General features: G+C 36.8%; 10 protein-coding genes, 3 long non-coding RNA genes and 1 pseudogene across 33 annotated transcripts in view; 6 read left to right on the top strand and 8 right to left on the bottom strand.

Annotated features, from left to right (window-relative positions):
• The first annotated feature begins 3480 nt into the window (after positions 1-3480).
• On the top strand, positions 3481-5251 carry LOC137729346 (uncharacterized). The gene has a single exon (XM_068468272.2). It carries the CDS (start codon positions 3690-3692, stop codon positions 5079-5081), a length of 1392 nt encoding a protein of 463 aa, XP_068324373.2. The 5' UTR covers positions 3481-3689; the 3' UTR covers positions 5082-5251.
• A 4262-nt stretch (positions 5252-9513) lies between these two features.
• Positions 9514-11185, bottom strand: LOC137729474 (DNA-directed RNA polymerase subunit 10-like protein). Its single transcript, XM_068468436.2, has 4 exons — positions 11007-11185; positions 10826-10884; positions 9913-10007; positions 9514-9792 (listed from the first exon to the last, which is right to left on the bottom strand). Exons 1-4 carry the CDS (start codon positions 11040-11042, stop codon positions 9767-9769), a joined length of 216 nt encoding a protein of 71 aa, XP_068324537.1. The 5' UTR covers positions 11043-11185; the 3' UTR covers positions 9514-9766.
• A 2221-nt stretch (positions 11186-13406) lies between these two features.
• On the top strand, positions 13407-16165 carry LOC137728092 (uncharacterized). Of its 9 annotated transcripts, none has more exons than XR_015952035.1 (7): positions 13407-13505; positions 13605-13718; positions 14184-14270; positions 14362-14455; positions 14553-14628; positions 14744-15063; positions 15207-16165. It is a non-coding gene; the product is annotated as an uncharacterized LOC137728092 (long non-coding RNA). The 9 variants fall into 9 exon arrangements; XR_015952032.1 differs by having other exon boundaries at positions 14179-14270; XR_015952037.1 differs by having other exon boundaries at positions 13441-13718; positions 14179-14270; positions 14744-14896; positions 14999-15063; positions 15215-16165.
• A 4634-nt stretch (positions 16166-20799) lies between these two features.
• Positions 20800-22146, top strand: LOC137727501 (uncharacterized). Its single transcript, XR_011067802.2, has 3 exons — positions 20800-20941; positions 21420-21507; positions 21941-22146. It is a non-coding gene; the product is annotated as an uncharacterized LOC137727501 (long non-coding RNA).
• A 12193-nt stretch (positions 22147-34339) lies between these two features.
• Positions 34340-37398, top strand: LOC137727899 (transcription factor GTE7). Of its 2 annotated transcripts, XR_015952257.1 has the most exons (4): positions 34340-36246; positions 36362-36578; positions 36703-36896; positions 37011-37398. XR_015952257.1 is itself a non-coding variant. In XM_088677713.1 (3 exons), the coding sequence occupies exons 1-3, from the start codon at positions 34810-34812 to the stop codon at positions 36759-36761; spliced, it is 1713 nt and encodes a 570-aa protein (XP_088533839.1). In that variant the 5' UTR covers positions 34604-34809; the 3' UTR covers positions 36762-37398. The 2 variants fall into 2 exon arrangements, 1 of the variants encoding a protein (XP_088533839.1); XM_088677713.1 differs by having other exon boundaries at positions 34604-36246; positions 36703-37398.
• A 1346-nt stretch (positions 37399-38744) lies between these two features.
• On the bottom strand, positions 38745-46894 carry LOC137728675 (DNA polymerase V family). Its single transcript, XM_068467404.2, has 8 exons — positions 46173-46894; positions 45072-45197; positions 44773-44970; positions 43075-43302; positions 41780-42904; positions 41005-41292; positions 40154-40616; positions 38745-39977 (listed from the first exon to the last, which is right to left on the bottom strand). Exons 1-8 carry the CDS (start codon positions 46728-46730, stop codon positions 39121-39123), a joined length of 3843 nt encoding a protein of 1280 aa, XP_068323505.2. The 5' UTR covers positions 46731-46894; the 3' UTR covers positions 38745-39120.
• Positions 46895-50567: 3673 nt separating this feature from the next.
• LOC137728019 (heat shock 70 kDa protein, mitochondrial) lies at positions 50568-54428 on the bottom strand. Its single transcript, XM_068466896.2, has 6 exons — positions 53945-54428; positions 53336-53400; positions 53165-53243; positions 52496-53062; positions 51794-52414; positions 50568-51527 (listed from the first exon to the last, which is right to left on the bottom strand). The coding sequence occupies exons 1-6, from the start codon at positions 54017-54019 to the stop codon at positions 50901-50903; spliced, it is 2034 nt and encodes a 677-aa protein (XP_068322997.2). The 5' UTR covers positions 54020-54428; the 3' UTR covers positions 50568-50900.
• Positions 54429-56028: 1600 nt separating this feature from the next.
• On the bottom strand, positions 56029-60138 carry LOC137729126 (uncharacterized). 3 transcript variants are annotated; one of them, XR_011067969.2, is made up of 7 exons: positions 59796-60112; positions 58589-59700; positions 57811-57890; positions 56838-57102; positions 56674-56726; positions 56441-56576; positions 56029-56290 (listed from the first exon to the last, which is right to left on the bottom strand). XR_011067969.2 is itself a non-coding variant. In XM_088678341.1 (6 exons), exons 2-5 carry the CDS (start codon positions 59343-59345, stop codon positions 56461-56463), a joined length of 1368 nt encoding a protein of 455 aa, XP_088534467.1. In that variant the 5' UTR covers positions 59346-59700; positions 59796-60138; the 3' UTR covers positions 56029-56290; positions 56441-56460. The 3 variants fall into 3 exon arrangements, 1 of the variants encoding a protein (XP_088534467.1); XR_015952546.1 differs by having other exon boundaries at positions 58589-59719; positions 59796-60061; XM_088678341.1 differs by having other exon boundaries at positions 56441-56726; positions 59796-60138.
• Positions 60139-63665: 3527 nt separating this feature from the next.
• On the top strand, positions 63666-69282 carry OPT4 (oligopeptide transporter 4). The gene is made up of 6 exons (XM_068466975.2): positions 63666-64270; positions 65034-65131; positions 66468-67031; positions 67414-67666; positions 68059-68241; positions 68487-69282. The coding sequence occupies exons 1-6, from the start codon at positions 63728-63730 to the stop codon at positions 69096-69098; spliced, it is 2253 nt and encodes a 750-aa protein (XP_068323076.2). The 5' UTR covers positions 63666-63727; the 3' UTR covers positions 69099-69282.
• On the bottom strand, positions 67319-73169 carry LOC137729308 (heat shock protein). 7 transcript variants are annotated; one of them, XR_015952601.1, is made up of 9 exons: positions 72816-73169; positions 72618-72719; positions 72321-72480; positions 72045-72224; positions 71787-71921; positions 71458-71540; positions 70094-70206; positions 69832-69952; positions 67319-68178 (listed from the first exon to the last, which is right to left on the bottom strand). XR_015952601.1 is itself a non-coding variant. In XM_088678476.1 (9 exons), the coding sequence occupies exons 1-8, from the start codon at positions 73070-73072 to the stop codon at positions 69863-69865; spliced, it is 1101 nt and encodes a 366-aa protein (XP_088534602.1). In that variant the 5' UTR covers positions 73073-73169; the 3' UTR covers positions 67319-68178; positions 69832-69862. The 7 variants fall into 7 exon arrangements, 3 of the variants coding, with proteins under 3 accessions (XP_088534602.1, XP_068324316.2, XP_088534603.1); XR_015952600.1 differs by having other exon boundaries at positions 67319-67634; XM_088678476.1 differs by having other exon boundaries at positions 70113-70206.
• A 1709-nt stretch (positions 73170-74878) lies between these two features.
• Positions 74879-90341, top strand: LOC137727747 (uncharacterized). 2 transcript variants are annotated; one of them, XR_015952128.1, is made up of 6 exons: positions 74879-75109; positions 75334-75435; positions 85031-87356; positions 87508-87675; positions 89694-89818; positions 90135-90341. It is a non-coding gene; the product is annotated as an uncharacterized LOC137727747 (long non-coding RNA). The 2 variants fall into 2 exon arrangements; XR_011067848.2 differs by having other exon boundaries at positions 85031-87675.
• Positions 84750-95040, bottom strand: LOC137727746 (MADS-box transcription factor 23). Of its 2 annotated transcripts, none has more exons than XM_068466564.2 (9): positions 94918-95040; positions 94477-94665; positions 89737-89815; positions 86759-86820; positions 86046-86145; positions 85894-85935; positions 85707-85790; positions 85327-85505; positions 84750-85217 (listed from the first exon to the last, which is right to left on the bottom strand). In XM_068466564.2, exons 2-9 carry the CDS (start codon positions 94656-94658, stop codon positions 85202-85204), a joined length of 744 nt encoding a protein of 247 aa, XP_068322665.2. In that variant the 5' UTR covers positions 94659-94665; positions 94918-95040; the 3' UTR covers positions 84750-85201. The 2 variants fall into 2 exon arrangements, with proteins under 2 accessions (XP_068322665.2, XP_088533621.1); XM_088677495.1 differs by having other exon boundaries at positions 94477-94753; positions 94918-95035.
• A 4128-nt stretch (positions 95041-99168) lies between these two features.
• On the bottom strand, positions 99169-125833 carry LOC137730117 (MADS-box transcription factor 23-like; annotated as a pseudogene). The gene is made up of 7 exons (XR_015952127.1): positions 125382-125833; positions 121152-121227; positions 115717-115778; positions 99831-99930; positions 99682-99723; positions 99496-99579; positions 99169-99294 (listed from the first exon to the last, which is right to left on the bottom strand). The product of XR_015952127.1 is annotated as an MADS-box transcription factor 23-like (transcript).
• Positions 125834-130507: 4674 nt separating this feature from the next.
• LOC137728058 (dynamin-related protein 3A) overlaps positions 130508-135969 on the bottom strand; it is an 11683-nt gene continuing 6221 nt past the window's right edge. The window contains exons 14-21 of the mRNA XM_088678475.1: positions 134812-134925; positions 134603-134698; positions 133392-133446; positions 133042-133193; positions 132779-132925; positions 132199-132251; positions 131985-132084; positions 130508-131206 (exon numbers count right to left, since the gene is read on the bottom strand). Coding sequence (XP_088534601.1) covers positions 130931-131206; positions 131985-132084; positions 132199-132251; positions 132779-132925; positions 133042-133193; positions 133392-133446; positions 134603-134698; positions 134812-134925 — 993 coding nt within the window. The 3' untranslated portion in view covers positions 130508-130930. The remainder of the gene's footprint in view (positions 131207-131984; positions 132085-132198; positions 132252-132778; positions 132926-133041; positions 133194-133391; positions 133447-134602; positions 134699-134811; positions 134926-135969) is intronic.

Raw genomic sequence — 135969 nt, 5'->3', positions numbered from 1 at the left:
CAACGAATACAGAGTACTTGAGATTCACTTAGAGAAGATGATTAGTAGATTGATTAGTTTTGTGTCTAATACTTTGTTATACGTGTATATTAAAGTTAGAAGATAAATTTTTACGAATATCAAAAACACAAGTCACTTGACGCGTCATTTTACCTGTTATAGTAAGGGTAGACTATACGATTTATATATCTCATTTATAGAACATACTAATAAAAATTAAATCTATGTGTTATCATTTGAATAATATAAGGAAATTATTATTGCTAGTAGTATTTCTCTTCACTTGTAAGTGAGAGGTCTTTGGTTCGATTCTCGCCAAAGGCGAATTTGAATCACATTATTGCTAGCTCATTGTGAGGCTTAACCCACTCTCACATCCCCATAGTGTAGATAATATTGTTTGTTAAGAAGAAAATTATTTTTCTTTATAGATATTGAATGTTAGGAATGTTAATAACGAGTCCCTAATATCATAATTAATAAGTTAATAACATCATTCTTAACGCTTAAAACTGGGATCAGTACAGTCAACCCTTTGTGGGCTAAAAATATAAAGCTATATAATTGGCAATATGATTTAAGTGGTTCACCCTTAAAAATAGGTTATGTCCACTTTAGTGATCTCATGTATATATTTGATGTGGATTACAATAGCTCTATAGAAAATGTAGCATAATTTTACCCTTAATAAGGGGTATTCAAACTCTTAAAATAAGCCCCAACCGAGTGCCAAAAGTCTTAGTCTCTTTCCCTCAACACCTTATCATTTAATGGACCGAACACATAGATACGACCTATAAGCTATTCTTCCATTATCCACTCGACAAGTGAAAATAAAGTGATACTTACAATGAGCTACTTGCATGATTTTCCAAGTCAACGCGTCTCGAGCGCAACACTTGTTAGAGAATGGTTGAACATCACTTCATCCGAGGGCTAGGTATGGTAGTATTTATGTCCCTTCATAGACTTCTTTCCTCGTTAGTAGCCAACGCGTGGTTCGAAGTTGATGTCAACAAACCTATCCTTGGAGTTTCATGCTAAAATTATCAGATCTCCCAACTAACTTGAGCGATCATCTTTCATTTTCGTAGTGGTGCTATATAATACATCTTCGTCTCACTTATACTAGTACAATTATGAATCTGAACACAAACCGACTAAAGTTAATTGTTTCTAAAGCTGTTACTAACACTTCTTAATTGAAAGAAAAAAATCTTAGTATGGCTCCACATAGTTCGAGATTCTGATGAAAACTTGAATTTTGGAAGCTAGTTGTTAATATATGGTTGTCACATCCAAGAGTTGCTTTTGCGTGGAGAATGTAGTGCCTTTGTTGACATAATTTCCCATATTTTGGACACATGCAAAATAATTGAAGCATATCTTTAGTATGCTGCTTCTAAATTGTGCCATGCACATTGATACGCCCATGATGTGTTTCTACAAGACACAAACAATAATGCTTAATGTGTTTTTTTTCATTTTTCCTTTCATATATGTGTTTCAATAATGTTTAATACGATCATTCAATTTGAATGTATATGTGGTTATTATTGACAATTTTGCAACATATATTGTTTACGTTTGATTAGATCAAATTTGAGAAATGACATTAGAAACACATGTTTAGCTGATTTCATCAATTTGAAGGTTAAAATTAAAAAAAGTGTATAGAAGAAGAAAAATTGCGTAGGAATCTCTTCCCAAACACATGACACAAACGATAAACCAATTCTACTTGACCATAAGTTAAGAAAACCACACTTAAACAAGGAAAATGTTAGAGAAATTACGTTTTTTGATCATATTTGTAGCTCACGTAATGTGGCAGTAGATGAATAAATAAATTTCAATTTATTCCTATAAAAATATTTGTTGACAAGGTTATAATGCAACCAAGATCACTGAGTTTTCTAAGGCCATCTACAACTGAAGGGTCCACAACCCGAAAACTGTCTCCAACCGAGGACTAGGCTAGAGGGCTCGTGGATCCCATAGAATTTGAAAGGGCCAACCGGTTGGCCCAATCCAGCCAGCCAGTCCCGGGCTGGGCCAGAAATTCTAGCATTCTTATCGGATATAACCGAGATGAATATATTTAATAACCGACAGGAATTCTAGGCCAAATTTCAAATGCAACGGCTAGTTGATGTCAGCTAGCCATTATTTTTGAATTTTTTTTTTACACAATTTTTTTCCTATAACTTCTATTTTACAAAATTTGTTTCATATATTTTTTAAATTCTATTTTTTTCCTATAACTTCTTCATCAGACTCCTCATCTTCTCGTCTCATTTGCGCCCATTTTTCTTCCAATTTGGAATTGGATGAGGACCCCTAGTTGGAATCCGAAGAGGATCCAAATTCATTACAAACTTGAATTGAAAGAGATTGAATTCAAAGTTGTGTGAATTATAACCCAATATCCACCCTATTTATAGCCGAAAAAAAAAATCCAACGGCTAGCTAACATCACTTAGCCGTTGGATTTGAATTTAAGTTGTAGTTTGTAAATAATAAATTATGTTTGGCCCTATAGTCCTCAGTTGAAAACGATTTTTTGTGACAGAGCTAAAACGAGCCATATGGTCCTTTGGCCCTCGGTTGGAGATGAAGACAAATATGACCTTGTATTGTTTATTAAAATATTAATATCTTAGAGGATCAGAGGGTTAAAACGAACTCTCCGGTCAATCTTCGGTTGAAGATAGTCTAAGTAAATCAATTTTTTAAATGAAGGAAATAATAACCCGAGTTTATTATTTTTAAATTGAAATTTGGATTTCCGGTTTTCTAGAACGTGGTACGATGAGCATCACATTGAACCTGCCCCAAACAATCACGAATCACTGCAGTTATTAGCTGTGGTAACTTTTGTTTTAGCCGTTTCACTTCGATTGGCATTGAGTCCAATCCCAGTCAACCCGTCACTTTCTTATCACGTTCCTTACTCCACGCTCAGTGGCCCCACCCCATCCCCAAAAGTCTATCTCCCACTCACCTCACACAATCGCAAGTCGCAACCAAACCCTTCAATGCCACCTGCGCCAATCACCACGCCCATCTCCTGTCAATCACCAGAAATTTGGACAGTGTTAGTACACTTATCTTTGTTTCTAACTTTTTTTTTTAATTTTTGAGCGTTTGATTATATAAATTAAAGAATATTGATAATTAAAATTAAAATAATATATATAAATAACATTATATTTTTCATTATGATTAAAACACTAAGATATAAGTTATATGTTTTTATATAATTAGAGAAAATTCTTTTAACGTTTTTCTAATTATATAATAATATGACGTACTTTTTTATTCATCACCCATTAAAATATCTTTCGAAGATCACGATATTTGTTACTTGTTATACTTGGAAGTTTTATTTTATGTATCTCTTTTATTTACTGTCAAATAGTTACGTATTTATTATTGTAATACTGCCGTAATATTAATTGCAAAAAGTTACTCTTTTCTAAACCGATAACAACTGAGGGTTTGTCATAAAAAATCCCAGGTGAAGGTTATCAAAACCCCAAATAAAAGATCTTGAGAAAAAATAAAAAAATAAATTAAAATATCCACCAAGTCGTCTTTAACCTTCCTCTTTCTTTCCCCGACTCAGAAACCCAGTAACCTCTCTCTCTCTCTCTTCTCATAGTACCCAAGCTTTCGTCGCCATAACAATGGAAAACTACTCGTACGGCTCCTATCCCGAGTCCGGCAACTCGTCCCCACGATCACGAGATATCGATTTCGAGAACACTCCGCCATGGGAGGTCGACCCAGCCAATCCTCAGACCCAAAATTACAAGGCCAAGTTCATGTGCAGCTACGGTGGAAAGATCCTCCCTCGCCCGCACGACAACCAGCTCTGCTACGTCGGCGGCGAGACCAAGATTTTCGCTGTCGATCGTAACATCAAGTTCGCCGCCATCATTTCCAAGCTCTCCTCCCTCTCCGAGTACGACGTGTCGTTCAAGTACCAACTCCCCGGCGAAGACCTCGACGCCTTGATCTCCGTTACCAACGACGACGACTTGGAGCACATGATGCACGAGTACGATCGCCTCTACCGGGCTTCCGGTAGGCCCGCCCGCATGAGATTGTTCCTCTTTAATGCCAGCCCCAACGGTGGCTTCGGGTCGGATGATGGAAGGTCCGATAAGGATCGGTTCGTCGAGGCTCTTAACTCGGGTCCCACCCAGGCGCCCGACCAGAATTCCAAGCCTCCGGTCGAAAATAATGTCGACTTTCTCTTCGGCATGGAAAAGGGTGGCGTCCCTGCTGTCGTGTCGCTTCCTCCTCCTCCAGCGCCTACGATACCGGGACAAGTTGCGCCGCCGCCTGAGTTTGTCAGATCGGGCCACGTAGACCGGGTTATCGGATCGGATCCAGTGGTGACTTCGGTGGAGTTCCAGAGGCACTTGCAGAGGCTACAAATCGGCGAACAAGATCAGCAAGCTATGTACAGGAGAAAGAACGACGACAATCTCGTCGGAGGCTATACCGGCCCCGGCGATTATTACGTACAGAAGATGCCGGAGAAGGCTCCTCCGGTGACGGCTGCCCCGCCAGCTGGCTACTGGCCGGAGAAGCAGGTTACAAGCGGGGGGTATCCGGGGGCGGGAGCTCCGGAACAGCCGATGTACATGTTTACATCCGCTCCCGGAGGTGGGGCGGTGTACCACGCACAGCCACCGATGGTGCGACCGGTAACCGGGCCACCGGGTCAAGGGTATTACCACGTGCCGCAGCGAATGGGGTCTGAGGTTTACCGGGAACAGCCGCCGATGTACAATGTAGTGCCACAACCGCAGCAGCAGCAGCCGACTAATCTCCCGCCACAGCCGCCAAAATACGTGGCGACCTACGCCGACACAACACCATATACACAGTTGGCGTACGATAGCACGACGGGGAGGCAGGTATACTATACCGCGCCGGGAGGGGTTGTGCAGCAACAGCAGCAGGCGTACCAAGCAGTGGGCCCCGCGCCGGTCGGCGGAGAAATGCGAGCGGCCGGTGGGTTGGGTCAGGAGGGTAAGGTGGTGGGTTCAAAGCTCCCACAAGCTTGAGTGTGATTGTTAATTATTTAGCAGCTTCTTTTATGATATTGAAAATATTATATATGACGACATAAATTTGAAAGTTGGTTTCTTGTTTTTGTTGGTAATTCGACATTTAGTTATGTTCTTGTTCATCTTATATTTTGATTAAATAGTCGAAGATCTTATCAGTTTTTCCTTGTTTTTGTTGTATGGTTTACTAGAGAGAGATCAATGGCTTTATGCTTTGTGTGTTTATTTAAACCTCGTTGTTAGTAATTAGTTTTAGAAATTAAAATTTGAACTTGAGATATCTTCAAATTTTGACAAAAAATATTAATCGTCTAATTTGATTTGGAGTACTAATGTTTATGCAAATTTTTATTTGGGGGGCCGGGGCAATGAAAACTTTAGTAATGAGGTTAGTAGAATAATCTTATTCATGTTCCGTGTTGAACTTTGCAACTCTAGTCAATTGTTTACGATCTTGAGAATTTTATAAGCGCAAATATAATTCTTTACTCTCATTAATTATTAATTTTTATGTTTTATTGTTTTTATGAAATGAAACGATAGCGATTAATTTTATCGGTGTAGTTTGCACAAACAAGCATTAATAATAATACCTTAATTAGCTATCACAAACACAGGCAAACTAGCTCAAGCACCGCCAGTACAATTCTGCCGCAAAGATCTTGCCCTTTGGGGCAGAGGCTGTATCAAAGCCATGAAAATTAGTTGTCCATACAATGGTAGGGGGGGAGAAAAGGTGTTGTGCAGCACCAAGGACCGGAGAGAAAGCGAAAAGAGAGAAAAGGTAAGCACAGGAGTGATCGGGGGAAAGGTGGGGGGAGGCACGGGGAGAGGCCAAGTAGATGGATAGGTTAGAGGAGGGGGATTGCCTCTCGCCAATCTCAAACTAAAGCAAGGGACCGACGGTTAAGACTTACAATCAGTCAGAATTTCTGTTTAAAGAGGGGGAGAGAGCACAGCCAAAAGGACTTAGGAATGTAGGAATTCTTCTTCTCTTCTTTGTTTTTTTCGAAGTAGACTCTTTAAAAAAGATATTACTTCGAAATAAAACAAAACGGCATCAATGACAAATTATTTGTACATCTGCAATGTACTATATATTATACTCTGCTGCCAAATGCAAATAAACAAAATAAGCTGGTTGATATGCAAATAATGTGTATTTGTCCTAACGTAAAATGTCCATTCATCAAGTTCCTAAGAACTTTATCACAATAAAACCACTTCGGCACCATGAAACTGATCGCAAATAATTGTGACAAAAAAAAAATTATCGAAACTTATTATAAATATATATGTTGTCCTTCCCTCTCGTCGTACGTCGACGGAGTGCTGAGGTGTAATTATCTCTAAAATGTCATGCAAATCCAAACAAAATTAAACTAATTAAAAAATGAAAGAGATTTCCACAGAGACAGGTGTGCGATTGTCTTGGCAATGAATCAAGCATGAATAATAAGTAATGACAACTATACTGTGCAAATTATTGGGAATACTCCCTTGTATAATTTAAACAGTTAGAATTTTATTTAAGTATCTAATAATTTGTATTATAATATTTAGTGTACTAAGGTCGTTGTATCAGAAAAATATCTGCCCCACTAGACATTTGGGAGTTGCCACGTGACATGTTTCTTTGAATTCAAGCAAAAGGTAAGGATGAATCATGTATCAGGAGTCCCTTTCTATCTTATTTTCCTAGCTACTGTCCACCATCATAATGTCTCCATTCACACAATTGACACAATTAGTTGATATATATATATATATATATATATATATTTAACAAGGACATGGGAAATTTTATTGTTTAGACCAATTGGGTGCAGCTACATGTTAGTGTTCGTGTCATTCATTAATATTTCCCTTTCAAATTTTGATTCACTACTTCTATGCTGCATTATTAATGGACAATACTTGACTATTTTAGAGTTTTATAGGAAGTTTTCTTCAAAACATTTTGTGCTTATTTAACAGATGTTTTTGTTTTATCAAAATCGTTTATTTTAGGCAATTTTAACGAAACTGTTCACTTTTAACGAAAATGACATTTTTACTCTAAAAAGTTACTTCTGGTACTGTTCAATTACAACACTTTTTGTCTTTTTTATTTAAACTCAAAGTTTTAAAGCCATATTCATTAGTTTTCCTTTTAATTTATTTATAAAGCACTATGTAAAACAAAATCATTTAGCCATTGAACTACATGAAATTAGATGTTCAAAATTAATAAAAATATTATGAAAAAATTATCCTATTTATTATAATTATTTGACTAAATGACTTAAATTTTTTGTTTTATTTTGCAGATATTATCTTTACTGAATGATTTGTATTCCGAAGAGACCTTATCTTAAGCTCGAAATGTTACCGTGATGTATAATGTGAATAATGAAATCCTACGGTGAAGAGTGTATTTAAATTTCCGCAAAGGAAATAATGTGATGATTTCAAGTTGTCACTTCACCATGACACAAAAGTAGGTTTTGACGTTTTTATGATGTTTGGTAGGGCAACAATTTTCAATGTATAAAGTTATTTATTTAATTCCTCGTTTTATTTGGCTTATTTATATTTTCATCTCTAATCATCTCTATCAATAATAAACCGAGAGCGTCTTTAAAACTTAATTGGATTCACTTCAGATGTTAGTGTTCGGAGTTTAGAGATCCAAAAATTTAGCATTTGATTTGTGTGGCAGAAAAAATCATTTTGTTTGTGTGAAATGAACCAACGGGATGAGTTCATAAGAACATTTAGATTCAATTAGTCTAAATTTTTTTTTATTCCTAGGTTCCGGACATTAAGATCCAGAGTGGACCCAATTCCTTCTAAAAAATCTTGTGCTATAAAGTCCTATTCAGGAGTGGTCCTTCACTGGTTAAACTATAACTTTCGCCGTAACTGTTATTCTTACGAGCTTTAATCATTATTGGAGATGAAAATTGTGACCCTCACTCCCGCAATTTCCTTACAAATAAGGATGTCATTGAGGCGCATTTTCTAAAGTTGAATATCATTGAGATATTGAATGTACAAGTCAATCCACCTGACATGAAAAGCTAAAATTGCCCCAATTTCTCTCACATGTCAGTGAGTTACATATATAGGGTGGTGCCCTCACATGTCATTTTGACCGTTTTCAATTCATTTGACACGACGACTACAATTTCAAAGAGTGCAAGAATTATAAAAAGGAATGCGTGGATGTTACGTCAAATACAGTCGGCCGGATGCAATCAACCATAATGTGAGTGGGGCAAAGCAGAAAACGCATCAAGCAGGTCTTCAATAGCATACATACCATCACCTTCATGGTAAGTGACTAATCCACCTGATTAGCATTCCATAATTAGTTAACCTGCGCAAAATACCGCCATCCTTGAATAGATTAGTACTATTCTAATCACAACGGTTGCATTTGTAACCCCGTTACTTGAAGAGTTAACCTAAACCTACTCATTTTTTCTCTACCCCCTCCCCTCTCACTCCAAATCTCTTTTTTTCTTCTCTCTCTTCCTTTTTCTCTCCTCGGATCCTCTCTTCTTTCTCACTTATCCAATCCTCACTTTTTTCCCCCTCCTCTCTCCTCCTTTTTAGCTCCTTGGATCCTCTCTTCTTTCTCACTTCTCCAATCCTCGCTTTTATTTTATTTTATTTTTCCCTCCTCTCCTCTTTCTCCCTCTTTTGCAACCTCTCTTTGGACTTCTTTGTCCATTTTAAATTTAAAAATTTAAAAACTATTTTGAATCTCATACTAAACAAGTTTTTAAGTCTTAAAGAAAATTGTTTTCAAGAGGTGTTCATGTTCTTAAGAAATGTTTTGAGAAATGTTGAAAATCTTTCAATAGGATACCAAACAGACACTTAGGATGCTGCTATTTGCACTTGAAACAAGTCCTGTCCTCTAATTGGTGTTAGGAGAGCAAATACAAGGTGACCGTTCATGACTGCCAGTAACAATAGCCTATAATTCTTGAAGGTAAGAAAACACCCACAATTCCACTTGGAGATTGTTCTTTCTTCCACAACAAACGAGTAAATTGCTCGGAAGAAAACAATCACGCGGCCAAAAAAAGCCATGGAAAAGGAGAGAACAATAAACACTAGAACTGTTTCTAGGTGTCAATACCTAGAAACAGGAAGGGAGGATGAGTTCAGGGAATTCACTTATGTGGAGGTGGGAGGAAAACAAAAAGATATCAGGTGGAACCGTGTTCCTGGCCTGTTTCTTTTTCCCAACATTCCACCATTTTTCTAAAAACTATCCCCTGTGACTAAGAGCAATTCAAACCATGTTCCTGGAACCTGACCTTAGAAATCCTGCATCTACAGTAGCATGGTGAACAAATCACACCAAAGTTACATGCAAGACGAAAGTTTGCATACCATCATCATTTAGATCAAGGAACACTAACAATAACACTACTTTTTGTCAGAAGCATTCAGTCTTTCATTCTATTTAATAAGTTCGTAAACTAGTGCAGCAACATAAATGCATCAAGTGCATACATAAGTATCTCCCTACATATAGATAATCATATTAGACATTTCAAGTTTCTAAGTATGGTAATAAGGATCGATGGTGATCCAGACAAAACAACATGGAAGGTTTTACCACATTAAGACACTTGACAAAGATCACATAAAACGAGCATCTCGCACTTGTTACACGAGCTTCCTCAACTGGCGTCAGACTTCTCTAAAGCTGTAACAAAGCCCAGAGTCACTGTGTTAGTACATGAATTCTCGGACACGTTTTTAGTAGATTTTGTGCATGTGTATAGAGAGAGAGAGAGGGAAGGAGGGAGAGAGAGAGAGAGATTACTATTGTAGTTGAGAAGCTTCTCGATAAGATCAACATGAGTCATAAGCATACGCCGGCAGCAGTAGCGGACCAGACCCAATGCATCTAGTGCGTCTCTGTATTCCAGAAAATTCAAACCAGTTAGTAAACTCTCTTCTAGAACAAACTAGTTTGATAACTTATTCCTACAATTCACGCTGGCTGTCTACAACCGGTGATGAGTACACTTTTAAAATTACTTATAGCTATTTGTCTGCACGTTAAACTCCAATGTGGATTGTGGACACTCATTGTATGCACACAGATGCAACAGAAAAAAATATTGGAAACATATTATGCATCATTCAAGAATCTATAAACTACACCCAACTGATTACTCCGTAAAAACTGAAAAATGAGCGTTTCCCATTGAGAAACCTCTTATACATGTCATTACAAGGCCTATTTTATTATGACCATTCAAGGATCGATAAACTACACCCAACAGATTAGTCTGTCAAAACTGAAAAATGAGCATTGCCCGTCGAGAAACCTCTCATCCATGTCAATACAAGGCCTATTTTATTATGCACGCAGATGTAACAGTAAAAATCATGGAAACAGATTATGCACCATTCAAGGATCGATAAACTACACCCAACTGATTAGTCTGTCAAAACTGAAAAATGAGAATTGGTCATCGAAAAACCTCGTATCCATGTCATTGTAATAGCCTATTTTATTATTTGTTTTTCTGCCAATCGTACAACATACATATCGTCATAATCCCCTCATAATCAACCCAATTAAACCCTAGTCTATGTTTATGCCTAAGCATTACAGAACTGGTTTTTGACATTATATTGTGCAATTCACAACATGCCTCCATTAGCATAAACAAAGAAAGAATCATTGACATTATTAAATTTTAAAAATCCAAAATTGAGCAACTTACCCTTCAGTGTAATCGGCCTGCAGCAGGTCGAGATACGTATCCCACTTGTTTCCGATAACCTAAAATTAAACACCAATTATTCAGTCATCCCCAAATCCAAAACCCTATCGAAACGCTGAATAAAACTAAGAGGGGCAGAAAACCCAGGCCTACGGTTAGGTAAAGGGAGAATTGGGGGTACCTTGCCGCAGGTGAAACAGCGCACTGGGATGATCATCTTGATTTGCCCTAACTCTTTTCTGCGTGTCCAAGTGTTTGTCAGTCTTCGACAACCACGAGGGCTTGAGAGAGACGGGGTCAGGGAAGGGGAGGAGAGAGACGGAGACTAGAGTGGTTTTTAGCGTTTTGGGTAGGGATGGGCAAATACCCTTAACATAACCGAGGTTACTGCTCATTTAAATTTTATGATTACGGTTAAATAACCGTTTAGATAAATAAACAATTTACTTATGAAATTTAAATAGATGGTTATGAGTATATGTAAAATTAACATAAACTATGTTCCCTATCGGACAAAACTTTAGTTCAATGCTATTGACTATAACGCATGATTTTTGTAGCTAATATAATATAGTTTTCCTTAACCACTTTAAATTTTATGGTCCATTATATATATTATCTTAGTACTTTACATTCCGAGTTAAATAACCCAAGAATATTATCTTTTAACAATTTTTGTAACCCAAGAATACTTAGCAAATTTTATATTACCTTTATGGATAACAGTTAAAAATATCGTTCGTAAACTATTATTTTAATTATTAGAATGGTATAAGGACTTTAAAAATTAAAATGTGGAAATGTATGATGAATAACGGTGTTTAATTGTCAAAAAAAAAAAAATTATGACAAATTTTTCTTTTTTAATTTTCAAGTTGTTAAAAAAACATGTGAACGAGTGAAAAATGAGTAAATGGTAAAAAAGAAAGGATAAATGGGTAAATGAGTACTAAACGTTTACAATTAAATGGGTATGGTTAACCGTTTATAAACGGTTATGGGTATGAGTATAACCGTTTAAGCAATTACCCAACAGGTAAACAGTTATGCGGGTATGAGAATAAACGGTTATGGATAAATAACTGCGTTTACCAGCTAACCATAACCGTTGCCCATCCCTAATTTTGGGTTTATATAACTGGTTAATATAGCAGACCACCGCCTAATGTGGTGGTAGTCCATTAACCCAAAAGCAAAATAAAAAAATTGGTGTCATGGCGGCATAATCTTTTTCTCAAATAACCTTTATTTTTACTTTTTACATTTTTTTTTTAATTTCAAGCGTTGGACCTAATGAATTAAAGAAGATTAATGACAAAAAATTAACAAAGGTGTGTGAAAGGTAGAATTGGATGTGTGAATAGCACTTCCCTTCTCACATATTTTAAAAAATACTCTCTATTTTTTTTAAGGTAGAAATTTCATTAAACAATAAAACCAAATACATCACCGTTCAAGAATAAATTCTCAAATTACTAATGCAACAAAAAGATGAAACAAAACCTAACCAACATAACCACATCGAACTAGACGAAAACTACGCTCACAAGGGCAAAACCTTTGCAACACTTTTTTATGAACTTCCACACAACGATGCACCTCGCCAAAGAAGCCCTGCTATGAGACAACAGAGAAGTCGACATAGTCCTCTGCCAGGCATAGACAACAAAACCACAACCTAAATAAAATAAACAAAAACACTAAACCATAACACAGAACCCCAATCACAAAGGCTCTCCGCAATAAAGCGAGAGAGCAACCTAACCAGAGAGAGAGAGAATAGCCATAATAGAAGGATTTCAAAGTGCCAAAATAGAAATATTTTAAGGGCATGTTTACGTATCCGTAATCGGAGTTTATTAAACATTGAGGAATCAAAAAAGTAATGGGGCCCACATAAATTTTGGAATTCAATTTCTTGTATTGGTGGAATTGGATTCTTTAGATGTAGGTGGTAATCCAATTCCTAATTTTTTGGGCAATCGGAGTGACACTTTTGTTCCCTTTATGCCCTCACTTACTTTTTTTTATTTCCAAGACTATCCTTTATAAACCCATTAACCCTAGTTTAATTATGCACAACTCCTTACTTTTTTTTATTTCTATGCTCATTCACATTATACATAACTCCATGCATATGCTAAAGAGAAGAAACTACAACTTAAGAGAGAAAATTCAAAAATTAAAGTAAATAAATTTATTAAAAAAATAAATAAATAAACAAAAGCATTTTAGTGTGTCTATGAAATAAAAAAGCAATTTAAGTTTTTTCTTACTATTATATATTGTATTAAATTTTATTAAAAAAAAAAGTATATAAAATATTTGATTTGGGACAAGAGCATTTTAGTAATTATACTGGTTTATATTTCGATTATGCTGAATTAGTAAACAGTTTTATGGAATTAGTGTCATTTATATTCCAATTCCAAGATATTTAAGTAAACAACTTCAACAAGAATCCGATTCTAACTTCTCCTCATTCCAACTCCTCCTCAATTCAATTCTTCCTATTTTCATTACCGTGATAAGCCTTTTCCGGTATAGAAAGTTTTAGAGGATAGAAAATCCAAAATGTCCCTAGTTATAAACCTCTTGTGCAACTGCAACCTACTCTTGGCATTCTGGATCCTCCTTCCATGGGGCCGGTTCCTTCTAACCAGCATGTAGTTTTAGATACGTAATGTGTATATCATTTCAAGTTTCTCGAAAATATAGTCTCTCAGTTGGTGTTACTTTCTGTCACATTGCTGCTGTAATGACATCTCTTCTCTTCCAGGGTACGAATGACTTGCCTGTAGAGCCAACTCAACCGCAGAGAGGTGCATCTTTAACTCGGTTTCGCGAGAAGAGAAAAGAACGTTGTTTTGATATGAAAATCTGTTACACTCAGGTAATGCAAGATCATTTACTTGTTTATTCATTTTCCTTGTCTTTTGTCAATTGAAATTTCTCTCCCCTTCTTACAAACACACTCCATCTCCTTTGGAAAGAAAGTAGTTCATGATTCTATCGTTTCCTACTACCATTTGTCATTTGTATACAGCTTCCGATAATGTTGTTGCTTTTGATGTTCTCCTTTGAGACAAAATATATTCGAGCTGAGACTTGGTATAAGTAGTTTTTTCGAAGAAAATAAAGCGTTATAAAACATAAAGTCTGATGATTAATGCTAGTGTTGTCTTGATATTAGCATGCATCACCAAGCAATTATATTATTACAAACAGTAGGAAGCTATCTTGCATAGAGGACTATTTGCTGTACAGATTCATGTACATATTTTCTCAGTTTGCTATCTTGAATATGTACACAATCTGGTCTTTTATTTGGAAATCTGTGATGCTTTCTGTAGCACAGTGAAACTGGCACGGATATGAAACGAAATTGAAGGTCCGGGTTTCTGCAGTTATCATAGACCTGAAAGATGATAGCATTAATGGAGAGGTACGTTGTCTTCTATTTTGTTCAATGACACGTTTCGCAATGCAGAATCGTTCTTGCCGCTTTCAATTGTGTGCGCATATTTCTGATGCAGCGTAAAAAGGCCAATCTACATCATCCAAGGTTAGTTCTAATGATGAATGTGGTATCGAGGTTCGGTTCATTTGGAAAAGAGGTCAGTCGTCAAGGTAAGAGACCGAGAATTGTGTACTTCAGCTTCTCTCAGTGACGTGTTGACCTGCTCATTCGCGAATATGCTCTTAATATGCATTTAATTGATTTCAGTGATTGAATTTGAGTCCCCTGCTTCGTCTGGTGCTACACAGGGATCTGTACAAGATGAGAGCATACAGGAAACTCTGTGTCAATCCATCTCTCCATATATCGTTCCTTATGTTCCAAGGATCCTTATTTTTTGATAGGTCATAGGAAATTCCTCATGGGTCACCTTTCTTTGTTTTTTGCTATTAAATCAGATTGACGGTGAAGCTAAAGGTTCAGATGTTATAGCCATGGTTGCCAACATTGCCTCTTCCGCTGTTAATGGTGATAATTCAGGCATGACCTTAGGCAGGAAGTTGTGAAGTCCCTTGCAGCCTGGTTGTTTTTGGTTTTCTATATTATTACAGGTGATGTCAAATAGGTCATTGTCTACAATATATATCAACAAAGTCAAATAGATCATTCTCGGAAGGTTTAAAGCCTCTGTTATCTTCCAAAATTCTCCACAGAATCTCCCAAGTTCCATCAATCTGGTTCTCAAGTTGCAATCTGGGAAGGACTTGAGCATTCCGAGGTCAGTTCAGTTGTGCTTTTAATTTCATTCCCCAGTTCCTTTGTACAAATGTAGTTATTGTATGCATCTACTACTATCCCTTGATCCTTTCCTTTCTGTCAGAATACACTGATAACGTTATGGTGCTTACTGCGTGATTTAAGCATCAAAGGAAAAGGTGTCGTGATGGTTGCATATGCAGATTGACACCTTATTTTCCCGCTGAATCTTATAGAACCAGGAATTTCTTGCCATGTACAAAGTTTTCGGTGTTAGCAAAGCACGAAGATGGTGAAGAATGAGGGAATCGGAGAAGGGTGCATGGTGGAATTGAAAACCAAATTGTTCGATTCCAAGTCATAGTTTAACACAGCTTGCATCTGCAGCAATTGGTGGCTTTTATGGTCCATCAGCTGCATATACATGAAGCACAATGCCTTTGCTTAACATTAACTCGTAAACTCTGCCAATTTTCGGATTGCAGACCTTACCTTGACACACTGGAATTCATTCAAAGCACAACCAGTTACCAACACACAATGACCTGTTTATAGCATTCGTCCAAACTAGTTCTCGAGTGGGGCTTTCGGGTTGTATCTTCAATGTATACAATTGGACTGCGACTCCCACTCGAGAGCTCATGATAGCTTGCCTTTTCTTGTTAAAATAAGTAAACCCTTTCACCTTCATTTACAACTGATTTCAATCCGAAATATCTTGACATCCGTCCAACATGTTCGGCAGTTGCTTCAGCAGCATACTAGGCCAATTTTGGTCCTCCTTTCATTTCCGGTAAGGAACCAGCGGACGCCCCAAATTTCTTGTTCCCCTTGGAGTCCGTCATAGTAACAAAGGAACTGTTTTTCATCAGCTTTACGTGGACAAAATATCAGCATTTTGCTCCCTATCATAACTAGGAAACTGAGAGCCCCCTCCAAAGTTGTGCCTTTCCTTGCGCCATTCTCAGAAGAATTGAATTCCGTTTACCTAATAGTCCAATGTTTATCGAATATTGGGGAATTATATTAATTTCCACTCTGATTTAAGTGAATTAGTAAATATTTTATATGGAATTCATTCTGATATCGGAAGGTTTTAATAAACAACTCCAACACGAATCCGATTTTGACTCTTCTCCATTCAAACTCCTCAACAATTCAATCCCCCTCAAATCAATTCCTCTCACTTTGATCACCGATTAATAAATGAGCCAATTTCTGATGAGTTGCAACATAAATGAAATTATGCGAAGGACTGAGGAAGATCATTAAATTGTAAGTATGTAACGATGGTGGCTAAAAAACATTAGGTTTATTGATTAATTTGCCCCTGAAACTATTATTTAGTCGCATTTTAGCTATGAACTTAGTTTTATCTCACTTTGCCCCTTAAACTGACATTTTCGTCTCATTTAGTCATAGTTACCCTTTTTGTTCATTCCGTCAAATAGACACTAAAGTAAAGGATAGTATCGACGTTTCATTTTTTACCACAACTCTTTGCCTCCAATTGTGCAAGCTAAGACGGTCTCAATTCTATTTTTGACAACTCAAACTAAAATTTTGACTTTAGCTTACAATAAACTTTTTACAAGAAGATTAATTGTCGATTGAACTCAAGGACTAGATTCGCAAGCCTAAATTCACTTCTCTTCTTTCATTTAACCCTAATTTGTTTCCCCAACGTTTTTCACTACAATTCACATGCAGCCTAGTAAATATGGGGTGATCACCCAAAATTTCCATGTAAGTACCGCATCGCTAGGCATGGGGCTTATCTTCGCCTATGTAAGAAACAAAATGTCCATATTACCTTTTTAATTTAACGTCTATTTGAAAGAGTGAAGGAAAATGGATGAACTGGGACTAAATGAGATGAAAATGGCAGTTTCAGCAAGCAAATATATTAATAAGCCTAAAAGAATGACCAAAATCATCGTGCAAATATCATGTTTGTAATTTCCAACTCTCACAAGTGAGATGGAATTTCCTACAGGAGGATGTGTAAGAAAGAGATTTTATTTCTATTAAACTACATTAAGAAGAGAGAGAGAGTTTGAATCTGAAATGTATTGATTTGAAATAACTTAAGATATTATTGTAGAATGTCAATGTGAAGGGGATATAAAAAGAAGCAACAGAAAAAGAAAAAGAAAAAGAAAAAGAAGTTGTGTGGTAGCTTCCACTATCTCTATGCACCAAGTAGCACTTTCCCTAATGTTCTTGTGAGCTTAATACATAAGCATTTCAGATAATCTCTCATCTCATGCACACAACTCGATCAACTCCAATGTCTCAATAAAAAAGCAGCTTCCATAAAAATAAAATTAATATTCCCTCTTCATCATTCCACGTATATATCTATATAGGTCATAGAAAAGAAAATAGATCATAGAAAATAAAGTTCAACCATATATAAATCCCATATCTATACAAGGGATTTTAGTTTTTTTTCACTCATATCTTTGAAAAAAAACTGTTTTAAAGTGTTTATCAAACACCTAAAATATCCCAACTTTTTTTCATACCCATTTTTAAAAAAAGTTAAGCTAAATCAAACCAGAGCTTAATGACACGTTGTGGTAAAGGTAATAAGAATCAAAAGCGGAATTGAATTCCGTTTATTTGATATTACAATGTTTATCGAATATTGGGGAATTAAAATTTGGTGGAATCTACACAAATTTTAGTAACTAACTCGAAAATTTGGGGAATTGACCCTACATTTAGGTAGTATTTGAATTCCGAGTTATTGGATAATCAGAATATATTTTTCTTCTCCATTATATCCTACTTATTTCTAAAATTCCAAGATTACCATTCGCATTAACCCAATAGACCAACCGCTGACAAGTTTAATATGAAATTTAACAATAATTAGAATTAATTAAAAACTCAAATTTCAGCGTGTTTAATATTTGGTGAACAAAGGAATTTGACATATTTTTCTAATAATTAGTATATAAAATTTAACCAAAAAAAATGTTTATAAAATAATTTAGGGTAAATTACATTTTACCCCCTCAGGTTTGGGATTGATTTCAATTCTTTACAACATCTTTAAAACATTTCACTTTCATACATTTACTTATCATTTTATTTCAATTTCATACATCCGTTAGAAAATTTGTTAAGTAAACCGTTAAGTGATGATGTGGCAAATATGGGATCCACATTTGTGTTGACGTGGCTGCTAAAATTGTGCTACGTGGCAAATTTTTTTTTACTGAATTTAAAATATTAAAATATTAATCCTATTTATAAAATTAAAAAAAAAAAAAAAAAAAAAAAACCCCAATCAAACCCATAAACCATCCCCCCCACCTTCTCCCTCTCTTCCACTCTCTTCACCTCCCCTCCCTTCTCTCTCCCCAGAGACCCACCAACCCATCTATCCTCGTTCATCCATCACCGTCCTTCCCCCACCAACCCAGAAACCATCTTCGTTTGTCGGAGTTCGATGTTGAACAAGAACAAAAAGAGGAGACAATGTGATCGAGGGACTCGTAGAAGCACTCGTTGTCTTAGTCTTCTTCCTCTCTGGCTCTGCTCATTGTTTACGGGTGTGGAGGTGTGCGGGTTTCGGGTTGTGAATCAGATTTGATTACGAAAAGAGAGGGAGAGGGAGAGAGAGTTGGGGAACGAAGCCCCATGTTGCTGGGTTGAGGTGAAAGATAGGAGGTGGGGGGGGGGAGGTTGCGGGGGAGGTGGGGGTGGGGCGGAGGAGAGAGAGTGGGTCGGGGGGGGGGGGGGGAATGGTTTCTGGGTTTGATTGGGGCTTTTTTTATTTTTTTTTAATTATTTTTTAAATAGGATAAATATTTTAATATTTTAAATGCATAAAAAAATATTTTTTTTGCAACGCACAAATTTGGCAGCCACATCAGCATAAATATGGATCCCATATTTGCCACGTTATCATTTAACGGTTTACTTAACAAATTTTCTAACGGATGTATGAAATTGAAATAAAATGATAAGTAAATGTATAAAATTGAAATATTTTAAAGATGTTGTAAGGAATTGAAATCGACTCCAAACCTGAGGAGGTAAAATGTAATTTACCCAATAATTTATTTCAAATAAGGGTATTTTAGTAATTATATCAACTACCATTCTGATTTAAGTGAATTAGTAAATAGTTTATATGGAATCCATTCCGATTCCAGAAGGTTTTAATAAACAACTCTAGTACGAATCCGATTCTAACTCTTCTCCATTCAAACTCCTCAACAATTCAATCCCCCTCAAATCAATTCCTCCCACTTTGATCATTGATTAGTAAATGAGCCAACTTCTGATGAGATGCAACAGAAATGAAATTATGCGAGGGACTGAGGAAGATCATTAAACTGTAAGTATATAACGATAATGGCTAAAAAAACATTACGTTTATTAATTAATTTGCCCCTGAAATTATTATTTAGTCTCATTTTAGCCATGACCCTGGTTTTATCTCACTTTGCCCCCTAAACTGACATTTTCATCTCATTTAGTCACAGTCACCCTTTTCGTTTATTCCGTCATATAGACACTAAAGTAAAGGGTAGTATGGACGTTTCATTTTTACAACAACTCTTTGCCTCCAATCTTGCCAGCTAAAACAATCCCAATTCTATTTTTGACAACTCAAACTAAAATTTTGACTTTAACTTACAATAAACTTTTTACAAGAAGATTTATTGTTGATTGAACTCAAGGACTAGATTCGCAAGCCTAAATTCATTTCTCCTCTTTCACTTAGCCCTAATTTGTTTCCCCAACGTTTTTCGCTACAATTCACGTGCAGCCTAGTAAAAATGGGATGATCACCCAAAATTTCCATCTAAGTACCGCATCGCTAGGCATGGGGCTTATCTTCGCCTATGTAAGAAATGAAATGTCCATATTACCTTTTAATTTAACGTCCATTAGAAGGAGTGGAGGAAAATGGGTGAACTGGGACTAAATGAGATGAAAATGGCAGTTTCAATAGGCAAATATATTAATAAGTCTAAAAGAATGACCAAAATAATCGTGCAAATATAATGTTTGTAATTTCCAACTCTCACAAGTGAGATAGAATTTCCTACACGAGGATGTGTTACAGAGATATTTTATTTCTATTAAACTACACTAGGAAGAGAAAGAGAGTTTGAATCTGAAATGTATTGATTTGAAGTAAATTAAGATATTATTTTACAATGTCAATGTGAAGGGGATATAAAAAGAAGCAACAGAAAAAGAAAAAAAACAGTTGTGTGGTAGCTTCCGGTATCTCTATGCACCAAGTAGGTCTTTCCCAAAATACTTGTGAGCTTAATACATAAGCTTTTCGGAGCAGCTTCCAATATCTCAATGCACCAAGTGGTACTTCCCATAATACATAAGCTTTTCCGATAATCTCTCATCTCATGCACACAACTCGATCAACTCCCATGTCTCAAGAAAAAAGCAGCTTCCCTAAAAATAAAATTAATATTCCCTCTTCATCATTCCACACACACACACACACACACACACAGGTCATAGAAAAGAAAATAGATCATGGAAAAGAAAGTTCAAACTTTAAATTGATATGCCTGTAAACCAACCAATCAAAATACCCCAATTAAATTAATAAAAATTGAAAAGAGGATGTTTAGTCATCGTCAAGTTTCAAAGCCATATTCTGGAGCCTTCCTTCTTAGTTCTTAAGCAGTACCTTTCACTCTTATCACAACAAATATATTCTCGATCCTTCTTTTCATCATGCAAATATTATATATATGAGTGGCAGAACCATATATAAATCCCATATCTATATAAACTTGTGAAAATATATGCAGTTGTGTTTCTCTCTGGTGTTTTACTGATCGATCATTGTCTTGTGTTGGAGATGAATGAGCCTAAGTATGGTTACCCGTATCCACCTCCTCAAGGTACGTACGAACGTATTCTACTTGTTATTTTATTCTTTCTGATTACCAAACTATATATCATATTTGTAGTGCAGGGCTTCTTTTAATCTTTTGCTTAATTAAAATTCTGAACTATTCTTTAATCTATATGGATAATGATTACTGGTTTTGTCGTTCGTTGATCGATCCTTCTTTGCTGGTCATGATCATATTATTTGCTCTGTGTTTGTTTACAATCTAAAGAATATATTTAGGTTTCGATCTGATCTGTATTTTATATCAAATAATTTGCTGCATCCCCATGGATTAACCATCTCTAAATTATTTTCATCTTTTTGATGTTGTGCTTGGACTGCTTGGACTTCTTCTAATTATATATGATTTGATGATAAAATAATTAATTAGGAGATCGAGATCATGATGTAGTTTATTGGGAATTCATAGCATTTAGGAGCTAGATTATTGATTAACGTAGTTTTTACTTGTAAATCGATGTCAGGGCCTTATCAAGGACCTCCTGTGATGGCTCCTCCACAATATAATGCTGCTCCACCACCAAAAAGAGAACAAGGTTTCCTTGAAGGATGGTATTAACTTTATTCTTTATTTATTCTATATTTTTTTCTGCCACGCTAACTTTTATTTCTTTCCTTTTCTCCTTGTTACTTTTAGCAGAATTTATTTTAATTCGACAACGTCCTTTATGGACTTGTTTGAAAATGTTTATAAAATAGTTTAAAGCATATTTTTAGAATCAATTCTTAATAAAAATGTAAATGCTTCTGAAATTTAAAAACATTTTTTTTCTTCTAAAAGCACTTTCAGCTATTCCAAAAGCACTTCTGAACAAGTCATATGTTTATATAAATGTATGTATTATGTAATCACATGAGAAACATATAAATGTATGTATTATGTAATCACATGAGGATGCTTGTATGAATAAGGGATGTGGTAGTTTCTTTCTAATATACTTCTTATGCAGTTACTAATTAATTTGTTCTTGCACTAATTATGCAGCCTTGCAGCGTTGTGTTGCTGTTGTCTCTTGGATGAGTGTTGCTGCGACCCCTCCATTATATTTGTTACCTGATAATGTTATCATCTTTTGGAACAAATTGAAAGGACAGCTTGTGTTTCATGTATTTAAATACACACAAATTTGTACTGACCATCGAAACATATACCTGTATCTTTATAAATATATGTTTCAGTACCACTACATATATTTATGTTTGTATGAAGAGAGTAAGTTGAGGTTTCATCATAACATCAAGTGGTGATAAAAGGAGTACCTCTTCTCTTTATAAGCATCAGGAGCCTTCCCAAACAGGAAAGCTCCTATCAGAACTGAGGGTCACTCTGGACCCTGTAACCCACAAACTTGACCCGATCGATTCTCCCTCATCCGTCCTCTATTTGGGGTGATCTTGGTTTCTATGGCAAGCCTCAACGAGCGCATCATTCTAGTAGTGTCAATTTTGTTGAGGAGCCACCAGATTTTAAGAAAATACGTTGAGAAGGCAACAATACATTTGGACTTTCTTCGTCGTTTTTTCTAGTGTTTCTGGCAACTATTTCCGTCGAGTGAGGTATGAAACTTTATCTACTCTTCATTATATGCATGTTGGTATTCTTTGGGTTGGTCTTGTGTCCATAGTATTGGGATCTAAACCTTTGAAATTCCAGTTTTGGCAAGTGCACTTGGTCGGTTTCCGGCCAGAATTAGTTGTGGCCCCAATTATGAAATTTGATTCCCTTATCGAGCTTTAGCTACCCCATAAGTTGTACCATTTTGGTTAAGGTCGAAAAATTAAGTTTACAAAACCTTCCACCATGGTTACCAACATATGTGGCAGTGCGTGGGGCCGTTCACGAGTGTTATCTAAATGCTAAAAACCTTCTAGTGACCTATGAACTTGTGTTTAGCTTGATTTTCCGAGACAAACTTTTGGTGAGTTCACAAGATAACTAACAATCAAGAAATCAATATTCATACAATCATCATCATCATAAGTCATAAGACTTTGTAGTAAATCTAAAAGGTTGTTTAACTACTAAAATTCATATTTATGTAGGTATGTTTAATATTTGCTAAAGAAAACATTTCTGAAAATATTCATACATGTAAAGTCCGTACCTAGACCGAAACACACCTCCGGCTAGCTTTCCCTTAAGGAGTTTTGTCTTTGTCAATCTAGTAAAGTTCGTACCTAGACTGAAACACAATAATGTCATGTCCCGAACTCCATACATTACACAACATTTAATTTTATTTAACATTATGGCTGCATCTACTTTTGAGTTAGACTGCTTACATACTATATGAATGGATCAAGCTAATCGTAGTTTACCATCATAACAGAAATTCAATGTATGCTACATTTTTGAATATCCATACTTAGTAGAAATGAAGGTTTCACCGAAATAAGAAATACAATGATGATGGGCAAAATCTGACTGCTAGGCTCTATTGGGTTTCTAGTGATGCTAACATTGATATTCGAGAATGATTCGTAGCATGTTGACCAAAAGTCAACCATCAGTCAAAGCGGTCAACGCTATGATCAACAACCATATGTATTCTAATCGGGAAGATCTGCACGTCATATTTTTATCTGTAAATTCTCAAAGGCATTGTGTTACATACACAACCACATACTATAATTCCATAACGATCTAATGGTCAGATCTTCGCCTATCCCACAATCGAGTGGCGGTCCAAAATGCCTACACTTACACATATTTAGTGTAACGACTCGTCCCGAATTTTACAAATCGAAATGGCAATTTTGTAATTTCACTTTGGTTAGGAGATATTTTGAAATGGTTGCTTTTTGGATCTTGTTTGGTGTGTCATGTGGGGCACACTTTCCTTTTTGGTCCCTTGGCCCCACTTTCTCTCATTCTCTCCATTCTCACCTTCCCCTGTACAACTCTCAGACATCTCCCTCTCTTTTCTCCCTCTCACTTTTCTCTCCCATTTCCTTCACCCCTAAGCTCTCTCCTCTACAAACTCTCCCTCTCCTCTCTGAGCCTCACTCACATGACAACAACCTAATCACTGGACGAGGAAACCTCAAAAACCCCAAAATAGTCGTCGTGGAACCCCTTCAGTGACATAGTCACTGTTCATTATCTTCCTCAACGAACTCCGACGTGTTTTGTGGTTTTTCCGACATGGTAAGCTTCTAGAACCTTCGCAATGTGTTTTAAGGTTAGCTCGAAGCTTGTTTTAAGTTGTACACACTTGTTAAATGCAGAAATAACTTGAAATGAGCTTTTCCTAGATTCCGGCGAGACCCCGAAACTTCGATGCCATTTTCCAGCCAACTTTGGCCACCATACGGCTCCAAATTGGTATGAATCTTTTCTTTTCATCCTAAGCTTCTTTTTGGCTTTTGAATCATTGCAAATGGTGTAGACATATGCTCGAATGGAACTCGGGAAGCGTTGCCCAGTTTCCGACTGAACCCACGGCCTGAAATCGGGTCGACCCGACCCGTTACCCTTAAACCTGGATCCAAACCCAAGTTACTACCCGACCACCCCAGGCCTTCGGCCCACTAAACCAAGCCCAAACCCAAACCTATAAACCAAGCCTATACCCGAAACCCAGATTCGAACCAACTCGACCAGTTCCCAGGTTCCAAGTCAGTGCGTCGCACGTAGGTACCTATCATGGCTGGCGAGTGGAGCACACGCGCTTCCGCTGGAGGTACTGTGCTTCACCACCGTGGACGGCGACGTGGCGACTTTTCTGGCCAACTTTCTGGCGACTTAACTTGGAGCGTGGCGACGTGTGCGTGGGGGTACTCGAGGTCCCCCTTAAGGTTTTTCGATGTCCTGAATCCATTTACGACGTCCGTTTTCTCAAATTCAATTGTTATAGTACAATTTTATTAATTGGTCCCTTTATGTGCTTAGGTGCATTTGTTAGTGGCATTTCTGTCTTCTTTAGTTTGGAAGTGGACCCCTTCCAAAATGCATGATTTTATTACTAGAAATACATACATGAAAAACATGATTTTTTTACTAAGTTTTATGAAACGTTTATGAATAAATTGGATTTACACTTTATGAAATATCATGCTTTATCGGATTTACATCCTTTGAAATATTTATGATTATATACTTATGACCATGGTTTATGATGATGATTTCGCTCCAATGATTTATGATATGATGTTTGAGCTATTGAGCTCTGATGAGATATATTTTGGAAATATTATGTTTATGATTTTTTGTGCTTATATATGCCTACGGGCGAATGATACATGGCTTCGGTCAGGTGATGTAGGGCCTACGGGCGAATGGTACTTATATATGGCTTCGGTCGGGTGATGTAGGGCATTCGAGCGAATGAAGATTTATATATGTCTACAGGCAGAAGATGAAGAGCCTTCGGGCGAATGAAGTTATATATATATATATATATATATATATATATATATATGCCTTTGTGATTCTACTACTAAGCACTATATATATGATATATGATATATGTTTTATGAAGGTTTTATGGCATGCTGGGGTTTTCAGAAAACCTATTACTTATTAAGTTATATGAGTTTTCTAAACTGGAGGTTAATACGTTTGAAGAATAACTATTTTAGTATTCCATATATATATATATATAACTTGGTCCACTCATGTTTTGTTTTGCACCCCCTCAAGACTTAGAATCAAGGCGTACAATCCTAGCATCAAGGCACTCTCGCATCAGTATCTTTGAGTCATCTCGGTGTAGGATCATTTCCTTTGTTCGTATATTTGTATAATATTCCTTCTTAAATGTTCTAAATTAGTTGTATGCTCTGAACACGTTCCATAATTGCATTCTCATTATAGTTAAATTTACAAGTTTTATTTATGTTCGTTATTTCTTCATAGTTCTCATGCATGTTAGTATGGCTTCGTCACCTTCGAATGTCGGCCAGCACATGCCTACCCTGATATTTGGAAGATATTGGGGTCGGGCGTGTCATTTAAAGTATTGTACCAGTATACGACCGTATGACGCAACTCACACGTGTATGATGATATTATTCAACTCGTCCATATTACAAACATGTCATTCTACTTACACGAGTATGATAATGATGATGATGATTGTATGAATATTGATTAATCAATTGTTATTTATGTTGTGATATGCATACACTTACACATATTTAGAGTATTGTACCAGTATATGGTCGTAGGACGCAACTCACACGTATATGATGATATTATTCAGCTTGTCCATATTACAAACAGGTCATTCTACTTACACGAGTATGATAATACTATTGAACTTGTCCATACTACGGACATAACATTCAGCTTACATATCTATGATCCATAGCACGGACATGACATTCAACTTGCACATATATGATTCATATTTAGCTTGTCCGTACCACGAACATGACATTCAACTTACACATGCATGATTTATATTTAGCTTGACCATACTACAAATATGACATTCAGCTTATTGTTGTGTTCCTTTCAAGTGCAAATATAAGGATAGTATAATGGCATAAGTAAGGGTGTTAAACCACATGGACTGATTAGAACTCTACAAATTACTAGCTTTATGTGAACCCTCACTAACAATGAAAATGAAAACTGCATTTAGATTTTTGTTTTGGAATCTAAAGTAACTTAAAATACAATACAAGATAAAGATGAATGATAGATTGATTCAGAAACGATGAGAACGGAACTAGGGATACCGATTTCACCATTACAAGCCAATTTCATGAAATTTAAGTCAAAACGCATTGAACTCTCCAATTTGCAACTAGGGTTCGTTTTACTTATTTATGATCATCCATTTGATGTGTGGTTGTGATCAAGTACTCCTAATCTGCAACCTAGTTGTGATGTTCAACTTAGATTACCAAATAAGAATCCATTAAGAAAAATCAAAGAACCAAAGAAATCACATGGCAAGATGTATGCATAGCAGTTTCTTCATTCATTCACATTTCCACCAAGATTAAGCATGATGTGTACTATAACCTTGATCAAATAATTCATAAGCAGTCCCAATGGTGATCAAACATTAAGATTAACAAATAAATTATACTATAAAATCAGTGAATGAAACATGAAAACAGATTGATGAATTTGAATACTTTAACTTAAGAACATAGAATAGGCTTGCAAAGCTACATCGAAATCTCTAGCTATGAACTTAATTACACAACATGAATACATAATATAGAAATATCAAGAACAACATGAGTGAAATTAAAGTTCATAGAAGAAACCCCCTTGAAGCAATTCTGATGTTAAACTTCTCCAAGAACAGTGCAGCTGCGTGGTTTTTTTGGTGGATGCAGATGGTGAATAGAGAAAGGATTTTGTTTCTGGAAGAAAAGCCAAAGAAAGAGAAGAGGGAGAGAGATATGGACGTCCCCAAAGGGAAACTTTTGTAAAAGTGGCTGAAACTCTCAGTTTTATAAGGTTAAAGAGGCTGTTACAGATTGCCAACACATCCCAATAATTGGGCATTTAATTCCCATGTTTTTTTTTTTTCTGTTAATGGTCTTATAAAGAGCCATATTCATCACCATATTCAATTTCCACTTTTAATTCTTTGTCTACATTAGCATGCTTATTCAATTCTCCACTTTTAGCACCATTTTGCTGTCCTCAACTGTGCTCCAAAATACAATTAGCTGCACACCAACACAAAAGAGTGTAAAATGCAACTAGTTTAACTCAAAAATATCACAAAGGGACTAGACATGGATGGTATAAATGTATGAAATATATGAGCTATCACTTAAGTGTATGATTCATGTTCAGCTTGTCCATACTACCAGCATGTCATTCGTGTTACACGTATATGATTCATATTCATCTTGTCTATAATACAAACATGATATTCAGCTTACACGTGTATGCGTTATATTACAGTATATTCAACTTGTCCCTACCGTGGGCATGTCCATTCAACTTCCACTAGCTACGGCTAGTGTATGGCTACATTTTCAACTCACACTAGTTACCGTTTGTATATGGAATTGTATGCTATACTACTAGCCTTAGTGGCATAGATCTTCTTGACGTCGAGGTGATTTATTACAGCCTTGATCAGTTCCTACTCAGTAGAACTAGTCCCTTATGTCATTTTTGTATGAACGTGTATTCCATAATGGATGAGAAACTAAGATTCCCTAGCACCTTCATGTCTTCCCTTTTTTTGGTTGTAACCTTATGTCGTGCTTTGAACAACTTATCATGCATGTAATGGATGACATACAATCGATTAGGTGTGGCCCCTTGGGGATGTTGTGTTGAAATAATTATAAAGTTTTCAACAAGATTTTGAATTTGGGCCTAAACCTATTTTCAAAGGAAATTTTGCCGAATTTTTAGTAGATTATTCGAAGCTATTTATTATACGTATTTGCATGCACGTTATTGTTTCATCCCCTTCGAGTGTCGACCAACCTACTTCGATTCGGGTTTTCATCTAGTTATTTGAATCCGGTGTGTTATAAGAAATCATATTTAATGCTTAACCATGGCAAGTTGTAAGTGTTGTGTACTGCCGCTTAGCATTATCAAGTGGCCCCCTCACATTGGATGATGAGTGTGTAATTAAGATCTAGAAGGTTTGCAGTTTCTTGTAGTTCATAAGGGGCAAAATGGGAAACCAAATAAAAACCAAAGGAAAAGTTGGTGACATACGATTTAAACGCACTCAATCAAGGCTTTGACCATGGTATTCAAACTCAAACAATACCCAAGTTGCATTAATTTGGTATGATTGTAAAATGGAAAATGCATTATTCGATTAGTTTTTCCATCAATTCAACTCACAAATCCAATTTCCCTACACAGACCACTTTCTTTTTGTCCAAATGCTTTTGGTACTTGCATTTCAAATTTCCAATGCAATGCAAGAATTATTCCTTTTATTTTTATTTTTATGAATAAATACAAACATATCAATACAACCATCTTACCATAATTAACCACCAAACACATCTTTCAATTAAAATTATCAAAATTAATTAATTTCACTCATTTCTCTAAACATGCAAAACATTATAATTCAACCTTACGATGATGCTTGCAAAATCATCAGAGAGTGTATTTTTTAATATTTTTTTTAGGGTAAATTACATAATACCTCCTTAGGTTTGAGGTCTATTACAACCCCATACAATATCTTTAAAGCATTTCACTTTCATACCTCACATCCTATTTTATCTCAAAATAATACCTTTGTTAGATTTCCATCCATTGGTTTGTTAAATGCTGACGTGGCTGCCACATTTGTGCTGATGTGGCTGCCACATGGCAAAAAAATAATTTTTTTATACGTTTAAAAATAATCAATTAAAGAAAAATTATTGTAAAAATTAAAGAAAAAACATATCCCCAGAACCCATCTTCCCCCTTCCCCCCCCTCGACTCACCTTCTTCTCCTGCACCCCACCCACTTTCCCTCCCTCCCTTCTCTCTCCATAACCGACACCCAGAAGAACTCACACCCATAAAAATGGCGCCCTCCTCCTCAGATCCCACAAAGCCGTCAGCTGCCTCACCTCCATTGGCTCCCACCCTTCCATGTGTTCCTTCCATCCATCAGCAAAACCTCATATTCCCCCTCTGTCCGTCCCCCCTCCCTTCACCACCAAAACCACATATGCACCCTAATTCCTTCACCCTTCATCCGTCCCCCTTGTCTTCACCACCAAAACCACATCCACACCCTCGAAACCCTCGAAATCACACCTCGATTCTCTGCAATTCAATATTCTCTCTATGATTCAAGCTCGTAAAAACCCTAATTTCAACTTCCCCAACTCGAAGCTTTGCTCTCTCTGCGATTCAAGCTCATAAAAACCATAATCTTCCCTCTTTGAATTTAAGCTTGTAAAAACTCAAATTGCAGTAAACCCTCATCCGTTCTCGTACGAAGCAACTAGGGAAGCTCGGTCATCGGGCTCAAGTGCTCCGCATTGCTCAAGGCACTTAGAGGTCTATGAGTAGATTGGAGCCTTGTCACAATAGGGTTTCGTGGGTTGGGTCGAACTCGAGCGCAACCTGCTTTAAAGGGTGGTCCAGTTCGAATAATGAAAAAAAGTCATTGAACTCGAGAAACATGGCAGGAGGTTGGGGGAGGCGAGGTATGAGAGGTCGAGGTTAGAAGGGTTGAAAAGGAGAAGGTCGTCGAAGTTAGGATGAACGAACATGAAGGAAGAGATAGGTAAAGGGTGGGGGTGGGATGTGGGGTTGCGGGGAAGGATTTTTGGGAGAGATAGTGAGTGAGAGAGAGAGAGAGGGGTCGAGGTGAGACCCGTGCTGAGGGGTGCTCGGGTGAAGGGGATAGATTAAGGGGTGGAGGGGATGGACGAACAGGAAGGAAGATGTCCCGCCCCGATCCCGACATACGTCCAAGATCAACACGTGACGCCACCAAATACTCGTATATCTAACATACCTTGCCTCCGGGATATGAATAAATCACCACTCAAGGTCCAAATTGCATAGTAATTTCCAAATATTTTATGGCTGCATCTAACCTTCTCGTTAGACTGCCTACGTACCCTCAATAGGGATTAAACCCTTCGTAGTTCACCATTTCACTATACTCAAACATTCATCACAGAAGTTGTTATGTCCCAACAAAATATCACAATGTATATCATGCAATCCTTCAAACAAACAAACAACGAAGCACAATCATATTCTTTCGCCATACTTATCAACAAGTCTAGCATAACCATAACAATGATATCCAACATAATAATCCCACAAGACGAATAACATTTCCACTCATCCATCACATAAATCATCACGTTCCCACATAAAATCACAATTCATAGCATGTAACATATTAAAGAATTAACAAAGCACAATATTATTCTCTAGAAATATTAATCAACTAAAATAATCATAATAACAATACTCATATCCAATGTCATTCCACAATCCCGTCAATTAATCAATTCGTGAATCAAGATGCACAATCTTAGCATTTAATTACGTTAATCAAGCAATGCGATAACAAAACATTTCACAAATTAACCAAGGAACTCTATATAATTCCCCACTTGAATTATGAGTAATAAACATGGTAATTCCAATTTATATTCACAATATCTATTGTGGGTAATTCCCATCCACTCGAATTTAGAATTCTAAGATCACCTTAAGGAAATGAACAAGAGCAAGGATTCCGGACCACTCAACGAAATCCAACAACATCGGGTTCCGAAGCATTCAACGGAACCAAAATATCAAGCAATTTCTCGTAATCTACCCAGACCTGTCATATGTAAAGTCAATGCCTACATTATGGGATTGGTGCATTGGCAAATCAGGCACTCATATAAGCTGCGAGGCTCGGGAGAGTGACAATAATATAAGCATGTGATACAATAATAAAACCAGCCATCAATCACAATTTATAAACCTTGAATATAAATCATTCATAAGAAATCAATACCAAACTCAATGAAATCCAAGGGGGGATGCGATCCCGGACCATCACTCAACGGAATCGTGGAGTAAGAGAGATTCCGGACCATCACTCAACGGAATCTAAACCAGGATACGATTCCGGACCATCACTCAACGGAATCACGGAGTGGAGTAGAAAGGATCCTGGACCATCACTTAACGGAATCGTGGAGCACAATGCATAATAACCAATCAATGAAACAACACATGAATCAAGTTACTTAAGTTACAAAGACTCAACGAACAAGAATGAAATAATGACACGAGCATTGACACATGTTTCGACACAACAAACCCCATGACAATGAGTTAACAGTCCACTACTAGCCCTCACCTTTCATTAAATCAAGCCAATCATACAAAACAAACCATATTCCCAATATGCACGTCAAATCCCACTTCATATAACTATATCGATGGCTAAATGTAAAAATTAACAATTTATAGGAAACATTATTATAAAACCATTTCATATTCACATATATTAAAGTCACTCACATTTCATCATATCATACCATACCATCTATGCAAATCAACCACCTTTCGAATATGCACGTCAATCACATATCACTATCATCATCAGTACACAAGCCAAATCATGTTTAATAACATAGGTCTATGACTAAATATATATATAATCACATTTCAATAGAAATCACATTATAAAACCAAGTCATATTCACAGATGATACCAATATAAGAAATCAAGTTAATAACCATATTACATACTCAAAAACTCTTATATGTTTCCCACAACAACATTTAATGAGGGATCGAACCGTCGTTCTGAGGTAGGGTCCATGATCTTACGTCACTTGCTTCATAAGATCCAATCACTAGATTTTCACTAGTAAGTTCCTAAGGTCCTTAAACAATATCTACCGTAGCATACTAAAATTTGGTGTCAATTCAATGGTAAGATTGTCAATTGTTAGAATAATCAAGTGGTAGACCTTAATGATAATATATTCAACCAACAGAATTTTCATAAATCAAATGTCATACAACGGGAAATTCGACTTTTAAAAAAAATTCTCAAATTTTACAAGAATGAAGATCTCAACAAGTAGAGTAAACTTTATATCTACGGCTAAGGCCAATTTGGCCGGAAAACACCCCAAACTGGCCACGAACCGCCGGAACCCTAAGATGGGTGTTCTTCAATTCGACTTCCTCGATGTTCCAACGCCCCTACAACCTGATGGCTCTTGTTCCTGGGTCCAAGGGGAGTTGACTAAGGGTGGTGGTGCGTGGTGAAACTCACCAGAACGGCGAAATCACCGTCGAGCACCTTCGGTACTCCGGTGGAGTTCCTCACGATTTTGGGCCTAAAAACCCTCAAATTTGGGTGGAGGTGGTAGAGGGGAGGTTATGGAGTAGTTTTCAGGTGTTGGATGGGTGAATTTCCCCTAAAAAATGGCAGAAATTGGCCGGAATTAGAATCGGGTCGAAACCTGTTTTGTCGTGGGTGTGGTTAACGGGAAGAGGGAGGTCCCTTCCCCAACCCCCCCCCCTCTTCTTTTTTCTTTTTTCCCCTTTCTATTGGTTGCTGCCTATCCATTTCCTACCCCCCAAAATCTGATTCGTCCCCTCCCTCTTTTAACTAATTGGCCCCTTAACCCAAATATCTGATTGGCCTCCTACCCACAAAGTGGGAATTAATTAATTCCTAAAATCTATAGTATCACAACTTCAAACGTCCGTAATTATACCGTTATAATCTGGACTTGCAAACAGTTTTCGCCTCTGCGTTCGTGGGATCGAGCTCTATTCAGAAACGTTACTTGTAACCTCAAAAGGTCAACTAGTAAATAATAATTTTCCAAACTTCACTCTATAACTAGTTTAATTAAAATCTAAATTCAAACAATTTAAAATAAATTCTCGAGAAATAATATAAAATCTTAATAATACAAATACGTAGATTATAACAATGAAATACAGGAACGGGATTTCACAGAAGAGATGGGTAAGGGGGTTGGGGTGGGATGTGGGGTTGTGGCGAAGGATTTATGGGTTTGGGTTTTTCTGGTTTTTTATTTAATTTTTTTTAATAGGGTTAATATTATAATATTTTTAATGTATAAAAAATTTATTTTTTTGCCACGTGGCAGCCACATCAGCATTTAACAGATCAATGGATGAAAAATCTAACAGAGGTATTATTTTGAAATAAAATAGTACGTAAGGTATGAAAGTGAATTGTTTTAAGGATGTTGTATGAGGTCTCACCTGAAGGGGTATTATGTAATTTACGCTTTATATATATCAAAAAGTTTACGCACATGTTTTTAATTTTATTGTCTATTTTTCTTTTTTGGGGTGAACCACTGAAACTCTTATTGTTTTAGGTCTCGTGCTGGGATATATACCCATTTGGTAGAGTTTAAATCTTCTGTACGTATTTTGTTTGTGGCTTATGTTATTGATTAATACGTATTAAGTTTATTACAAGAGAATTAAGAAATGTTAAATTTATGGATACGTATCAATTAATGGTAGATGCCACACAAAAAATGGATGCGGTAGATATGAACACTTTTTCATAAACCCGTATATTGTTTTCATTTACCAAAATGCCCTTGAAGAAACTAAAGGAACCTCACAAGAGACCACTGCCCCCTCATCGCATGGAGAAATTTTTATTGTGATCGGAATACGGATAATACATTATGTATTTTTATGTAAATGATGAAAAATTTTATTTTTTAAATTATTAACTTTTTAACACACATATTATACCATTTATATAATGATAAGTGATGTACGATCTTATGTGCGGATCACACTAAAAAAATCTTTCCATTGCGCGGGTGCTTAACTTCTCGTTTACGGCAGGAACGCACAGTCACACATGACCGAGCCCAGTCCACGTCATCGGCGGTGGATCCCACGCTTCAAACTTTTCGGAAAACCCTAAATGCGCGACACATTCACACCAAATTCACGCCAAAATCAAACTCCAAATTACAGATCCCGCCTCGAGGAAACCCTCGCCGGAAATCGACGGTCCACATTCCGCCACGTGCACTCATCTTTTCCATCCTTGCCGTCCCTGCCAGTTCACAAGGTCAGTTCCGCGGGCAGCAAGGAAATCATGTTGTACCGTCGGATCAACGATCCTAGCCCAACTGACGGTCATGAAAGTGCCCAAAACGTCCTCGGGTAGATCTGGCCGCCTTTAAGAAGCGGCCCTCGTCCTCCTTTCGTTCCTCGCTCAGATTAGGGTGAAGTCCCACAACCCTAACCTCTCTCTACGCAAACCTTCTTCGTCCCCCTCTTTATATCCCAATTAGTGGTGGCGCGTGTGGGTTACGTCGGGGCCGATTCATGGTGCCTGGTTCTTCATCTGCATTGAGAATCCCTAACCGGAGCCCAACTGGAACCCTACCCGAAGCTTCGAACACCGTACAGCTATGGCGTCCGCCGTCTTAGCGAACCGGAACGAACCCAATTGGCCGCAGCAACCCAGAGGTGGAGGAGCCGGAGCCGGAGGAGGATTCATGGGGAAAGTCCCCTTTTCTTCTTCAAACACTAACCGTAACCCTAACCCTAAAAAGCGACAATTCCAAGTTCATCATCCCGATTTCAACGATGAGTCACCGGCCGTCACTCAGACTGCATCAGATGACGCTTCGTCGATCAACCACCATCGGCGATCGAACACGAACGACGTAAATCTCGTTCACTCCCAATACGTCAGCTTCAACATCGCGAGCTATTCGGGAAAAGAGCTGGTTGAGCTCAAGAACCGCCTCCTCTTTGAGCTCGACCAGATTCGCGTTCTCAAGAACCGAATTGAAGCCGGCGACTTCAACCCTAAGTCGGCTCATAAGAAGCCGATCGGCAACAAGAAGATGGCCGGGTCGAAACGGCCCTTGCCGGTCGCTCACGGCAAGGAATCGAGTTCCAATTCCAAGAGGTCGCATTTGGAAAATGGGGATTTGATGAAGAATTGCGGGCAGGTATTATCCAAGCTGATGAAGCAGAAGTATGCCTGGATCTTCAACAAACCAGTTGATGTAGTTGCGTTGGGCCTTCACGATTACTACGACATCATCAAGAAACCGATGGATCTCGGCACCGTCAAAACCCATCTCGCCAAGGGTCTCTATCTAACGCCTTCTGATTTTGCAGCTGATGTGAGATTGACTTTCGAGAATGCCATGCGGTACAATCCCCAAGGCCACGAGGTCTACAATTTTGCCAATCAGCTTCGTTCGAGGTTCGAGGAGTTGTTTCAGCCTCTGATTGACAAACACGGAGATGAGTTCCGGTCCGAAAAGGGTTCTGATGAGGAATTGCAGGCGAGTTCCTGGAACCATGTTGAGCCCGAGAGGGTTTCAAGGAGGGAGACGCCTGTTCGGATAGAGAAGAAACCTGAGCCGGTTCGGCCTCCGGCAGTTCGATCGTCTCCCGTTCCAGCTCCTGTGAGCTCATCAAACCCGTCGTCAAATCCAGCATTGGCGCATTCTTCTCCTGTGAGGACGAATTCACAGTTGAAGGGGTCGGGAGTGAAGCCATTGAAGCAGCCGAAGCCAAAGGCGAAGGACCCAAACAAGAGGAATATGAGTATGGAGGAGAAGCAAAAGTTGGGAATTGGGTTGCAGAGTTTGCCTCAGGAGAAGATGGAGCAGGTTGTGCAGATTATAAGGAAGAGGAATGGGCATTTGAAGCAGGATGGGGATGAGATTGAGCTTGACATTGAGGCCGTTGATACGGAGACCCTTTGGGAGCTTGATCGGCTTGTGACGAATTGGAAGAAGATGGTTAGCAAGATTAAGCGGCAAGCATTGATGGGTAACGCCAACAGCAACAGCAATAGCAACATTGCTTCAAACAGAGGGCACCGGGTAAGGGCCTGATTGAATTTTGAAGTCGCTTTACAATGGCATTGTGTTCATACGATGATTTTTCTTGCACATTGTTTTCTTATTGAAATTGTAATCTTTGTTTTTACTGTTCTAGGAACAACCTTCTTGTGAGAAGGTTGAAGTTGCACCAACTGCAGAGCATAAGAGGTCGAAAAAGGGTGAAGCGGGAGATGAAGATGTGGACATTGGGGATGACATGCCAATGAGCAGCTTCCCACCAGTGGAGATTGAGAAAGATGTTGGTGGCCATGCTAGTAGTGATAGTTCAAGCAGCTCTGGTAGTTCGAGCAGTGGCTCCTCCTCATCAAGCGGTATAACCCAAAACTGAAATGGATTTAGATTTGGTGTAAATGAAGTTTTATTGTTTCTGAATTAGAATGAAAAAAACAAAACAAAGAGAGTGCTTAAACGTTTTGTGGGGTGGGATGTTTGCAGATTCAGATTCTGGAAGTTCTTCAGGGAGTGACTCAGATGACGATAACGCTCAATCCTAGTCTGTGCATTCAATTGCATTGGATTGAAAGACAGACATTGAAGAGCATGCTTTCCAAGTGGGAAGGAAGCTAAAGAGCATGCTTTCCATGTGGGGAGGAGGGCCTTTAACTGTTTGGGTGGATCGCTTTATTGAGGTACGGTTTGCTGAAATTGCTTGTGTGAAATTATGATATTGTTGCCGCTGCTGATGATGGTTTGGGAAACGTGAGCTGAATGAATTGTATTGTTGGCTGTGTTGATGCAAGCAGGATTGGGAGTTGACGGAATCGGAACTACTGAGCAGAAGTGAAAGGTGTGAGCTACTTGTGGCGTGATGATCGGGTGGTGGTGGTGGTTGTTGCTTGCATTGCAATTGTGGGGGATTTGGAAGTAGAAGTAGCGGGAATTGGTAGTTTTGCTTGGAGGTGTAAAAACAAAGAAATGTGTGAAGAAAACATTTGTAGGAGAGAGAGGAGAGGGAGGGGGAGAGAGAGAGAGGTGGTAAAAATTGTAGTGTAACAGGACTAGTAAGGGAAAGAAGGAAGAAGGAATGATGGGGGTTAGTAGTGAGAAAAGAGAGATTAGGGAGAGATTTGAAACACTTTTTGTACACAATATTTTACAGAAAGAGAGTTAGTACATAATTTTCCCCATTTACATTCTGCTCTTATTTGTTGTGCTTCTGTGCCTGCTGACTGTTTTTTCCTCCACTCCAAACAAAGAGATTCTACCATGTAGAAGAGAGAGACCGAGGGTTTGACCCTTAATCCTTCCAAATCAGATTTTTTGTAAGTTGGAATGTATATTTTAGAGTAAACAACCTGTGATGGGGGTGGTGGTGGTGAGGTAATTAAATACCAATTTAGGGGTTGCTTTGAATATAATAATATGATATGGAGTAAAAAGAATTGTTAACATTTGCATTTGCAGTCGAGGAGGCATGATAAGTTGCCAGACTTTCCATCTCTTTAAGCATGTGCTGCTCTTCCGTAGCCGCTAAATTAATAGACTAGCCGACTGTCACAAGGAATCTAGCCGTTTGTAAATTTTGAATTTTAACGATAAGGATAAAATAAGATGTAAAATAAATAGTATCAAGATTGATTTTTTTAGTATAAAAATATGATTTTTTGTTAAAATAAGCAGTACTAGGAGTTTTTCGTTAAAGTTTTCTATATCAAAACTGAACCAAACAACATAATTAAATTACGAAATTGTTATTGACGTTTCAAAATTTTCATTGTCTTTTAAACCTTTTGTTTTTCTTTTTTTAGTACACAGAATGAAATTTTTAGAGTATCAATAACAGTTCTAAAGTGTAAGTGAGGGTAAGGTGAGTGATTTTTTGGAAACAGATTGATGTGCTTGTTGTGTAGTGCATCTGCCGCCTGCCAAAAATCAAATGGAAAATGCCTGGCAGCTTCTACCGAAGTTGATATTCCAAATACCATATTCCCCAACAAAGTAAAATTCAAAATTGAAAAGTCGGCATGATATGATCATATGACTAGTCTACCTGTGGCTGTAAGGGCTTTGGCTTTGTTTGATACCTTAATAGTAAATATCCACGTGTCACTTGGTAGTTAACCTCAACGGACAACTGATCCTAGCATATCTCCAAATGAACTTTACCAAACCCAGGGAGATGAACTTGTCGGGATGATAAGATTCCCAACACATGAGAAACTCACAACACTAGTTCCACCAAGTCTTGTTGGTTCACTTTTATGCTGCTGTTGACCTCAATTTCGGGTCATTTTTTGGACTTGGGCAAACGTGTCTCCATCTGGTGTTGTATGGAATAGAGGAAAATAAATTCTAAACTTTGCGAAATGTCAAAATCATGTTTGCTTTTCAAATGGTCCCAATCTGTTTATTTCATAGTCTTCAAATTCAAAAATGCAGCCCCCAAAACAGAAAATGTCTTGACTCGAAACGTGACGTGCACAAAATAGACGAATCAGCTCAGCACATACGCAGCATACACTTGAATACAAGATAAGTTGGGGAATTCAAGTACCGCAAGGTTCTTCGGTACAAAAATAAGTGAAATCTGAGAATTCGAAGTACATAATTCTCTGCTATCGCCTAAACTCTTCCTGTCCGAAAAAACTACTCGTAAAAAGAAGTAAAAGAACTCCTAAACGAAATCACACTAAAACTTAATAAATGTTTGAACAACGGAAAGTTCTTTCAAGTTATAATACGTACCTACCTCAAGAAAATGATGTCGAAGAGCATCAGCTCAACCTTGTTTCAAAAGTCAAAAATAGTGACTGATATTTCCACAGACTGCTTCCGAGTATTGTTGTTTGGGGACTGAAAGAAGCTCCCTAAACATAAATATGAAACATAATTCGTTCATGAGCCCAGCAAGTTTCACTCATGTGCTACTGTCTTCATTTTAATAAATTGGGCACCGAGTTGCGATTCACACTTGGCATGAGCATCTGGGGATAAATTTTTAAAGAAAGACTTGGTCAGCTTAAGGGTTGTTATCATCTGAAGAATCCTGCTACAAAACTTCCGCGCTTCAGCCTGCCTCGACTGTTTTTCTGATATATTTGTCAGCAATTGTTCTATCAGACGACAGAGTTTCTCCAGATGGCTTTTCATAATATTCTTCAGCGCTTCCTGGCTACTTCCATCAGTAGAGCCCAGGGACTTCAATATTTCACTCACCAAATCAAGTGCTTCTACTCGCCGAAAATCTGACTTTGAAGTGCCACATTTCTCCAGAAGGAAGCCAAAGAGATGGTGCCCTACCCATGGCCTTCTTCTAAATATTTCTTTCAAAAATCCAGATTTGATTTGAGACTTCTTACTATTGAAATACTCTACTAGAACTCCCTGGAAAATATCAAAAACCCTCTGCAGCTCAGACTCTGGAAAATTTCTTGCTTCAACGATCTTCAGAATCCAGAAAGTGGAGCTCTGTGCAAGGCTAGTCATCATTTTGTGTCGGTTCCACGAGGCTGACTGTTTCTTCTTGGACAGGTTGGTTGCGGATTTCTTTCTCTTAATTGGTTTTGAGGCCAACTTCAAATTCTTTTGCAGCAAAGATTCTAAAGTAGATAATTGCACATCTTCCCCCTTCGGATAGTCCTTTGCTTTAAATATTTTCTTTTGCAGTATCCCCCATACACGCTGTCCTAGCTGTTCACTACTTTCTGCACTGAGTGGTTCAATAAATGCCCGAGCTAAGTTTGAGTACACCAACAAAACCTGCGGCTTGCCTGTTTAATTGAGTCAACCATGCCCACAAACACAAAAGGGAAAAGTTAGAATAAAAAATGAAAAAAGTTCCAAGGGATAAATTTTTAAATGGAAGAAATATATTTTTAAATTCGTGCTTGCAAAACATGTTGTACGCCATTTTGTATCTCAGCTAATTTGAATACAACACACTTGCCTGGATTTTCATGTAGGTAAATTTCTAGCAATGAAAGAACACGAAGCTTAAACAGCATAAGTTGGTGATGGGCAGTGTCACCCCCAGCTAGATTCTTTCGCTCTTTGAAGATCTGGGTAAGGTAAGTATCCATTCGAAACATTGCATCATCATCCATTCCTCCATCGGAATCATCAGAAGCTTCAGGACTTTCTTTGCCAACTGCCTCAAAAGCATCAACAGCCTCAGACTCAGCCTCGGAGTCATCTGGCTGCTCATCACTGTCACCGGTTTCACCTGTCTCAGCTTTATCAATTCCCTCATCTTCTTCAATGTTAAGAAAATCTTCATCATCTTCTTCATCGTCAAAAATGTCGTCACTATCAGCATCTTGATGTCTAGCAGGTTTCAAATTCTTCCTAATGACCCTCAACATCCGCAACAGACCATCATCCGTGATATCACCACAGAAGTATTTAAATACCTACAAGACAAGGACTCCAGATAATTAGTCACATAAATTTTAACTTCATTTAGGTTTTGCTTTAAACGTCCACATGTGCGCGCACAGACACATGTACATCAATCTGGTATTCTAGTTCATCAATCTGGCATGCAATAATGCAACTCCAGCATGAAATATATTACTCTCGCATCAGAAGAGATAATTCAACACCCCAACTAATCAAATTACAGAATTAGAAAGAATAATTCCAGTAAAGTATCAGTGAAGGCATATGATATCATTCAGAGATAAATTGTCCGACTGCCTAAATAAAATTCAAAACATTGTAACATCAAACAAATTCCTAACATTCCAACATAGCATATCTGTACAATCATTCAAGTATGCACAAGAGCATCCACCGCACCTGCTCAATTGCAGTTCGCATGGGAGCTGATGACTGTGGCAGCAAAGAAAGCAATGTATCCACAAGAACATCCATCACGGCAGGTGCACCATCATCATCCAAGTCATCTTCTCCAGGGGAATCAAGAAGATCAGCAACAGGAAAAGCTTTCTTACAACATATAATAAGCTCGGAGACTGCTTCTAAGTATTCCTTTGGTCGAAGGAGCATTTGCAAAAGCAGCTGGATGAGCAAGTATCTTAGTGCATGCAACCTATTTGCATCACCACTAAGCCCACAATTCCTTTCCTGCAATTGAAGCATTCAAGAAGCTTCATGTCATGCCAAAGAACATGGAAAAGGACAGTACAACCAAGAAACTGAAAGAATAAAAGAGAAATAATTAAGAAGCTTGCATCTTAAACTTGAGTTCAAAGTAGTTCTACTGAAGATGGCCTAGAAGGCAAGACTACACCATTTATAAGACCCCTGAATAAGGCATCAGTAGAATCAAACCTATCTTGAGTTGGATGAAAACAACGAGAAAAATGGCCTTTACTAGGAAATAACGCATCAGAAACACCATCCCCTAATTTTAAACCTCACTGATTTCATGTTTTATGACATATTGTGGTCATATCCAAGTTCCAACTTGTTACAAACTAAAATTTGAAACCCACGTTGAGATCAAAAGTAAATTAAGTTGATCAGATGCATAATTACGTGGAGTGAAGCCTCTTTCGAGAAAGTACCTCACCAATAATTATGTGGAACTGAAAACGGTAAAAGAAAGTACCTCTTTTGCGAGTGAAGTTTCCATCGCTTGCAATTTTTTCAAAGTGTTTTCTTCCCCGGTTTCCAAAGGCCGAAAATAAGAGACGGAAGGAATACTGCACAAAGTGCTAAGAAAGCGCATAAAGTATGAGCCAAGGTCAATTTGCTCTATGCAATTTGGCAAAGGGCGTGGCCCCTCTCCTTTCTGAGAGTTTGCGAACAGTAACTGAAGCTGCTCGATACATATCCTGCAAAGGGCACTTGAGGTGGCAGCTTTTGGCCACCTAAATGTCTCTTGTAATTCAAGGGATGTTACTTCAGACCCAAGGGATGCGGTGAACAATCCCTGAACTGCTAGAAACTTCAAAATTCCTTTTTGGACCCTAAACTTTGCTTCGGGATCCAGTTTCAAATTTTTCAATATACTAGGGAGGGATTCCACAATCCATGTTTTCAAAAAATCAGAATTTCCCATGGTTCCAACGGAATCCTTGTCTTCAACAGAACCTATCTCTGAATTGTCATCTGTCGTTTGACTTTGATCTGAAGGTTCCTCGGTAGCATGTTTTTCATCCAGAAACATGTTCAACAGGTTCTGAATGAACAGCATACAACCAGATTCTGTTCTGAAATCTGACATCAAATCCTTAACTGTCTTTGTTCGTGTAATGCAATCAAATTTTCCATTGCTATGTTTCTGCAAAGCCACAATGACAGAAACCCTTCTCACGTCATCATCCCCAACCCAATCAGTTAAAGTTTTAAGAAAATGTTGCAGAACTTTATAGAGCCAAGAATCCTTTGTAGAAAGTATATCGATCATGCACTGAACAATTTTGTAAGACAGACTAATCGGAATAAAAGATGCCGGCAACTTTGGTAGAAGAAGAAGCAGAACATCGAAGGCCAAGTGTTTGCGGTCATGAGATGATGGTAGAAGTGATCCCTCAATGATCACCTCGCAGAAGCACTGGAAATTCTTTGCAATTTCTTCATCAGAAGAACTAGACTTGCGATTCTTTTTAGGCCTCTTCAAGGAATTTGAAACAGAAATTGCATCTTCAGCCTGCAAAACTCTATCAGGTAAAAGCATGTTCACCAGAACAGGCCACACATTGTGAACACGAGGCTGACAAAAGGTGGATTCCTGTCATATTCCACACAAACAAAAAAGTTCAGGAATGGTTTTGTGAAGAGTTAAAGTTTCCACCATAGTGAAGTGTACATCATCCAGAAAAATATGCACACCCATACACAAATGGAACACAGCAACACAAACCCACACACTTGGCGCACAGAAACACAAACCCACATTACCTTCAAGCAGTTAGCAAGAGAAGACAGATGGTCAGCAGAAAACAGTTTGTTGGGGCTGAATGGGACTGGTAAAAGGTTCCCAAAACTTGAACTTTCAATAAGTGTTTTTTCTCTGATTTTCATAGCCAGAAGCAATGCATCAGGATTTCCAACTTGAATAGCTCCTTCAAACCACTCATTAAGTCCTGGGGCCTCCAGCATGTGGTTCAGCAAGGCCTCCGAGTGCAACTGCAAACAACGAATAAACAGAAGTAAATGTATTACGACATGATGATGACAAGGAAGTATGTATTCACATTCAAAAAAATCCGGTTAAAAAAAGAAAGAACAAGGAGCTAAAACAAAGCAGTGGAAACAGAAGCAAGAACCCCCAATCTCTACTCATAGACAGATTCCAGAAGCGGAAACGCACAACCCCTCAAAATGATGGCATAATGCAAGTACGAGAACCATTCACCAAAGTGTTGCATACAAAGACATATTTTCTCACTATTTCCCCACCCCTTCAACTTCGGGCTGGATTCTTTCCAAGGAACCGTGGGACTAACCATTATAGACTGCTCTTATAATATATTTGAATGAAAAATGCTTTTCTTTTCCTTCTAGTTCTATATCTTTTAAAGACTTGAGCTTGACTAGAACTACAAGCATAAAAGTCCTATTAGAGGACAAAGAAAAGAGATCCACAATCAAGCTGTAAAACGTAGACTTCAAAGCATAGAACCACACCGGTTGAAACCAGCGCTGCAGCCTACCGGCTACCGATGTTGTCTAAAAGCTACAAAGTTAACCAGTTCTTATACGCCAATGCATGATTTATAGTCTAGTACCAAAATTTAGGTACGAAATTGTCTTACAAAATTTGTACAAAGGAAGGCTGTATTTAGAACACATAATCACTGTTAATCTATCTATTGTGGATATTCAGTGAAACACTGTAGAATACATTATTGAATAATGCAACTAACATATAAAATCTACAATGTGAGTGAAATAAATTTATCAGGATAGCCTTCGCTAAATGAAAGCAATGATGAAAAGAAATAAAAAGACACAAGTTTACTTGCTGTTTCTGTCTTCTAAAATAAATTGGATATGGACTATGACGAAACAGGACAACAATCTATAAACAGTCGCCTGTACCATAAACGACATGGCACTTGGCGAAATGCCCAAGTCCTAGAGAAATTAAGCGACATGGAAAGCTTCTGCAACTCATGACCAAATCAAGGACCATTTGAATTTAATGTACATTTAACATCTAGAATAAGACAATTTAATAAAAACCCAGCCTACTGTAATACAGAGGCATAAACAATTGGAAAGCTAAGAAAAGGTCGAGAATTTTGGCAAATTTTAACGCCACCTAGCCTGTGCTGATAAATAAAATCCGAATAATTGATGAAAAGTTATATGCAGATACTATATTCATGGATAGGAGCTGACAAATACTAACACAGTCCAATGACATAACATGCTAAGTTTATACAACCAGTCTTATATATTACGGCTTATTCAATGAGTTGAAAAAATACTTAATAATTAGTAAATTTCAGAACAATTATGTAGCCACCTTATATTGATTGGAACTGAATTTAGCGGCATAGATCGCTGAAATCATAATCGTTACCTGACTAGGCATAAAGATTATAAATTTTCCACATGCAAACCAATATTTCGTTTATCAGGAAACTTTACCTTCTCAATCAAGTCTACAATAACCGAAACAACAGGCTCCTGCAAGTATCGCTTTTTTGATGCAAGGGCAATGAGAAGACTAATGAATTCCTTTATGAGAGGAGTATTTCTATCAGAAACCCACTCCTCAGCTAGTCTTCCTGATCGGGCAATAGCTCCATAGGCAAATAAGCGACCCAAAAGATGATCCCTTTGTTCCTGCAATGCAACGAGGAAGCAACTAACTAAACGTTCTAGGGAAAATACAGAAAAACTGAATTGAAGAACTCTTTGAAATATAAAGCAAAGGTTTTGCCTACCTGACCCTTCATTGATGAAGAAACCTCTAAGAAATCAACAATGAGTTTCAACAATGACTTCACCTTGATGCTGGGGATCGTACTTACTAAAATAGTTAAACCTAATGCAAACCCTTGTCTTGCACACTGGAAAAGAAATACAATACATATAACAAAAGTTAGCCAAACAAGTTGCACTACATTAGCTTCTCAAGTTTATTTTGGCAAGATCAAACTGTTTATAAACCCAAAATACATGCAGTAGTGTAAGCACAGGATATTCGAAGGTTTTCAAGTTAAAATCAGAACACACTAACTCATGCCAAATTCTCGATAAATTATATTCAACAAAATTTATTAATGTAAGTAGAATTTCAGTAAGATGTCGCGCACAGTCTAAATTTCCATACCACAACTGACATAATCAAAATTTTCAAACTCTCAAATATAGTCTCTAACCATGAAACAGGTCAAACTGATAACTATATTATAATAATCTGCACAACTGACAGATTGAAAAGCAAATTACCCTGTATAGATTTTAACAAAAAAGCACTACAACAACCCACAAAATTGAACTCAACACATTAACATATGCTTCTCCAAAACTTTATTGCACATTGTACAGGTCCAGAAATGAATTACAAAACATCCTTTATGTACCCCAAAACCAAGCCTCTTGTATGCAATTGCAAGCTTTCAATAATGAACTTGGATGAGATTCACGATAGAAAAACAAAGATGCTTCTGGTTGCTTGTAGCGAGACATATAATGAACCTATTACCACAAAATCTAAGTTGAAGAACGACGTCTTCAAAAGAAAGAAACAGTTTACATTCGAGAGAGTATTAAATCAGATAATAAACCACAGCCTATAACAAAGGTCAAACAATGACTAATGTAAGTATACCAAAGCTCCAAAAGCTTAGATTCCTGCAAGACTTGCATACAAATATGTCCCACATTACACTCTTAAAAGCAACAACATTAAATCAAGGAGCATTCAATTCAGGATAGCCTAAACTTAAAACCATAATCATGACACACAAAAATTCAAAAACACGAACACCATGCAACAATCACATAACAAATAAGACAAAATAATGGGGTAAAATGAAAACCTCTCTTGATGAAGAAACACCGCGAATGAGTCTCCTCACGGCATATCTCAAGGAAGGCGCACAATCATTCAACCCATCATCCTTCTCGGCTTCCATCTTCACTCCACCTTCAACCAACTCCTTATTCTCAAGCCCATCATAAGCTCTCTGCACCGCCACCAACTCCATAGCCAAAGCCTCCGCCGCAGCTTCTCTAACAGACCCATCACCCGAAGCCAAGTCCTTAAACACACCCACATGGAACTCCGGAAGAATCCCGCTCGTCGAAGACGAAGCTGGCACCTCAGTTGTCAATTGAACCTCCATTGTTTTAGGTTCTTTGGGTTTGGTCTCCTCGGTGTGGAGGCGCCTCACTTTGTCCAAAGCTTTTCTTTTCTTTTGTCTCTCCATGGGTTTGACGGCGGTGGTAGCGGTAGAAGAAGAAGGGGCAGAAGCTTCTGCCGTCTCCTGCTTTATTTTGCCCTTCTTCGATTTCTTCAGATTACTGAAGCCGCCGTCGTCAAAGACGGCATCAGCCGCAGCTTCCATGGAAGTGGAGCTTCTCTTTTTACTGCCCATCTGAATCAAAATTCAATCGGAGCTTAGGGTTGTGGAAATTTGGGAGGCGATGGGAGAATGAATGAAAGAGGCTGCTGAGAAGGGAAGAGCCGAAGAGAAAAAAGGGTTTAGGTTTGGGGGTTTAGGTTGGACAGAAGAGGCACTGCTTCTCTAGTACGGAGGTCATTTTGTGGGGGATTAAGTGCGTGTGTAAGAAGAGACACACGATGGATCTTGACGGCTGACGTGTTATGTTGGCTTATTTTAGATATTTTGACATAAGCACTATTCTAAAAATTCTCACCTAAACGTTAAGAGGCTGGCCATCATTTCAATTAATTTTTAAATGTTGTTGAGAAGAATCTTACATTGATAGAATGAGAGACTTTGCATGAGCTTATAAATAAGTTGGGCTACTTCCCATATTGTCAATTGGTTTTATGGTGGAACCTCAACTTTTTTTTTTCCAGATGTTTGAAAATTAAGAAAGAGCGTCTAGATCAGCCTAGGCACCTACCTAAGTCGCGTCTTTCACTTATACAGAAAATATATAACTTTTATTTTATATTTTATGTTTTCAATAAATTATAAGATATTTGTTCAATACTTGAATAAACACTCATTATATGCTTGTTTGTAATGTTTTCATGTTTTAATATTTTCTAATTTATGTATCATTCTATTTTGTAATTTATATATTTCAATACAATTATGTCTATTTTAAGTATGGATAGACATTTATTTATATGTTATATAATAAATTTAATTAAAATAAAAAAAAAATAAAAACCTGTAGAGGCCTCGCCTAGACACTTATACAAGACCGCTATCCGCCTGTTGCCGCCGACTAGTGTCTAACATCTTTTAGAACCTTGAAAATGACGGCCTAAATAGAAACAACTCAACCTAAGCCAAACTAATTCAAGACGACCCATATAATTAGTTCAACTCAAGTCAATCTTGTGTATCAGACATGGGTTTACCCATATTAGCTGTGGCGGAAGTACTCTCTTTATGACCCAAATTTGAGTTAGAGTTCAAATCACCCTACATGTACTTTAGAGTTGTCTGAAGAACAATATCCTGAAGAAAATGTTCAAAAGTTTTCCCCAAAGGATAGATGTTTTGCAGGCCTACACGTATCTGAGTTTTCTTAAAATTTTCGTATGTATTTAAATTTGAATTTTGCATTTTGCTCGCCAGTGTCATCACTAATTGGATGCTTGTTTGTACTAGTGGAGAATGTCTGCCCAAGACCGACATTTCAAGTCTTGTATCCTACCATGGAAACTCAGCTATCAATGTCATCTGGCCCAGTTGCCCCAACTGGATTTCACCACGAAGAAGAGGAAGAGAACTCAAAACTAGCTACTAGGATAGGAACAGACGAGAGAGAGAAAAATATGAAAAGGCATGGTCAGACGCTGATGAGCACATTGAACTATCTATGTGGCTGAGAACCTCATAGCTCAAGCACAACGATGCAATTATCAGGGGCATGCTCTACCTCGACAAGTCAGAGATACTAGAACAGACAATAGTTCATATTCACGACGTTCACCACCATAAACAATCACCAATGAAGATGAACACTCAAGAATAGGGATTGATAAAAGGAAAGCCCTTTTTTCTTTGAGATAAGGTTAGTGTTCCGTGTGTATACAATGACTTTTTTTGTAAAAGAGAACTACATGACTCGTTTTAATAGTGGAAGGGCCTTAACCTTAACAATTGCAAGAATAGAGAGCCACTCAAGAAGGGATCACGGATTTGGGAACTCAAGCATGAATGTGCATGTATCATGGAATATGAGCTATCTTGGAAGCCCCATTACATCGGCATCAGACCACAGATGTAATCCAATCCTTTTTTGAAGATAAGATGGAGGGGATTGAGCTGGAACTGTCTTCTAGACTAACTTTTGGTGGTCTGTATTGTATAAATTGTAATGCTAGTGAACCCCAAGCATATTTTGATCTGAAAAAGGAAAAAAAGGGTGGCCTCCGCCTATTACAGAAGAAAGTCTTTCTCTAAAGTTGCAGCCTAGGATCCAACTATAACAGAAGCCAGCTTTACAAGCTAAAAGTAAGCTTGAGTTGGGTTAAAGCATGGAATGTATTTTCACCATCATTATCTTCAAATAAAGTATCTTCTACAGTAGCACCATGAATAGCGCATAACAGAGCAATGCCCAACACTTCAACAACTCCCATCATATGAAATGAGTTCAATATTCAATTATGAAACCCCTGAAAAAAGAGGATGAATCAAAATATAGCTGCTACACCAAAATTGGGCGCAAAGAACCAACTAGACTGACACTTTAGTAGCTACAGTGTCATTGGCTCTAAACAACCATGCAACACCCGGTCTCCAAGAATGGCTATGTAGGTAAGGGAATCAATGTTACGATTGCTTTGAGTTCTACCATTCGAGGTGGCCCAACCCAACATTCATTTGCAAATCCTATAGTGAAATTGAAACTGCTCAACCTCAGAAGCTAATTGGCATGTAAGTAGTGCTGTTTGTCGTACCGTTGACTTTATCTATTACTTGATTTATCTATTTTTAATTATTTGATTTATCTATCATTATGAAAAAATAAAAAACACGTCAAAACAAGTGTTTTCTTCAAGGTAATGTAGTCATTGTACACCATTTCTTTGTTGCATATGTTTCAAATTGTACTAACATGAAAAATGGTCCAGTAGCTAGCACATCCTGCTGATCATTTTGCTTCAATTTTGTCTATTCATGAATTGCTGATTAAACTTACCCTGAAGATATTTTATCTCAAGCAAGTCTAGGCAGGTTAGGCGGGCGTCCAAGCGAATTTAGGCGCCCTTTATTATTTCTTAAACGTCTAGAAATTAATCATGGCGGTATAACACTGGTGGGTGACACCATTAACACATCTCAAAAATCGAGTTAGGATTGTCAGTGTGAACGAAAACCAATGTCCTCTAAAATATGAGCTATTATTGACATTCAAAAAAACACATCCTATGCAAATGACCATTTACCATAGTGCAAAAAACAATAAGCCGATACACTTTGGTGTGAGATTGATCTGTCATAATTCTGACTTTCTGGATTTTGCTCTTTGATCTATCCGACAATACACTAAAACTTAGCAAAATCGAGAAAATTACAAACACACAAGATTTATATTTGTTCGGCAGAATTTTGGCCACCGTCCAGTTGTGATTTCCCTAGGAAGAGAAACCACAGGTCCTTTAATTAATAATAGAGTAACAATACTTTTGCAAATCCTAAAACTAATCCCCCTCTTTCTGGCAACTGTCTCCCTCTTTCCGGCGGCTATCATTGGGTTTTCTCACTTGTGTTGTTTCTGGCTTTCCAACTACTATCCTATTCTCTGATTAAGTATAGGGTGCGATTTACATGCCTATTTTCTGATTCAAGTTTTTTATTCTAAATGGAACAGGAAAGTACGAATTCCCAATCTAATTGTAAGGAAATTTTGGTTCTTTCCTAGTTCCATTTAGGAGAAGAATTAGTGCACCTTTAATTTCCCTAATACAATCAATCCTATACAAAATAAGATACTAACTTTGACGAGCCAAAATCCTTAACATGATATGCACCAGCGCTCTTCTCCTAACTACTAATTGTCCAACCCACTGGCGTTATCGCATCCCCAACTCCCTCCCCTGACAACCAATTACAAACTGCGTGAATGATCCCAACCAACTCCCCTAACAACTAATTGTTCAACCCACTAACGCCATCCTTCTATTATTTTATGACAATTTCCTTTGAAGCAAGCAAAAGCGATTTTGATCCTCAAGATTTTTTTCACAAGGGCATCTGAACTGAAGCAAAACACAATGCACATTTAAACAGATTGAGCGAGCAATCTGAACCTATTTCTTTATTCAAAAAATGATGAACAGTAGTTTACCCGAAAAAATGATGAACAGTAATAAGCCTGGTCAAAACCAGGCATAACTAACCACCGCAGAAGAAAAATCCTCTCAATTAATAATGTACTTGCTGGAAAAGACAGGAAGTAGGCAAAATAGATTATGGCTATCCTAATACATTTTAAAACTCCCAACACTTAGATACAAAAGCCGACATAAATGAGGTTTTACGAGCACAGAAAAATCCAGGGGTGAATCAGAAATTACTTGCAAGTAAAAAGCCGAGTTACCAGCTTCGGCCACCTCACTTCTTCACTTCTTCGTAATCTGCTTCGGGAGCTTGGTCTCCTCCACCCGGTGATCCACCGGAAGATGAGTCGCCACCAGAACCCTTTGACATGTGTTCCCCAATCTTAGAAACAGCTTTGTTTGCAGCATCAAGCTTGGCCTTGATTTCGTCAGCATTGTCCTCTCCCATTGCCTTCCTCAAATCTGCTACCGCATCCTCAATTTCTTTGGCAACTTCACTTGGAACCTTGTCACGATACTCGTTCAAGCTCTTCTCAATACTGTAGATCGTTGTATCCGCACTATTTCTGAGGTCAATCAATGCTTTCCTCTCCTGATCTCTCTGAGCATGCAGCTCTGCTTCCCTGACCATCTTTTCTATCTCCTCGTCAGTAAGACCTCCAGATGAGCGGATAGTAATCTGCTGCTCTTTGTTGGTGGCCTTGTCCTTGGCAGAAACAGTGACAATACCATTGGCATCAATATCAAAGGTCACTTCGATTTGAGGCAGGCCCCTTGGTGCTGGAGGAATGCCTACAAGTTCAAACTCTCCCAACATCTTGTTGTCAGAAGCCATCTCACGCTCTCCTTGTAGCACCTTGATACCCACTTGGGTTTGGTTGTCAGCTGCAGTCGAAAACACCTGCAATAATAAAAATCAAAATTAGGAACACAAGATCCACAACAAAAGGAAAGAGTCTGATACTTTGGCAAAATGTTTAGTCAGATCAAACTCTAAGGCTAACAGAGGCAAGGTTACGATCAAGTCATATTAATTCCAATTAGAAAAGATGCAATTAACTCTAGCTAGAAGATAAAAACAAACAAAATGCTTCCCTCAAAAATTGCCCTTTGACACAACACACCTAGTCAATGTAATCTGAGATATTTTTGGCTTTAATGACTGACCTGACTTTTCTTGGTTGGAATTGTAGTGTTGCGACTAATCAGCCTGGTGAAGATTCCACCCAATGTTTCAATACCTAGTGACAGAGGAGTAACATCCAAAAGAAGCAACTCCTTCACATCCCCACGAAGAATACCACCTTGGATGGCAGCTCCCATAGCAACAGCCTCATCAGGATTCACTCCTTTGCTTGGGCTCTTTCCAAATATTTCTGTAACGACCTCTTGCACTTTGGGAACACGTGTCATCCCTCCAACAAGAAGAACCTCATCCACGTCCTTAATGGATGTATTAGCATCCTTCAAACAGTTCTTACACGGGGACCTTGTCCTCTCAATCAAGTGATTCACCAGACTTTCAAATTTGGATCTAGTTAATGTGATGTTCAGATGTTTAGCACCTGAAGAATCAGCTGTGATGAAGGGAAGGTTTATCTCGGTTTGAGATGTTGATGAAAGTTCAATCTTAGCCTTCTCAGCTGCCTCCCTAAGCCTCTGCAAGGCGAGCCTATCCTTTGCCAAATCAATACCCTCCGTCCTCTTGAATTCACTCACCAAGAAGTCCAACAAAGCATTGTCAAAGTCCTCTCCTCCCAAGAATGTGTCGCCGTTTGTTGCTTTCACCTAGATAAGAAAAAGTTGTTGACAATATTGTCCAAAATGAAGGAAAATTAAAAGACTTAGCTTACTAGGAAAGTAGCAAACCTCAAAAACGCCATTGGATATCTCGAGAATGGATACATCAAACGTTCCACCACCAAGATCAAACACTGCTATTAGCCCTTCCTTGTTGTTCATACCATAGGAAAGTGCAGCAGCTGTTGGCTCATTGATGATTCTCTGAACATCTAGACCTGCAATTCTGCCAGCATCCTTGGTTGCTTGTCTCTGTGCATCATTGAAATAAGCTGGAACTGTAATCACAGCTTTTGAGACACTCTTTCCAAGGTAAGCCTCCGCCGTCTCTTTCATCTTTGTTAGAACAAAGGCTCCAATTTGGCTTGGGGAGTACTGCTGTCCGTTGACTTCAACCCAAGCATCTCCATTTGGAGCCTTTACTATCTTGTATGGAACCATCTTCATTTCTTTTTGCGTTTGGGGATCATCAAAGCGTCTACCAATCATACGCTTGGTTCCAAAAACAGTGTTTGTGGGGTTGGTAACAGCTTGACGCTTTGCTGGAGTACCAACCAATAGTTCTCCTTTCTGGTTGAAAGCAACTACTGATGGTGTGGTTCGAGCTCCTTCAGAATTCTCGATCACTTTGGGGTTCTATAACAATTTAACACTTAATGAGACATAAACCACATGCGCATAAAGCTTAAACAATAATTTGAGTCAGAACATGAACAAGAACTTGTAAACGGCCCTTACCTTTCCTTCCATCACCGCCACACATGAGTTGGTTGTACCCAAGTCAATGCCAATAACATCATTTCCAGCAGGTTTGGAACTATTCACATTACAGGATACAATTAGAAACAAAATCCAAAATACAAAAAGAATGACATAGTATCGTAATGTACAAGGGAATGCCCAAAATACCTGAAAGGTCTTGCCAAGCTTGCCCATTTTTGAGCAAGATGCGACGACTTAGATGCGCTGTTCAACTGCAAAAACATAAATCACGTAAATAATCACCACGATTCATATCGAGCTATTATACCAATCCTCAATTCATCTATATTAATACCCAAGCTTCCTACTCCAACCCATTTCATCAATTAGCTCCAATTAATCAGAACAAAAAGCAAACTGCAACAAGGGAATTGCAGTGATATATGCAAGATAAAAGAAAAATAAAAAAATAAAGCTCTATCAAACGATTGTAATCTGAATTGACAACAAAAACAACAATACGCCAGCGGCGTAAATAACAGATCAGGAAAAGGTATCTATCATTACCCAATCGAACCGACAAAATAACACATCAGAAGCCCCAAAAATTTCAAATATTGAATTATAAATCTTTTACTTGTTCAATTCTATTGGATCACAACAAACAAATACTCCATAAAATCAAGAAATTCTACAACAAGCTGAAAATCTCATAACTTTCAGCCAAAAAACAGATGAAACAGAGAAATGATCGCGTGGCGAGAGTGACAGGTTGGGAACTTAAAAACGAATCTCAGAAAAAGTAAAGAGACGTACGGATCGGTAGGCGCAGAGAGGAGCCGATGCGAAATCACGGCGTCGTAGCGAGCGGAGCAAGGCGGCGGTGGCCATGGCTGACTAGTGCAAAGTGAGAGAGAGAGACGAGGAGGTCGAGAAAAGACGATAGAGGGTTTTGAGTTAGGGTTTAGGGTTTTTGTTGGGAGAGGGTGTTGCTTTATGAGGCGGAAAAATGAGCGGAGGATGTGTATGGAAGGTTCTGGATCTATCTGCTTACACGAAACGGCGCCGTCAGGGCTTTTGTCATTTGTGGTTTGTATTGGCGAGACGACGTCGGGTAAGCTGTTTGCTACGTGGCCAAAGGAGGAAGTCTGATCTGACCTCTACGTGGCCAAAGGAGGAAGTCTGATCTGACCTTTCCTTTGATCATGTGCCTGCCTACTTTAGTGGGAACGGGATGAAGAAGCTTTCTTCAGCTGCACCCCGAACTGTCCAACGAGATGTGTTTAGATTTAGTTCATTCAACTTGGTTAAAGCAGCGTGTTTCATTAATTGCTTCTAAATTCAAATCTAATTAAATAAATTTTGTGTAATTTCTTTGAAAAATTAGAGTTCAATTATTAAATCAATCACATAAATCATGCAGGTAAATATACAATTTAATACATGCACATGATATAATCAACCAATGTTAAATGGAAATTTTGAAATACAGTTGAGGCAAGAACTTGATTCCTTTCATTAAGACAATTTGTGTCCCATTACGATATTTATGCTTGTTTGTGTGGAGCCACTTAGTACTACGGTCTACCGGTATTCCTCTTCACTTGTAAGTGAGAGGTCTTAGGTTCGATTCTTGTCAAATGCGAATTTGAACCGCATTATTGTTAGCCATTATGAGGATAAGTCCATCCCCTCCCCTTTAGTGTAAATAATATCGTTTGCTAAAAAATAAAAATAAAAATAAAAAAATCTTACGTTTGATTCTCGCAAAAAACGAGTTTGAATGACATTATTATTAGGGAATCTTAATAAAACAATACTGGTACTGTTCACTTTTAACGAAAATGACATTTTTACCTTGAAAAATCACTCATGATATTATACACTTACACCTTTATTTTGTCATTTTGATTAAAACTAAAGTTTTTGATGACTTTTCGTTAGTTTTCTTTTATTAAGTAACCCATTGTGAGGCTAAATTCACATTCCCTTTTAATGTAGATAATATCGTTTGTTCAAAAAAAAAAAAAAAAACCCCCTTATCTTTCACAAGACGACACGTTCTTATGATGGTAGCACTCTAAATCGTAAAGCTCTAGTGAATCATTTTTTTTCAAAGCAACGATAGTAGATTCATGCATTGATTGAGAAAGAGGCAATACAAGCTAAACATCTAGGGAGACAAAACATAATCCATAAGAACACCTAGAGCCATTAGTCAAAGCCTTCGTAAGAGAAAATCGAGAATGAGGTTCGTGGCTCTTCAAACTTCATTTTTCATACCCCACTCAAGTCTCAACTGGGGAAAAGACATTCTCAAAACTTGGAGATCTTGCTGCAACAAAATTGCCATCAGCATCTTGAATGCGGAAGTAGCGTTGCTTTGAGCTTTTTCGGATCGTGTATGGTGTGCACAATTCTTGGATGCCAAGCTCCGCTCCGTACCATTCGTTGAGAAGCTCGAAGCTGGAGATGATCCGGTAAGATGGTGGCGTCAAATTGCAGAGAGCTAACCTTCATGAAATCTTGTTCTTCAAGGTATGCATTGGATTGTGGGTAATGGTAATGGTCAATTACTATATATATAGTTTTTTTTTTTTTTTTTTTTTAACAAAATACAAGTCCATATTAAATTTTCATTTGCAAAACTTAGAGAAAACTGTTATTAACACTCGACAAAAGGTTATTATACGGTCCAAACACAAAGAAAAAAAAATGTAAAACATTGAAAATTTGTTGAAATTTCAGCAAGCATCATTCGAAATGAAACTGTAATCGACATTCTCATCATTTTGAAACTGCTAAATTCTTTCTTTCATTTTTTCGTCGAAAAAGAGCAATTTGTAATCGAAATGAAACTGGTAACAGCTTATTCCCCATGTCCCAAATCCTCACAACAGTTGAAATGAATGTTTTGCTTATGATCATGAAGCTGTTAATCTTTTGAGTGGAAATTGTACAACACCATCTGCAGCAGTATTAAACATATGATACAAGAGACTGTACATTTACAAGCTGACCTCCAAGGTGAAAAAATGGAGGAACTGTAAATCAAGTAAAGAAACAAAACCATCCAAAGAACAGGCCGTCTCCAACGAGAAATCTCTAACTTTTCCTCTTGGTTGTCCAGATAACAGTAAGTGCACAAGCGAAATCTCCGATCTAGGGCAAAGTAAAATGATATTATTGCCCATGAACTTAGAAAGCAACATAAGATTACTAGAGCAGAATTAAGGCAATGATGACGATATGAATGTTAAAACGAAACAAGAAAGAATGCGAAACCAAGTATGAAGAAATAAAAGGACATACTGCAAATCTAGATGCTTTCCTCAAATGCGGAGGTAGCCCCTTCTTTCTTGAGCTTCAATTCCATGGGTTCTCTTTAGGTATGATTTCCTGTTGAGGGACCAGCTCCTCTTCATGGCTCTTCTCCTGTGCCAAGCAGCTATTCGGGTATAAAAAACAGGAAAGCTGAAGCAGAGAAGTGCCAGAAGAAGCATAGCTACACAGAGTAACATGACATTACGGAAACCATTTTTCACCGTTGGGTTTTTTTGTTCCGTCCACGGAACTCCCCCCACATTCATGCCAAACACTGCAAGAGACACAAGGGTTTGTTGTCAAAAGCTTCTTGCTCACAATGGAACATATAAGAATGCCTCATAAAAACCTGCAAATGAAAATTTATGCTAACAAACAACTGTACCTCCAGTCACGATGGATAAAGGAAGGAATATTATAGATAGGAATGAGAGATAATACAGTTTCCTGTTTATCTGCTCAGCTTGCCAACTGTCTAGACCAGCCTGTATTGCCGTGACACGATTTGCTATAAAGCCTACATTCTCCTTTAGCCTCCTCAACCGTCCGATCAACTCTTCAAGAGAGGTAATATCTTCACTCAAAAACCATTGCTTAGAGGAACATCTTTCTCTGACGCGAGGAAAAACTTGCTCCCCATGAGCAATCACCTGAGGTCATTAATATTAAATGCACAATCAAGAAGGTTTATCCCACATGGTCATTCCTAAAACGAGAATTTAAATCAGTTCGGAGCAACAATTTCTACCCCCCATTCACATTCTTCTGAACAATCAATGAGCATATACACATGTCTACAAACTAGATGTTTAAGTTCTATTAGGCCCAGCCTCCAAAATGGCTGGTGGAAAAACAATCAAATATTTTAAACTCATGGAATTAGCTTAATTGAAAGAACGGAACAGCAATATACAATTAACCTCACCCTAGTAAGCAATCCGCCAAAAGCAACCAAAATATTCCTCAGTTAATGGGGAAAAAACTTGAGCTACACACATACATACTTTTAGAAAAAGGTAAAGCCAACAGACATAAAACAGGTGTTATTGCGGCTACACCTTCCAATTTGTCAGGTATACTACGAAGAATGGCATGGATCGGTAGGAAATACCATTCTGGCAAAATATGATGTGGGGTGAGCATTGGATTAGCAGGTATATAATTGTTGGGATGCCCCAAAACAGTAGGAGCATAAAAATCCAAACAGAAGAAATTTTGCAGTGCGCTAGTTTCTTTGTTTGGGTTGTTTGCTATCATAAAGGTTGAGAAATAACTTCTCAAAATAAGCAGTAATGCTTTACTTGGTCCCTCTTTGTTCCATTCCACAAACTAAAGAAAACAATGGACTGATAAACTACCTGTAGGAGCCGCTGCAGATCTAGATGCATTTTAGGAAATCTCCTGTCATCCAGCATTTGTTTCTTTAAAGCAAGCCCACCTGTTACAAATCAGAACACGAATGCATATTATTCGATCAAAGAATGTTCTAAATATTTTAGTACTGAGCTTACTATGTACATTATTTGAAGGACATGCGTATGTACATTGTCCCAGATGCATATTATCAAAGTATACAACACTTTCTTTTGATATGTTAATTTACCAAATCTCTCGATTGAGGAAATGGTTAAGCAAGGAAAACAGAAAGAATATAAAATACATCACAAAACAAAGGATAGGATTGTTAGTCGGTGTATATGGAATTTCACCAATTCCTAATGTGCATTTATCTCTTTTAATCTTTCCGTAGTGGTTTTGTTACACTTGAAGTCGAAGTCCTAATTACAAATGGGAGATAATACAATTACTAAAAACATCAGCAGTTTAAAATGATGTCTAAGGAATATATGTCTTCAAGAATTTCATGTCAGATAACTAAAAGAACAACGAAGTACGTCCCACCCGCTACTGAAGGTATACCAAATCAACTGAACTTAGAATTGCTTATGATAGAGAACAGCACTATTGATTAGAAACGCGAGGAATGAAATATGAAACTTGTAAGTTTTATAACATTTTCTGCACACTGGATGAGATATAAGAAATTGACTAGGAATTTGTTAGAAAAAAACAGTATATGCTGGGATGAACAATTAATAGACGGAAGGTAGCTTAAACGTAGTAGGTGAAACTCACCTTTATCCATCTGAAGCTCAACAGAATCCAACTCTATCTCAAGTTTAGTCACAACATCTTGGAGGTGGTCCACATGCGTGTCAACAATATGAACTACAAGATTTGAGACAGATTTTGGCACGGGATTATCAGCTTCCTCAGAGTGATTCATTGTCAATAAGAACTCAAGAACATGCTCCCCTATGACAATCCCGCTCTTTTCCCTCTGCTCACCTCTATGATACGAGGGACTCTCCACACTAGGAATCTCTGAGAGAAGAGATTGACCCACCGGTGAGAAACCCAATCTGGGAACGCGGCCCAAAGACACAGTGATAACTGAATTCTTGGTAATTCTTGCGGCAATTCTAAATGTGAAATCACTGGAGGGAGGGCCAGGAGAGTTGACTCTGAAGACCAGAGCCCCATCAACATACCCACAAAATGGTCCATTGCTGACAAGAGAGAGAATATCCTGAAGCTTCAAAGGCGGGCAAAGAACACCAATGAGGTATTGTGCAGACTGAGAAAGCTTCTGATGTCCTTTTGGAAGTTCAACATGGTACCAACAGAACTCGTTGCCTCTACCTTCTGTAAGATCCCATTCCTTGTTGTAAAAATTTCCAAGACCATCAAAGATATAAGCTTTCTTCCTCACCATCCCCCCAAAATGACTCTGGTAGGAATGGGGCTCCCGGAGAGGAGCCTCCGCAGAGAGCTCTCTGTTCATTTCCTCCGCCTCTCCGTTGGCGACGGCCTCCTCATCAGGTAGCTCCATAATTGTGTAGCTTTTATAATATAATCAATCTAATACTACCAATACAGGTCTGCAATTATATCAAAGTCAAATATAAGCAGCAAAATCCTGAATCCACCTACCCACCAATCATATAAAACCTCTAACCAATCATTTTTCGGGTCCAACCAAAAACTGCAGGCTGCCTCCCAACTGCAAATCTGTATGTTGTCAAATCAATACGTTTTGGTCCAAATATATTACAAACGCCAAAGATGGTGGAAGTCAAATATATACAGGAAAGGAAAGGCTCTTTGGATCCAATGGAAACAGAAATCAATATTACTTATCAACTTGAACAGCCCATGTATTTCAAATCATCCCAAATCATCAGTTCCTGAAAATACACATGAAAACTATATTCAAATCATCCCCCAACAATATAAACAAAAAACCCAGATCGAAAATTGGGGAAATGGATAATCTTTTTACCTCATTGGGAAGCTAGAAATCCAGCACTGCACCAAATGAGAGGCAGCAGAATCCATCAAAAAGCGGCGGAAGACAGAAAACCCAGAAAGTTTCAGAGCAGCCACACGCTATTGAACAATTCCAAACGAAGATTATGATGTATCAGCTGCATGTTTATGTACCCTTTTTGTTTTGGTCAAACTCGAGAGATGGTGGGATGGTTTGGGAGACAAAGCGGCGTTGAAAACAAGAAAGATTACACAACACACGTTCTGCACATAACGAATAGTTTTCTGGGAAAGTTCCGCCTCCAACAACTGAAAACTACCTTCAAAAGCGGCTTGAAAACTTAAAAAGAAATAATGAAAAATAGTTTAAAAATTTTGAGTTTTAACGGTAAAGATAAAATAAAGGGTAAAGTGAATAGTATCCTGATTAATTTTTTAGTGTAAAAATATGATTTTTTATTAAAGTGAATAATACCGTAGCTTTTCGTTAAAACTCCCATGTATTAAACAAAACAAAAGAAGAAACAAGCCAAATTTGAAATACTTGTACAAATATTGTATTTTTGTTTTATTGTTTAGAGAATAAATTTTACTTGAAAGAGATCTTGCATGTTCTTATAAATTGCTTACTATTCTTTATATTATCAATTGATCTTATGCTGACTCAACTTTCTTTATTTTATCTATCATTTCAGCTATAATATATTGATTTTTCAAAAAAAAAAAAAATGATCAAATCACTTATTACTATTCTATTTATGTTGCTTAAGTAATATTTAATTATTCAGATAATTGATTACAATTCATTTGTTTGATTCAAGAGATAAACAAGGAAAGATGGATTTGTTGTTAGATTTGTGAGGTGAAAGAGTGAAAGGAGGGATTCACTAAATTACCGACCATTTTTATCTTGTTAATATTTTTCTCTTTATTTGGGTTGCCTTTTTTATCGTTTGGCTGTGGACCACGTCCCCCAGTAGAGTGGCAGAGCCATAATTTTCATACGGGGCTATGATTCCGACAAAAAAAAATATATATATATATTGGATCATTTCATCAAGCATTTGGTGGACGTCTGTGTATTACTACTAATATTTGCTGAAACATATATCGACAAATACTATAATCTGTAAAGGCTTGTCGAGCACAATTGCAGAAATTGTGGAGTAATGGTTAAGACTGCCTAGGGTTGGGCAAGGGCCAGGCCGGGCCAAAATTTGGAGGAACCTGGCCCTATCCATTTTAAAATGTAACAGGCCAGGCCGGGTAGAGGTATTTTGAGTTTAGGAACTGAACCTAACCCGGCCCGTTTGAAACGGGCGGGTTCGGGAAGGGTCCACGGGTCCAACTACTCTTTTTTTTTTTTCCTCGGTTTTGGGCATACTGCCACCCAGTGGCGGAGCGAGGATTTTGTAATGATGGGGTCATGATAAATAAACTTTTCACAAGGAAGAAAACTTAATGAATTAACCTACTTATAAGTATAGATACATGTGTCACTTAATACTACTGTCTAGTGCTTTCCTTTTTACTTATAAATGAGAGTTCTTATGTTCGAATCTCGTGAATGATGAGTTGACAACCAATTCATTCCCCCACCCTTTAGTATAAATATTTCGTTGTATTAAAAAGATTACAAAATATATGTAATTGGTTGCCCTGAGACTTAGAAGAATGTCATAAGGCTCACATTGTATGTCTTACGTTACAAATGCTCAATCATTAGATCAATTTAATCCATTGAAAAGAAAAATGATACTCCATCATTGATACTGGTATGATAATGTAATCAAATTCAAGACTTAATAGAAGATAGTTGCTGAAACAATTAATGAGAGACGTAACTAAGTGAATTATATAATATTCTAATTAGCAAGCGAAAGATGAACATATGTAGTGCACAAACTGGTCAAACAAAGACCATCCCACATGATCAGGAAGTAAATTTCGTATCTTCAGTCCAATGGATGAAGCCAAATTCCAAATGGATGGTATGCAAAATATCTAGCCCTGCTCCACCTACAGCAGCAAATTTGGTCTTCTTTGAACAAATTATGTGGTCAAGACAACAAATTACAAGGAGGAGCACTAGGTTATTGGGGTCGTGAGCATACATTGCCCCCAGTGTAGCTTCGTTACTGCTGCCACCAGTTTGTGACCCCAGTTTTCCATTGCAAAGTCCGCTGTGTAAAGGCACCGCCATCGTCTGCTTGCCACATCTCAGCGATCAACAAACCACAGATTTCCAAAACATGGGATTCATCTTCTACTTTCTCTCTCTATAAATGCAAGTAAATTATTTAACTCCCAGCTAATTTGATTTGTAACTGCAACCCTTCTGATCTTCTGAAAAACAAAGTAATTGAATCCCTAGTTCCCAAATCCCCAAATTCGAATTCAGTATAAAACTGAATTAGATGCCGAGAAGAAGAGAAGTAGGAGCCTGAGACAACATCATCTTCCTCACAGATCCAAGACCTCCACCTCGCCATTACAAATTACACAAAATCAAAACTAAATCAGAAACTAAATCAATCAAAAAGCTTATGCAAAAACCCTAAATTCCTAAATCAGAAACCCTAATTCATAAATTACCTAGGAATGCCATGATGGAGAGTCAGGAGAAGATGCCACGATGGTGATGGTGGCTGGCTGCTGTGATGTTGACACAGTCAAGGTCAACTCAGTCACTACGGGTGGGGGTGGGGGAGAACGAACAAGTGTGGAGAGTCAATGTACTGAGATGGGAGCCTAGGCTCGAGATTGAGGTTTGACACGAGAGAGGAAAGAAGATTCAAGGAGGAGAGATTGAGGGAAGAGACTTGGAGTGGTGTTGTCGAAGACTCAAAGTCGGGATAGAGAGAGAGAGGGTGAAGGGAGAGTTTGAGTGAATTTGCGTCTGGGTGACAGACAGCTAGACGGTAAAGATTTAATTAGGCAATGAACAGTCAGGCCCGGTGATCCGTTTTCTCCAATTTTTAGAACTGGCCCACCTCGTTATTTACTAGGACTCGGCCCGGCCCTTCCCGTTTTGTATTTATAATTTTTGGACCCACCCCGTATCCACCTAGAACTGCATGGAACCGTTCCGACCTGCAGGTCCATGACCCGTTTGCCAACCCCCTGACTGCCAAATTCATTTTGTTTTAAATATAAAAGAAATTGACAATTCCTAATAAAATACATCAATTTGTAATTTTAGACTAGCACATATTTTTAATATAATCGTTGGAGTCTTAAGTTTGTTTCACGTGCTTCTGATCGAGTGTCAAGTAAAATCGGAGACATCCGCTAAGATAAGTACCTCATATCTTACGCATGCATTGATATAGTTTAAGTTGTGATTTAGAACTATTTGTTTTTAATGATGCTTTCAATAGGTTGTTTTGGTTATTTAAGTTTATTAAGATTCGATTTCTTCTTGGTTGTCGCGATTGCTTGGTAGATATGGTTAGTTAATTAGGCTCTATCTAATTAAAGCTTGGAGCTCATCTGGTGTGGTGTCTACCAACAAAACCTAGCACTTTCGAAATTTGAAGTAAATTTGAAGACTTTTAGTTGTTGTATATATAATATAAGAAGTAATGTTAGTGAGTTCAAATTTGTAACCACATGATGTGTTATCAACATGAAATAAACACGTTAATCAACATTTAAGTAATAATCCAATCATCAACAACCATGTATTTATAAAATTTAGTTTAAAAATTTGATCTTCCTAGTATTACCCATAATATAAGTGCATTTAATTGGATTTTGCAGGCGTATGGGTTTTGGGTCAGGTCTGTTGTCCCCAAATTAGTGTCTCCCATGTGTCTACTTTCCAACTTTTTGACATGCGTGCAACCCTACCTACAAATTATACTAAACCAAACAACAAACCAACCTTAACTTCACACTCTTAATTTTCCTCTCTACTTCTCTCAACTTCTCAACCCATCCTCAATGAGCACTCTAGAAATAGAGCAGCCCTATCCCAACCCCTCCTTTGCCACCACCCCCAAGCCAACTCACTCCCTCGAACCGGACACCGAAGACGACGATTTTTCTCCGATAGAACAAGTCCGTCTTACGGTGACCAACACCGACGACCCGACCCTGCCCGTATGGACATTCCGGATGTGGTTCTTGGGCCTTGTCTCATGTGCCCTCCTCTCATTTCTCAACCAATTCTTCTCCTACAGAACTGAGCCCCTCATCATCACCCAAATCACTGTCCAAGTATCAACACTCCCTATTGGTTATTTCATGGCCAAAGTCCTCCCAACGAAAACGTTCCACGTACCCGGGTTCGGGTCCCGGACGTTTTCGTTGAATCCGGGTCCTTTTAACATAAAAGAGCACGTCCTGATTACTATTTTTGCTAATGCCGGAAGTGCTTTTGGAGCTGGCTCAGCTTATGCTGTTGGGATTGTTAACATAATCAAAGCGTTTTATCACCGGAAAATCTCTCTTCTGGCTAGTTGGCTGCTCATCATCACTACCCAGGTATGATGCTTTTTTTTAATTTGATTTTTTAGGAGTACAAGTTATTTAAGTTTAGTCCCATAAAAAGTGGGTTTCGAACGTGGTTGGCCAATAAAAAATGAGATAGTTAAATGTGCTAATCTGTCGTATTAACTGCTAGTTGGCTTGCTTGCCGGATATTTTGGTTTTGTTTCTTGTTTCTTGTTTATTGGTTTTTTTATCTTTGGACCGTTTGACTGACTATCATTTTCGTTTTTAAGAAAAATTAATGAAAATAATTTGAAAACTTTGAATTTTAAGTATAAGGACAAAATAAAGGGTAAAATGAATAGTACTATGATTGACTTTTTAGTGTAAAAATGTGATTTTTGGTTAAGGTGGACAGTACCAGGAGCTTTTCGTTAAAGTTCTTTTTTTTTTCTTTTTTTTTTTTCACTAGCGATAGTGCTAGTGAGTTAAATTGTTAGTTGCTAGAGGTGAGGAGAATTTGTGGGGATCAAACCTTCACCAGAATACATATGCGTCATTTGCAATAAACATTTTGTTTTCAACTTTTGTTTTCACATATTTGAAATCTGAAACCTGAGATCTTGGTTGAAAATTATTTTCTTGAATTTTTAAAATTTGGCCTTCACATTTTGGTTTCTAGTTTACATTTTTATGAAAAGTGAAAACTGACGGTAAATCAAATAATCCGATGACTTTCGTTACTATGTGCAACTTTTGATGTCTACTAGAAAAAAAACCTATTTTAATTGGTAAGTGTGACAACAATGGCTTGCAGGTATTGGGATACGGCTGGGCTGGGCTTTTAAGGAAGTATGTTGTGGAGCCTGCCCATATGTGGTGGCCCAATACTCTTGTACAGGTTTCACTTTTCCGGTATGTCCTTTTACTTACTTATAATTAAAAAAAAAAAAAAAAAAAAAAAAAACCGTATAGAGATCCTCTCTGGATTCTTTCCTCCTAATTCATCAAATCAGGTAATCCGTGCTATTAAAATTTGATCCAATGATTGAAGTTATTATAACTTTTAAAGTAAACCCCTGTTTGTAGTTGTTGGATTAAATTTCAATGACACCGTTCACCTGATTTGGTGGATTAGAAGGAGGGGATCTGAAGAGGATCCCTTTCAAAAAAAAAAAAAAAAAAAACCTTGGAGAAGTTGATTTTTTTACATATCTTTTCTTTCTTACAAAACCACCTTCTTCTTCTTATTTTTAATTTCGAGTTATACTGATTAAATAAATCAAACAGAAACAACATAAAAGATTAAACAAAGATATGCAAACAGAATAAAAGCGTGTGTTCCCATGTTATAAACATAAACCCAGGAGGTTTGAAGTCACTGAAGTGTTAAATTGTTAAACCATTTTGAAATTGAAACAGGACAAGTTTTTCCATTTTCCTAAATACTATAGTCTGGAGATGAAATAGTACTTTTGATTTAAAGTATTAATGGCTCGTTTAGCGTCTAAAATGTACAACTCGTTAATTTCAAAATATATCGTAGGAAGAAATGAAAATATTGTGTCCAGTTGACGGTGGAAGATGAATTACTCATCAATAACACTCGCCACTTCTAATTCGTACAAAATGAAAGGATCTCAACACCTCTTAGCCTCTAATTCCTACAAACTAATAAATCCCTCACATCTACTTTCCATTCTTACTTGAACATACATACCCTTGAACCTTAAGAATTATCCAATCCAATTTAGGGATCATGTGACCCTAACCCTAAGTTTGGATGGGTGATTTCTCAAATACCAAGGGATTTAGGGAAATGCATTACATGATCATTACAAAGACAAACAAAGAATTTACAAATAACTTCTATCAAGTCGAGCATCACTGAATAAGTATGAAAAATATGGGTATGGGTATCATTCTCAATTCTAACATCAAATATCCGCTTTCGTATATTTTCTCAAGACCTTAACAAAAATACTCGTAGCATCCACATTTCTCACATGCTTGCAATCTCAACAGACATTACTGCTAACTTCATGTACATTCGCTATCTACTTAGTAATCCACAGAACCTACACTATCTTTCTATTGAACGTCATCCATCTAAACATCCCATTGCGACATGCTAAATTCATGACAATGTAGTTTCAAAATCTTCAGTGCATAGCATCCTATGTTAGATAATCAGTTATTACTGTCAACCTCTCGGCTGATGGCTAACTACGTTTTTATATTTAACGTGCAGGGCACTGCACGAGAAAGATGAGCAACGTATGTCGCGGGCAAAGTTCTTCCTAATTACTCTAGTTTGCAGTTTTACATGGTATGCTTTCCCAGGGTATCTCTTCACAACACTCACTAACATCTCATGGGTTTGCTGGCTATTCTCAAAGTCAGTTACAGCTCAGCAGATTGGCTCGGGCATGAGAGGCCTTGGAGTAGGAGCCCTGACACTTGACTGGTCGGCAGTGGCATCCTTCTTGTTCAGCCCCCTCATCTGCCCTTTCTTTGTCATCGTTAATGTTTTTGCGGGGTATGCATTGATACTCTATTTAGTTATCCCTATGGCATACTGGGGACTGGACTCATACAGTGCACAAAAGTTCCCCATTTTTTCCTCGCACTTGTTTACGGCAGAAGGTCAAGATTACAACATAACAGCTATAGTCAATGACAAATTTCAGTTAGATATTTCAAAGTATGAGGAGCAAGGGCGGATTCACTTAAGCATGTTTTTCGCTCTCACTTATGGCTTTGGTTTTGCAACCATTGCATCCACCCTCACACATGTAGCCTTATTCTATGGAAGGTAACATAGCTCTCACAACTTTCACATGTCAAACCTTCTATATATAAGCTCTCAAATGTAAAATTTTCACATAAACTTTACAAAAAAAAGAAGAGAGAATATTAGAGTTTACTTAATTCTTTTAATGTTTATTGCATATTGATAGTAAGAGCGTTGTTTCTTCTGTTTGAAAAGTGTTTGTAACAACGTAACACATTGTTTGATCATGTTACTTCACTTGTTTTCCTCCAGTTTTCCTAAATGTTTTATCACACACATACATATGAAAAGAAATAACATATACGACCTTTTAAATCAACTAACAAAAGCACTATTCTCCCCTATAAGATTATCATTCTGAAAGATTTAAAGTCAGTTACATTTTGATGTACCTAAATGGCAGAGAGATCCTTGATCGCTATCGTGCTTCTTACAAAGGAAAGGAAGATATCCATACAAGATTGATGAGAAGATACAAGGACATACCTAGCTGGTGGTTTTACACGTTGCTCATCATTACAGTAGCAGTTTCTCTTGTACTCTGCATCGTCTTGAATGATGAGGTTCAGATGCCATGGTGGGGACTCCTATTTGCTGGTGCCATGGCCTTTACATTCACCCTTCCTATCAGCATCATAACAGCAACAACAAACCAGGTGACTCAGACGTCTTCACTTTTTCATTTAACTTGCAGCAAAAGGATAACTTGATAGAAAGTCAAACCTATCAAGTCATCATTACAACAGCTTATCTAGAGTAGTCATGTGGGTTTTTCCATGCAAGGTGGCCTATACCGGACTTCCATGTCACATGCTCAGTAAACAAATGCATGACACAACACTTGAGTTTAGTGATATACAACTTTAAACGGCTGGTTATAAATTTATCCAGCTCAAATTAATTGGACGCATAAGTTCACACCATCACACTCCTGCATTATAATTGACAACAATTGATACTTTTATTTTTATATAAATATAACACAGAGGACATCATTTCAGTCCCCTTACTCTGCTGCACTCACCAATGTTCCAATCTCCATGCACAGACACCAGGGCTAAACATAATAACAGAGTACGTCATGGGAATCATATTACCGGGAAGACCAATAGCCAATGTATGCTTCAAAACCTATGGCTATATGAGCATGGCTCAGGCAGTCTCCTTCCTGAAAGATTTCAAGCTTGGGCATTACATGAAGATCCCTCCAAGATCAATGTTTTTAGTTCAGGTATATTAAATTTAATGTAACAGAAACATACAAATGAAAAATCTAATGGCATAGTTGAAAACATTCTTAAAATTCTTGTGAAAAACTTGAGATTTTTTTTTCTAAAAGTAGTACCTCTTAACAAATACCAGGAGAGCTGAAGTAAAGAACTAAAATCTGAAATAATCTACGGTAACATATTCCAGTTTATATTTTTACTTTGCTTTTCAGAATATATTCTGATGCATTCTTACATGTATGCCTAGTTCATAGGAACAATTCTAGCAGGAACCGTCAACCTTGCAGTAGCACATTGGTTGCTAAACTCTATCAAGAATATGTGCGTGGATGATCCTCATTCGGATAGCCCTTGGACATGCCCAAATGACCGAGTTTTCTTTGATGCATCCGTGATATGGGGTTTGGCAGGACCTAAACGTATATTTGGATCTCTTGGAAACTATGGTGCCATGAACTGGTTCTTCCTTGGAGGTGCAGTAGGACCTGTCATTGTTTGGGTACTGCACAAGGCATACCCAAAGCAACATTGGATAAGGCTGATTAATCTTCCAGTCCTTCTGGGAGCAACAGGCTTGATGCCACCAGCAACAGCATTGAACTACAATTCCTGGATCATAGTCGGAACAATTTTCAATTTTTTTGTCTTCCGTTACAGGAAGAACTGGTGGCAGAGGTACAACTATATTCTTTCAGCAGCGATGGATGCTGGGGTGGCATTCATGGCAGTTCTATTGTACCTTTCAGTAGGCATGGAGAATAAAAGTTTGACCTGGTGGGGTACAAATGGTGAACACTGTGACCTGGCTACTTGTCCAACTGCCAAGGGCATAGCAGTAGACAGTTGTCCGGTGAACTAAAGCCCATTTTCGTCACCAGTTACAAATGATTTTATTTTTAAAATTGCAGAGACAGAACGAGAAGCTATTAGAATATAATTGAATGTACAATGGATTTGTCTCCTAAGGCGATAAAGATGAATCACTGGCTTGCTATCCCTTATATGAAAGCAAAAACAATAGACATAAACAAGTTAACTTTATCCAACTCTTCTGTTGATTGGAAATCAAACTGAAAATGGCTACTTGGGAGGATTTGTAGACCCATATCTCGTTACAAGGGAAGCACCATTACTTAGAGCTCTCATAGCCATATAGAACAATCTTAATCTAAACTTAGTGTTTGAATAATTTGCAACCAATCTTTCTCATCCTCCACAATTTTTGACATAGGCCACATCCAAATGCACAAGGCATTCACCACACCCCATTGGAAATAATCGACAACGGCTTGGAACATTGAACTTCAAACAGTCTACCGAAATCTATTATTTGGCTCACTGAACTGGTGAAAACTAACTACTATATAGCGAGATACATTAAAAAAAATATAATTGAACCCTGTCACCCTTATAATGGTAATGTTTGTTTGCACGGATGCGAGTAAATTCAAAAGTGGTTGCAGGAAAATATTAAATTTCCAAGATGAAATTAAGACAGGTAGAACACCTGATTAAAATTTCTGTATTTATAGCTTAAATAGAAAGGTCAGCAAGAAGAGGTGGTCGGTAATTCAACGAATTTTGAGGATTACCTTAACGATAGTGTTTCACATCTTGACATGTTCATCTTGAATATCCTGAAACCCACTGATTGTACTCATCCATTCTTATGATAAAAGAACTAGAACTTGGGGAGCCCCCTCCTCCAAATGCCTTCACATATCAAGTTGCATTATCAGAAATAACAACAACAACAACAACAACAATAATTAATAGTGATGATGATGACAACACTAAAACTCAATAGTTATGCAAAAAAATAAAAAATGAAAAGAAATACTGATATGTGCTCACATAAGTACCGAAGCCACACCTTTGCAACTTCAGAGGTATCAGTAGCAGTATCAGTACTCCTTAAACACATTTTCAGGTTTCTCCGTTGCATGAATATAACTGCTCCTATAGGCCTGCATCATGAATGGAAATGCTTTTGAGATATTCTGAAACTTAATCCAACGAACACTACACGGTGCAAATTCGTCCACCAAAGTTTGATTACTTATGAACTATAAATGCAGAAATGCAAACAGCAAGCAATCAGACTCAAAACCATAAATCCTATGCTACACAAAGCCTAGGCACTGAAAACCCTAAGAATACAAGTACATTGTGAGTTATACATTCACAAACACTCTTACACCAGAAAAAAAGACAAATACAAAAAAAATATCAAGGGAGCATCTTAAACTGTTTAGGCAAAGAAGTCCATAGAGAAGTGTGAATCCTACCCTACAAAAATCCACCTGTTCTTCTTGATCGTAAAAAATTCTTCGATTCCTTCCTCTCCTCACCATCCAAAAAAGAGCCGACATGAGCTCTAATACCTATATGATGTAGAACAGGACAAACTGGTTTGCTATATAGTAAATAGAATAGCTATTAGCTATACATGGCCATTTTTATAGAAATTGGTGAAACATAGAAGAACGGGAGACAAAAGGTAGAGGAGAAAAGTAAAGGACATATCAAGGTGCCAGGGCTTTCAAAATCTATCCTTTAAATTACAGAGAAAAATCAAGAGACTTGTTAAACAATAAGAGACCCTTATAAAACTTAAAAACAGATTGTCTCAAAATTAGGCTCAAATAGGCATTCACTCTTATTGGCGCTTGACATTAACTCTTAGATTGACCTTTTAACTTATTCCGTTGTTACTAATAGGCTTAGTCTTGGCATCCAAAGTGGATATTTCTTTTCTAATAAAATTGTAGCCACAACACCTATAAATGTCTTACTCGACATTCATACTTCTCCAAAACAAGATTTTGCTGGCTCATCAATTTTACAAGATTTAGGGAATCCTAAACTAAATGAACCACATTCTGACTCTGTGAAAGCCTGAACAAAAAATAGAAGCACCTTTATGGAATCGTTTTGGCATGAATGTAAAGATCAAGCCAGTTGTATATCCCCAGGAACCTTGCATGATTGAGGGTCACGCAATTAAAAAAATAAAGGAATCTAGTAATGTGCACAGTTTGGGGGCAGATCATAAATCCAAGTCCATACAAAAACCCATAAACCAATTCCATACTTAACTGTTGACTGTAGTCACTGTACAGATAGGCATCTGCGTTAAAGTGCAGAAATAATCTTATATTAAGAGAGCAGATCCTTTAAGAAATAGAAACTGTACAAAATTTTACCAGTTAAATTACCTAAGACCAGCAGCGGCACTTTGTACACTAAGCTGCTTGGCAATTTCATCACTTAACTCAGAATTCCCGTCAGCTCTAACTCCCTACAATAAAAATGTAGGAATAAACATCTGGTTATATACTTCCAAAGGATCAAACTAGGAAATAGAAATGGTGAGAAGAAACCATTGAGGAAGCAATAGAATAACTGCTTTTAATCCTATCATATGGCATTACATAATTTCATGCCAATCATGCAAATCCTACTAAACCATTGTCGTCAATGTAAACTAATCGCGACTAAGTAGCACATAGGCAAACAGTTTGAAAGGGAGAAATCAATAGTTTACCAGACACTCCCCATAAAACCCTCTGCCCAGCCTTATTTTAAAAACCTTATCCAGTAACTTGTTTGCAGCTTTCTGGCGAGCGGAAATATAAGACATCCCCTTGGCAATTACATCCACAGCATTTATTTCCAGTAACTGCAACAAGGATGATGTTAAGAAAGTCAATAGTGACTTCAGAACTAGGCATGGTGAACTGAAAATGAAGGGAAAAGTATTCCTGGGATGGGTAGGCGCCTTGTTCAAATTTAGATTCCAAACCTGTTCATACATGTACGGATTAGTAACACAATTTAACTTGGAGCGCCATTCGCCGAGTCCAATGTTAAATGCCTTAATGTCGGGCAAGCTCCACCGACGGAGATCTCCATCCTCAATGTACTTCAGCACCATTTCTACACGATCTCTGTCGTCGGGTTCTAATAAACTTGCATCCATTCCCTAATTTCAAGAAAAGCAAAATAAAATTGAAGAATCTCAATAGACCATTTCTCGATACCAAAACTGCAAATGAAAAAGATTTACAATCCAACTTACATTAGCATATTTAATACCGGCCAGTTGAGCTGAAAAGTAGTCATACGCAGCGCTAGAGCTACTCTTTTCAAGATTCACATGAAATGTGAGGTTCGTTGGACAATCTTCCTTAGAGGGTATCTGTGGAAGTACCCTTTTTCGATGATCAAAAGCAATTACCCTAATTGAAATTTGAGAGCAACAGTCGACAATCATAAGCAAAACAACTTGGCAACAACTACATCTCAATCATTCACACAAATGTACATGCATTTCAAAACAAATTCATCACTGGAGAATGCACAAATGGAAACCTACTCGCACGAAGCTCTCTGCGCAAGCTCGACCGCAAATCCCTCCCGGCCAAGAAAATCAACAAGATAGCACCTTTCCAGCCCTTCAGTCCGCAACTCATCAACTCTGTAAAACCAAAATTAAAAAATTAAGAACAAAAAGTTAAGGGAATGTTTGGATGCTAAGAAATATAAGAGAGAGAGAGAGAGAGATAGATTGAACCTGAAGGGTTCGACGGAAGAGAAAGGAAGAGAGAGAAAGGGGAGGTTGAGGCGAGAGTGAAAGAGATAAGCGAATAGAGCGGAGAAAGCTCCAGAGAAAGAAGGGTAGTTGTAGAGAAGCAAGTTGGGAACTTTGTCTTGAGACGCTTTGGCCAGGGCTTCTAACGCTGCGTCTGAACGGAAGCTCCGGGCTTGTGACAGCGGAGAAGCCGAGGCAAAGATGGTGGTTCTCCATTTTCCGACAAGGGAATGAGGCATTGACGACGCCGTTCAGGAGAGGGTCGACTTCACTTCAGCGAGAGATTGCCATGGCGGGGCCAGGCAAAGGTATTTCCTTCATTTTCGGTCGAAACCAGGCAATTATAAATGTTTTCAAGAAGGGAGTTTGTACGAAAACTTCGTTTATTTTAACGAAAAATATACTTTTATATAAAAAAATTTAAATATAATATTATTTATTTTATTTTTTATTTTTTATTTATCCTTAAAACTCAAAACTTTCAAATTCTTTTCATTAGTTTTTCTTTTCAAGAATGACTTTTGAGCCAAAATCATCGTTGTATGTCATAATTTTCACTTTGATTCACATTAAAAATATATTAATGTAAATTCTAATTATCAATCGTGAATCATTTTGATCAGTAAAATAATATATTAATATTCTCAAATATGTTTTCATCGGCGGGTAGCCGAAAACTAACTATATCTAATCATAAGCAAAACGACTTTTTATGGTAGCGGAAAAATTTGATCAATCTTCATTATGTTTTGCACAAATTGTCACCGGGCACTGTCAATTTTCAATTATGTTTTCTTGCGTGAGTTAATTATTTTTACATGTATCTACATGTATACACAACAAAATTAAAAAATTTATAATTGGCCGATGGTTGAAAAATTTGATCAACTGGTCTAAAATGTGGTAGATTGAGCGGTAATCATGTAATTATATTTTATTATAGTATTTATAGAGTTGTTTTGGTTAACGTTTCATTACACCTAAACTAAAAAAAAAAATGATATTTTAGCTAAAAGTTCTTTAAAAATCAGTATTTACACTAAAAGATTCCTAATTTTATTTGCTTAAATAGCAATATTTCTTTTGTTATCATTTACACTAGTATATGGCCACACATAAAGTGTGTGAAATTTTTTACTTTTGTTTTTAAAATTAAAGAAGAGAGGAAGAGGGTGAGAGAGAACGTTGGAGTAGAGAGGGGAGAGATGTTTATTTTTTTTTTATGTTTTATTTTTTATTTTTTTTATTTTTAATTAGAGATGATAAAATCATTTGTAGGTGAGGTTTAAACAAAAAACAACAAAATTTTGCTTTGTGAAATTATGTTATTATCTTTATTTTTTTTTTGGTTGTGATAGAAGACAAAAATGTCTTTTTATCATCTTTTGGTTGACAAAACAAATTTCATTAATATGTAGTTTAAATGACACTAAATCATTGGTTGTTTTGGCCACAAGTGTGCTACGTGAAAAACTTGAAGAAAATAAACGGCAATGATCAACTTAATGTGCAATAGTCAAGTTTAAAGACGATTTTAATTAATTTTCAAAGTTAAAAACTATATGATAAGTTAGTTCAGTTTAAAGATTATGGATAATGCTAGAGTGATCAAAATTTTAAACTAAATTTGCAGATCAAAATATAAACCAAATTTGTAAACTAAATAATGTGTCATAAATAGTAAATAAGCACGTTAATCAATACTTAAAAAAAATTAAATCTCCTAACATATCCAAAGACTATTTATGATGTTAGTATAGAATAAGGATCATCTTTGGATCATTTTTGTGAGGATTATTTGGATCCGTGTATCGTATCCATTCACGGTATATCGTGTAATCATAAATTATTTTAAATTAAACACAAATAATATCTGATGAAAAATAATTACACAATACACAATGAACATATGCAATTTACATATTTCCAAATCCTCACAAGGAGGATCCGGATTCATTAGTATATGCCACATTGGCAGCCAATGCGACACTTGTACGCTAAACTTGTATCCGTTAATGGGGCCCAAGTTACGTGGGCTCATGTAGTCAAATGTAATCAAGTACTCAACAGCTCCTGAGATATTTTCTTCTCTCTCTACGCACAAGCAACGCTCCTTCTGGTTTCGTCGGAATTCGGACTCTTCGTTGCTTGTTGAACCAGATTTCATCTCCTCTCCTTAATCCGAGTTAAGCTTCTTGCTGATCACACTTTGTTTCCTGTAATCGAGGACTTCAGATCCGCAGATGTATTTTTCATGGCTTCCTTTTCACGCACAGGTGAAGACGATAAACATATGTGTGTACATGTATGTATGTGTATATATATATATATATATATATAGTTATAGTTATAGTTATTTATGGCGTGATGTGTATCTGAAGATGCATATCTGTGCGGCGACTGTATTTCTGTAACGTGTATATACTGAAAGTATTTCCTCTGTTTGTGATGGTTTTTGATATTTATGTATTTTCTTGCATTTTCTTCCGTATATTGACAGTAGACTTTGTGGCTGGGATGATTCGGCGTAGCGGTTTTTGTTCGATCAAAGTGAGGTGGATGCATTGCATTGGATTGGATTGGATTGAAATTGGTGAAACAGGTAATGAAATTCTATTTTCTACAAAGAAATAGCACTTTTAATTGGATGCAAGTTAGTTATTTATTATATTGCCCACAGGGATTGGGGTTTAGGGTTTAGGGTTTTGGGTTTGGACTAGTACTGAATATTAGAGTTTCTAAAGCTTTTGGTAGATATTTACTTGAACGATTGCAAAGTTTTGGGTTTGTAGGTTTTTCTGCTGTGTATTAGGAATATATATGTGTGTGTGTAGGGTAATGTTTTCTTATCATATTCATGTTATGGTGCTAGAGACTAGAGTAATACGGTGACCAGCCCATTCAGATTGTAATATATGATAATGTAGTAAGGAGTTAGTACTAACATGTATAGTTTGGGACTGCTTCTGGAACGGCTAAAGGTGCTTTCTGCTAAGGACAAGCCCTACCATTACCAACATCATTTGGCAGAAAAACTTGATAATGATTTTGGGTCATTTGAACTTGTCTTCTAGAAAAAAGTGTTTATGAGCATAAGTTCTTCCTACAAATGCAGTCCCAAAATGACCCTTGTTTAATTAATTTATTTTTTTCAAAAAAAAAAAAAATTGTTATTAATTAATCCATCTTTTGGTATAAATCAATTCTGTTCATATCGCGTAAAGCAATTGAGGGTTTTGTTTTTGAATATAAATTGGTCTGGGTTTTCAGTAATCTTTATGAAGCCTTATGGATCATGGGTATCTGTTGAATCTACCCATTGAAAATTTTGTTTGTGGATCAATAGATGATTGGATGCCAAATTATCGATGCTTTGGTATGAAAGTAACTCACCAACTTCTGCACTTGGTTCAAGCAATAAGTTACAATTATGTATCTAGTCTAGTGTATTAAAAAGTAAAAGTAAGAATGTGATAATTCACTTTTTATTAAAGTTTAAGATAATAGGTGTAGGTTTACATTAGACTTGGGCAAAGAAAACGAAACCCTGAAAAACCAACCAAACCAAGCCATTTTGGTTGGTTGGTTTGGTTGGTTAGCCAACCCTATCTAGGGGGAAAATGCTATGTTGTTGTTGTTGGTTTATAAAACCAAACCAGACAGAAAGAATCAGTTTAGTGTGCGGTTTTGATTTTTACAAATGTGGGTTAACCAAACCAAACCACTTATAATAAAATATAAAATAGTACATAATACATAATACATAATACATATAATATTGTATGAAGAACACACATAAATATTATATATATTAATATTTTATCAAACTATAGAAACAGAAAACTTCCTCTGTAAGTTTTCTGATTGTATTGAATAGAATAATCAGTTACACAGATGTGAATATATATAGCCTTAGCTGCCTTAGTCTAATTACAAGAATACCCTCAACTATCTTAACTAATTACAGTAACTAACATAACTGATTACATTTAGCTTTATCATACTACTTAACAGTAACTACAGTAGATGACTTGTCATTTGCCCTATTACACCCCCTCAAGCTAAAAGAGGAATCAGTGAGGATTCCAATTGGAAGCTTGGAACAGAGAAAAGAGAACCTGTTCTTGGACAAAGATTTGGTGTGAAGATCAGCCAATTGGTCTTCACTACAAACATATTGAACTTTGATGAGATTGGCAAGAACCAACTCTCGGATATAGTGATAGTCAATCTCAACATGCTTGGTTCGAGCATGAAAAATAGGATTAGAGGCTAAAGAGATTGCAGAAATATTATCACACCATAGGGTAGGTAGAGTAGGAAGAGGGAAATGAAGATCCTTGAGAATTTTGCAAACCCAAGTGAGTTCTGCTGCAGTATGAGCTAAAGAACGATATTCAGCTTCTGTAGAGGAACGAGCAACAGTGCTTTGTTTCTTTGCACTCCAGCTGATGAGATTAGGGCCAAGAAAAACACAATATCCACTGGTAGACCGCCTGTCAAAAGTGCAGCCAGCCCAATCAGCATCAGAGTAAGCTGAAAGGGCGAGGGTACCTTTAGTAAACCATAACCCATGAGACAGAGAACCTTTAAGAAATCTGAGAACCCTTTTTGCTGCTTGAAGGTGTTGTTCTCGTGGAGCATGCATAAACTGACAGATCTGATTAACAGCAAATGCAAGATCCGGGCGAGTCCAAGTGAGATATTGTAGTCCACCAACTATGGAACGATATTCAGTGGGATTGGATAAGAGAGGCCCACTGTGGTCCAGCTTTTGAGACCCGAGAGGAGTGCAACAAGGTTTGGCACCTTCCATATTTGTTTTCTTGAGGAGGTCAAGTAAGTACTTAGTTTGATGAAGAAAGAGGCCATTGGAAGACCTGTTAACTTCCAATCCCAAGAAATAGTGTAAAGGGCCAAGATCTTTCACTGGAAACAGATTACTAAGTTGCTGGATAAAATGTTGACAGAGTTGAGAATCAGGGCCAGTGACTAGGATATCATCCACATAAACAAGAACAATGACTTGTTGAGGACCAGGAAGGACAAACAAGGAAGCATCAGATTGGGATTGGTGAAACCCAAGAGTATGAAGGGCGTGAAACAACTTATCAAACCAAGCTCGAGGAGCTTGTTTAAGACCATATAAGGATTTCTTCAGCTTGCAAACAAAATGGGATGAATTGGAATCAATAAAACCTGGGGGCTGTTGCATGTAAACATCCTCCTTTAAGTCACCATGAAGAAAGGCATTGCTAATGTCTAACTGATTCAAGAACCAATTAAATTGGACAGCAAGTGCAAGAAGAATTCGAATGGTAACTGGTTTTGCAACAGGACTGAAGGTTTCTTGAAAATCAACCCCTTCTTGCTGATGAAATCCTTTTGCCACCAAGCGGGCTTTGTGTTTGTCAAGAGTGCCATCAGGATTTTTCTTAACCCGGAAAACCCATTTACAACCAACTACATTTTGAGAAGGATGAGGAGGAACAAGAGACCATGTTCCTGTGGAGATTAAAGCATTATATTCAGCTTGCATGGCAGCTCTCCAGTGAGCATGCTTTGATGCTTGCAGATAGGTACTAGGAACAAGGTCAAGATCAACAGGGAGTGGATGTTTGGTTGCTGAATAAGCCCGAGACATGTTTATTCCAGCCTTAGATCTTGTAATCATAGGATGTGTATTCACAGAAAGTGGTGGATGACTTGTCTGAAGAGGTACAAGAGAGGAATTACTGAGAGAGACAGAACTGGATGAACTAGAAGGATCCACTGACTGAGTGCATGAAGGAACTGCAGGGGGAGGTGGAGGTGGAGGGGCAGAAGGACATGATGAGTCTGAAGAGGTACTAGGTGTAGGAGAACTTGAGACATAGTGGCGGAAGTGAAGATCCAAGGATGGAGAATAGGCTGAAGAAGAAGTCTCTGAAGTTGAACTGTTACTCAGCAGGGACTTGAATGGATAAGAGTGTTCATCAAACACAACATGTCGAGAGATGTAGATCCTGTTGGTCACGGGATCAAGACACCTATAGCCTTTATGTTGGAGACTATACCCCAAAAACACACAACTTTTGCTTTTAGCATCCAGTTTGCTAGGAATGTAAGGCTTAAGCCAAGGATAACATTGACAGCCAAAAACTTTCAGTTTAGAGTAATCGGGATGTTGCTTGAAGAGAAGTTCCCAAGGAGACTGTGTAAGACCAGAAATAGGAAGCCTATTAATAAGATAGATGGCAGTGGAGAAGGCTTCAACCCAAAACACTTGAGGAACATGAGAGGCAACAAGTAATGTTCGAGCTGTCTCAACAAGATGGCGATGCTTCCTCTCTGCACAACCATTTTGTTCAGGAGTATGTGGACAACTAAATTGATGTAAGATGCCATGTGTTCGAAGAAAAGAAGCAAGGGAGTGACTGGTGAATTCACCCCCTGAATCTGAGCGCAGAATCTTGATTTTATTGCCACTGAAATTTTCTACATAGCTTTTGAAAGTAACAAATGTAGAAAATACATCAGATTTGGACTTCAATGGAAAAAACCAACTATATTTGCTAAAGTCATCAACAAGAAGTAGGTAATACTTGAAACCACTATTAGATGTAACAGAGGCAGGGCCCCATAGATCACAATGCAGAAGTTGGAGACTTTGAGTTGTTGATGAAGAAGCCACTCCAAAAGGAAGCTTGTGGTTCTTGGCAAGTGCACAGTCTGAGCAGAAAAAATCAACACTCTTCTTGCCTTGTAGGGCAAGATTATTAGTAGATATAACCCTTCGAAAAATGGAGGAGGAAGGATGGCCAAGGCGCTTGTGCCATAGTGTGACAGGTGCTTTGATGCTGAGAAGAGCTGAGGGAGATGAATGAAGACTGGTGGAACCTTGGAGAGGATAGAAACCATCCCTAACAGGGCCGTGCAAAAGCATCTTCCCCGAAATGCGATCCTTGACAGTGGATCCATAAGGGTCAAGAGTCAATGAACAGTTATTATCCTTAAGAAACTGATATGCAGATAGGAGATTGTGTTTCATAAAAGGAACATGCAAAACATTGCTCAGTTTAAAGGAATTATGGGGAGTGTGCAGAGATGAGGAACCAATGTGATGAATAGACAATCCTTTACCATCGCCAATGTAGACTTTGTCCTCTCCAGTGTAGGGAGTAGGAGAAGAAATATTGGCTACATCATTGGTGATGTGGGAAGTGGCACCAGAGTCAATTAACCAAGGCTGAGATGGTTTGACTGAATTGTGCGCACACATAGCAGCAAGTTTGGCTGGAGGGATTCGACCACAGATGTCCGGATTCATACGATCAAAACAGTCCAGTGCCTCATGACTTGTAGAACCACAGATCTGACACGGAACTTTGAAGGTGGAAGAACCTTGAAAGTGGCGAGATCCTTGATAATTGCGATTGCCACGATTTGGAGAAAAAGTACCACGAGAATTGTGAAAATTGCGACTGTTGCGATTAGAAGAGAAGGAACCTCGAGATGGCTTACCACGGTTGGAGTTAAACCTAGAAGCAGAGTGAAGAGGTTGATGTTGAGCAGCAAAGGCAGATGGAGTAGGAAGCAGGGGAGGTTGAGAGTGGACAGAAAAAGCTTGAAACGGCTCAGTAGCAGAAGAAGGAATAATAGGCCGACGACGAGCCATAGATAACTCTTTAGTGAGTAAAAGACCATGGAGCTCATCAAGGGAGGTAGAAGATAACCGCAACATAATGGAATCAATAAAGGATTCGAAATCATCAGGCAATCCATGAAGTGTAGCAGCAATTAGGTCACGATCGGACACTGAGGCACCAGCAGCTTGCAAGGAATCAGCAATTTCCTTGATTTGTTGCAGATAATCAGAGATGGATTGAGAGCCTTTCTGAATGGACTGGAGCCGCGATCGCAATTGGTGAATATGAGCCTCCGAAACACCACCAAAGCGCTGTTCAAGCTTTACCCAGAGCTCGCGAGAAGAAGAAACACCAACTGTGAACGGAATGATTTCTTCGGAGAGGGTAGAATTAAGCCAAATCAAAAGATTTTGATCCTTTTCATACCAATCCTCAAAGGCAGGGTTCATCGAGCGATCTGGCAGGAAGGGCGAAGGACAGATCTCAGTGCCATCAATGATACCAAGAAGTTTGTAGCGGCGGAAAATGGGAGCAAACAGTGCTCGCCATGGCAGATAGTTAGATCGTTTCAGCTTGATCGGCACCATACTGCCAATGTTGTGAATCGTAAGAGAGGTATACGAGTTCAAAGGACTGGGATTAGAGGAAGAATTAGGGTTTTGGATCGAAGGAGAGATGATCGGAGAAGACGATCCAGTGGGTGGTGAGTCAAATTGAGCAGCCATATCTTGAAGAGATCAAGATTCAAGAGAGATCGAAGACAAAAAAGCAAAGAATCAGAGAGAAACGATCAAGAAACGATCGATTTGTCGAGCGGAAGAGAAGAGCAGTGCTGGGAAGCAGAATGGCGTGATACCATATAGAAACAGAAAACTTCCTCTGTAAGTTTTCTGATTGTATTGAATAGAATAATCAGTTACACAGATGTGAATATATATAGCCTTAGCTGCCTTAGTCTAATTACAAGAATACCCTCAACTATCTTAACTAATTACAGTAACTAACATAACTGATTACATTTAGCTTTATCATACTACTTAACAGTAACTACAGTAGATGACTTGTCATTTGCCCTATTACAAACATCTTGGAGTTATGAGATTAGAAGTTTGAGACTTTTAGTTGAGTTATGAGATTAAGTATTTTCACGTTATGAGCTTGTAAATTTAAGTTCCAATGTTGACTATGATTTTTTTTTTTTTAATTGATAAGTTGACAAATTTTTTCTAATATTTACTTTGTCAATAGCTCTGAATTTTCCATTGGGTAAACATGCATGTTAAACCGCAAACCGAACCAAACCAAACCACAACATTGGTGACCTGATTACATTGGTTTTAGGCCATTGTGGTTCGTTTGTGGTGAAATATAGGCAAGCTGAAGTATACAGATGTAAAGTTTACATCTGTATAAATACAATAACAGTATAAGTAAAGCACAGTATGATCATTAATATCTTATTTTCCCAAATGTATGTGTGTATGTGTGTGCGCACGCATGCGCATGTAGGTTTATCTATGGGTCTGCATACCTGATTAGCATATTAGTTAAGAAACTCAAGTTCTTAAGTACAGATTAAGTTTGGAAGAAGAGGTGTTTAGAAATAAAAACTCTTCTAAATACTTGATTGTTTTAATATTAGGCATCTTTTCCCGTAGAAAAGCTACACCCAGTACCTCAAGTTAAGTGAAGTACTTCGCACACAAAGCAAGGAAAATGTGCTAGAACTTCCCCATCCAGACCTACCCCCCAACCTGATAAACTCTGCAATCAGTTTTTAGAATCAACAGGTCTTCACATCGTTCATTTGAATGCTGCCGATATCCCTTCCTTTTCCAACCACCGGATAATTCAAATTGATGAAGCAACTGGATGTATAAAAGAATCTAGAACATTTAATGAATAAAATGTCTCCCAGATGACTCAATTTTCTCCCAAGAACTATTTGTGTCACCTTTCTATTCTATATTGGTATTCAAAAATATCGAAACTGATCACTAATCCAACAACATAATATTCGGAGGACTTATAGCTCTAAGGTCTAAGTTTTCTTTTGTTTATCTTTTTCTTGCGTTTTTTTGCCCAGTTTGTTAACCCAAAAATAAAAAAATATTCAAAGGACTCTTCAGACCGAGCAAGGTAGCATATGTACATTTACAGCATGCAAAGTGAATTAAAAAAAGGAATGCAACATCTCATCTAAGAGACTTTGATAGAAATATTTACTCAGTTTTCAAGAAAAAATGGAGGTAGTGAAAATTGGATTGCATCCCTTCTTATCTGGAAACTCCTAGGCCACCTTTTAGAAGATTAAATAGAGAGTTTTTTTAGCACCTGTTGAATCCCAAATGTAAATAAAGATCCTTCCACACTTTTTTAGCAAATGGTGATTAAGTAAATGGGTGATTAATTTATCTTCATTACCTTTTTATACATTTAACATCAATTGGCACAAAAATTCCTCCAATATTGGGTCACCAACAACAAGGGATTATTTTGCAACTAAAGAGCTAAAATATTGATCATTGTTTCCACACAGGCAAGAATCTTGGGTTAGCTTATAGTAGATTTGCTTTTTGATTGCTGCGCACTGTTTGTTTGGTATTCAAATTTTAAATCAGTGGTTGAGCTTTATGTAATAGATTTTACAGAAGACCAGAAAATCGATTATTTTTAAGACTTGCATTTTGTGAAATCATGGTAGTGCAGGCAGCCCCCTCTTTGATTTTAGGATAACAATAAATACCAACCATGAAGCATTTTTTCTTCAAATCAGAAGTGTTAGTAGCTTGTTTGTTTTTATGCTTGCTGCTGTTCTTGTTCATTTTATCTTTTAGTCATACCATAGAATGACAGCAGTGAGTAGTATTCCTTCTTGAAATCCTGGGCCTCTAAAAAGTGTCTTGGAAGTAGGAGTAAATCTTGAGAAGAGTGTTAATACTTTTAAAGTATTGGCATGATGACCTTCTAGTTTATTAAATATGTATTGATTGCCTTCGAAGTTATTAAATATGCACTGGTTATGTTTTTTTTTATCCTGATTACAAATAAAACAGAAAGTTACTACTTACCACATATCAACCACAAATTGGTTTTAGAAACAGAGGATATAGTTGAAGATTTTGTAGTAAAATATCTTATTCAATCATTCAGGAGGCCTGTTTTAGACTAGCACAGTGGCTAATAATAGGAACAGTTTCAATTTGGCAAAAATTATTGAGCCAGCAATCTACTATTTGGAAGTTTCCTTTCTGGATTAAAATCACGTTGAGAAGCTTTAACGACAGTAGTGAATTGTCCTATCTGTTAGCTGAGATTGAAAAGATTGCTGCGGGAGATTTGGATCTTCCATGATTTTCAGAATTTCAGTGTAGAGGTTTTTCCTCTTATCAATTTTCACTGCAGATGCACATAATGTGCTATACGTTTTAATTTCTCTGAGTACATCATAGAAGCCTGCAAGCACTACTAATGCAATTAAGCCCTTACATTACGAAGATTCTAGTGGTTTGTCTCTTATTATGTGCCAAATTAATAAATCAATGTAAATGGGTCTGCTAATGCGCTGGACATTGTGCGGACTAAATATATTAACCCATGCCTACTTGTGTTTTCTGTATCATCTGTGTGGTAGTGATATAAAATGTGAACATAGTGCACACATTCTCATTGTTGTATCTCAGATCTCCTTTAATGTGCAGAGCAATGTTATGTGGTTTTGGGTAATCTACTTCTACTTCTGGGGAGTCCAATGTCTGAAATTCTGGCTTTCTGTCACTGCACTTTCTAATGTACTACCTTTAAGTGACAAGGGAATTTATGAATGGAACTCAGGGAAATCTTTCTTTTTCACCTTCAGAATTATAACAAACTTCATATGAGTGATCTCATGTACTGCTAATCTTTAACTCAACTACAAATTGATAAACTCTTAGAAATTATAGTTAAAATTTTTTTGTTGGTTTATAAATGTTTACTAGTTATAAAAATATTTTCATCCTGTTTATAGGACATGCCTTTTTTTCTTTCTCATCTATTCTATGTGTTACTCTGTTAGTCTGCGTATGTTGCTGACTCATAGTTTCAGCAGGTTGTTTATCTACAGTTATCAATACTTTGTTCTTAGAGGTACAAGATTTATCTGAAATAATAATTGGATTGTTAAGTACTAATTGTTCATGCAAAAGATGTTTTTCTCAATATACCTGTGAATCCTCAACAACAAGAAAAACAAAAATAAAACAATACGATAGAAGCCATATACTGGTACAAGCAGGGTAAATACAGGTTTACTCTCTAAAGGAGAATATCTCGTTATCTTCTTAAATGTATCTTCCATGATATTGTTCCGTGTCTCCATATTTCTTATTTAACTATTTTTCCATCAGAATTTTACTGCTAGAATTAATAAAAACATAATGGTCAGTTTGAAAGTCATCTAGGTATAACAATTGACAATTGTTATCTGATTGGTCACAACACATATTTAATGCAGATAAAAGTTGGTCCTGACACAATTCTCTCCCATATTGTATGAACTTACACACTGGTTGTCTAATTTTTTTACAGAAATGCGAAGTTTGTTTGACAGAACATTTCGTACCAAAGCTTTTGGTCCTTCGGTTGGATACATTTACTGTAGTATGACATTTCGCTCCTAGAAGATTGGCTTTCACTGCGGTGCAAGTTGTCTGCATTCTGCATTATGACATGGCCATCCACAACTGTGAAACAGCTTTGCTAATGCAGTTGTAATCTGTTGCACAATTTGAATAGATGTTAATAACATAATCAAAATAGTGAGCTTTGCTTATTTTTTCTTTTTGGGGGTTGGTCATTGGAATCAATATGGTATGCTATATTACTCTTTAGTGGGGTTATATACTGGTACTTCATTGTTCTTAGGACCAGGCCCAGGCTGAGTTTGATTCTGTGGCTGGCTTAGCTGCAGATGGATGGGTGCATGCAAATCATAATCATTACTGATGCTATATGGAGGCTGGGAACTTTTGTTTCCTCGATTCACATCCCTTGCTTCATAAACCTGAGATTAAAATATTCTGTGTTAGTGTTTGCTGGAGAGAACATCTTTGCGTTCGCTTGATAAGTATAATTAACATAATGGCTTTGTGTTTTAAGCTCATTTGGTACCTATCACTTTCCCTACCCATTGCCTATCTCTATCCTTTAGATGAATTATATTATGTGTTAAATAGTAAAGTAGAGCTTAATGTGTAGATAATACCTTCTTTTGCAGTTCCTCATTCTCTTTACTTATGAGGTTTAGCTTCTTATACAGTTCTATATTTTCTTGATGTATGAAAATTTCCTGAAAATAAAGTAGAAAAACAACGGTAATATGCATCAATTTACCCCAATAAAATGAATTAATATTAATCAACTGGGGGAAATTGAGCCAGCTCTTGGGCAACCTTCTGGCTCAGTTCTTTTATTTCATCATTAAATATCTGGTTCTGCAGAATAGGAAAAAAAAAAAAAAAATGAGTGCCATGCATGTGCTATATAAAGAATGGAGCATGGAATTATTAAGTGAGACTATAATCAGGGCTTAGGCTTTTTATACCTTTTTCGTCCGGACACCTTTCAAACTCATCTCCAGCTGGCTTTCCAAATTCTGTAGATCTTTGGCACTCAAACCAGAAAGTTCTTCCCCCGTTAACTGCCTGCATAATTTACAGAAGGTGTGTGGGTACACTCTAAACATTCTCACAAACTAATTCATATACACTGAATGTTACTTTGTGAAATGTTTTGTACAAAGTTGCATTTCAGTTGATTTAAAGCTCCGTCTCTTTTAAAAACTGCCCAAGGAGGAAGCATAGGGAACACCCAGATCATTTAGGTTTAGGTCAATGTGTTGTTGGGCTCCATTGTGGTCCTCAGTTTTTAAGAGTTCAGAGACATTTCCTGTTTCCTTTTGTGAAGATCTCTTGAGATTGCATCTATATTTTCTATGTTAGGGCTGAGCAGCTAGATACTAATTATTTATTAATTTATTTATTTTTTCTGGTAGATTCAGTGGACTTCTTGTCCACTGCTACTGTATTTCCTCAATTGGTGCTAATTATTTGTTCTGTTTCTTATCGATAATCAAGAAACCTCGTTTCATTAGTCTTCCTCCACATCGAAAAGGTTTTCTGGGCTGGTAGTTAGATGAACCTTAATTAGTATGATATCCTTTTGAATAAGCAACATGAAATATGCATTGTTATGTTTTGGTACTTGAATCAAATTGCTAGGCTATGTTGAAGATTCAATATAAAGCAATGATTGTACCTGTGGCATTCTTCCAAGTACTGCAATTGTTGCCTCAAGCTTGCTGCCTCCCTTTGCCAAAACTATTTGGTATAAATTCAATAAATGTTGTCATGCATGAAATAAGAACTAACTAGATGAGCATTTATAGGAGCACTAGAAAATGTTAGCAAATGTAAAATCACACATCAGGAGTCTGAAGCATGCGTATTTTATTTTATTTTTTAATTGTATTTTATTTGTTTTGAAAATACATATCTTGGGCCTCTCCATGTATCACCAATTGGTTTTGGTTGTATGTGCTCACAATTTAAAGATTATAGGAAAAATTGGTGAACTACAAATTTCATCATAGTTTATGGTACAATTTGGTGGTTTCTTTGCTGTTCTGTCTAACTCTTCCAAGTATCCGTTTCAAGGAAGTCTTGCTACCATATGGTAGTAACTCGCTTTGTTCCATTTCTATTCTTATCATAGCCAATCTGAATAAAGCAAAGGCCAATGCCCGTTGACTGGGGTTTACATGAATACATCTATACCACACATGGTCAACTAGCCCGATGGACCATGCCAACTGAGAACATCATGGATGGTCCACTCAGATGGCGTATGGTTTGAGGTTTGTCACAAACGTGCATCTTATGCTGGTGAATATTATTATTCCTTGTTTGATCCCAAACGTGCATCATATGTCTGCTCTAAAGGTTGCATTTTCACTTATTTACTAAGCTAGTTGATGACTACTAATGGTACAAACTTGTTGAGAGCAGGTGTCTAGATCATTCTACTGATGGAACAAACAACAACATTACCGATGACTTACCTTTATTGAAATTGAAGGATGTTACCTGCCATGCATAGTATCCTCCGCACTAAAGAGCAAATTACGGCAACATTCACCTGTTGTGAGCTGTTCAGAAGTGCTGCAATCTTGTTTGGTAAACTCTAATAGCTCCCATGTTTTACTGAAACCCTAGGATACAACCAAGTCACCTTTTTCTCTTCATCGTTATTGCTGGTTTTCAAAAGATATGGAAGTTGCTTGCCCACACCATTTATATCACCATTTGTGTCCATCAACACAAAGATTTTCATTCTGCACTTGTTTCTTCAATTTTTCTTCCCATCAATCAAGGAATTCTTGTGGGAGGCCTTGATTTACATTTCCAGAAACTATATGTTACCAATAACTATGGAAATGGAAATATTCCCTTCCACCGTACTGCAATAGTACGCTGAAGTTTTTTTTGTTACGTGGGGCAGGTCGAATTTCTCATTGGATCAATAAATTAACTTCTTTGTTGTTTCTTCAGAATTCTGATGCCCGAAACCTTTGATTATTGAAATTTTAGCCTGGGCAGGATTACCAGGCTGTCCATCTTTTTGTAAATATAAAGCCTTCAAATTGAATATGAGTTGGAATAGTCTGAAACTGCTGGTTCAAGACAAACGAACTATTATTCAATGGAATTTTTCTTAAGGTTGGATCCTTAAACTGTTGGTGCCATCAAAGCTTCAGCACCAACATACTTTCTTTTGGACTATTGTTATTTTCTTCTGCAAATTCAGACGAATATGCATTAGCTTAAGGCATTGCCTAATTGAAGTGGACTATTGTACATAAGATAAGTGTAGGTTGCCCTGACATTGCATCTTTGTTTTCCTTTTATCTACAACCCCTCAGAGACAGGCTTCATTGTTAACTCCACATGTTCACGTTTGTATTCTTCCCACCACAATTTCAGGCTGGTTTGGTGTTCCAAGGATGTTAAATGGTTCTTTTGAGTACCGTGGCTATTTTAGATAGCTACATTCTTTTGAAGAGTGGTTGAGATACGGGTAGTTCTCTTCTCATAAGAAACAATATAATCTAGGCTTTACTCAGGTACTTTCTTAAGTAGCATCCCTGAAAGGAAAGTGCTATCCTTGTCTAAGTAATATAGAAGAAAGCCCCTTGAAGAGAATTTGAATTGTAATATCAACTTGTAGACTTGTGATTCTATTTGCTAGAACTTCAGTTAATCTTTAACAAGTTATTTAAACTTAACTAATGTCAGCTATATCATATATGAGAAAGAAGCTTTCCCAGAGCAGTCTATTGATCGTGAAAATCATTAGTGAAACTCATATCCCTTTCCCTCATTGCGTCGTAGTATTAGTATTTTAAATTAAAACCCTCAACCAGGAAGAATGACTAGTTTGCATGGCATACCTTATAACTTCATTAAACACCGCGTTTCACCTGAGTCCGTTGAAGGACAAGGTCATTAACACAAATCCCTTCGCTTACGTGTTTCTTTTCCTATCTGGACTCCACAGTTGATTATTGTGAGCGTCGCAAGAACATGTACCTGTATTTCCTGAATGATCTTGTATTTCCAGGCATCGGATTGTTTTTCCTTTTGCAATCCACTACTCTTCCGACCTAAGTGTTCTCACTTTTTGATAATTTATTTGAGACTTTCATTCTCATGTGTTTTAGGCCTTTGGAAAATGGTGCAATTGTATGATTTCTCCTGCCACTTAGTTTGTCAATGTACTTAGCCTGTTTTCCTTATAATGCTTTATGCGTCTCTTAATGAGTTAGGTGCCAAGAATGCGTTGAAGAGGATAGGGCTCTACAATTGTCTCAGAAGTTTTGTAGTGAAAACTGGTAGTAATATCCGAGTCGTAATTTCTACTACTTTCTCGCTATTTCTATGTTTGCTTTTCTATAATCTCTCCTAAAGATGTAATGCAACATTGCTCAGGAGGGATTATGTTTGCTAATGTTTGTTACTATGCATAGGCAAAACCATAGAGCTACGGAATTGAAGAAGTGGTATGCATGCATAGGCATTAAGTAGAGCATAGAAAACTTTATGAAAGCAATTCTGGCTAGCATGTACTCATTGTAGACGAAGTTTATTGCTTAATGTTTGCCAGTATTAGATATAGATATAATGCCTCTATACAGTATAATTGCAGGTATTCAGCAGAAAGAAAATTGGAGTGGTTACCTTGACTTCTGCAGCAGGATTCAGCAGTCGATGATGCTCAGCTTTCAGTTTGTTGAAGCGATCGATAACTGATTTCATGCTGGTAAGAAATTCATAGCGTTATGGTCGTTAGATGCAAAAATCATGTAAGTTCTGAATATTCTATAGGTTTTGGTTTCTGGACCAATGTGATTGCTTTAGTGTTGATGCAAGTAAAATTCCTACAATTTTGTGCGTAAAAAGACATAAGGCAAATGTAAGAAAGAAAGTGCAATTGATTTGTACCGTATGTGTTCAAGTGACTAAAGTAAAGTCAAAATCCGTATAATCTTTTTAATTATTGTTTTAAACAAGTTTATCAAGCATTTAGGGGATACTTGTAATCTTTGTTAACATTTGTTTTAAACGGGTTTACGGAGATCTGTAAACCCGTTTTTTCTATGCAGACAATGCTGCAGGAGGGGCAAATGTTCAGCAACTTGAGCTATGAGTTCCTTTATGTATTAAGGAATCTGGCAATACTTTTTCATGGTGTTACATATTTTGGTTCGTTTCAATTGCTGAAATGATAATATTTGTTTAGTGATATTTTTCTTCCCGCCAATAAAAGAGGCCCTACGTTAGAATCCCCCTCCATTATTTGATTAAAAAGAAAGAAGTCATCCTATGTCAAATCTGAGGTGATTGCCAAATCCAGTAACTAGGTCACTGATCTACTAGCGTATTACTCAAGTGAGAATCTGGTTTCTTAGTTTTTTGAGCAAACAATATTATTTAAACTAAGGGATGGGGGTGGGGGTGGGCTTAACCTCCCAATAGGCTAGCAATAATGCGGTTCAAATTCACTTTTGGTAAGAATCGAATCTTTGACTTTTCACTTACAAGTGAAGAGGAATGTTATTAGACTAATAACCGTAATATAAGTGGCCCGGTTTCATGGTTTGTAGCCTTGAAATGAGCTAGTTGAAACCCTGTCTTAATCACCGAAATTCATTTCTCCTCTTATTTTTGTACCCTTAAAATCCTAACACTAATCCTAACCTTATCAAGAAATCTCCCGCAGACGCTCATTTTTACTCAAATCATCATCTTTGGTAAATCTATGGAGCCTTAAAACCCTAGCCCCAACTTAACGAAGAGATCTGATGAAAACTTCAGTAACCATTGCAAGGGTGGACTCAAACCCTCCTCAATAATGGCTTCGTCTAACTCTATTCAAGTAGACTTTAACGTACAAGAAAGTGTTGGATGGCCTATATATATATATATATATTGGCTAGTGTTATCCACACACTCCTTTTACTTCTTACACACTCCTCTCAATTTTCGACTATTGAACCAGATGAATTGAAGAAGATTAATTGTGAAAAATTAACAAAAGTGTGCGAGAAGTAAAAATTAGTGTGTGAATAGTTGAATCCCCTATAAGCTGATGTGGGGCTGTCATACAAAGTAAGAGGACTAGGGAACAAAATGGCTACCTTTCAAGAATTAAGTTTCCCTCTTGGCAAAGAACAATACTTATCCTAGTAGATATAAGATAAACAAACATAAAACTGCCGAGAGAGAGATTTGAACTCGCATGCATAATTCTCTCTAGTCAATATGGGTACACCCACGTATGCATCATAATCCTTATGTTAAGGTAGAAAATCCTAAGACGTTACTAAGAAGAAACAACTAGTTTTGATGTTGATGCTGATACCAATGCCAATGCCAATGCAAATTCCAATATCAATACCAAAGAAAATGCGAACCGATGAAACAAAACAAAAATGAAAACAGCCCAAAACTAGAGAAGGAGAAATAGCCAAAAACCAAGAAAAGTTGAGGCCGACCAACGTGTATTTCTTATTCCATTCAGTAAAGGCTTAATTGGATAAATAGTCTCCGTGGTGATAGAGTAGTTGGAAGATAACTTATGTGGTTAAAAAAATTAATGGGGGTGTATTCAATTGGGAATTTGAGAGATTTTAATGGATTTATAAATCTATGGATTTTTATAGAGTTTAACCGATTTGTAGAGATTCTATGTAAAATTTTGATTCAATTCCGTCGAAATCTCATAGGGAGAGGTGAGATTTGTTGATGCTTAAAATACATTACAAAATCTCTCCAAATCTCAACTTTTCCAAATTCTTTAAATACAAATTTTAATTGAATACACCGTAATGTTTTTAAAATTCTAATTGAATACACCCGGATTTCTAAGGATTTTAATAAACTATCTTAAAATCCTGATTGAATACACATTGAATTTCAGAGAATCACTTAAAATCCTAATTGAATACCCCTAGATTTATTAAAAGAATTAAAATCTCTCAAAATCTCAATTGAATACACCTTCATAAGATTTAAGCCCATGGAGTGAAGTCTACTAGGATTTAGGCCTAAAATTTGAAATTTCATCAACTATCTTTTAATTGTTAGCACATGAGCCTCACATATGAGGCTATAAAAAGATAAAGTTAGTCTCACATGTAAACCTCACGTGCTAACAATTAACGGAGAGTTTTGTTCTAGCCTCATATGTATGGCTCAAGTACTAATAATTAACAGAGAGTTGACAGAATTTTCAATTTTGGACCTAAATTGTTAAATCCTAATAGACTTTGCCACAAAAGCTTAAATCCTAATTTTCTTTCTACCACAAGAACTATCTTCTGAAGAAAATTGAGTGCAACTTCCATACATTATTCTGATGCTTTCCTTAATTCCACCATCTCTTGGAATTTTGAATCCTCCGTTTCTTTCAAGATTATTATTTTTTGTTTGACTCATTTGAGGCTCTACTAGCAAATTAACCAAGATACCATTTCGTTGCACCCCTCAAATCAAATATTCTATCATTTCAATAAGTTTTGACAAATAAATGCCAAGTTTCGCTTCAGGCACATTGATTTGGTGTCCGTGGCTTATTTGCCTTTGACCATGGCTGGAAAGTTCAAGCACTTTTTAGGTGATTGAGGACTTATAGTTTCTGTATTATTCATTTCATTTGTTGAACCATTTGAGATGGAAAATAATTTTAAGGCTTGCAATATTTTACAGAAGCTACAATATTTCATGAGGCTTTGTCCCTCTTAAATGAATCAACAATTTTCACGAAAACAACTAGCTCCTGCAGATGAATTATTTAGCTGGTAATGTTGGAGATACGTTCATACTAAACTGACTAGTTATAATAGATTTTGAATCATTTTCACACTAACTATCAAATTATAGCTAGTAATGTTAGAGATTCTCTAAGCATTATTGATATAGCCTATAGCCTGCTGGGAAACTCTCAAAATTTTGTTTAACGCTTACAAAATTGCACGATCCAATATAGATAAAATTTAAGAGTAACAAAATATAACCTAATATAACCACAATATCATGTTTCAACTAAATCTTTGTTCTGATTAGTACAAACACTCTTCCTTCACTTGATTAAGGCACTGTAAGAAGATAAAACAATGGTGAAGAAATCATTCACGTCAAATTGCTAAAGGTTCTCTTCACAAGCGAGCATTCAAAAGGCTACAACAACCAAGTGCCGCAGAACATTATGAAGTCATCGTGGACGGAGATCAGAAAAGAAATCGGTTTTTAACATGAAGATTAGGTATATATAGAGAAGTAAACTATCTTCCCACATCATTGCTGTTGATCAAGTTGTCAAAATGTCACAAATGAGTCTGCGAACTATGAGGGCACTTATAAAGTAAGTTTGTCCATGGTTATGGTATTAAAGTGTATTTGTCGACGATATAAACGTAGCTACGATTTAATAGCACGAATTAACATGGTTGTGTTATTCCAGTTGGAGGAGGTATGATCAAGTACACTTCATCTAAGAACTTTGTCATTGTAAGAACTACTGACAAATCAATGAGGAGACAACACATCTGATGCAACACAATTAATCTTAAGGACGAAAAAGTAAGGAGAAGCATGCATGGGGTTGCTGAATGTCCTCCTCGTGCATGCTTTAGACCTTAAAGTGTCATAAACTCTATCTCTCGAACACCACCACCCCCCCCCCCCCACCCCCCCCAAAAAAAAAAAAAAAAAAACAACTGCGAAAGAGAAAACGGACTAATTAATGAGAGAGACATACACGCCCAAACGCACACATCTCAAAATCCCCTCTTCGTTGAACATTACTAAATAACTAAATTTAATGTAATTTTGTATCATACATTCACTCCATCCTGTCTCTATTTATCATTATACGTAAATAGTCAGTTGTTGCCTATATATGATAATTGAATCCTTTATATAGCACACTGTGAGAAGCATTCATATGTAAATACTTTTATCTGTAACCTTTTTTGCGTTGGAAGTTTTTAAAGGCAATTTCGTATCAGAGATAATATAACTTTCTGAGTTCCTATGCAAAAAGACAAGGGAAAGTTATACACAGTCATGACATAAGACTGGAAGCAATCACATGGCCAAATAACATCTTCGGGTAAGTAATTCCACATGCTTTATACAGATTCATAAAAAACGGACGCTACAGCTGATATATGTTGTCTGAACTAGTCCAATAACAAGTCCACCTCAAATCCTATGCTAGAACATACAGCATATATCAACATCGATTCATAAATTCTACTAAGTCAGCTTGGAAAATTAAAGACAAAATATAGAACAAGTAGTTCTAGTTCCAGTGCAAACTCAGTCCAACAAAATAGTTCACAGGCAATATATATATATATATATATATAGAGAGAGAGAGAGAGAGAGAGAGAGAAAGAGAGAGAGAGATCTAACCTAGTGCTAGCATAATCGTAAAGCCTGCCGGTGCTAGAGAAGATAATCAGTCCAACCTCAGCATCACAAAGGATTGATAGCTCCTTAGCCTTCTTAAGCAACCCATTTCTTCTCTTCGAAAAGGTCACTTGCCTGCTCGTCGAATTATCAATCCTTCGAATCACAATTTTTCCTCTTCCCATACCTTCTCTATTAGATCGGTAGATACATAGAGAAATTACATCAGTTACTCAAATTCAGTAGATTTTTTCTATTCAAGAGAATTGATTATCAAAACCTAAAGCAAATGAGACCAAAAGCATGTCAGAAATAACAGTAATATGAAGCAAAACGAGATCATCAACAGGAACCAAGAAAACCCAAAAGAACAAAGATCATCCATCGTACTTATCCCCAAAAAGAAGTCTTTTTTCCTAAAAAATAAAGGTGCAGAGAGCTTACTTAGAAGATTAAACAAGCTATGGAGAAAACAGTTGCAACCTCCTCCGCTCTTTCCTTAATTTTTTCAGATGTAACCTCTAACTAAAATTTATAAATACTTTATATGGAATGCCACAAAAGTAGAAACGCTGTTTTTTTGTGGAAACATGGCATGGACCATGGAAGGAAACCGCCTAGAGGTAATGGTCTGGACCGGAAAGCCCACTCGGTAGAGTAGACGAAGTCCACTCTACTCGCTTTTTGAGGCCGACATTTTGTCGGGTGAATCAAACAAAGCTTGTTGACCAGCAAGAGGGAATCAGAATGGGCACGCGTAAGACGAAGGGAGCGAGTGTTGGCGAGTGTACATGAAAAGCGTGGGGAATTGGGAATCCTCGGACTACCGTATAGGCCCGGGATTCGTGGTGTGTGTGTGTGCACAAATGATGGGAGAGGGTGACGTATAGGTGATTGACACGTGTTGTTTGCGAAACCAAGGGCGCTCTCTTCCTTTCTGGGAGGGCGTTTTGGCTTTCTCAATTCTCATTGGTCTTGCCTGCCTGCCATTAATATATGTATATAGTCTTGCCCTGCCTGCTATTAATATATCTGCCCACCACCTGTTCTTGTCTCATAAAATATATTTAGGGACTTATGTTTATTTTAAGTATTTAAATTGAGTAAAATAAAACAAAATTAAGATACAGAAATAAATAAATATGAGAGGAAACTATTTTCTCAAAATTAATATGTAATTTTTATTATTGTGATTGAATTTTTTATTATTTTTTAATTGGTAATTACATACACTCTCAAATTGCTATGTGTGTCTGTTGGTCAATTGCTGATTTCTGTGGATTCTATGTAGGTGAACTATTGACAACCATTTAGCGTGTGAAGGAGGATTTGAAATAAAGATGCCAGAAAAAGTTTATTTTGTTCTCTATGTTTATTATATATGTACCAACTTAAAGAAAGTTTGCGCACTTAATTAGCTTATATGTATATGTTTGGGTTTCTTATGTTAAACATTTTTTTTCTTCTTCTAAATAATAGTTCAAGCAAAGGCTAGAGTTGATAATCAACTAATTTTTTTTGAACAAACGATATTATCTACACTAATTAAGGGGTGAGGGAGTGGGCTAAGCCTCACAATGGGTTAGCAATAATGTGGCTCAAAATCTCCTTTGACGAGAATCGGACCTAAGACTTCTCACTTACAAGTGAAGAGGAATACCACTAAACCGTAGTACTAACTATTATTAAGTGAGGATGAGAGAATACCACCCTCTCATCCCTATTAAGCTAACAATTCAGATCTGGAGCCCCCTTTCCTTGACAATTGAGTCTATGCCACCACTTGAGAAGTTCACTCAGCCTCGGTTCAAGATGTTCCGCGGAGATTGGGTTTCGGATTACCACATTATGCATTACCAAAATGCCATGGTGTTAATGATGCCTGGATGTGTAAGATGTTCCTATCCACACTAGAAAGACCTACCATGAGATGGTTCCCGGTGTTACTAGCCAGATCCGTCGATTACTTCGAAAGCCTAGCTGACCTTTTGACCAACACTTTCTCAATGTACTATGATGTCCACAAACGTCATAAGGCCATGTTCGGAATGACTTCTTAGTGTAAGGATGAAAGTCTTAAGGCATACCTAAAGCGTTTCCGTGCTGAATTAGCAGAGTAGATAAGCCAAACAATAGGCTGGACCCCATGGTGTTTAAACAAGACCGATTCACTTCTCTCCCAGAAGCTGAACAAAAGAAAATACGACTATGTTACTTTAGCGGAGTGCATCGACGTGGAAGATGACCTCATAAACTGGGACAATAAAACCCTGAAGATAGTCATTGATTAGGACTATACCAAAAAGATTGACTAAAGGATGAACGACATGACACTCTACTTCTCCGCATCAGACAAACAAAAGGAGGCATAGGGACATGCAAGCTCTACCAAGCCAAAGTTATACACCGCTTTGAACACTAATGTCAACAACATTCTCCACAACATCAAGGACAAACCTACCTCCGATATCCAAAGTCACTTCCTAAGCACCTAGCAAACAAAAATCCAAACGAATATTGATCTTTCCACTAGAGTACCAGCCATACAACTTGAAATTTCTGAGAGACCACATTGAAGAATTGCTGGATCAGGGACATTGCTAGGAACACATTATGGGCAAGGCAAGAAAGGAGGATTCAGTTGAACCAAATGATAGGGACATGTCTGATAAGTGCAATGATGATGGTGATTGGTGCCCAGCGAAGAAACCTACTCTCAACATCAATTGTATTTATAAAGGGCAGCGGACTAACACCAAGAAGAAGAGTCCCCATCACTCTAAGATGGACCCCTCTCAGACACCTTTAGATCAATTAGAGGAGCAACATATGAACTACACACGATTTGATTCCCCTCCTAAAGATATGTAGACTTTCTATTCCGGACTCAATCACAACACCGCCATCTGCACAAAGACAAGTCCATGGAGAACTCATCTCCTTAACACCCCACCATAGCCCGCTTATAAAAAAATAATCCATGCATGATGTTATACTTAATTACTTATGTTATGTCATTTTTTCTTATAACTATACTAGTGATTTAATTCTCTTTCCCAGAGATAAGTAGGCAATCCTCCAACTTGATAAACTCTGCAATCAATTGTTAGAGTCAACAGGTCTTCAAATTGTTCATTTGAATGTTGCCTAATATCTTTTCCTTTTCCAACCACCAGATAATTTAAACTAAAGCAATTTTAAGTATGAAAGAATCTAGAATATTTAATGAATAAAATATCTCCCAGATGAGTCAATTTTCTCCCATGAACTATTTCTGTCACCTTTTCCATATTGGTATTCAAAAATATCGAAACAGATCACTAATCCAAAAACATAATCTTCGGAACACTCATATTTCTATGGTCTAAGTTTTCTTTTACTTAGCTTTCTTGGGTTTTTACCCAGTTTGTTAAACCAAAGATAATAAATAATCGAATGACTCTTCAAACCAAGCAAGATAACAAATATTCATTTGTAGCATGCAAAGTGAATTAAAAAAAAGGAATGCAAATATCTCATCTGGGAGACTTTGATAGAAATATTTACTTAGTTTTCAAGAGAAATGGAGGTAGTGAAAATTGGATTGCATCCCTTCTTATCTGGAAACTCCTAGGCCACCTTTTAGAAGATTAAGCAGAGTTTTGTTAACATCTGTTGAACCCCAAATGTAAATAAAGATCATTCTGCATCTATTTAGAAAATGTCGATTAATGAAATGGGTGATTAATTTATTTTCATTACCTTTATTTTATGCATTTAACATCAATTGGCACAAAAATTTCCTCCAATATTGGGTCGCTAGCAACAAAGGATTATTTAGCAACTAAGAGCTGCAATAGTGGTCATAGTTTCCACACAGGCAAGAATCTTGTGTTATCTTATAGTAGATTCACTTATTGATTGCTGAACACATTGTTTGTTTGGTATTCAAAACTAAAATCAGTGGTTGAGATTGATCTAATAGATTTCATAGAAAAGCAGAAAATCAATTGTTAAATAAGACATGTTTTTCTTGAAATGATGATAATGTAGGCACATAGCCCCCTCTTTGATTTTAGGATAACAATAAATACCAATCATGAAACATTTTCTCTTCAAATCAGAAGTGTTAGTAGCTTGGTGTTATATATATATATATATATATATATATATATATATATATATATATATATATATATATATATATATAACACCAAGCTACTAACACTTGTTCTTGGTGTCTAAAAAGTGTCTTGGAAGTAGGAGTCAATCTTGACATTTGTTCTTTGATTGGTCACAACACATTTTTAATATAGATAAGGTTGGTCCTGACACAATTCTTTTACATTATTGCATAAGTCACACCTAACTGGTTGTCTAATTCTCTTACAAGAATGCTAAAGTTTGTTTGACAGAACATTTCATACCAAAGCTATTGGTCCTTCCGTTGGATCCATTTACTGTATGACATTTCACTCCTTGAAGGTTGACTTTCATTGCGGTGCAAGTTGCCTGCATTCTGCATTATGACATAGCTATGTACAACTTGTAATATGTTTGCACACTTTGAAGAGATGTCAATCAAAGTAGTGAGCTTTGCTTATTCTCTCTTTTTGGGGTTGGTCCATTGGATCAATATGGTATGATATATTACACATTAGTAGGGTTATATATAGTTTTTGCTGGTACTTCAGTGTTCGAAGGCCCATGCTTAGGCTAAGTTTGAATCTGTGGCTAGCTTAGCTGCAAACGGATGGGTGCATGCAAATCATATTCATTACTGATGCTATATGGAGGCTGGGAACTTTTGTTTCCTCGATTCACATCCCTTGCTTTATAAACCTGGTGTCCAAATATTTTGTGTTAGTGTTTGCTAGAGAAGACATCTTCACATTTGCTTGATAAGTAAAATAACATAATGGTTTTAAGGTTTATGCTCATTTGATTCCTTCACTTTCCCTCTACCCATTGCCTTTCTCTATCCTTTTGATGAATTATAACATGTGATAAATATAAAAGTAGAACTTAATGTATAGACAATACCTTCTTTTGTAGTTCCTCATTCTCTTTACTTACGAGGTCTAGGTTCTTATGCAGTTTTATATTCTCTTGATGTATGAAAGATCCCTGAAAATAAAGTAAAAACAACAGTAATAAGCATCAATTTACCCCCAATAAAATGAATTAATATTAATCAACTGGGAGAAATTGAGCCAGCTCTTGGGCAACCTTCTGGTTCAGTTCTTTTATTTCATCATTAAATATCTGGTTCTGCATAATAGAAAAAATAAAACAATGAGTGCCATGCATGTGTTAAATAAATAAGGCAGCATAAAATTATTAAGTGTGACTATATTTAGGGCTAAGGCTTTTGATACCTTTTTCAATCGGACACCTTTCAAACTCATCTCAAGTTGGCTTTCCAAATTCTGTAGATCTTTGGCGCTCAAACCAGAAAGTTCTTCCCCCATTAACTGCCTGCATAATTTACAGAAGGTGTGAGGGTATACTCTAAATGTTCTCACAAACTAATTCATATATACTAAATGTTACTCTGTGTGTGTGTGATACCATTTTTTTTCCAAAAAATCATTATCTCACATTTCATGGGAAAACGTTAAGTGTTTTAGCAATATTTAAGTAACAGTATCAGGATATTGTGAAGCGATTTTTACAAAGTTGCATTTCAGTTGGTTTAAAAGGAGAATTTATCATAAATAGCCAAAACTTAACTTCCAATTTTAGAAATGCCATTTTTTATTAAAAAAAACTATTAACTATGGCAAAAAAAAACACACCTAAATAGACCTAAATGCCCTAAAAGTTAAAACCCAACACTAGTAGAAAAAACAGCTTGTGCGACGAAGAGTATTTTGTCGCGCAAGATGTACTTGAGCAACGAAAAATATACTTTGTCGCACAAAATAGAAAAGATAGGAACAAAAAAAAGAAAAAAAAATCCGCAATGAAGATATTTGTTGCGCAAGAACACTTTGTATGACGAATAATTGTTGGCGTTGCGTAAAGTTAGCAAGAAAACGCGGGGTAATTTTGTTTGGCATGAATAACTTACGCGACAAAAGGGGGGCATTTGCGCGACCAATGATTCGTCGCGCAAGTTCCTGTTAGTTTTGACCATTTACTGCAGGTGAATCCTAGGAATCAATACCACATTTAATATAGGTGTTTGCGCGACAAAGGCTTCGTTGCGCAAAGGTCCTAACCTTCCTATAAATATGCGCTTTTGATGTCCTGATTCTTCACAATTCTATTATCCTTATTCTTCAAAATTCTATTCGTGCTGGGATGGCGGACAAAAACAAGGATGAGATTGTACACGACACCAACTCGCATGATTTGAGGGAATATTTTGAGTTTGTGCATGTGATCGCTGTAGCCATGGGGAATAATTGTCCCACTGCTGAGTGACGTTCTTGGGAAGATGTGCCAGGGAATGTGAAGAAGGCTGTGATGGATGAACTATTAGTAAGTATATTGTTGATGGATTAATAATTAAGTTTGTGAAATTTTTAGTTATATGTTGGAATTAATTATTTGCATATATGTGTAATAGTGTAAGTATACTCTTGATGATGATACAAACGAACATTTGATGAAGTTGATGGATAATGCGTTGGAGGGAGGTTACAATCGATGGTGTTATGAAGTCTTGTGGAATGGACCAGGACCATCGAAATAGTAGTTTTAAATTTATGTTTTGTATGACAATATTTAAATTTAAGGGTTTTTTTTTATTTTTTTATTTTTTATTTTTATGTTATGTATTTGGACTTAATTAGGTTTCAATTCCTGTTGGTTTTTTTTTTATTGAAACCTAATGTAAACACCCTATCCTCGGTTTATATGTGTTTTTAATCTTCAATGAATATCGTACTTATGCTGAAAATAATTGTATGGATTAACGCATTAATTGTCACAGCCCGTCCCGAAATATTAGTATTGATGGCGTGAAATGTCGAAATTACCCTTGGACGTTAAAGTGTGTTGTGTGTAATATGTACTTAAGTTGGACAATTTTAATATTTCCTAAGTTTTTTTTTTTTTTTTTTGGAAAAACAGACTTGGGTTTTATTTTCTTTTGTTTTGGTTGGTTGGGGTGGAAAACTTTGGACCACACACACACACACACACCCACCCACCTGTGCGTTCTCTCTCTCCTTCCTCTTTCGATTTTCTGCATTTTTCTATACAAATCGTACAGACAACCTTCGAACACCATAAACCACTCACGGATCAAGGCTTTAATTGGTGTCTTTGAGTTCTTGGCAAGCTCTTGAGTACATCCATACCATTTTTAGAACTTGAAACCCTCGAAAATCCGAGAACCTGAGATCCCAGTTTGAGGTAATGTTCATGCATACGTAAATGCGAAGGTTTCAGAGGATTCTAAGGTTATAGTGAGCTTTAAGACACTGTCACGAAGCTCGGAGAAGCATTTTGGAAGAAATTGAACGTCAGGAAACTCAAGAATACTGAGTTGCAAAGGTGATCAGAATATCGTGATTTTTCCAGTGATATTCCATCGTTTTTGGGGCTTCAAACAGGTAAGGGAATGTTTTACAAGTTATGAGCTTCAATTTGGTACTGATTTCATGAAATTTGGATGAAAAATGACTGAGATATAAAGGTTTAAAGTTTTTTTTCCAGTTTTCCGGCGACGACGATGGTCCGGCGAACCAAGGAAGGAGACGACAGAATATTCCGTCAAGTTTGACAGAATATTCTAACGGTGTTAGGTTTGTTCTAACGGTATATGCTTATTTTAACGGAATATTCCCTAACAGTGTTAACTCTTACGGTCAGTGTGCCTAACACGTGTCGGTGCGTGGGAGGCGCTTCTAGCGATGCCTTGGCCAGCGCGTGACGGCGCGTGGGTTGTCAGAAAATTATTTTAAAAATATGGGGATGTTCGTAAGGTTAAGTAGATCACGTTGGTATATTCAAACACCCTATTTGAGCATTGTATGAGAAGTTGTTACCTAGTTTTGGTTATGTGCTTTAAATTGATGTTTTTATAGTTGTTTTGCATATAGGTGAGACCTATCCTAAGGACGAGCGTAGTCACTTGAGGCTTGGGGGTTATGACCCTTCCACATACCAGTGAGTGGGCTTTTAGTTTTTCGTATATACCTATATACTTGAGAATTTTTCCAAAATTGAATGCTAATATGTTTTAAAATGCCATGCAAAGTGTCTGCCTATTTAGTAGTTGCATATATATATATGTTTAGTGCAGCGGACGCACAGGTAAGTGCCAGGTAAGTTTATAAATTATGGTTGTGAATTAGTGGTTATGTGAGATGCATTGAGAGCTCATAAACCTGCACCCCAGTGTTAGTACTCCCGCCCAGAGTAGGGCACAGTCCTTCACGTGATGTTCACCTCCCCCACCATACGTTCACCTTGGATCCAAGTTAGGCGCACAGTCTTGTCGTACAGATCACGTTAGGTGGTTCCAACTCGTAGGTGACATGCGATTATTCGCACAGTCTTCACGTGATCGTAGCACTTGAGCGTATTTATTTACACCTAATCCTGTCGTACAAACCACTTTAGGTGGTTCCGACTCGTGTGCATGTATAGTTGTTGAGATGTGGATTTGAGCTCTAGATTCAGCCGTACAGGTCACGTTAGGTCACTTCGGCTGACACATCATTTGCATTGATTGATATCACCTGATTTACTTATACTTTATGCTGAGATATTCGATATGGCATATTTGTGAATGTTGCTATTTTAAGCATGGTTGTGGTATATATATTCTATTTTTTGGGAAATTATACAGGTTTTATGGAGAGAGGTTAGAACTTTTGAGAATGAAATGATTTTGAAAAGCTTTGTTTTTGCCCACTCACACTTTCTGTTTTGCGCCTCTCCAAGTTCTAGTTTGAAGCGCTTTGGTGGCTCACGAGGACTTTAACGATGGTTTTAACAGAACAACACAAATGTAGGATCACCTTTAGGTGTTGTATAATTAGTATTCGTTCTTTTGGATTGCACTTAGGCTTTTTGTGCTATGATTATGTTTATCACACTTAGTCTTACACTAGCGTATTACTTTAACCAGTTTATCTAGTAGTTTGGTTTTTATTTATTCGTAATTGTTTTATTATTATTGTTTCCGCACTATGCACATGGCTATGTCACCCTCACGTGACGGCCATCATGCCTTGATTTCGGTCGGAGTGTGTCATTAATTATATATGGAATGAATATTTAAGGTATTAATTATTTATAGAATAGTATTTCAGGTATTAATTATTTATAGAATAAATATTTAAAGTATTAATTATTTTTAGAATAAATATTTAAGGTATTAAATATTTTATGAATATTTGTTTGTAATTATAAAGTTTACGTAAACATAGAAAGATATCTATGTTTACGTAAACTTTATAATTACAATTATTTTATAGGAATAGTACGAGGATTGACTTTTTAATGTTAAAATGTGGTTTTTCGTTAAAGTGAACAGTACTGGGAGCTTTTCTTTAAAGTTCCCTTATTTTATTCATTGCGCAATATATTGCGCAACGCTACCTTCGTCGCGTCAAACATCTTTGCGCGACGAACCCATATGTTTGTCGCGCAAAGCACAGTTAAACTGCGTTCAAACCTTCCAATTTATTGTGCATTTATGACGTATTTTGCACGATGAACTTGGAGATTTGTGTGATGAATATGTTCGTCGCGTAAAGGTGTTCTAGTGCTATATAAACACAGTTTCAGAGCCCTAGTTTTCAAAATTTTTTTTGTTTAAAAAAGCAGGGCCGATTCTGGAGAAGGTTATGGCAAAAAGAAACTTGTAGTGCAATTAGAGAGGTATCGACGAAAGCAAGTGCCGTACTTTGAAGGCAAAAATTTGGCTAAGGCGTACACTAAATTTAAGTATGACATTGGGAAATTGGTATGGAGAGATTGTTCTGTTGAGTTTGAGTCTTGAAAAAAGGTCCCTGAGGAGTTGAAGAAGTCCATGCTAGGAGAGTTATTGATAAGTATGTGGTAAATAATGAACAATTATTTTTGTTAAAACGTAATATTTTTTAAATGACTAATTTATTGTTATTGGCATTAATGTAGGTTCATTAGGATGTTGATGAAACTGATGAGAAGCAACGGATTTATGTGGATGGGCTTTTCAAGTAGAGTTTCCAGCAGTGGAAGTTTGATGTGTTGTAGGCGAGGGAGGATTGTAGTTGATAAGGGTTGGGTTTTTTTTTTTTTTTTTTTTTTTTTTTTTTTATAAATAAAATAAGAATTTGTGGACTTTATATTTAATTTAATGAATAAATATATGTTATGTGGATGAGTATTAATATTTGCATTAATTATAATTTCTATTTCGGATAGTAAATTAGTTTTGTTAATTAATTTAATGTTTAATTAGGTTTGAGTTTTTGATTTATAATAAAATAAAAATTTACAATAAATACAAATAAAAAAGAAAAACATAAAAAAAAAATTAAAAAATATGATTGCGCAACGATACATTCTTTCATCGTGCAATGTGTTGAAAATAATAAATTGTAAAGCAAAGGATATAAAAAAAAAATGGTAAACTTGCACAACGAATGTTTCTTTTTTCGTCGCACAAATGGGTGTTTGTGCGACAAAGACTTGGTTCGTCGCACAAAATCGTTTGTCCAAAAGTGAACTTTTTAATCTGGATTTAGCCATGTGTAGAGACAAACTGGAAAAAAAAAATTGCAGATTCTGCCTCTACACTCATCCCTTTGATTTTGCTCAATCCAGCATTTGTCATTTCCATTTTTTTCTCAATTTCATCATCTAATACTCCCTCCATCTTCTTCTCTAGGTTGATCGAGATATCTCAGTGTGTCTGGTAAGCGTTTTTTGTCTTTAGTGTAAACGTATTAATGTAAATTCAAACTAACACCATTAATTTTGTTGTCTATAGGATATTGTGTGTGATTAGCGATTGGTGAGAACGATTGAGAATGTATTTTCTTTGTTTTATTTTTTAAACATATAAAATTATAAAATTATGTTGAACTTAGTTTGTTATGTTTATATTGTGTTGTGAAATTATATTTATATTATGTTGTTAAATTTGTACGTGAAGTACAAATATGTGTTGTAATGTACAGAGTTAATTGAAATTAACTTCGTACTTGTTTTTTTTTATTTTTAGTAAAACTTAGTTTCCCGTTCAAGGATTAGTTGGATTTCGTGCATGAATGTGAAAGCATGACTACGATCCAATTAATTCTTGAATTGTCCCATTATTTGGATAGTTTGGGAATGCATAGTTATGATGCGTAGTTTATGGTTGAAGGATTAGATTTCGGTGTCATCTCTGTACGTTCTTCAGGTCGTACATCTGAAGAACTATATCGAGATGCTCCGAAATTCATCCACTTCGAAATCTAATCTGATGTAGCCGTAAATTACGTGACATGACTATGCATTCCTGAATGGGATAAGGCCCTTACCGGAGGCATAAGGTGACATTATCATTTTGTATGAAGTTGTTGTGATTGTTGTATTGTTATTGTGGTTCGAGGAATTATGGACAGGACGTGGATACAGAACCCGAATAGATGCACGGACGAATACTTGGATGAAATCAAGGATTTTATTGACTTTGCATGTACACACAACTCGGGTGCAACTAGAATCCGGTGTCCTTGTAGGAGGGGTAGCAACACATTAAGGGAGACAAATGAAAATGTTTGATTTCATTTAATAAGGAATGGAATGATTGAAACATATAATACTTGGAACCATCATGGGGAACAATTAGACAATGCTTCTTCTTCAAACGCCACAAGAATGGACAATGTTGAACTTATTGTGGATCCTAATGAACAAGTCATGGATACTATAAATGATTATTTTCCATTTGCATTGACAAACACCAATCAGGAAGGGGAAGATGACGTGCCTACACCAATGGACAGTGTAGAGTTCGAACAATATAAAAAACTATTAAAAAAATGCCAACCAAGAGTTATACCCGGGGTGCGAGAGCTTCTCAATTCTCATGGCCATTGTTGAACTAATGCACGGAAAAATAAAGTATCGTATGTCGAAATAGTGTTTCGATTACTTTTTGGGGGTTTTCAGAAAATGCTTCCGAAGGACAATTGTTTGCCCAAATACCATAGACATGCACAAAAGGTGTTGAATGGTCTTGGATTGGGTTATGAAAAAATTCACGCTTGCAAAAACAATTGTATTTTATTCTACAAAGACAATAAAGCATTGGATAAATGCCTTGTATGCAATGAGTTGGGGTTCAAAATGACATCTCAGAATAGAAGGACTAAGATCCCACAAAAAGTCATGCATTATCTACCCCTGAAACCTAGGTTACAGCGATTGTATATGTCAACGCATACTACCACATACATGAGATGGCATAAGAAAAAGTGGGTTAATGACGATGTCCTGAGGCATCCTGCAGAGGGAGAGGCATGGAAAGAGTTCGATCAAACATTCCCTGATTTTGCTGCTGATTCTCGTAACGTTAGATTGGGACTTGCCACTGACGGATTTAATTCGTTTGGGGTTTCAAACCAACACCACAGTACTTGGCCGATTTTCATATTTCCGTATAATTTGCCGCCATGGAAATGTATGAAAAAAGAATACATGATGATGACTCTATTGATAACTGAGGATCCTGGTAGGTCAATCGATTTATATTTACAGTCGTTGGTGGATGAGCTAAAAGATTTATAGACACACGGTGTGCGCATATACGATAAATGTACTAGCAAGATGTTCACTTTGCATGCTGCAATGATGTGGACTGTGAACGATTTCCCCGCATATGCAATGGTTTCCGGGTGGAGCACTAGGGGTTATATGGCATGATCTGTATGCAAGGAAGGCGTAACATCTAGTTAGCACGGGGGAAAATTTTGTTACCTTGGTCATCAAAGATGGTTGCCTTGGGACCACGAGTGGTGAGAAAAGGATAAAGAGTTTGACGAGGAGAAAGAACATCGCCTCAAACCCAGAGACTGGTCCAGTGATCAAATTTTGGAATAGCTTAATCGTTTGGATTTTGCTCATTTCGGAAGACCATCTACACATGAACTGAATGCACAAGTCTATGTTTTTGGAGCTCCCGTATTGGTCCAAACTAAAATTGAGACACAACCTCGATATTATGCATGTTGAGAAAAATGTATTTGACACATTGGTTGGCACAATTCTAGATATTGAGAGCAAGACAAAGGACATGATCAAAGCTCATCTTGATTTGGAACGAATGGGAATACGATGAGGTTTATGGATGAATAGGGACAATGATAAAGTCAAAAGGGATCTTGCATTTTTTTTCAATGAAACCAAATGACAAGAAAGAATTTTTAAAGTTTTTATCGTCTGTAAAGTTTCTCAATGGGTATGCTTTAAATATCACGTGTTGCGTGAACATTGATGGGGGTAAATTAGCTGGCCTAAAGAGTCATGACTGCCATATGGTTCTGCAATGCCCACTTTTTGTGGGTATTTGACATCTCTTGCTAGCCAATGTAGTGAATCAATCATGTTATTGTCCAGTTTTTTTTTTTTTTTTTTTTTTTCGCAATTGACTTTGAAAATGTTGTGAAAAACGGATGTTAATCAGTTGTGCCATGGCATTGTGCAAGTTCTATGCAAGTTTATGATGATATATCCTCTAGCGTTCTTCACAAGTATGATACACGTGATGGTTCACTTACCAGAGGAGGCATTGCTTGATGGACTAGTCAACTTTCGACGGATGTATCCAATAGAAAGGTATATATTCCTCGTCTTTTTTATTAATCAATATTAAATATATTATGATTAGTAATATGTGTATCGTATCATTTTCTTTTGGCAGGCTTCTCAGAGACTTGAAGAAAAGTTTATGAAACAAAGTGAAGCTCGAACGATCCATTATATAAGCTTGGGTGGCATATGAGGAGCTTACATTTTGTGGAATGTATTTAAAGGATGTTGAGACAACTTTCAATCGTCATCCTCACGATAATGATGAGGGTGTGAGAAAGGAGAAACTTTCAGTTTTTGCCCAAATCGCTCAACCATTCGAAGATCCGATTTGTGGCGAGTCGTTTTCCATGAAGGACATGGAGGTAGCACATTGGTTCATACTCAACAATTGTGATGAGACACTGTCATACCTAGACGAGCATGAAAGTATGATGAAGCAGGCACATCCTTCACATTTGTATGCCAAGAAACACCGTGAATTGTTTCTGCAGTGGTTTCTCGAATATGTAAGTTTGCAGTGTTCTGTATTGGACATATATATTGTACCACTTAAGTTGCTCGAACTAACAAATTTAAATGTTTGTCTAATATTACGTGAATCAACTGAAAGCATTGAATTCCCCTGCATACAGTGAAGAGTTATATAACTTGGAGTTCGATCCGATTCACGTTGAATAGGTTACCATGTCAACGGCGTCAAGTTCTTAGCGGGTGCACGAGATGACAAGTTGTGTATGCAAAACAACGATGTTCATGTCCCCCGGGAAGGCGAAAGTACAGACATTGAATTCTATGGCAAACTAACAAGTGTCGTGAAATTGCTTTACAAAGACCGGTGCTAAGTGATCCTATTTAAGTGTCGATGGTTTAATACAAACCCAAATAGGCATGGAAGTGTGAAAAGAGATCATGGATTACTATCAATGAACACTACCAAAACTTGGTACAATGATGACCTTTACATCTTAGCAACCATGGCAAAACAAAATGTGTATCTAGATGACCCTAAAGCAGGGAAGAGTTGGAAAGTTGTTCAGAAGATGGATCATAGGAATGTGTATACTATACCAGAACAAGACCGTACTGACAACAACATCGACAATGGTGCGGAAACACTCCGAGATACTAATCTTATCCAAGAACCATTTCAGATAAAAGAAGTTTCTTCAATCAAAATATCGATTCAGTCGATCACAATTGACCTCGGTAATATTCCACGATATGATGGTCCAATGCGCACAAACGACAATGGTGACGTACCTATCAATGATGAGGAATGGGACACTAAAAATGATGATAGCGACCAAATTGAAAGTTATTATAGTTCGGATGAAGATTAAGGCAATTTATATGTAACTTTTTTTGTAAAACACATGAAATGGTTAATGCATTATATAGAGTGATGGGGAAAATGGTATGAATGATTCCCATTTTATATGTGAATTACTTTGTAAATAAATTTTTTTTATTTGTATTTTATAATAAATTATAAAAAAAATTAAAAAAAAAAATTAAAAAAACCATTTTAAAACATAATTGCGCAACACATAACAATTGTTGGTCGCGCAAGCGCTTTAATTTTATTGGGAATATTGAAATTTCAGACACTTGCACGATGAATACATATATTTTGTCATTCAATGTATATTTGCACAACGAAATATATGTATTCGTCACGCAAGTGTCTAAAAATTCAATTAAGATGCTTTTTTTTGTGCGGAAATTTTAAAAAACTTGCTTGACGATTTTTTAGCCTTGCGAGGCAAAGACTCTGTCGCGCAAGATTCTATATTTTAATCCCATGTCTCTCCTTCCTCCCCTCACTTTCCTCTTCTTCCTTTTTTTCCCCGCACTATACCGTTTCTCTCCTTCCTCTGTATCTCCATATGTCTCTCTGTCCCTCTCTCCGGCCGTCGTGTCTTTGTCTCCAAAGGTAATTTCCTCTTCAATTTTTATTTTCAATTTTCTTTATTTACCATGCTAATTAGGTGTTTTTTTTTCTTTTTCAAATTGGGGGTTAGAATTAGGGCAATCGAGTTAGATTTAGGGTTCATAAATTTGGGGGGTTACATTTAGGTTCTTAAATTAGAGTTTTTAGGGTTCTTAATTGGGGTTAGATTTGGGTCTTAAATTAGGGAAACGATTTTGGGTAGTGAGGTTAGATTAGGTTTTCTTAAATTGGGGGTTAGATTTAGGGTGCTTCGTTAGATTAGGGTTCTTAAATTAAGGGTTTTATGATTTCAAGTAAAAAATTAGAATTAGGGCCTTGTCTTGCTCTTGATTGAATTTTTCTTGTTACCATGCAAAGTGATTCAGTATGTTGAGAAATAATGGAACTAAATGAACTTACTACTATCTTTAGCTTTGTTCCTTGGTTTTCTGAGTAGGGTTTTTGCTACTTTGCTGTTGGATTTTGGAATTGGATGTTGGTTGAAGTTTTTTGTTGAAAAACTTGATGTTTGTTGCTAGATGTAGGTGGAATCCGTGGAATGCAGAAATTGGAAAATATTTACACTCTTTCCTTCTTGGAAAGTAACCTAAGTTAGACAATTGGTTTCCCACCCTATAATAATTTTTATTCGGTCGTTCTGTTATGGTAATTGAGTTGCAGTTCCCTTTCCTACAAACGAATGCAATGACATTGATTTCTTTATCCAAGTAAAGTATTGTTACAAACTAGTAACTAAACAAACAACTTGCTGCTTGGCCCACTGTTCTTAAACAAGAAATCATGAAGACAACAATTTAGCTTTGTTCCTCGGTTTTTCAATTGGGCTTTCTACTACTTTTGTGTTTGATTTGGATATTTGTTGAAAGTTTTTATGCTAGTTGTTGGATGTAGTTGTTGGATTTTGCAGAATGCATAATCTGGAAAATTTGTAACTCATTCCATCTTGGAAAGGAACCAAAGTTAGAAAATTGGTTATGGATTTCTCGAACAAGTAGAGTATTGTTACAGTTAATATAAGTCAAACAAATGTACTAGTAACTAAACGGCCAACGTGTTACTTATCTTTAGTTGTGGTCCTCAGTTTTCGAGTGTGATTTCTGCTACTTTGGTGTTGGAATTTGGAATTGGATGTTGGTTAAAAATTTTGGTTGTAAAATTGGGGTTTCTGCCACTTATCTTTAGCTGTGTTCCTCAATTTTCAAGTGGGCCTTGTCTCGCTCTTGATTGAATTTTTCTTATTAATTGCGGTAACTTTTTTTTCTTTTCAATGTGAAGAATGTATGACTCTGTTAAAGAAATAGTGTTGTAGCTTAATTAGTTAGTCATACAATCAGATAGAGATAGTTATAGAAATAGGGTTGTGGGGTTTTTTAAATTGAAGAACATAAATAGCTTAATTAGCCTACTAATGGTTCTTTCTCGAAAGTCTTGACTCCTAAATAGATAGAAAGTGTTATTTGCTGCTACTCACTCTTTTATAAATAAATTGCATTGTTAATTATTCTAGTTAGCAAGCTCTATTTATATCCAATAGTCATATGACTTCTATATGTAATGTGGATGTTTAAAAAGACTGAGAATCACTTTATATGGTCCCCTTTCTCATTGCTACCTGTGAAATTATTACTACCTGTGAAACTATTAAGTAATTATGGTGGAAACTATTTGAAATTATGTTGCTTAGTACATACACACACACACAACTTACAAACATCAACACACATACAGACAGAGTACATGGAAAATTAGCATACATCAACACACACAAACACACCCAAAATCAACATATATACATGGACACACACATAGACATAGTACATACACACACACCTACACACACAACACATACATACAGACGGACGCATACACTCATAGGCTATGATTTTGCCTCCAACTACTCTTTTATGCTGGTTTCTTCTTATAAGTTATAATTGATGTGTCTATATCCTATATGAATTGATTATTTTGTGTATAGTATATTAGTTTTAAGTTTTGTTTCTACCAAACTTGAATTGGGTTTAGAATTAGGGTTTTTAAATTAGGGTTTTTAAATTTCGTTTTAAATTTGACTTTAAATTATTAGCATGTGTACGGTAAGTTAAATATTTGTGTACGTAACAAATTGATTTCCAATTTTGTAGATGCCACACCTTATTAGAACTCGGAGGGCGATAACTTCTACACCTAGTCCTACGGCTACACTTACTACTGCCGCCACTGCTCCGGCAGAGATGGATCATAGGCCGATCAATTCGATTGACCCAGTTGGTCCTCCAGTTCCACAGGCGCAGGCATTGTCACCTTTTTTGATGGCGTTACCTGTTAACGCCCGAAGTACTCATTGACACCCTCGCACTACGAACCAGATGTCACCATCGGGATCCACAACTGATGCCTCGGGTACACGATTAAGTATACAATCCTAATTCACTCCCTCATTCCCATGTTAACTGAGTTTTGTTATTTTAGGTTCTATTTGTTAAGTTATGTCATGTAAGGATTAAAAAGTTTTCATCGTTCCGAACCTTTTATTAAACTGTTGTGATCATTGTATTGGACACGTATATTGTTTATGTTATTTTCAAGGTTTTGAGAAATGTTTTAATTATAGGGGAGGTTATGCCAAAATTTTAGTAGGATTTGTTATTAGTTTTGGGTTAATGATTTTTTTTTTCATCTCTTTGCAATGAAGAAAAACACCCGGGGACCTTATCAGTAATTGAAGACAGTGAAGGTCATCCGGGTGACCAACGGTCGTATCCCAGTCAGATACGATGAGCGACATCAGGCAGTACCAAAGGCAGAGCAGCATAGTGCATTGACCCACGACATGGGGCATGTCGGGCGGATATTTCGCCCTATGCAGTGGAAGTTTTGGAAGGCGATGTAGAAAGGAGACAAAGAACACGGTGCGCAATCAATTGTCCGTAAGTAGCGTTACCTTTTTAATGCTTTTCATGTAAAATTTATATATTTATATTTATTACTGTCTTTTATTACTAATACTTTCAAAATATTTGTTACAGTGCAGACAAACTACAATTTGGAGGACATGGACGAGGACATGTTCGCGTACCTCAATCGGCTCTTCTTCGAACGCTACAAGCAATGGAATAGTGACATGCACCAATGTTTCCAACAGTTTGATGATCCGCATGTCGCTCTCGAGGAGGGTTGTCCGAATGAGTTGGAGGACCGACAAGATAGTTGGGTTTGGCTTTGCAATCATTTTCAGGAGCCAGGCTATGTGATGTGTTTTTAATTATGACTTCTTTCATTTTACTTTTTAAATTTTTACTAATGTTTATTATTAACTTTTTAATTTTCTTTAAGTATTACAACTAATACGTTTATTTTGTGTATAACAAAAGAAGGCGAAGGCGAACAAGATAAACCAGGAAAAAAAGACTCTTCTCCAACATTCAAGTTCAAGGCCTTTCTCCTATATGATGGAGGCGTGATGGAAAGTATATATTACAACTTTCATTTCCAATTTTAAAATTTTGCTAATATATTTTTTCTTCGTACTAACATTTTCCTTATCTTTTTCGATATTAGGAGGGTTCAAAATTTTCGGAGATCAACGTCTTTGCTGACGTTTATGTTCGGCCTAGGGATGAGTTGACTGAGTCCCTTCATGTAAGTAATTTCTTATGCATTAAACATTTATACTAATTATTTCAAATTGTAATAATCCATGTTTTTTTTTTCACAGGCGACTATGGTGGAAAATGGTCAGTCAGTGCTTTAGGAGTCTGCCTTCCAGCTTCATTCGGACACGCCGATCAAGTTTGTGGATCCCTCTGAGGATGCATGGTTTCACATTGTCACAGAAACGTTGGACCAGACTTTCGGTCGAAGGCCAGGGACATATTGTCGGGGGATGGGAAGTGCCAAGCAGCGGAAGAATGGAGCCTCGTCATCGTCGTAGTCAAAGAGCCAGGTTACGGCTTTGAAGCAGGAAGTCGCTGGCTTGAGGAGTGAGCTGGCATCGTACAAGTCTTAAATGTCAATGCTTGTATAAGCCCTCAGTTCCTACGGAATACATCTCCTCGGTTTTTCTGCACCATTGCCCTCAGAGCCCTTCCACATTAGCAAGCACAGCAATCAAGCCCGTCGACCTCCGACCCCATCCCTAACCAGCAGCAAGATTACCAAACACCTCCGAAGGACATGCCTATAAATTTTTTCGCTTTTTTTTTTTATAGTTTTGTTCCCGCTTTCTTTTAAAACTTTATATTTGTACGTACATTTTTATTTATATTATAAATAAAATTTGTTTTTTTTATTCATTAATTTGTTTTTTTTTTTGGCCATTAGTATGAAATCTTTTTTTTTTTTTTTTAATTTTCCTTTTATTCTATTTTATTTATTTAATAATATTAGACTTGCATGACTCCGACGGGTCATCGCCCAAAATTAAATGCATCTTACTACTTCGTCGTGCATTACCACGCACCTCTTATATTTTTCATCACGCAAACTTTTCGAGACAAACTAATCACAAAGCGCATTTGTACCCATTCATATCGTACGATGGACACCTTTGTCCGTATAACTTTAGCGCGATGAGTAATAAAGCGTCGTGCAATTGTTTTGATGCGCGACGAATTTGAAATTGTTCGTCGTGCAATGTCTTTTTCCACGACCTTTGCACGACAAAATTTGCGCGACGAATTTTTGGTCGCCATAGTTTTTGTGCGACCTAAGAATGCTTTGCGCGACAAAATCTCCCTTGTCACGCAAACTGTTTAAGTTAGTAGTGCAATTACACTAGACCTAAAATCCTTGGAGTTCCCTTCGATTCCAATTCATGTAATACATACAAAAGGATTATTGGCTTATGTCCCCAAAAAACTAGTTTTGACTGCCGAAAAGTAGACTTCACCGGGATCGTTTCATCACCATATAAATAAGAACACTAACAATAACAGTCACAACCTCAAGCTCCTAAATAGAGGATTGAAGGGATTGAGTACTCTGGCTCAAATCTCTGTAATATAAAGAAATTAGCAGAACCTTTCTTATATAATTAATATCTTTATATGTTAGATCAATACATGTTTGGCAACATGTGAAACTATTTTGCTATCAATACATGTTTTATTATATAATTAATATTTTTATATGTTAGATCAATACATTAGACAAGATGTGAAACTTTTTTCGGGAGCTCAGTTTTTAGGAGTTCAGAGACATTTCGTTTTTCCTTTTGTGAAGATTTCTTGATTTTGCGTCTGTATATTCTATGTTAGGGCTGAGCAGCTGGATACTAATTTTTTATTTTTTATTTTTTTTATTTTTCGGTAGCTTCTTGCCCACTGATACCGCATTTAATTAATTGTTACTAATTATTTGTTCGGTTTCTTATGAATAATCAAGAAACATCTTTTCATTACTCATCCTCCATGTCGAAAAGGTTTTCTGGTTTGGTAGTTAGATGAACCGTAGTTAGTATGATATCCTTTTCCAGTAAGCATCATGAAATATGCATTGTTAGGTTTTGGTACTTGAATCAAATTGCTAGGTTATGTTGAAGATTCAATAAAAAGCAATGATAGTACCTGTGACATTCTTCCAAGTACCGCAATTGTTGCCTCAAGCTTGCTGCTTCCCTTCGCCAAAACTATTAAATACAAATACAGTAAATATTGTTATACATGAAATATGAACTCACTAGATGAGCACATTTATAAGAGCACTAGAAAATGTTAGTCAATGTAAAATCACGCATATTTTATTTTATTTTATATTTGTCCTGAAAATACATATATTGGGCGTCTCCACTCATCACCAATTGGTTTTGGTTGCATGTGCTCACAAATTAAAGATTATAGGAACATTGGTAAACTATATTTCATCATAGCTTAGGGCACAAATTGTTGGTTAATTTCTTCGGCTGTTTCTGTCTACCTCTTCCAAGAATCCGTTTCAAGGAAGTCTTGCTACCATATGAATGAAGCAAGGGCCAACGCACGTTGTGAAACAACCCGTTTTTCAAACCGTGTACAAATTTACGAAAATACCCCTGCGTGGGTTCGTAGGATCATCCCATGGTTTTCTTTTCACTCCCCTGACAGTGCTGACACTTATCTCTCTCTTTCTCGAACCTGTCCCTCACCTCTCTTTTCTGTAATTCTCTCTCTCTCTCTCTCTCTCTCTCTCTCTCTTCCCGAGCACCACCGAGGGAACCACTCACACCAACACACGTTCCCAGTGAAATCTAGACCAATCTTACCAAATTAGAGTGTAACTCGACCACATGAGTCAATTTTTGGGCTTGCATGGACGATCAGATGATGGGAAGACACTGGACTTGATGAAACCGTGAGCTCCAAATCCCTTTGTCGAGCTCTGGCGTGATTCGTGTTCAAATTTCTGTAATTTTGGAAGGAGGTAAGTTCTATTAGATATTTTTGATGAATTGGGGTTGAGTTTGGGATTACACACACACACATATATATATATATATATATATATATATATATATATATTCATGCATGCTTGTTCTTCAAATCTCTAGTTTCCGGTGAGAAACCCGACGGCTTGCAAGCCAATTTTTGGTCAACTTCAGCCACGGCTGACTCGGAGAAAGGTATAATCCTAATCTACACTTGGTTATCTCCATTTTGGTAGGTAGAACATGTGAAATGGTTGAGATTGACCCCAAATCGGAGTCGGAGAAATTTTTCGGCCAAAATCCCCAAATTCCGGTTTTCTCCTTCAATGGGTCCGACGACCCGTGAGTTCAACCGGGTCGACCCTACCCACAACCCAAACTAAGTCCAACCTATTATCTAGCCCAAATCTTTTAACTCATTTTTCATGACCCAAAACCCTTGGCCCATTAGCCCTAAATCAGTTCAATCCATCAGGCCCAGAACTCAGATCCAACTCAGGCCTAACTCAATAACTCCAGTCCAACCCAACAACCTAAGCCTAGATCCGACCCGTTGACATGACCCTTTGACTTTTCGGTCCTCGTTGACCGTTGACTTTTAAGTTGATTTTTTTAGGTTTCAGGACTTCTCTTAGACTAATTTTGACATCCTGATTCCAAATCCGCATTCTGTTTTCACAAATTCTATCGTTCTAGTAACGTTTTATTAATTGGTCTCTAATTGTGGTTTGACCTCGTCCTCCCTCGTTCGAGCGGCATCCCAGTAGTGGAATAACTGTGAGTGGACTCCTTTTCAAATGAATATTTTATAAATCTTAGGATTGCATGCATATCTTATTTCATAATTTGAGCATATTTTAAAGTATGTTTTACGGATTTCCATATTTTTGGTTTATGGAGAATTTGTGATTTATTTAAATTGCTTTATGAAATATTTATGATTTATCTAATTTACATTCTATTAAAGGTTATGAACTATTTGTTTTATAGGTAAAAAATTCGGTGGATTTACGAATATGAATTAGCATGGCTTTATTCGACGAGGTTTGAGCTTTTGAGCTCTGATGTTTTGGCATGAGTTTTTGAGATATGTTTTCGGTAAATATCTAGTGGGTTATCATATAACACATCCACACAGCACGGATATGTAGACGTCTATGGCCATAGGACACAGTTGAGGATACTTATGTTATACCCCTAGCTTCACTGGTGAAACCAATGTCGAACAACTTCATTAGCCACGGCTAGTGTTGGTGTGTGATGTTATATGTATATGTTTCTTCTCTAGCGTAACCCAGAGGTGTATAGCTTCACCTTTGGGTGATGGGGCCTACCATGTTTCTTCACTGGCGTAACCTAGTATTGTACAGCTTCACCTTCAAGTGATGGACAGGTACTTCCTTCGGGCGACAATAATACCCCTAGAAAGTACAACATTGATGAGATTTATGGATTTGCCTTTGGGCGACGATAACACCATTATTAAGCATTGTTTTACTTGTACTTGTTTAGTAATAACTCTTCTATGCTTGGTAATTACCAGAATGAGTATTGCTCTTATTCTATCCATTGTTACTCATAGATAAAGAGGCTAAAGCCTTCTCAATTGCATCGGAGGAGTGTAAATCAAAACGCTGCTGTTGGCTTTTCAAAATTATAATCACTTCTTGTAGCTCAACAGTTTCAAGACATTTAGTATTTTTAATCACAAGACATATAGGGTCATAAGCCTTACTCAAACTAATCAACACTTTCTGTACTAATCTCTCATTCGAAAGTGTCCCTCCAAATGTTTTCATTTGATTAATCATCTCATTTAAACGAGTAGATAACTAGATAAAGATTCACCATTTCTCATTCTAGCATATCCAAACTCATGTATGAGATTTTGAAGTTTCACCGATCTTACCTGATCACCACCATGGTATTCACCATACAATAGATCCTAAGCCATTTTAGATGAATCTGTGTTGGCGAATTGAGGAAAAATATGATCGGAAACTGCATTTTGAATAATCCCAAGTGCTTTAGCATCCTTCATGAACATCACAACAGTTTGTTCATCATCATCATCCATTGCTTCAGCTTCATCAACCCTTCTTTTTCTTTTTCGAGTCTTCAAGGAGTGCAATCCTTTTCTCTACCCATTTCCACGGTCCATGAGACTTGAAAATCGTTGTCGTTTTGATCTTCCAGAACTCGTAGTTCTCACCGGAGAAGATCAAAGTTCTTACTTCTGAACTTCCGGATCAAGCCATCATGAGCTCCGATGTATCGAAAACACGTGGTTTTAGATCACACAAGGAACTCCGGCGAACTTCACCAAACTAAGATGAGCTCAGTTGAAACTTGATTTTTCCAGTTTCGGCGATGTCCCAATCTCACAGTTTAGATCCAGCTACAAATGATCGAACCTGGCTCTAAGGCCATGTTAGAGTGAGTTGAAAAATAGCTTAGTAAATTGATAATTTTTGGAAGAAGAGAACCGAAGGAAGATGAAGGCACACAAAGAGAGGGAATAGTTGCTTCTTTTTCTCTTTGCAAATCACAGAAATAATTCTTCACATTGATTGCTTCTCTTACTCTCACACAAGTCGTGCAAAAGAGAATAAAACAATTCGAGACTCTTAGCTGGATCACTCTCTCTCTCTCTCTAGAAGATGATCTCAGCCATTCATCTAGCTAAACAACTAGGATCATTACACATGGCACTCTTGGCCTTACATATTTGAGCCTTACACTTGGCAATCTTAACCACAAGTGATACACAATTAAACACATGGCTTATTCACTAGTGTTAATCAGCTCATAGCTTATAATTCAACATTGATTTACATTTCCAGAAACTATATGTTACCAATAACTATGGAAATGAAAATAATCCCTTCCTGCACGTACTGCAATCCTAGGCTGAAGTTTTTCGTTACATGGGGCAAGTTGAATTTCTCAGTGGATCAATATATTAACTTCTTTGTTGTTTCTTCAGAATTCTGATGCCCGAAACCTTTGATTATTGAAATTTCAGCCTGGATAGCATTTACCGGGTTGTCTATATTTTCGTAAATATAAAGCCCTCTAATTGGATACAAGTTGGAATAGTCTGAAACTGATGGTTCAACACAAACGAACTATTATTCAATGGAATTTTTCTGAAGGTTGGATCCTTAAAACTCTTGGGGCCATCAAAGCTTCAGCACCAGCATACTTCCTCTTAGACTTTTGTTATTTTCTTCTGTAAATGCAAACAAATATGCATTAGCTCACGGCATTGCCTTGCCTTGCATCTTAACTTTCCTTTTTTTCTACAATCCATCAAAGACAGGCTTCATTGTCAACTCCGCATGTTCATGTATTGTATTCATTCCACAACGATTTCAGGCTAGTGGGGTGTTGCAAGGATGTTAAATAGTTCCTTTAAGTACCATGGCTATTTTAGATTGCTACATTCTTTTGAAGAGTGGTTGAGATATGGTTAGTTCTCTCATAAAAGAAAAATTATAATCTAGGTCTCATGTATATTCTGAAGTAGCAATAGCATCCCTAAAAGGAAAGTGCTACCCTTCCCTAAGTAACGCTGGGCTTTTGTCCAGATATATAGAAGAAAACCCCTTGACGAGAACTCCTTGAATTATTACTACTACCAGATTTTGCTTCTGACAGAAATTCGAATTATAATATCAACTTGTAAACTTTGTGTTTCTATTTGCTAGAACTTCATTTAGACTTTAACAAGTTGTTTGAACTTAAGTTATGTCAGCTAGATGAGAAAAAAGCTGTCCCAGAGCATCATTAGTGAAACTCATCTCCCTTTCCCTCTTCGCATTGTAGTAATAGTATTTTGTCAATAACATAAATCCCTTCTCTTCCATGCTTCTTTTCCAATTTGGACTTCATAGTTACTATTGTCAGTGTCGCAAGAGCATGTATCTGTCTTTCCTGAATGTCCTATCAGGCTTTCAATCTTATGCATTTTAGACCTTTGGAAAATGGTGCAATTGTTTGACGGTTTGTTAATGTATTGAGCTTCTCTTCCCCAGAATCCTTTATACATCTCTTCATGAGTCAAGTGCCAAGAATGCGTTGAAGAGGATAGAGCTCTTTGATTGTCTCAGAAGTTTTGTAATGAAAACTGGTAACATCCGAGTCCTAATTTCTAACTTTCAAGGCATACATGTTCTTTCATAATGCTATTTCAGACTATCTAGACTAATCCCATCATGTACTTTCCCATACAGTTAAATTTGTGACTAAGAAAGACCACTGGCGCTTGGATAGCTAGCTCTCTCTATTTCTATGTTTGCTTGTCTATAATCTCTCCGAAAGGATATAATCCAACATTGTTCATAAGGGATTATATATGTTTGCCAATGTTTGTTATTATACATAGGCAAAACCATAGAGCTACGTAATTAAAGAAGTGGTATGCATGCGTAGACATTAAGTAGAGCATAAAAAATTAGATTAAAGCAACTCTGGCTAGTATGTACTCGTTGTCGACGAAGCTTAGTGACAGTGTCAGATAGATATAATGTCTTTATTCAGTACAATTGCAGGTATTCAGCACAAAGAAAATTGGAGCTTTTTTTGTTGAGTGGTTACCTTGACTTCCGAAGCAGGATTCAGCAGTTGATGCTCCCCTTTCAGTTTGTTGAAACGATCGATAACTGATTTCATGCTGATAAGAAAGTCAAAGCGTTATGGTCGTTAGATGCAACAATCATGTACCTTGTAAATATTATTTAGGTTTTGATTGTAATGAGATATTTTCTGTCCTTTCCTTTTTCAATGGATATATACACTTCATATGTTTCTCGACCAATGTGATTGCTATATAGTGTTAATACTGTTTATGTTATGAAAAATATCTATGTATATGTATGGTACGTAAGTTGAAATGCTTCCACTACTTTATTCAAGTGACTAAACTAAAGCAAAAATCCCTACAATCTTTTTTAACTATTGTTTAAACAAGCTTATGAAGCATATAGGGGAAATACTAGTAATATTTGTTAACATTTGTTTTAAATGGATTTGTGGAAATCTGTAACCCGGTTTTTTGTATGCAGACAAACTGCGGGAGGGCCAAATGCCATTGGCAACTTAAGCTAGAGTCCCTTTGAGTATTAAGGAATCTAGCAATAGTTTTTCATGTTGTTACATATTTTGGTCATTTGGTCATTTCAATTGCTTAAATGATGATATTTGTTGGCCATGATTCGCATTATGCATAGCCACTGTTGAGTGATATTTTTCTTCCCAACAAAAAAAGAAGCCACACTTGATTAAAATGAAAAAGAAGCCATCCTATATCAAATCTAAGTTGATAGCCAAATCCGGTAACTAGGTCACTGATCTAGCTGCTATCTAGCGTACTGCTGAAGTGAGAATCCGGTTCCTTAGTTTGTAGGCTTAAAAAAAGTTGATTGAAATCCTACCTTAGTTACCGAGACTCATTTCTCCTCTTATTTTGTACCCTTAAAACCCTAACCCTAGCCTTAACAAGAAATTTCCCAGACACTCATTTCTACTCAACCATCACCTCTGGTAGCTCTTCGGAGTCTTAACCCTAACCTGACGTTGGGCATATATGTCAAATGTTTGGAAACATCTATGCGGAGAGATCTTCTGAAAACTTTAGTAACCATTGCAAGCGTACTCAAACCCTCCTCAATAATGGCTCCGTCTAACTCCAAATAAACTTTTACCTACAAGAAAGTGTTGGTGGCCATATATATCAAGAACATTGGTGACCGGCCGTCGAAGAGCCAATGCTCTCTTAAGCTGATACCCTTTTGGTCTAACAACCAATGCAACTGCAACAACAAATTTGGGGTGTAATACGCCTATTTCATATGTAACTGAAGCTAACAAGTATAAAGAGTTACATTTTGGCTTTATTTGCCAAGGGGACTAGGGAACAAAATGGTTACATTTCAAGAATTAATTTTCCCACTTAGCAAAGAAAAATACTTATCCTAGTGGATAAAAAGTAAACAAACATAAAACTATAGGGAGGGAGATTTGGACTCACATGCATGATCCCTTTTTGCAAATGTGGCTACACCCACATATACATCATCGTCATTGTATATTTTAACATAAGGTAGGAAATCCTAAGACATAAAATACTAAAAATAGCCTAGCATAAAGAAACCAAATTGCAAAACTTTTCCAAGACCTCACATCAAACTCATAAAGGTACACTAGATCATGAGTTTACTGAGAAAACAGCTAGTTTTGATGTTGATGTTACCAATGCCAATGCAAATTCCAATATCAATACCAAATAATGTGCAAATGCCAACCGATGAAAGAAAATAAAAATGAAAGAGTAATACTAGGGAAACTAAATTTGTAGACAAAATTTACAATTAAGAAAGAAAAATATTGACTTTCAACATTATTTTTTTTTTCTGTCTCAATTGAGGCTCTACTAGCTAGAAAATTAACCAAAATATACCGCTTTGTTGCACCCTCAAATCATCATTTCAAGAAGTTTTGACTGATGAATGACGAGTTTCACTTTGGCACATTGATTTGGTGTCTGTGGCTTATTTGGCTTTGACCATGGCTGGATATTTCAAGCACTTATTAGGTGAGTATCCAAGGCAAGGGAAGGGAGCTGGGTTGTGATTGAGGACTTATAGTTTCTGTACTATTCATTTCATTTGTTGACCCTTTAACCACTTGAGATGAAAAATGATTTAAATGGTTTTAAGGTTTGCAATATTTCATGAGGCTTTGTCCATCTTAAATGAATCAACATTTTTTACAAAAACAACTAGCTCTTGCAAATGAATTATTTAGCTAGTAATTTAGGAGGTGCTCATAATAAACTGACTAATAGATTTTGAATCATTTTCATGGTAACTAACAAATTTGTAGCTACCAGTGTTGGAGATTCTCTAAGCATTATTGATGTAGCCAATTGGGCAACTCTCGATTTTTTTTCATGCTTATAAAATTGCACGATTTGATAACTTAAAAAGTAAAGTATAACTCAATATAACTATAATATCATGTTTCAAAAACATATTTGTTCTGATAAGTATAAAGACTCTTCCTTCACTTGACTGAGACGTTGAACGAAGATAAAACAATCGTGAACAAATCATTCACATCAAATTGCTAAAGGTTCTCTTCACAAGTGAGCATTCAAAAGGCTACAACGAAAGTGTTGCTGAACATTATGAAATCATCATGGAGGAAGATCAGAAGAGAAATCGGTTTTTTAACATGGAGAGTAGGTATATATCAGTAAATCTCCCCACATCATTGCTGTTGATCAAGTTGTCAAAATGTCACAAATGAGTCTGTGAATGATGAGGTCACTTATAAAGTAAGTGTGTGGTATGCTATTACAGTGGATTTGTCAACTACATATATATAAATGTAGTTACGATTTAATAGCACTGATTAACGTGCTCCATTGAACCATTGTCATCCCTATCAAACTTTATCTCTTATGTTTTTTTTTTTTTCTCTTGAATACTAAAAACGATAATTAAAGTTCATTAATTTTTAGGGAATTGTTATTAGCACTCCAAAAATCTCATTTGGCACTCCAAACTTTCTATAATTAAAAAGAAAAATACACTTGTGATGAGTGTAGAATGAAATTTTTAGAATGCTAATAACAATTCCCTAATTTTTAACTTGATATATATATTGGTGCACATGAGTGGGAAATTGTAACTTCAGTGGTAGAGAAGTCTTTTCAGAAAACACTGCCCTTCCCATCATCCTCCTTTGTACCAAGAAAGGACACCGATGAATTGCGACCTACACTATTCCTCAATTTAGTCCCTAAAGAAATGTGATATTCTTAGATGATATTACAGTTGCTAACATGTATATACTTGAATCTGTACACCTCATAATCCTTGTTTTTCGCGAGAATTGACAAACTACCTACAAACTTCTCCTTTAAGACAACATCTCATGCAACACATTCTTAAGGACGTCAAAGTATGGAGGGGTTGCCTGAATAGTACTTCTGTAGAAGTTCTCCTCGTGCATGCTTTAGACCTTTGAGGTATCATAAACTCTCTCTCTCTCTCTCTCTCTCTCTCCCCCCTCCCCAACCAAAACTGCTAAAGAGAAAACGGTCTAATAACTGAGAGGAACACACGCGCGTGCATGCACACACACACATACACCTCAGAAACCCCTCTTCGTTGAACATTACTAAATAACTAGATTTAATGTAATTTTGTATCATCCATTAACTCCATCGTGTGTCTATTTATCATTATATGTAGATAGTCAACTCTTGCATATGTATCATAATTGAATCCTACATATAGCACACTGTGAGAAGCATTCATATGTAAATACTTATATCTGTGACCTTTTTTTCGTTGGAAGTTTTTAAAAGCAGTTTCTTATCAGAGATAATATAGCTTTCTGAATTCCTATGCAAAATAGACAAGGGAAAGCTCGATCTACACAATCCATGACCTAAGACAGGAAGCAACATAGCCAAATAACATCTTCGGGTAAGTAATTCGACATGCAATATATATATAGATTCATAAAAAAAGGACGCTACAGCTGATATATGTCGTCTGAACTAGTCCAATAACAAGTCCACCTCAAATCCTATGCTAGAACATACAGCATATCATCAACATGGATACATAAATTCTACTAAGTCAGCTAGGAAAATTAAAATTCGATAGACCATTAAAGACATATATAAAGAACAAGTAGCTCTAGTTCCAGTGCAAACTCAATCCAACAAAAAGGTTCACTGGCAATATATATATATATATATATATATAGAGAGAGAGAGAGAGAGAGAGAGAGAGAGAGAGAGAGATATCTAACCTAGTGCTAGCATAATCGTAAAGCTTGCCGGTGCTAGAGAAGATAATCAATCCAACCTCAGCATCACAAAGGATTGATAGCTCCTTAGCCTTCTTAATCAACCCATTTCTTCTCTTCGAAAAGGTCACTTGCCTGCTCGTTAAATTGTCAATTCTTCGAATCACAATCTTTCCTCTCCCCATACCTTCTTCTATATCAGATCGGTAGATATATACATAGAGAAATTAAATTAGTTACTCATATTCAAGAAAATTTTCCCATTTGTCTGAATTGGTTATCAAAACCTGAAGCAAACAAGATCAAAAGCATGCTAGAGATAACAGTAATACGAAGCAAAACAAGATTACCAACAAGAACCAAGAAAACCCAAAAGAACAAAAATCATCATATTTATCTAAAAAAAGAAAAAATCGTTTTTCCTTTTTGATTTTTCCCTCAAAAAATAAAGTAGTAGTTTCTTACTTGGAAGAAACAAGCTATGATTAAAACACTAGCAGCCTCCCTCTTTCCTTAATTTCCTCAGATATACCTACCTATAAATGCTTTCTACGCAAAGCCACAAAGTAGAAACCCTGTTTATTTGAGGAAACGCTGTATGGAGTGTTCTGGAGGGAAACCGCTTAGTGGTAATGGTCTGGACCGCATCCCCCACTCACTAGAGTAGAGAAAGACAATTCTACTCGCTTTCTGGGGCCATATTTTGCCAGGTGAATCAAATAAAGTTACAGAGGCCTGTTGACCAGCGGGAGGGAATCGGAGGAGGTGCTCACGTTACAAAAGGCAGATCAGAATGGGCACGTGTAAGAGGAAGAGAGCGAGTGTTGGCGAGCGTAAATGAAAAGCGTGGGGAATTGGGAAACCTCGGACTCTCAGAGAGGCCCGGCATTCGTTGTTTGTATGAGTGCAGAGTGCACAAATGATGGGCGAGGGTGACGTATAGATGATTGACACGTTGTGTTTGGAAACCAAGGGCGCTCTCATGCTTTTTGGGACTGGGAGGGGTTTTGCCTTTCTCAGTCAATTCTCATTAGTCTGCCTACTAGCGATTAGCTAGTATATGCCCAGCTGTTCTTCTCTTATAAAATTAAGGCACTTATGTTTATTTTTATATTTGAATTGTGTAAATTAAAAGAGAGTTAAGAGACTCGAAGAAAATTAGTATTTTCTTATATTTTCATTGGTAATGACATGTACACTTAGATTGTCCAGTGCGTTTGTTAGTTATGTATGAGAATTTTATGTAAGTGAACGATTGACAATCATTTAGCGTGTGAAGGAAGCAGGTTTGAAATAGAGATGCAAACACAAGTTTATTTTGTTCTCTATGTTTATTATATATGTACCAACTTAAAGAAAGTTTGCAGAGTACTTACTTAGGTTATATATGTATATGTTTGAGTTTCTTATGTTTGACTTTTTTTCTTCCTTCTTTTGAATAATAGTTCAAGCAAAGGCTAGCGTTGGTAATCAACTAATTTTAAACATGAAATATTTTCTAACTATTCTTAATAAATGATGCATATATAAGTAAGTTTTGTTATTTGATTTTAACTAAGTGCTTATTGTTGCTGACGTTGATATTTTAGATTATATATATGATAGAGTTTGATTTGTCTAGCTTATCATCGATTCAAATTGAATTATGTTTTTAATTGAGTCTATTATGTTACTTATTTAGATTCTCATGAATATGAAGACACAGGCTGTCTGTAAATTAATCTAATTATTATTAAAGAAAAAAAATATAAAGTTGGGATCTTAAGAGATAAGTTTAAAATCTAATAACACTATATGTATACGAGCATGTGTGAGTTTGGATGTTTGTCACTGTTGATTAGTTTGTTTCTCTTTAATTCATATATATTACAAACATTTACTGCTGACAGCTACCACATATTAAAGCGTGGATAACCACTAACTTGTGTACGATCCAAACTTGAGCATGCTTTTATTTGATTTATTTAATGCCATACTCACTAATAAATTCGAACATAAATGTTTACATAAGCTAGTTAATTTATAATACAAGAATGATAGGAGGGGGAAGATAAAACCTAATTAAGAATCGTACCCTCAGTGTTCACACTTTGTCTGTACTGTTCAAATACATTGATAAAACTATTTGTTCCATGCATGTGAAATTGATATATGTGCAGTGAAGACATTTCATAACTACTTTTCCGTTCACACAACCTTTTGTTTAAGTACGTTTGAAGAATGATTCGTTTTACAAACCTAGGATTTGACTTCTACAAATCATGCATGCGACCCATATTCTAATGTATTGTTACAGTCTTAGGATTTTTTAGTTATTATTTCTTAACATCATTTTCTAGATTAATTTGTATTCCGCTTACAGAAAAAAAAAAAATATATATATATATATATATCTCTCTCTCTCTCTCTGTGAAAAAAAAAAACCCTCTTGAATTGAATTGATAGCAGACCTTTTCACCGATCATATACAACTCTGAAATATGGCCAAGTTAAAATATGGTTTCGTTTGTTTGTTTGTTTGTATGTATTTTGTGTTGGAAAACTAGGAGTACATAATATTAACAAGTTTCCTAGATTACTAATAGAGGTTAACATAATACCTGAGGCAGCCATGTTTTTGGTTGAAAAATGCAATTCTTCTACTTGTTTAAGACCTTATGTTCCAAAGGTGATAGAACTCTCGAATCTCAGAACCACTCTTCACAAGTAAGGAATTGGATTATATATACACAGGCTTCATCTAACTTCCATCTATCGTGGAAATCAGTTACCTGCAGTTGCCGATAGTTTTCACCGAGTAATGGATAAGCAGTTATCAATTGCTGCATGTTATCCACGTATCCTTGCTTATAGGAAGCAGTTTTTCCACGTGTGCAACTTACATCAGATTGTATTGTTACCAAATACATTTCATCCTTCACTAAATGATAGTTTAGTCTAATTAAGTTTCTAACATTTTATCCTCTTACTCCGTCTTAATTTTCTATAGCACTTGAGCTCGAATCCAATTACCAAGGATCGACAGAAGGAGGACCGCACACTTGCTTTGGCAACTTGTAATGCCAGGATTTGCATGTGATTCCGTACAATTTGTCAAATTCCATGGAGATACTTTCAGTAAAAAAAAGGTTATCCATGGAGCAACAGCCACACCTGATCGGGTGAAGCATGCAAATACAAAAATAAAGAAATGCAGCTCGACCGTAAACAAAGTTATAAAAATCAATTTTATATATATATATATATATATATATATAATACAATGTGGTAATGTTATAGACATAATTGTTAAAATTTTGAAAGGGTTGGCGAATAATAGTTCAACGCTGACCTTCTAAACTTGTGGAATTATATGAGGAAAAGCGTGATATAGAGATTCGATTGTAATTAATAAGAATATATTACAGTATCGAAATAAAATACCCAGAATGATGTTTGGAGGTTCATCAACCATTTAAAATATCATCATACTAAAAAGCTAAAGGAAACTTCGCTAGACCATAGGCAACCATATTGACAGTGGGAAATGTGTGTAGAGATGAGAGTGAAAGAAATTTGCATAAACTAAATGAAGCGGGAATCGAATTTATTCTAGTGCTTCTTGATAAAAATAAATTATTGTGCATGACAGTTAGATATTGCGTGGCATGTTGACTGTCTAGATATATAATGATTACCACGAAACCACTTTAACCAAATTATAATACATGTATTTAACATGAAGTACGATATTTATTATCTAAATAAAAAAAATTTGTGCACAATCTTACAGTGAGTTAACGATAACAATTTAGTTCGAATTTATTTGATGAAAATTAAACATAAAACCTCTTAATGATAAATGATGAGAAATAAAATATTACTCATATCACAAACCCAGGATTGAGGTTCAATTCTGTGGGAGGTCGCCGACCAAGTTGGATAGGGATCGGTTGTAGCTACTAGCTGAACGATGAGGGTTTGAAATGGGTGACCATGTGGCTATATTATTATATTATTATGCTTTGTAACGACCAAGTTCCAATTAGTTGATGTGGAGGGGTGCATGGGAAAGAATCCTAGGAAATAAAGTAGTAAGGTTTCCCAAATAGGCAGGCATACGAGGTTCGGCCCACAGACCCTCAAGCCATGGAATGAATATCCTACCTCCTAATATCTCTTTCCTTTGCTTACTTTCTATTTGAATGGCTACAGTTAAGTCACGTCAACATTTTATATTAATTTTTTATAGAGATAATAAAATAAAAAACCAAACTGTGAAAGAAAAAAAAACAAAGAAATAGGAAAATGAGAGAGAATTCTACTCCTGAATCGTCGATCATATGTTTGACAGCCATCTGTGCAGGTGGAATTATATTTGAAAGCTGTCCTATTTTATATTCCGATCTGTCCTCTCACAATTTTTTTTCTCTCTTTTTTTGAATTTCCACTCTCATCTGTCACAGTGGGAATCTATTATTTAACAAAGGACACTTGTTTCTGTTTTATATTAAATTATTAATTATTAATAAGGCCTACCAATTGAAATGTTTATTATAACTGTCATTTAGTCTCAATTTATTCCTAAAATTGATTTTGCATCACTTTGTTCCTTGACATTTTCAACTGTTTTGAACTCACTTCACTCCATTCCGTTAAACAACTGTTAAATTCAAAAGTATTTTTGACAAATTATCTTTATCTGTTTATTTCTTACCTACACATTAAACCAACTCAATTCCTTTTTTGACAAATTCTAATTAAAGACAATTGGACTTGCCCCGCCCTGCGCTGCCAATTAGTTGAACCCACCATGGCACGGCCATTTTGTATTTAGAATATCTGGACACCCCCCAACTTACAGATGCTAGACCCGTTTGCCCACCCCATCTCGGGAAACGAGTTAACTGAATATACAATTACGAAACAAATTAGCATCCAATATCACTGACTTGCACCTAAGCATAAAAAAAATACACACACACAACTAAAGATGACGAGAATGAGTCATAACAGGACGGCTGTGATTACATTCCCATTGATCTTAGGATCCATGGCAAATAAAACATAAGAAATCCAGTCTTACAATAAAGAAAAGAAGCATAAGAAAATTCCTTACCGAAAAAATAAAAATAAAAACACATAAGAAATTTAAAAGAAATTTCCCCGCACTTGGATAATTGACAAATGGTTGTTGCGGTACGCATAATTTCGAAACAGATACCAAATGAAAAAAACAAAAACGAAAAATATAGGTAACATAATATGCATATCTGAGAGTGCGGACTTGAGAGAACCATCTGACTCTGTCAAAAATAGGTAAGAGTGAGTCCCTGTTATTCTTGGGGCCTAGTTAAGAACAATAAAACAATACAATCATCAGCTTCCTATACGATTATGTAAAATAAACGGGTCGAGAAATACGCAGACGTAAAGGCAATGCCGGATACTAACTCCCCAGCAATCTGCCTACTGAAGGTGTACTTCCAATCACCTCCAATCGGATAGAGCAATCAAATGAATATAATACTTTTGACACTGTTTTGAAAGACTTGCAGTGCTACTCGAACCGCTTATTGATCAACAGTTGGATATTGACCAGGCATGTACATGCGTCCACTTCCGTTTGAATCCGCATTAGAATAAAATGGCGAGTGAAGCTCCCCCGAGTGAGACGACTTTCTAGACTTCGTATTCTTAGGTGATGCTGAGTAGGAATCATGTGAACTACTTGTATTATACATTGATGATGTTGGCAATCCATGGATCTTTGGCAACCCTGTTGGATCAGCACCCAAACTGTAACCTTTTTCAACTGTGTCGGCTTCCAAAGGCAGTTCATCCAATGTCTACAAACAAAGAAAAACAGTGAGTACCAGGTACTAAACTGTGCACTTCCCGCAGTATGATCTAAAAGCAGTAATTTCGTTTTCCTTTCTGAAAAGAATCATCAATTAATTAATGACACAATAGAGTACATTGTCGACAAGTTGTTCATTAAAAACATACAATCTCAAACATAACGACCAGAAATGAAGCATATTAACCTCCAAGTAGAACAAGACCCAAACTGCCCAGCCATCTACCAAACATAGCGTTCCGATTTAGTATAAGTAGCACAGATTAGTGACCACATTTTTATAAATGTTTAGTTTTGAATTTAAAATATACTCAGCGACTGACACTTTTTGCAAAGCAGAAGTCGAAATCTAAAGGGGTGATTTGTTTGAGATCACAAAATATAAATTATTAGGATTCGGTCAATCAACATTTTGTGTTTTTAAGGGGAGGTTGATGAGAAGTTTTAACCAGTATTGGCCTTAATTGAAGAGAAAATTTGTTTTCATTAACCTTTATTAGAAAATGAAATGTTCATTAACCTATGTCAAAATATGTAATATTTGTTTTAAGTAAATCAAAATTTCCTAAAATCCCACACTGCTTTGCCCAGATTGAAGTTCAATTTGCCATTGGCATTTAATTGGGATGATCTACGCACACCAATGTACGGAATGCGCACAGATAATGCAGAGACTCTATTTCCACGGAGTTCCAGGTGGAGTTGTTTATAAGCAAAGAAAAAACTTGAGCCCTTCAACCTCTGAAGCTCAATTAGGAAAAACATACCCGAAAAGCCTGTTGCAGAACTCGGAGGGTTTCCCTGGTGCGCTTTCTCTTCATTGCTACTTCATCTGGCTCCTGCAGCATCTCTTCAAATAGGTTCTCACTGTTTGACATCGTAAAAACCAAACCGATCAATCAACAGTCAATAAAGGAAACTAGTAAATGGCATAAAACATATACAGTGTCATGTAAAATTGGCAGATGCTTTTTCTGTTACCGGTAAAGCTTCTTAATGAAGACGTTGTGCAGCTCACGCTTTGTATGATTTACCTGAGTACATATTGATGACGAAAATAGTAATTAGAATCTATGAAATGCTCATAAATCAGTTTAGATCACGCAACTGATAATGAGTTTAATCATGCAATATCAATCTTGGGAAAATACACATAAATTTATGGCTTAAAAAAAAATACTAACTGCATATACTTTCATACAATAAAATAGTACAAGAATATATGCAAGGCGGATGAGCAAACAAATACATATATAAGGTAAAAAAACCTTTGTTTACTCACAAGACTCCAAAAATTTGTGGGTATAATAAGGAAGCATTTAGATTTAAGAGGTTGCAAGAAAATAGTTGAAGTTTCATCATTGTATAAATTTGACATCCCATGTTAAATGAAAATCAATTCTACCACTTGTACCGCATAGGTAATTGTATAACACAAAACTATAATATCATACCATTCTAGAATATGAAAAAGAAAACATTGGAAAAAAGAAAAGGAAAAGGAAAAAACACGTAAAATAAAAAGTAAATAGCTGGGCACATCCATGAAAGTCGATATTACCAGGAAGTGCATTATTGCTTTTGGTACAGAATCCTCTATATTTTTCCTAACAATGTCATAGTATGATCTTAATAGGAGTTTTGTGACTGCAATTTCAATTGTCTCCTGCTCTGAGTGGCTCTCTGTGGGCCTCAATACAGTTGGGGGCTGAAAGGGTAAACAAGTTAGGAAAACACAGAAAAATAAAATAATGTCGGATATTTAAAAATGAATTACAAGATAAAGGCCCACAGGCAAAGTCAATATTGAAAATGACAAAATACCTCTCTTAAATGGATCATTGAGACTGCTTGTTCAATGTTGTGGATAGGTTCGTTATATGACTTGTTTATTGAGCTCTCTTTAGCAGGTGTGCGGTTGTTATCATTCCCACCAAAAATTGAAGAAATCCCCCAACTTGAACCAGTTGAACCTCCTAAATAATTGCAAAGATGACACAGTAAAATACGTTGAATTCCATCATTTCATGTGAATTCCAACATGTCACGCATTGATACACTATCATCCCACCAAGAGGACAACATAAATATTATACAGGTATTGTTGAATTCATCGTTTAGTGTTCAACATGTTACCATAATCACCAAAAATATTAAAAACGAAATTGTGTTACCTAATATATTCCCAGAAGATGCAACTTTTTCATTGTCTGCCACAGGTCGTGCACCCTGTCAGTCATCCATACAAATCACAAATACAATTACAAGCTGAAATAGTGACCAGTGTTTTCAATGGTGAAGACATAAGGCAAGGCGTTTGGTTCTTGCAAGGTGGTGGAAGCCTCGATATATCAATATGATAGTATAAAATAACCCCCTACAATTTTTATGACACTCCCACTAGAATAGGAAAGTAACCAAATCCTTTTAGAAACGGGAAACTTTAAATAAATCTAGGAACTAATCATAAAACCCAGCCCAAAAGTTTTAATCCAGTCCTAAAAGGAATTGGATTGTCTTCTTTCTCTTTTTAACTCTTCCAGCAATGAACCATAAAAACTTCTTGTTGATGTCCTCATCACGAAAGTCAAAAGGACAAAACCAGTTCCTAGATTCTGAAGTTTTATTGAAAGCTTCAAACCAGAAAAACAAAGGGAAAGAAACAAAACACACCCTGACAACTATAAGTTTCATAATAAAACACTTCCTGAGATAAATTGGAGAAGAAGAAAAAACCTCAACTATCCACTTGTCATGTTCTAACTTATTATTAGTTGCGAAATTCAATTGTTTCCCTTCTCTCATGGGGTTTGAAGTGTTTTTCTCTAAAAGTGTAATCTTATCAAGGTCTTATATGTAAAAAACCCAAAATGGGTTATCAAGGACACTAGCACAAGCAGCACAAACAGAAACTACAGAATTTCTGCAGAGATAGGGATTATTTCCTAATTCACCTCCAAGATAGTTGGGTTTTATGGATTAAAGCTGAGAGCTGCTGTTATTCAGTTTAGAGTTCAATCTTAGGGTTTCCAAGTCAACTGCTAATGAGAGGGAGAAAGGGATATTTTGGGTTGTTTTAACTTTCACTCTATTTGTTGGTACGGGTAAATTTAAAGGAATGACGAGTACGCCTCATGAAAAAGGCTTACAAATTTCAGGAGTTCACTTTTCAGAGGACTACCTGAACCGTTTTGGTTGCGCCTCAACTTGAATAGAACCTTAAGAAGCGCTTGGCTAATGCCATTGAAAACACTGATTGTGATTAATGGTAGTAAATGTAGCGTCTCTCTACACATGTAACTGTGGTAACTATAGAAAAATTGCTTAGCAACTCAAGTTGAGTTGCCATATAATGAACCTCAGAAAAGGGGCAACTTTCCCATACCTGGTCAGGCACGATTCCATTTACTGGTCTGGCAAGAATTGCTCTAGATTTCAAACTTCTTTCAGATGTTGGTGCCTTATCAGAATCTACACCATCCTAATTCACATAACAGAAATAAAAGACATTAAAGAATTTAAAAAAAATAAAATTACAAAAAAAAAAGGGACCGACTGATTGCAGTGAAAAAATTATACAACTAATGCATATACCTTTTGCCTTGAAAGGGGCAGTGGTATCCGAGAGGATTTCACCTGTTGCAATGCAAGCTCCACAGCCTTACTCCCACCAACAAAATTTGTGTGTGAAGTATTGATGTAGTCCATCTGCAAAATGAATTACAATAAGACCCAAATATGCTCGCAAAAATACATTAGACAAAGAAAAAAACAATTACAGATGCTCTGAAAGGTTCCAAAGTTGCTATTCCAAAATCTGTATTAAAGCATGGGATCCTTATTGGGACCCAACATGCTCATTTCAAATTTTTTTTATGAGAAACTAAATTTTACCAAAGAGTTAAAAACCCATACAAAACATAGTGGTAGAACTTGAAAAGCTACCCTCTCAAAGAAGACTAAAATACTCTCTTACAATGTAGTACAACTCGAACAGCTATCCTACACAAGCTCCCCAATCTAATAAAATTACAGACAACGACAGATCCCTAGATGGTGGAGAAAGTGAAGCTTATTATGATTCCCAAAACCTGACTTTTTCCCAATAGTTCTATATGCCCAAGAAACTATTTCAGAAGGCTAACAAAACCGTGACCAGTAGTTTTCAGTTCATGGAAAGGTTGCTAAAAAGAACTCAAAACAAGTTGGTCAATACCTCATTTGGAGGCTTTCAAACAACAACTTGACCCTCCATCCGTCAAGAACAGCTTATTTGCATCAATGTGAGCGTCTAAACCTTGTTAGGCCTTACTTAGATGTTTGACCTTGTGAGAATAATAGAGTCCGTGAGGGTTTGATGAAGATGTGGGTTGTAGGTATGTGTTTCAGTTTTTGGGTCTAGTGAAATTTCTTTTAAATGCTTTGTCCGTAATGGTAATTTCATATCGGGTAAAATGGAAGATTCACATTTAAAATAAGTATTGGGTCCCAATAGAATTCCGCGTTACGAAAATGGCATCACTGAGCCATTATGCAGTAGGGAATTTGTTGAATCCAGTTTAGACAAATGTAAATTATTACCAAAATCAAGTTATAAGTAAAAACACTAATGCCAACCAATTCCATGACTCTATGTGTTGATGCTTAACCCTTTCTCCAGATTTCTTAGAGCCAAAGTTACATTTGAAGTTCATTTTATAATGTTTTCATTTGGATGTAACAAGAGCCGTTGGATCATAGTCCAAGCGGCTT

Source organism: Pyrus communis, chromosome 10, assembly GCF_041283825.1.
Source record: "Pyrus communis isolate YQ-2024b chromosome 10, ASM4128382v1, whole genome shotgun sequence".
Lineage (NCBI taxonomy): Eukaryota > Viridiplantae > Streptophyta > Magnoliopsida > Rosales > Rosaceae > Pyrus > Pyrus communis.
Note: the sequence above shows the minus strand (reverse complement) of the source record. Positions and strands in the feature narration are given on the sequence as shown.

Coding starts and splice junctions, on each gene's coding strand:
- LOC137729346 (XM_068468272.2), top strand. CDS start 3,690: ATGGAAAACTACTCGTACGGCTCCTATCCCGAGTCCGGCAACTCGTCC.
- LOC137729308 (XM_088678476.1), bottom strand. CDS start 73,072: ATGCCTCATTCCCTTGTCGGAAAATGGAGAACCACCATCTTTGCCTCG. Junction 72,481..72,617: donor GCGCAGAGAGCTTCGTGCGA/GTAGGTTTCCAT, acceptor AATTTCAATTAG/GGTAATTGCTTTTGATCATC. Junction 72,225..72,320: donor CCGGTATTAAATATGCTAAT/GTAAGTTGGATT, acceptor TCTTGAAATTAG/GGAATGGATGCAAGTTTATT.
- LOC137728675 (XM_068467404.2), bottom strand. CDS start 46,730: ATGGGCAGTAAAAAGAGAAGCTCCACTTCCATGGAAGCTGCGGCTGAT. Junction 45,198..46,172: donor GTGTTTCTTCATCAAGAGAG/GTTTTCATTTTA, acceptor TTTCTTTTCCAG/TGTGCAAGACAAGGGTTTGC. Junction 42,905..43,074: donor CTCTTGCTAACTGCTTGAAG/GTAATGTGGGTT, acceptor GGAATATGACAG/GAATCCACCTTTTGTCAGCC.
- LOC137728019 (XM_068466896.2), bottom strand. CDS start 54,019: ATGGCCACCGCCGCCTTGCTCCGCTCGCTACGACGCCGTGATTTCGCA. Junction 53,401..53,944: donor CTCTCTGCGCCTACCGATCC/GTACGTCTCTTT, acceptor ATGTTTTTGCAG/TTGAACAGCGCATCTAAGTC. Junction 51,528..51,793: donor TTCCAACCAAGAAAAGTCAG/GTCAGTCATTAA, acceptor TTATTATTGCAG/GTGTTTTCGACTGCAGCTGA.
- LOC137727746 (XM_068466564.2), bottom strand. CDS start 94,658: ATGGGAAGAGGAAAAATTGTGATTCGAAGGATTGATAATTCGACGAGC. Junction 85,791..85,893: donor TAAAAGAACTGAGCCAGAAG/GTTGCCCAAGAG, acceptor CTTTATTTTCAG/GAAATTTTCATACATCAAGA. Junction 85,506..85,706: donor ATGAGGAACTGCAAAAGAAG/GTATTATCTACA, acceptor TTTTAATCTCAG/GTTTATGAAGCAAGGGATGT.
- LOC137729126 (XM_088678341.1), bottom strand. CDS start 59,345: ATGGAGCTACCTGATGAGGAGGCCGTCGCCAACGGAGAGGCGGAGGAA. Junction 57,891..58,588: donor TGAGCTTCAGATGGATAAAG/GTGAGTTTCACC, acceptor GATTTGTAACAG/GTGGGCTTGCTTTAAAGAAA. Junction 56,727..56,837: donor TTTATCCATCGTGACTGGAG/GTACAGTTGTTT, acceptor TGTCTCTTGCAG/TGTTTGGCATGAATGTGGGG.
- LOC137729474 (XM_068468436.2), bottom strand. CDS start 11,042: ATGATCATCCCAGTGCGCTGTTTCACCTGCGGCAAG. Junction 10,008..10,825: donor CAGGCCGATTACACTGAAGG/GTAAGTTGCTCA, acceptor TCTGGAATACAG/AGACGCACTAGATGCATTGG. Junction 9,793..9,912: donor GAAGCTTCTCAACTACAATA/GTAATCTCTCTC, acceptor GCTTTGTTACAG/CTTTAGAGAAGTCTGACGCC.
- LOC137727899 (XM_088677713.1), top strand. CDS start 34,810: ATGGCGTCCGCCGTCTTAGCGAACCGGAACGAACCCAATTGGCCGCAG. Junction 36,247..36,361: donor CTTCAAACAGAGGGCACCGG/GTAAGGGCCTGA, acceptor TTACTGTTCTAG/GAACAACCTTCTTGTGAGAA. Junction 36,579..36,702: donor TGGCTCCTCCTCATCAAGCG/GTATAACCCAAA, acceptor GGATGTTTGCAG/ATTCAGATTCTGGAAGTTCT.
- OPT4 (XM_068466975.2), top strand. CDS start 63,728: ATGAGCACTCTAGAAATAGAGCAGCCCTATCCCAACCCCTCCTTTGCC. Junction 67,667..68,058: donor TAACAGCAACAACAAACCAG/GTGACTCAGACG, acceptor CTCCATGCACAG/ACACCAGGGCTAAACATAAT. Junction 68,242..68,486: donor GATCAATGTTTTTAGTTCAG/GTATATTAAATT, acceptor ATGTATGCCTAG/TTCATAGGAACAATTCTAGC.